The 110,508-nt window shown below is 37.6% G+C and overlaps 6 protein-coding genes, 1 long non-coding RNA gene and 4 pseudogenes across 17 annotated transcripts; 8 read left to right on the forward strand and 3 right to left on the reverse strand.

Moving 5' to 3' along the window:
• Window positions 1-562: 562 nt before the first annotated feature.
• LOC103480574 (zona pellucida sperm-binding protein 3) lies at window positions 563-10,993 on the reverse strand. Its single transcript, XM_081599795.1, is given in 8 exon segments — window positions 563-709; window positions 7,638-7,765; window positions 7,865-7,962; window positions 8,092-8,183; window positions 8,255-8,339; window positions 8,341-8,364; window positions 8,978-9,114; window positions 10,558-10,993. Coding segments are annotated over 8 exon segments (756 nt in total). The 5' UTR covers window positions 10,603-10,993.
• A 690-nt stretch (window positions 10,994-11,683) lies between these two features.
• Window positions 11,684-23,344, forward strand: LOC103480628 (up-regulator of cell proliferation-like). Of its 5 annotated transcripts, none has more exons than XM_081599793.1 (4): window positions 11,684-13,509; window positions 15,026-15,061; window positions 15,272-15,386; window positions 16,713-23,344. In XM_081599793.1, exons 1-4 carry the CDS (start codon window positions 13,507-13,509, stop codon window positions 21,410-21,412), a joined length of 4,854 nt encoding a protein of 1,617 aa, XP_081455919.1. In that variant the 5' UTR covers window positions 11,684-13,506; the 3' UTR covers window positions 21,413-23,344. The 5 variants fall into 5 exon arrangements, with proteins under 5 accessions (XP_081455919.1, XP_017165814.2, XP_081455920.1 ...); XM_017310325.2 differs by lacking the exon at window positions 15,026-15,061 and adding an exon at window positions 15,121-15,197; XM_081599794.1 differs by lacking the exon at window positions 15,026-15,061 and adding an exon at window positions 15,121-15,182.
• A 2,116-nt stretch (window positions 23,345-25,460) lies between these two features.
• Window positions 25,461-32,408, forward strand: LOC145548900 (up-regulator of cell proliferation-like). Its single transcript, XM_081599986.1, has 2 exons — window positions 25,461-25,518; window positions 25,855-32,408. Exons 1-2 carry the CDS (start codon window positions 25,461-25,463, stop codon window positions 30,507-30,509), a joined length of 4,713 nt encoding a protein of 1,570 aa, XP_081456112.1. The 3' UTR covers window positions 30,510-32,408.
• Window positions 32,409-35,323: 2,915 nt separating this feature from the next.
• On the reverse strand, window positions 35,324-38,775 carry LOC103480629 (GTPase IMAP family member 7-like). Its single transcript, XM_017310541.2, has 4 exons — window positions 38,620-38,775; window positions 38,230-38,274; window positions 36,857-36,967; window positions 35,324-36,496 (listed from the first exon to the last, which is right to left on the reverse strand). The coding sequence occupies exons 1-4, from the start codon at window positions 38,639-38,641 to the stop codon at window positions 35,733-35,735; spliced, it is 942 nt and encodes a 313-aa protein (XP_017166030.1). The 5' UTR covers window positions 38,642-38,775; the 3' UTR covers window positions 35,324-35,732.
• A 483-nt stretch (window positions 38,776-39,258) lies between these two features.
• LOC108167174 (interferon-induced very large GTPase 1-like) lies at window positions 39,259-54,303 on the forward strand. Of its 3 annotated transcripts, XM_081599020.1 has the most exons (5): window positions 39,259-39,401; window positions 39,488-39,589; window positions 41,128-41,514; window positions 41,581-41,685; window positions 48,880-54,303. In XM_081599020.1, the coding sequence occupies exons 3-5, from the start codon at window positions 41,145-41,147 to the stop codon at window positions 53,514-53,516; spliced, it is 5,112 nt and encodes a 1,703-aa protein (XP_081455146.1). In that variant the 5' UTR covers window positions 39,259-39,401; window positions 39,488-39,589; window positions 41,128-41,144; the 3' UTR covers window positions 53,517-54,303. The 3 variants fall into 3 exon arrangements, with proteins under 3 accessions (XP_081455146.1, XP_081455144.1, XP_081455145.1); XM_081599018.1 differs by having other exon boundaries at window positions 41,128-41,685; XM_081599019.1 differs by having other exon boundaries at window positions 39,488-39,524; window positions 41,128-41,685.
• On the reverse strand, window positions 45,788-46,674 carry LOC145548518 (uncharacterized). Its single transcript, XR_014084520.1, has 3 exons — window positions 46,587-46,674; window positions 46,429-46,481; window positions 45,788-46,071 (listed from the first exon to the last, which is right to left on the reverse strand). It is a non-coding gene; the product is annotated as an uncharacterized LOC145548518 (long non-coding RNA).
• Window positions 48,983-91,144, forward strand: LOC145548515 (up-regulator of cell proliferation-like). 4 transcript variants are annotated; one of them, XM_081599023.1, is made up of 5 exons: window positions 48,983-49,005; window positions 82,428-82,491; window positions 82,582-82,699; window positions 82,780-82,983; window positions 84,204-91,144. In XM_081599023.1, exons 2-5 carry the CDS (start codon window positions 82,486-82,488, stop codon window positions 88,877-88,879), a joined length of 5,004 nt encoding a protein of 1,667 aa, XP_081455149.1. In that variant the 5' UTR covers window positions 48,983-49,005; window positions 82,428-82,485; the 3' UTR covers window positions 88,880-91,144. The 4 variants fall into 4 exon arrangements, with proteins under 4 accessions (XP_081455149.1, XP_081455151.1, XP_081455147.1 ...); XM_081599025.1 differs by lacking the exon at window positions 48,983-49,005 and adding an exon at window positions 57,363-57,647 and having other exon boundaries at window positions 82,582-82,684; XM_081599021.1 differs by lacking the exon at window positions 48,983-49,005 and adding an exon at window positions 57,364-57,647.
• LOC103480631 (up-regulator of cell proliferation-like) lies at window positions 58,138-60,804 on the forward strand (annotated as a pseudogene).
• Window positions 60,866-62,550, forward strand: LOC145548516 (interferon-induced very large GTPase 1-like; annotated as a pseudogene).
• Window positions 65,687-78,078, forward strand: LOC145548514 (interferon-induced very large GTPase 1-like; annotated as a pseudogene). Its single transcript, XR_014084519.1, has 5 exons — window positions 65,687-66,084; window positions 66,866-66,932; window positions 67,073-67,321; window positions 67,529-67,789; window positions 71,946-78,078. The product of XR_014084519.1 is annotated as an interferon-induced very large GTPase 1-like (transcript).
• An 11,302-nt stretch (window positions 91,145-102,446) lies between the features above and the next one.
• The window catches only part of LOC145548901 (interferon-induced very large GTPase 1-like), an 18,237-nt pseudogene continuing 10,175 nt past the window's right edge, over window positions 102,447-110,508 (forward strand).

Below are 110,508 nucleotides of genomic sequence, written 5' to 3' on the forward strand. Positions count from 1 at the left end.
TGAAAACTTAGCCAGAAAACAGAGTTAGTTTTCACTGAGCACACCAGATTTTATTTATGATGTTTTGATACTTAAAACAATCCATAATGACACATAACCTGACATGTTTGGCTTGTTATTAGAGCTGAAATTGCTGTTGCTTCAGTTAAATAGCCCTTAATCCTGCAGTGCATCACCCTCACATGACAAAACCCTCTACACTCCTGAATTACAAGAGGCAACAAAAAGAAAAAAAGCAATGATTATTAATATAAGCCCAGTTTTATTATCACACTGACACAATTTCTTAAAAAATGTCTAACTTTGTTAATGTAGATATATCTTGTATCTCTAGTTTCTATAAAAACTTACTAGGATTGACGGTAAATGGGGAGAAGATGTCAAGAAGCTTAAACCAAACTGAGTCGACCAAAAGGTGTTTCATGAATTTAAAAAAGTTGAATTACCTAACCTTCTCCACTGCTAGACTCGGGTAATCAGGCCTACAAATAAATAAGCCCATAATTTATGAATGCATGTTATGTGTTTACTTTATATTCTTATTCTTTTGGCACTTTCTTCATCAGTAGCTGAACAGGAAGTAGGCCAGAGAGAGAGTGTAGGGGAAGACAGGCACCAAGCAGCCGGGGGCCAGAGACCCAACACAGAACATCTTCATCAAAGACCGCAGCCTCCGCACTGGTGAGTATTTTATAGTGGGTGGTTCGTTCTGTAGAAGAAATTGATGACGCAGATAAATAACCGGATAAATAACCAAAGTAAAAAGCGTTGCTCTTTGTGTTCTCACTGTTTATACCAGCATTATCAAAACAGGCGGCAATGTCCTTTGAATCTGCTGGTGGTCGAACATCTTTCCAAACTTTCTAAAGGTCTTGTGACAGAGAAAAATGAAAGGAAAGACAAACCCAGGGGGTCAGAAAATGAGGCCACCTCTGATTTAAAGTTTTTTTCCCTTTAATTACCAACCAAGATTATAAATTTGTAAATTATGATCTTGTTTATGGTAAAATAAACTAAGTGGGTGGGATAATTTCAAGACGATACCAAACAATTATAAATGGAAACTTCAAATGTGTAAAATGTAACCGACTGATGAATCAGAAGCTCTTCCAAGGCGATTAATTATAAAGAATAGATAGAAAACATAAAACATGTAGTTTTGGATAACATTTTAATGGAGTTATAATTTTAAACTGAAAACTAAATTGTCTTCAGTCTATTAGCAAAAAAACAACAAAACAATATGATCAAGCCCCAAGCTAAATGGGGAAATTTGAAAACAGTTTAAGAAAATGTGCAACCAGATCAAAAAACATTGTTTGTAATTAAAATCTTGCATTTAATGTTGAGATAAATGTGGATATAAAACTGTACAACAAATGTCCTTGGTCAGAGCTCCTTTTGAAGAAGTTTGTCCTGTAATCGCTGGGTTGCCAGTTCAAGCTTTGTCCCCCATTGTCGTGTCCTTGAGTAAGGCACTTTACCTGTCTTTCTTGGTGCTGCCAAGTGACAGACTGTTGTTGCAGGGCAGCTATGGCTACAATGTAGCAATTGAGAAAAAAATGCTTGTGCGTGTGAACTCTGGTGAACTTTTAAATTTTGCCCCATGGCTATTGTTTACCCATGATCTACATCGGGGTGTCCAAAGTGGGTCCTCGAGGGCCGGCATCCTGCATGTTTTAGTTCTCTCCCTGGTGGTATAAACAACCCTTTCAGCTTGTCAATGTTCCTCTTAGGCTTTCTAACGAGCCATCATTTGATCCAGGTGCGTTAAACCAGGAAGCGAACTAAAACATGCAGGATGCCGGCCCTCGAGGACCGACTTTGGACACCCCTGATCTACATAATGTGCCAGTTCTATGAAGCTCACCTACAACTTCCTGCTCTGTAGACAATCATCCCAACAAGATGGCTGTTAATGTTAATTCAATATTTGGAAGTGTGACCACTGTGAACTGAATGCTTTTGGTCATTTCCTCTGCTTCCACTGCTACAACTACAGGCAGACTACAACTCTGAAACAGCACAGAAACTCAATGTCATCATTCACAACTTCTCCTGTTTGCTAACTGGCCTTGTAAAAAAAAAATCTACCAGCAGAATCAAAGTGAATGGGAGAAAACCCAGCCAGATCACTGGAGGGAGATGAGAATCAAGCAAAGTTGTGTCAGAAGGCAGTAGCCATGCTAGGTAAATGAATGTAACGTGAAATGCTTTGGAGTCCTCTGGACATGAGGAAGAACTGTACATTTACAACAAAAATTTTCATCCACACAGAAACATAGAATGGCTAAAAACTCCATCTTTACTCCTGACCTATGAGTGCCATGAAATTACATGCACTTAAAATCTCCAGCTGAAGTAAGCGGTAAATACAACAAGAAAACATAAAAGGCAAACAACAAAGTGTGAGCAGAGTCTTTTTGTGCAACTTTTTGCAGCTGCAGCACAATCAAACATGTAATCACCCATTGCTAAGTCCGAAGAGGATGATGCCTTTGAGGTTACATGTAGATCAGAGGTTGGACAAATATATCAGCATTTATACAAAATTGTCTTTTTTCACTTACTACATGAATAGATGATGATTTGGATTCCCCAAACACTTTTTTGTGAGGATGTTTGTTACTAACGGTTAAAACCTATACCTCCAATTATCATTGTTGATCGCGCACCATTTTCTTCCACAATTTTTCCTTCCTTTCAATTTTCCATAAACATGCATAGATTCAGATCAAATCTGTAGTAATGATCTCTTATGGTGCACAGTCATTGTGGAGGGAGCAAACAAGTCTTCCTGATTAGTCGGTTTTAACATAGAACATAAAAGTTATGAATAAAACTCTTTTTCCCCATCTTCAAATTATAATTTTTTTAAGTGACATAAATGGAAATAGATCAACCCTTGCACAATATTACACATGTATTGAGAGAGAGCTCTGTTTCAAGGCTAATAAAAGCTACATTAACATGACATGTAATTTAAACCAAAGTATCTACAATAAGAAGAAACAAAATAACATTTTCTCAATGCTACAGTTTTACAAAATCGAAGAAAGATTTGCTTTTCTGCATTACTATTAGATTTCTTTTTTTTTTTATTCTAATATTTCCTTTAATCATTATTAAGCAACATGTACCAAATTAGAAATACCCTTTACGTCAGTGCCGATGTAGAAAATAAAGTTACGCTTTAATTATATTCTACACATCAAAGAGTAGTATTTATATCACGTGACCTCACTTTGACCCTGACAGTCAGTGCGGAGCCAGAAAAACGGAAATATATTGAAATTTCCTGGAAGTCTCCAGAGTGTGCCACAGGACAGGGGGTCTTCCTAAGAGCTTTGCAGCAATAGTAGCAGAAGTAAATGTTTGCATATCAACACACGACTTCACTCACAGAAATACTTGGAAAACCAGCAAGCAAACGTATCCATATAGGGACGTATAGGTGATCGGATGCACGTGTCTGTGCAACACAGATATTGAAGGCGTCACTGAAGCAGATATAGAAATTAATTAAATGCATATAAAAAAGTGTGTTTTTATTAAAAGTATCTGTAGCTGTCTGATCAGTCCAAGGTAGCTTTGTCACTTGTGAGAAAATGAGGAGAGTGTTGACAGCTTTGTTGCAGTGTTTGCTCAAAGGACTGTTTGCTTATGTCTGAGCCAACATGAGAGACAGAGAGAGAGAGAGAGACAAGGTACGTGCTTTCAGCCATGCTTCACGACCAGAGCAGAGGTTCAGGGTGGGAGGTGAGGGGTGTGGGGGCTGCGGGGGCAGGGGTGTCCAGTCACACTGACTCCTGGTTGGGAATGAGGGAAGGTTGTTCAATCTGGGATCCTCTGAAAGCAATGTACGAAGCGGGAATCTGAGATAGGTACTCATGCTTTTTGGAAGTTAAAGATCAAAAGTTGGGGAAAAGATCATATTCCAAGGGGAAGATATATCAAACTGGAGGCAGTGAAAGTAAATACATTTGTGTTTTGGTCTCATCCAGGTTTTGGGCTTGCAGCCAGATAGATCTCCTCCTCTGGCGCGACTCAAGACAGGAAGCCGATATGAAAGAATAGGGGGACCCACGAGGAGCCGATGCAGGAGCCGAGACAGAAGCTACTGAAGACGTTAGAAGTTATTGTTTCTGATTGCGAGAGTCCCCGCTGGCAACAATTATATCATTAATTGTGACGTCACAGAGCAGGTAGGGGATCTCGAATACATGCTCTTGTGGCCAGTAAACAATAAAACAATGTGGTTGGAAACTTTTTTGCAAAAGCATCTTATAATCTCCATCTACAGTCCAGAAAAGACAAAACAACGGCTTCGGGAAGATAGCGGATCATGGCTACAAAAACAAGGCGACATAAAACATCCAGTAAGAGAATAAGTTCTTAGAAAGCTTATTCTAAAAAGCTTAATGAAAGACTCTACCCACATTAATTTATTTATTAAAGTTAATATTCACTCACCACACCAATCCAATACCACGATGCATTAATATCAGGCCTTTTTTTGTGTATTTGAATGCATATACATTGTTAAAAATATATAATTTGTCATTTTGTAGGCATGTACAAATCTTGTTGCAACTGTAGACCTGTGTTCTTTGTCTAAAGGTCGATGGAGCAAAATGGGAGCTTCGCTTCCGTCTGTGTGCATCAATAGAAATGACTGATTTTGTTGTAAAGCATCTTTGAGAACCGCTTGAGGCGCTAAAAGTCTGACGTCTCGTGACATCACCTTCAGCCCTCCTGACTCAATACTTTCTAGAACCATCTTCCACTGCAATTACAGGTGAAGGACAATTTTTTTGCCTTCTTTTTTTCCCCAGTTTGGGAAGGGAGTGTCTCAACAGCTCTTTTGACAGATTTAGACTTTCAATGAGTCGTTTATTTATTTAAATCGCTCCATTGCAGATGTTTAGTGTTATTTTCCTGCTGAAACATGAACATCCATCCCAGCATTTTTTGATGGCAGTCTCTTACAGGCTTTTCTTCCAAGATTCTCCTGTATTTAACTCAACCCGTTAAAATAATTAACCAAGAGACAGAGATGTCGTAACTAAAAGAGTCAGTCTGCAGGTTTTTACTTTTCTAAGTTTGATATATATTAATCTTTGCAGATGTTCCAGCCAGAAAGGATATGACATTATGGAGTTGAAAGGGAACATTTTCAAAAAACCTCTAATTTTTGGCATTTTATCTTCACTTGTTGACATCCAGGGAGATAGCTGATCATGGCTTGTCAGACTACATACATAAGGTGATAGGCTGACCTTCAATTTCTGCATGTTGCATTTACATGCAACATAGATTCTTGATCAAGTATCAAGAATATATTTTAAATGTGTATGAGCACGCATTTTCCATAACAAATAAACCTATAAAATCACACCTTTATATTTTATCTTAATGTAAATTTGATTTGATCTGCAAATCACAAGTAACCTTGCAGCCCAGCCTTTCCTCCAGTTCTGACGTCCCCCTCATTGCCATGCAGCTATCTGTGGTATTCTCCCTGCCTGCTCCCTCCAACCTTACGCCCGTTATCTCGTGAACCCCTTGTCACTTGTAGATTCCACTTCATAATCTTTGCACTGTTGCAACCATGACTTGCGGGCCCTCATCAGACTCCCTGCATGGTTTGGAAAATCTAACTTTCTTTTTTTTTTTTTTTTGCACGAACTCTTCAAACTTACTCCCTGTGTCTGGCATTGTTCACAGTAAAGGAGGAAGACTTATCTTTATTGACGTGGATCAAGCCAATAAAACTAGAGTCATCAGAAAACTTCAAGAGTTTCACTGCTGGGTCTGCCAAGGTGCAAACATTTGAAATGTTTGCTGTCAAATTGTTAACATTTTGTTTTCTCTCAGTTTTCTTCTCTGGTCGTTCTTGTTATTTTTATAAAGTTGTTCAGCAGACGGATGAATGAAGTGCTCTAAAAGTAATTTTGTAACTTCAGAAAACAATTCAAACAAACTTGAATAAATTAAAAAGTAGTTGTTCCTCTTGTTTAATTTTACATAAACGACGATTAATCAGATTCTGTGGTTGACCAAACCCTGATCACTGCCAGGAGAAACTGCTAGTAATTGATCTGAAATCATGAAAGAGACTAAAATCTCAGAACTATAACATCATACAGAAATTCAAGAACCATACTGATTTACTGCACCTCTGTAATTTGTAGAAAAAATGGAAGAAGCAAACAAGAAGGCCTTTCCATTTCTTAAACTACTTCTAAACTACACTGGTAGAACTGCTTGCTTAAAGCATATTAGTAACGAAAAGCATAAGTAATGCAACATAAAGCCAATCACATTTCCCATCTGGTCTCTGATGTGTTTGAACAAAGATGATCGAAAGCCCACACCACACAACCAGTTTTTTTTAGTAAACTCTGCACCTTTTTTGGTATCCATTGCAGTTTATTTCCCGTCTTATTGGATATCTTGAAGGTCTGTTTTCAGCTCTTCATGGCTGAGTGACTAATGACCTTTTCATTAGTTAATATAATTAGCTGCTCTGTCTATTGATGCTGTCTTGCACCAAGTAACAGTTCATCACCACTAACTTCATTGTCCAGTTGGTTGAAACTTCACAAACGTATGAATGAAGTTGGTTTTGTGATCAAAAGCATAAAATGTGAAGCTTATCATTGTAAAAATAATGTTTAACCAAAGAATTTATAATTTATCTGCAGAGTTTCAACAATAGTTTTACATAGTAAACCTATAATAAATTAATTTTCTTAATGTGGAAAGAGGAAAAAATGAATCATGAATCCAGAAAAATATATTAACTCAAGTTTGAAAGTGTTTTGCATGTTACTAAATGAAACGTGTATTTGATTATCTGCAATTTGTCAAGTATTATAGATATTCCTGCTGTTATGGGAATCATTTCCAACTTTTCCACAACCATGAGAAAGACCAAGGAGTTTTTTAAAATACACCAAGGTGAGGATAAGGCAGATCCAGAAAAGTTAGTGAGAAGATGACATAATTTCATCACTTTTCTAAGATAACGGCCAAGAGTGAAAAATTTTTTTGGCCCAAGTCATCTTATGGTAAAAAAAAAAAAAAAAAAAAAAAAAAAAAAAAACTTATGTCATTATTTTAGGTAGGTTATGATTTGGAAGTGATCAGTCCACAACTACACAGCCAGAGCTTGTTAATGATCTCAAAGCAGAGAACACTGTTACCATAGAAACGGTCCATTTTAAATTTGCCAATGAACATCTACTTTCAGAGAAGGCTTGAAGTAGTTAATTGGATTATTCAGTGGACATTTAATCAATATTATCTCCCACTATGTTAAAATGAAACGACCACATAAACGGTAAATTTATTTATAAGTGAACAAAATCAGAAAGAATAAATTATTCAACCTGATTGAACTAATTATTTTATTTTACAAGATTATTCAAAATCCATACTGAGTAATTCAATAGTTCATACGTTGATAATTTTAGTTTAAGGTTCAGTTTATCATCTCATCTCTTAGTGAGACGTTATAGCTTCTCCGGCTTTGAGGTGAAAAGAGATCCCACTGGTAGAGACTTGATTTAGTCTTTTAGCTACAGACAAAATCTGTCCTCTTGAAGTCTTCAGAAGAAAGGATAAAATCTTACCAAAACCAAACTCTGGACCTGGAGTAGAGTCTTTTCAACTGACTGAAAGCCTGAAAGCTCTCCGGTCCAGTTGGATTGATGCACAACATGAAGACGTCCAGCTGTCCTGTGGGCCTCAAACGTCTCATCTGTCAAGAAATAAACAGAACCACCTGGTTGAAATGGAACTGCTCTAACACATTAATCAGAAAGTTTTTGGTGTATTATTTTATAAAGAGTTCATTAACCCGTCTCTGGATGGCCGTGGTTCTTCACTCCAGTCAGTCCTGAGCAGTCAGTGTTGCAGCATTCACACAGAGCGATGTCTCCCTCTATGGATCGCCATCTGAATAACAGGAAAAAAATCTCCAAAAGCATCTTTCAACAAAATAAATACACACTGGTAGATTTTAAGATGAACTTAAGAATAAGAAAGTTAGACTAACTAAAAATGATAAATGTACAGTTCAGTGACCTGAATGTGGGTTTGTGGAAGAAACAGGCTTTATTATGACGGTGTGGAGATTTTTGTTTCAAAGTGGCTCTAAGATGGCAGCTTATAAACATCTAGAAAAAACAACAACATACGTTTACTATATATGTTCACATTATAATTCCAACAGCAAATGTTTATCTACCTGCTCTGGAGATGTTTGGTTGAAATGAAACATTTTGAAGCTAAAGCAAAGTCTGATAGCTTGATCCTGAGGCAGGAATCAAGTCTGGCAGTAAAGTATCCATCATGCATCTGTAACAGAGCAGCTCACATTAGAGAAACAGCATAGATCAAAAATGATCAAGTCCTTATCTAAAATGTATAAATTGTTTGTCGGAAAATGCTTTCTTTGTAGTACCATGTAATGGATAGCAGCTACACAGTAACTTTATCCTACATCAAAGGTGTTAAAATTGATTTGGTTTATACAGTTCTAGAAAATAGTACAAATACCCTCATTAGAATGAATTTCAAAGTTTGGACTTTTAGTGATTTAATTTATTTTATGGAACATTAAACCCAAAAACAAGTTTATACTTCAGAAGAATATCATAAAAAATAATTGGGTCCACATATGGGATTTAAATATCCATCCACATTAATATATGGTTAAATTATAAAGTTAACCAATTGGTAAACTCTATGAAGTAAGTTTAGAACATAAAGATTAAGCCCCCGTCCCTTGTTTTTGTTAGTTTTCATCACAAAATGAAAACCACAACAAACAATAAATTCAAATGCAATATGTTACATAAATTACCATCATTTAACATTTATAGAGTAGAAATAACCATTGTCATTTAAATTTAGCACTGAGTTTTTAAGTCATTATATTGTAATGTTGCTTTGATTTGGGCAAACTGACCCATGCTTGGAGATAAACTTGTATCTCGGCCGTGAGAGAAGGTCTGGCTTCAGTGCAACACAGGACTCATTATAAAGAGTGAGGATAGGATGCAGTGTCGCCTCTTCACTGGCCTTCAAAAACCCTGCTTCCCCCTGCTGGTAAATTGAGGAACTACGATGAGACGTGGAGCTTTCTCTCAGAACAAAGATGATTTATTTCAGCTGCAGGTTCAGGTTGTGAAGAGGCAGCAGTCATAGATACCAGTGTCAGAGTGTATATACAACATATGGAGTCTGAATTCAATAGAATAACTCTACTTGTCATAACGGAAAGGGAAAAACGTAGAAGGCCGAAAGCATTAATAGTAGAACCCAGGTTGGTACTATTGCTTCTCCATAGACTCTCTGCTTCCTGTTTTCTAAAAGAAGAATACTTTTTTCCATCAACAATAAATAAAATCTACATAAAGAACATAAAGCCATCCATCTCACCTTTTATAACGGCATTCTATGGGTACTACAATGGTTTGCCCTCCAACTATCACACTTCCTGTAGCGGTCACAAGCACAGCAGGAAACACCAACAGCTTGTTGGAGTAAACAAGCCACTCACCATGAACTTGAGAAAAAGGTATATTAATCGTTATCAATATCTTTAGACTTGAAGCCCTTTGTCTCTTTGAAAATCATCTGCAATATGGGAAACTTTGAATCAACCTGAGACACTGAGCTTGATGTTTCATATGGAGAATAGACAAAATAAATATGGATGCGTCATCATTACAGTTAGGGCAAATATCAAAATCTGATATTACTGCCTTCAAGTAACTCATGAGGTGTTTAGTTGGAGAAGCAGTTGTAATTTAAAATCATTTGGATAATTGATTATGGCTGCTAACTGATATGAGTTTATTTTCCTATCCTTTCGACACTAACAAAAAACAACCACAATGCTCATGTTGCACCTTTTTGCTTTAGTTTAACATGTCACAATCCTGCACTGCATGACTATTACTTTAATGTGCCTAAAGAAATGTCAATATGGCTTAGGTAACTTAGGTTTTTTTTTAATGACAAGTTGAAAAGGTGTCCTATTTTTCTTAAAGCTATGAGAATGATTGTTGGAATTAAATCCAACAATAACAATAAAACCCTATAATTGCTGACCAGTATTTAGCATATTTCCACTGGTATTTTATTTAATCTTTGGTGATAAGGTACATTAATAAGGTTGAGATTCATAAATCAAGTAATATACTTTTAATTTTCTCACAGCAGTGATATGTATAACAAAGCTAATTTGGAAACACTAGCATTACCATTGCAATTTGTTCAAAAGCGGATAAGTAGCCTCCGATATTACACATTTTTATAGAAGAAAATTACTGATCTCAAAAATTAAGGACGGTGTAATTACTTAGCCTGTCCAATAGAGGGGGTACTAACCCTCTGCTTAAAGCAGGTTGGGAACTAAGAAAAGTAACTGTAAGAAGTTTCCAAAATGCTTGATGGTCTCAGTTAAAATATTTATCCAACTCTCAGTTATTCCCAACACAGAGTCAGTATCGGTTTTTAATCAGCCTCAGTAAGTTTTCTTACCCTGGACTCAGTCCCACAGTCCTGCAGCCTGGCTGAAATAACCATCTCACTTTCAGAAACCTTCCTCTCTGGTCAACATTAGCTTTTCTGCGCCGAGTTCACTCCAAGTCGAAGAAACTCAGCTTTAAACGGAACTTGTCTCACTTTGAAAAACTTTCGCTTTACTGTTATTCTCACTCTGGTTTCTCCACACTGTATATCAAGTCCGTCCTCTCTCCTGGTGAGTAAAGGTCGTTTATCAGTTAAAGAAACTCCGCACAAAGAAAGAACGACAGAAAACTTTGTCACCACGGTGACGGAAACGGGCCACCTGGCAAATTAATCAGGGTTATTGCACGCGAGTGTTTACCCTGGTGAAAAACATCCGTCCCGCATTCAAAGTTCACTTCTTTAAATTTACATAAACATAATTTACATGACTGACATTAAGTCCAAAGGAGAGTTCAAGGTTTTGCTTCAGCTTTAATCAGTTGTTTTAAACTGGTTTGATTTATTTAAAGTGTAGAGTTACAGTCGACATATTTGAAAAGCGTAGAAATTGCATTACACTGCCCCCACGTGGTCTTTGTTCTAACTGCAGGCAGTTTGCACACAACATAAATAGCAAAAAATAGAGGCGAGAACTTCATTAGGCTTTTGATTCACACAATTTTTTCTATAAATGAACTTAAATGGGTCGCAGAGCAGTTAAACTGTATTTGTTATCTGTATTTGTATTTCCAAAATAAAAGTTATGATAAAACAAGTGGTTTTACTTATTTAGCTGTATTTCTCAATTTACTCTAAGGAAAGTATGTAGTTCTCTGTATTTCTTAGACATCAAACATAACGTTAATATATTTATATTACTAAGCACTATGATAAACAGTATTATTTAGTAGTCATAATTATATGTAGCTACTGTATAAGAACTTCCTTTGTCCAAGTCTCCCTTTCAAAACACAAATACATGTTTCGTTACAGATATTTGCTGCAGGACGTCATGACTGCACTGATTGTGTTGCAGGGTATGATACTCATTTGACCTTGTTAATATTAGATCCAATTGTTTGACTATATGCGTTAATTTAGTTTGATTTGGGGTGTCCAAGGAATGTAGTTGGGTCCTTTGTCTGAAAAAGCGGTGCGTTGGCGCCATAGTCAAGAGTCCACTAAGGGGCTCTTTACATCCAATACAAGAGCAAGTGAAGGCGCACGGTTTCATCTGCGGTCATTCCTTCTCTTATAATTGTCCCTCTTATAAGGTAAGAAATAGGATCAATCTTTCAGGAGAATGATATGGATGAATGCTAGCCCTGTATGTGCGAGTTTGTTTGTATTTAGTTTGTTTTGTGTAACGAATTATTGGTTTAATGTGATGTGTGAAGAGTGTTTGGCTAGCTAACTTAGCTCTGTTCCTAACGGCAGTTAGCCGTTAGCAACATGTTCCGTTCGGCATCCGGCAGTTTGATTTGTTTAAATGGAAATAATAACTTGTGATTTTTATGAAGTAGTAGAAGTAATGTACTGTTCTTCGTCATTTTGATAGGAAATATATCTATTTTTTTCTTTATTAATTTAGTTCCGATAGTACCATAACGACATTAATTCAGAGTGAAATGTTTAAATATTGTTAAACAACTGTAATGTGAAGTACTTGATTTTGTCTAAAAAATGTATCGTCTAACTTGCAGTTAGAAAGGTTAAGAATTGTATGTGAAGAGATTTCTGTGTTAGCGCATGTTGAACTATTAGACTGATCCTGATTGTTTTGAGTAGACCTCAATTTAGGTTAGATTTAGACTCTTAGTTTAATCAATATATAACTTAATTAGTAGAACATTTTTTCTTATGATCCAGATTTCATTAAAATTAGTCTAATCGGTATTTTTTTTTATATTAGGTCACATTCTTAAGAGTGTATAAGTCATATATTCATCTGAAAATGTATTAGTTCATTATGACCAAAGAAGCTGAAAACTAATCAGAAAATATTGAGTGTAACAGATGTTTTGGTATTGAAACTGCTCATGTCTGTTTTATAAAATGTTTCTGTATGAAATGAACACATTTATTGTTCGTGCCCTGGGAAAGTGCACAGGGAGGATAGCTTAGACAGCGATGAATTCACCCCTTGGCCTTGGTAAACACCTGCATGGTCTCCGGCATGCAAAACATAATTACGTCATTACAGGCTATTTGAGACCACCGTTAAATAGTGCGTCAAAACACATCAGACAGTAAAAAAAAAACAACATGCCTTGATATAAAAGTAATGGAGCTAAAACAGCTAGTCAGATCTCTGGGGTGGAACTGTCTTAACACAGTGGTCTAGAAAGGTGCGTCTTCATATTTTTCTAAGTATTTTTCTAAGGTAATGAATTTCTTCCTTGTGGCTTTGGTTTCTGATGATTGTGTTGAACTGTTGATGTGATTTTAAGTGCTTGATTGTTTGAATAAAATTCAGTTTGATTGTGAAGTTGAACAGTGTGACTGTTGTCTTTGTGGTTTCACTTTTACACACGGCGTTAACGGACCTGGGGAGACGAGATAACAACGAGTAGCAATTATCTCGCTTTTTCAACAATATCCATTTTAGTAATCCAGTTCAAAAAGTGGAAATCATGTAATGTAATTATGTAATGTAATAAACATTCACTGCATGAAAAATAAGCACTTGGATGATTATTGCTTACACTTAATCAAAAAGGGATTTTAAATAAAAAAATATTTTTGAAACAAAAAGCAACAGAACTGGAATGTTTGCTCGTGTCATGTGAATCCCGTGGCTTCCAGTAATTAATGGGAGGAGAAAAGGAATGTATCCAAAAGTGAAACTAGCTTTCAGCAAGTTATACAAGAGAGTCCGCCAAGCAGCACTGCAGCACTATAAAGGAGGAGGCAAATAGGAGAGCAGATGAAGAAAAACATTTTGTTTATGAAAGACAGTACTCGGGGACATCTCCTGAAATGGTAAGTTTTTTTTAATACTGTTTTGTTGATTATTTTAAAGAACAAAATGAGGGTGGATTATAAAAGTACTCAGCTGCTCATATTTACAAGGCATTGATATTATCTTTGCTCATCGCCAACTGTTCACAAATTGTCATCACAGGCTTTGAAATAGACGATAGATACGATAGATCGTGTTGTAGCCTTGAAAACTGATATTAACATGTTCTTATTGTCTTACTGTTAAAGTATGCCAGTGATACTTCAATGATCTATTTAAAATTCATTTCAAATAAGCTGCTGATGAAATATAAAAAAAAAAATCTGGTAATCTTAATGAAAGGGCCTCAAGATGGTCAGTTACAAGTTCTCTTCAAGCAATGGAAGTTATGCTTTGCAATAAGCTGGTTGTTTTGTGGTAAGTTATTGAAAAAAATGTACTTTTTACTATTTAAATTCTCTTTCTGATTAAAATACACAGCGAGCGAAGTAGAAAGTTATTCATCTTCATCACAGAGCTCAATTGGCAATATATGCTGTCAGTACCACAGGGTACAGTTAAGTTTTTTTTTCCTATAATTGCCATCTCACCATATCTGGTATTGAAAGTTGTTGTTTTTGCAAAGGTACTGTAAATATCCAAAAGTGTGGCCTATGCTGCTCAGTTCAAGATTTGAGTTGTCATGGCACAAATCCCTATATTTTTAGTGCTTTTATATTTTTATGGACTGCATATTGATGAGTTAAGGACATTCTGCAGTTTGTCATTTCTGGAATGAAGATAAACATGACTTAGAAATATGCTCCTGGTATATTTTTAGACGACTTGATGTTTAGACAACTGCATAATTACTTCTCAATTGTCAAGTGTCACTTTAACCGGTAATGTCTCATTCTGTTTTACCTAAGATTGGAGCGGCTCCATTAATCTTTCCTCACTATCGTGGGACAGAATGTGGACAGGAATCTGAAAGTGTTTTGGAGCTGTAGTGAACTGTGCAATGATGTCTGAAGTGACACTCATCAAAGGAGAACCTTAAGGTTGTGGTTTTGATGGACTCAATAAACCCAGATACTTCATTTTGTCCTATAGAAATTCATTAGTGGCCCAAACATAATGATAAAACTTCAGGTCAGCTGATTGTTTAGCTGTACATACAAATCTATGTGGCACTTAGATTTTTTCTTTTTTTTAAACGTGCAACCTGATGGATCTAGGTAAGTCAGTCAAAAGACATACACCAATATCCACACATGAATTTTAATAGTAGCGTTGTTATTGTTTGGAGATTGTTGTGTTGTAAACAATGGACCAGTCAAGCAAGGCAGTCTGTCAGTCAAATCACTTGAGTAAAGTACGGCTTGTATTACAACTGAAGAGGTTGTGAAAAATGGGAAACAGTCATGCAGGATCTGCTAATGGAGATGAATCTGACCAGGCTTGTCCAAGATTTGCTCCTGCTGCTCTTTCATTTATCTAAACAGATTCATTCTATTTTTTTTTGTCCAAGTCTTTCAAAGCTTTTTGTGATTTCAGGCAACTGGCAGTGGGAGGAAAAATGTTCATCTGCAGGTGAGAGTCAAGAGGTTACTGATGGAAAACAATGTTTTTTTTTTCTGTTTTTTATTCAGAGAGAAGCTGCATAAATCATCAGCACAACAGTGGCTTTAGAGACTTTGGTTCCACAATGGACGTGCCCAGTCACGCAGTAAATATCCAAAATATAATACAAATGCAACTATCCATCCATCTATATGTGACATTTTCTCTTTTTATCGTAAGGAACTCAACCCTGACGATTCAACTGAGAACCAGTATCTCAAGGGAGAAGAGGACACTGCATCAGCATGTGCTGACTATGATGCTGACGATCAAAAGGCTGGTGCATATAATAAAGGTTAGTAAATTAAAGTTGAAAATGACAAAGTAAGAGAAAAATTATTGTTATCTTCACTTCTGTTGTTTGTGCCACATTTTCTCTGAGTCAACTTTTGGGGCATTGCTTATATAGAGATGGATGTGTTTGCTCACGCTTCTTTGCATAATGATTTAAGGTCTGTTTTCTTTATCTCCTTGGATGTAGAGCATCTGCAAACCTCAATTTAAACAAGACATCTCATATTCTCAATTGAAATCAGGTCTAAAGTCTAGCTAGACAGCTCCACTAGAGTTATTGTGGATCTTTGGGCCATTTCGCTTATCAATGCTTTCTTGCTCAGACTGTGAAATTAAGTTGCATGGCCGTGACAAACTGCAGATGCAGCACTTTAAAGATATTTAAAGTGCACTTTAAAGATATTTAAAGTGCTGCATTTTATTAATAATAACTGGAACACTGATAAACCCTTGGCTGAGTTATGGTGGTGGTGCAGGGATAAAACGTGACCCATGTATAGACACCTTAGTCCTCGACGTGGTCATCACAGGTTCATGTCCTGGCCCGAGGACCTTTGCCGCATGTCCTCCTTTCTCTCACAACTCGCTTTCCTGTCTGACAACTGTCCACTGAGGGCCAATAGTTCACAAAACCTTTAAAAAAGATATTTAAAGCTTTGGATTTTGTTTTATAACTGAGCCTGGATTTAAAGCTATGACATGCTGACTACTCTCTAAGGACTTCTAACAATTCTCTGAGGCAAGATCTAGAAAACTCAACCATAACTGATTAGTGCAATAGTGTCTTCATGGGTCTACCTTGAAAAAAAATCAAACGCTGCTTGTATTCTGACTAAAACCAGGAAGGTAGAGCGCATCACCCCATTTTTAAAGTTTCTACACTGGCTCCCTGTAGCTCAGGGAATAGACTTTAAAATACTGTTATTAGTTTAAAAATCACTGAATGTCTTGGCACCCCAACACATTAAAGATTTGCTGTTACATCAACCTTCCATACTCTGAAGAATCAGAACCAAACATGAAGAAGCTTCTATGCTTCTCTAATCTGGAACAAACATTAAGAAAACTGTGAAAATAATAAAACAATAACTTCCTTTAAATCAAGGCTAAAAAAATACATTTTTTTAGTGCTGCATTAAATTAATAACTGGAACACTGAAGAACCCTTGGCTGAGTTAGAGATTTTTTTTTCTCCTTCTCTTCATTCTGCCACTGAAATGGAATGTTTCTTCTTGCGTTTGTTTATTGTGTTATGTTTTATTGCTGAAACTGACTGGACTTAACATAAAATACACATTAAAAACCCATGTATCTTCTTGATCCACAGAGACCAAAGTTGAGAGCCTTTTGGAGGAGCTGGGTTTGGAGCAGTACCACAGAGAGAAGCTATCACTTAGCAACATACTTGGGCTTGATGAGAAGACAATTACTGATGACCCTGGTGAATGTAAATCAAATGTCCCATTGCATTTTCTCAAGAAATTAATGATGGTTAATGTGACTGCTAGAAATGGGAGGTGTGGTGTATCATTTGACTCAAAGGATCCTCTGTCTGAGTCAAACTGTAATGATGCATCAGATGGTACAGAGAGCAATTTTGATTATCTGTTTGAGAGCCCAAATAAGGTTGAAACGTTTAACCCTCTTGATTTAATCACTGCTCTGTTTTTGTGTTCTGATGGTTTTGTTCAGCAAGAACTGGCTCTAAAAATGTCCATGTGTCAGTTCTCTGTTCCTCTGCTGCTTCCTAACTGTGATACACAGCAGTGCACCCTCATGCTGTGGGCCATGAGAGACATTGTTAAGAAGTACAGACCTCCAGAACTTTCAGAATCAAAAGGTTTCATAGAAGAAAGAATAGTTCTTTCTGAACTTCCAATGATCTCATTTGTGAGACTGGGTGAGTGCTCTCTGTCCAAATCAGAGATCCTCAATAAACTTATATGCAACTCTCAGCAATACCATGACACCTTTGTTCACCATGACATGGAGTGTGGAGACGTTCAGAGAAGAATATCCAATGGACTGACTGAAATGACCTGGTACCTTCCCTGTGGAAACAAAAACATGGACATCTTCAGTGAACCAGTTGCTATAGCTAACCTTCGTGGAGACATTGCTTCATTTGAAACTCAATTCTCCTTTTTGTGTCAGACATCTGCTGCAGTTTTTGTTTTCTTTGATCAGCTGGACTCTGAGTGCAAACTGCTGATGAACAAAAACCACAAAGCTCAGATCTTCTTGGTGGGAAACCAACAGAGCAAAAACTTTAGAGGTGATTCTGTTAAAAAATTGGTAACCAGTCTGGCCTTGACTAAAAACAACATTCTAATAAAGACAAAACAGACAAATGGTGCAGATTTTGTGAAACTACTGAGAAAAAGGGTTAGCAATATAGTTAATAACTCAAAGAAGAAAATATCTATAGAACAGATGGCTGATGTTGCACATGAACTGGGAATTTTAGTAGATGAAGATTCTCCAGAGTGTCAGGATGGAAAGAAGAAAGCAGATGAAATCACTGCAGAGATTAAAGACATACTGAAATACAAAGACGATCAACTTCCTTTACAAGGTCGGTTGTGGAAGAAATTTACTTGTTTGGAAAAGGAAGAATTTCGTCTTCGAAAAGTTGGTTCTGAAGACATAGAAGATTACAAATGCAAACTTCAGAAAAAAAGAAAACAGCTGAGGCAACAGCAGAGTGTTTATTGGATGTCCAGAGCAATGATTTGTTTCATCACTTCGCTATTAAACAAAGAAACAGAAAGGTGCTACTTCCTGAAATGGATGAGAATAAACCTTGATAACGATTCTCGCCTAAAACTGTCTAACCTGAGGGAAATGTACAAAAAAAAATGCAGGGAATCTAAAAACAAACAGGAGATCAAAGAAATTGACCAACAACTTTCCAGCAGCTCACTGGGAATTGAGCACTTCTTCCGTGAAATGGGTCAGATCTACGAAGCTTCTCTTTACCTTCCAGAAACAGATCTATCTCGTCAACAACTGCAACATCTGCCCAAACTCTGTGCTCAGTTGTTGCTGGATGGATTTCCTCTTGAGCTTGTAGATGGAGATGCTTCCAACATTCCTCTCAGATGGGTGAGTGATGTTCTCTCTCAGCTCAATGACTTGGTGTCTCCAAAGAACAAGATCCTGGTCATCACAGTTCTTGGAGTTCAGAGCACAGGGAAGTCCACTCTCCTTAACACCATGTTTGGAGTCCAGTTTGCAGTCAGCAGTGGTCGATGCACTAGAGGTGCCTTCATGCTGCTCATCAAAGTCAATGAAGACTTCAAGAAAGTTCTCAACTGTGACTTCATGGTGATCATCGACACTGAAGGCTTAAAGTCAGCAGAGCTAGCACAGCTGGACAACAGCTATGAGCATGACAATGAGCTGGCAACACTTGTTGTTGGTCTGAGTGACATCACCATTATCAATATTGCCATGGAGAATTCAACAGAGATGAAAGACATCCTGCAGATAGTGGTGCATGCTTTCCTCAGGATGAAGGAGGTCGGCAAAAAGCCTCAATGTCAGTTTGTTCACCAGAACGTTTCTGATGTTTCAGCCCATGAGAAGAACCTGAGAGACAGGAAGCTGCTGTTAGAACAGCTGGATGAGATGACCCAGGCAGCAGCTAAGATGGAGAAGAAAGAGAAGAACAAGAGCTTCACTGATGTGATGGAGTATAATCCAGACACTGGGAACTGCTACATTCCTGGACTCTGGAATGGAAACCCACCAATGGCTCCAGTCAATGCAGGATACAGTGAGGCTGTCTATGAACTCAAGAAAAACATCATCCAACAGCTGGGAAAGTGTGGGTCAACTTCTAATAACATCTTGGAGTTCAGAGAGTGGATGACCAGCCTGTGGAACGCAGTGAAACATGAAAACTTCATCTTCAGCTTCAGAAACAGCCTGGTGGCTGATGCTTACATGAGGCTCTGCACAGAGTACAACAAATGGGAGTGGGAGTTCAAAAAAGAAATGTACAGTTGGGTCACCAAAGCAGAAACGAGGATTTCCAATTTTGGTACAGTTGCTGCAACGTCTGAAATATCTGACATGAATGAATTCATCACTGAGTTGAAAACTGAAGCAATCACAGAGCTGATCAAGTGGGAGACAAAGATCCTTGACAATCTGAAGAAATACTTTGAGCAGTTTGAAGGTCATGTTTATCTGGTTGAAGGATTCAGAGAGGAATTCTCCAACAGCATAAAGAGTCTTAGACAACAAACTGAAAGATCAGTGATCAACCAGATCACAGCAGCTGCTGAAATTAAAGAGGGATTGAAAGAACTCGACAAAATCAGGGCAACTTATACAGAAAAAATTGAGAAAGCAGTTTGTGATTTAATTGATGAATGTCGTAAGAAAAAAGTTGAAATGACGGACAGAGAGCTTGATGAAAGTTTTGATAAGATGTGGACTGAAACACTGAACACCTTGTCCTTCTCTAAACAGCAGACTTCAAATATCTTCACCAGTGTGTCCCTTCAGTTGCATACAAATCTTTCACACAAGGGAAGCCATGCATGTGAATTGCTGAGTAAAAAAAGGCTCAAAGACTGTGGACTGGAGCCTTTTACATACACACCTAAAGGAGTGGGTGAAAACATCAAGACTGTTTTTAGAGGACTTTTTACCTCGACGGATGTAATAAAGGCAAGACAAAAGATTGCTAACAGCATCATCTCTGCTTGCAATGACTGTATTACTGATAAAATCAATACAAAAACTAATTATCACGAGACTAATATGCAGGAGATCCTTCGCATCATTGATGAAAAGCTGAAAAATGCTGATGTTGACATAGACATTGAGTTTGAAGTGTCTCTGAAACAACACATCTGTGGATTTGCAGCCAGAAAGTTTCAGAAAATGCATGAAGATTTCATCCAAGAAAACGATCCTTACAAATGTCTGCAGAAAAACAAGGAAAGGTTTTGCATAGATTTCAAAGATGTCTTCCAAAAAAGAGACCAATCCCAGAGGAAAGCTGAAGAATTCACAAACCAATGTCTGAAACCTGCTGTTGAATATTTCATCTGTCGTTCTCTTGGTCCTGAAATTGTTGATAAAATGCTGATGAGAGAGGAGTTCAGCACACGAATGTCCTTCCAGTATTCAATTTTACTGGATCTGATCTCAAAAAGTGACTTTGAAAAATTTAAGAGCTACATTTGCTCATATGAAGTTTATGTAAAATCATGGATATCTGAGAGAATTAGGGAGAGTTTCTCCTCTCACTCTACTCTATGTGAGTTTGAGGACAAACATCTTAAGTCCTGCATCGACCTCATAAATGATGCCATTAAAAAGGTCAAAGCAGAAAAGTCTGACAGTCTGAGGATATTTGTTGTCAAGATCTGCACAGAACTTGGTGATAAACTGGTGATTTCTCAGAATGCTCTTAATGTCTTCATGGTTCTGAACAATGCTGATCAGGAACAGTTTGGTCACTGGCTCAATGTGTGTGTGGAGGAAATGACAGAAGCTCTTAGAGAAAAGTTTAAATCAACAAAGTTTGAAACAAAACTCTCACACCTCCATATGAAACCAGAGGATGAGCTTTTCACCAGAGTGATTGGTTGTGGCCAACAGTGTCCATTCTGTAAAATACCTTGTGATGCAGGTGGAGAAAACCACACTGTACACTTTGCTTCTCTGCATCGAACAGAAGGTTTAGGTCAGGTCAGGTGGAACAAGTCAAAAAAACTCACGACTGAAATCTGCTCTTCTCTTGTTATCAGTAACATGAGTTTTCGCTGCAGTGCCACAAAGAACAAATCCCATCCTTACAAACAATATCAGGAGATTTACCCAGACTGGAATATTCCTCCAGATGTGAGCCTTGAAGCATCAGATTATTGGAAATATGTGATGGCCACATACAATGAGGAATTTGCTGAAGAATATGAAGCACTGCCTGCTGACATTCCTGATGCTTGGAAGAGAATCACAAACGAACAGGCAAAGGAAAGCCTCAAGAAGTCATTCAACATCAAATGAAATTATAACTCATGTTTAGTTGTAAGAACGCAATAGGTTCTTGCATGTAGAGTATTTTTGTCCTTTGTTTTACCATTTTTTAAAAGGTCCTCTAATTTACACGTTGGGTTCACCACTTTCACGAAAGACAAAATAAACAGCTTTGGCCTAATTTACTACAGAGCTACTTATTCTTTTTGAAATCACTGATCATTTATAATTTTAACATTTTGTCATTCTATTTTTTCATTAACTTCTGTTTGCAAATTATCTTGTCGGAAAATATTTATAATCTTAAAAAATTTTATAAATGTGCTACTCCATTAGATGGATAATTGGAGAGTTGCAATATAGACTAAATGTTTATTATCAACTTGATGAAATCATCTCTCCACAGTCATTACATGATTCAGTAGGGCGGCTGCAGCAAAGTCAATGACTTGACGCATTTTGCTGAGTTTCCTTAGATAAAGTTTAACCAAATAAATACTAATCTGAGCATAGCTTTACTGATTCATAACTTAAGTCAAATTAGAATGTATTTAACTTTAAATCTGTTGTTATAATGTAGTTGAACCAATTATATATTTCTGTATATTAAATGACTTTTGTATTCCAAACTGCCTTGAGATTACATTTGCTGTGAATTAGTGCTAACAAATTTAATTGAACTAAGAGTTATGTCAATTTATTTTTGTTTTGGTTATTTTTGACGTATGGGTGCAGGAATGTCATGAAATAAATGTTCTTATTCATATGTGATTCTTGAGTTTATCTCTATTAATCTGTTTTCTTGATGCTCATTTGAGTGTATTGTTTATATTGCTCTCTCTCTTCAGCTCCTTCGCTTTGTGCATCTGCCTTTCATTGTTTTGATTTTGCTCATCTGGTTTCTATTAAACCAATCTCAACTTCCACCAACATCTCTACTCTACATCGTCTCAAACTCCATTCCTTGAGGGTTGGAATCCTGCAACTTTTAGACATGTCCTTCGTCCTACAAACTAGAATTAAATGACTGACCTTCCTCACTAGCATGCAGTCAATCTCTGCAGAGCTCTGCTAATGATCTAATATTGTAGCCAGTTGTGCTGAAGCAGAGAAATCCCTCGAGGGCTTAAGTATGAAATCACGGATTTAAGCTCTGTGGTTTATTTGTTCATTATTGGATTCTACTGATGTTGGTGTTTGAGTTTTGCTTATGAATCTTAATCAAATTGTTCCACCATATGTCTGACTTCATCATGTTGTATCAGGATAAATGTATCAGCATTTATTATCAAATGTGACAGATAAATGCAGTTAAAATCAATTCAAAGTTTTACATAACTTGCTTTTTGTCAAATCCCTCTCTAGTACTGTGCTGACTTGATGTGTTGTGCTATTTGCATTAAATGCAACCCTAACTAAATGAATTAATGTCGTAGCAGCTGATGCTCTGCTTTCTTCTGCAAACAAAGCTCTAGGCATCATATTTGGTTAAAATTATTTATATTCAATAAATAATAAAAGTGGACTTGTTTGTGACATGTTTAATAAAATATATTGTGGATCTAGAGAACTCTTGTTTTTGTTAAAAGGTTTTCAGAATTCAGAAAGAACAACTTCATGATAATATTTGTTGCATATTTAAAATAATCTTGGATTTACTTGGATTTCAGTCAGGTGCCAAATGATAGTTTCATCAGTCTGATTATATTCTTACTTTATATCATTTCATAGAGCTCCTTCAATAAAACAATTGCCCCTGTTACGTCAATCCGCGTTTCCCCATCAGATACCGTTCCCCCTGCGTCTTCTTGCCGCTCCGCCCCGCCCACGCGGCAAAATACGCGCGTGCTCGTGATGAGCACTGAGAAAGCACGCGCGTAGGGAACTACGGACACCGTGAAGCTCAAACAACATGTTTCGGCAAAGTTGACACTTTCTTCACGTTTTTGCGGGAAAAAAATAGTAATGATAAATACATATGTCACATATATTATAATTATATATATATATATATATAATTAAAGCTCAAACAATATGTTTCGGCAAAGTTGTCACTTTCTTCACGTTTTAGTTTTAGCGGGAAACTAATAACAGCAACAATAATAATAATAAATAATAGTAATGATAAATACATATATGCCACATATATATTATAATTATTATAAATGTATATATGTGTTTAGTTATATATACATATATATATTTATGAAATAAAAACAGGGCAATGTATTTTAATGCTCGATATTACCCATCAGATACTGTTCCCCTTGTTTTACAGTGGGGGAACGGTATCTGATGGCCATATTTCACCCATCAGATACCGTTCCCCCTGTGTTAAAATCCCCCATCAGATACCGTTCCCCTCTTTATTGCTGGTCTTTAAATGCATAAACTATAAATCTATCTTCTATAAACATATCTTTTAGGAATAAATCTACTCCGCCAGTGAAACTCTTAGAGCAACAGAGACGCTTGCTGCAATACGGTAAAAAATAAAAAGTGTTTTTTTTATTATTATTATTATTTTTCTAAAACATTAGCAAGAAATTATTAAAAAGTTTACCAGACTGTTGCGGGGTTGAACAGTCTGCCTGGCTTAACATCAGTCCAACGTTCAACCCCGTAATAAAACCACTGTTTTTGCAACAGGGTTGAACGTTACAAAAACATTCAACCCAGTCAAGTATTGACTAGGTATTGTACTAATAAAGATGTGAAACCTTAAAAGATGCCTGTAATTCAACTCAACTAGCTAGAAAGCTTTAGTGCTTGAAAAATATCCATCTGGTCATCTGATGCACTAATATTCACCCGAATGAATATTGGATCAGCAATTAACATAAATGTTGATTTCTCCCCACAGCTTAATGCCATCATCTGAAGACAGAGCAGAAGCTTTTCCATGAACTTATGTATTCATCTCTGGTTAGCTGCATTGTGGTCTACAGCAAGAGGGAAGTATGACAGACACAAGTTGTTGTTATTGTTGTTGTTGCTGTTCTTCTGGTTTCCATCAATGCCAGAAGGCTACAGCACAGCATTCATCCCCACTCCTAAGCCACATCGACACAGATGCACCAAATGTTATCCAGACACAACCTCCCCAATTAGCCCAAAGAAAGGAAGAAGTAGATTTTGAACATAGAACCTCCAGGTCTGCAGAAAACATATTCTACAACCCGGGGAATGGCAACACCAATAACAACTTCCACAATCCCAATGAGAAAATTTTTCAGAATCAAGAAAAAAAGGAAACTGAAAGAACAAGTAAGCCTCCTGCAACACCTGCACACACTTGTTATTACAATAGCTAAACAAAAAGCTGATTAGAAACACAGCATTAAATATTGTGGTTTAATTAAATATTGGTGTTTCTGAACACTTTCACTTTGAGTCTGCCCCATATTTAACTTAAGAACAACAACCAATATTGGGAAGTACGGTTTCACCTGGTTAGTCTCCCTGCCTTTATACAGGGCATGAATGATGGTTCACCAGTGGAAATCAAGAGGTTAAAGATGCAAATAAAAGTCAAAGCATTTATACAATTCTTCTTTCAGAAAGAATCCGCATAAATAATCAGCAGGATTGTGCCAAAGGGTCCACTTCCTTAATAGAGGTACGCAAAAACATTTTAAACGTCCAAAATATACTAGAAATAATGTAACTATTAATCCATCCAATAAGTGATATTTAAATTGTGTGTTTTTTGTTATTCATCTTCAGGAATCAAGTACTGAAGCTCAATGTGGGAATATTAATAGTGGGAGAAAAGGCAACCCGGCATCTACACGTGACCTCTCTGATCCTCACAACCAAAATACTGGTGCAGATGATAACGGTCAGTAAAATAAACTTGAAAATTAAAATAAAGGTAAAAAATGCTGTCTCAATTTATTTAGGCAATATTTTTCTATCCTAATTTCTGTTGTTACTATTCTGCGTCTTTAATAAAGTTGATTGATTGATAGCCTCCCCGAGTCAGTACTTTGTAGGGCGTGCATCCACCAGTTTTGCACATCTAGAGACAGACATGTTTCTTAGTTGCTCAAGCTCAGTCAGACTGGATGCAGAGCATATGGAAACTTGTAGGGAGCTCCTTCAGATTTACCATGGACCTTATGGCTGCTTTTCAGGTCAGTGCTGCTCACCAATCAAACCTACAGTGTCAGAACAACTGGAAGACCTATATTGAGTTTTTATTAATGTAATAACTGTACATTTTTTGTTCCACTTGAAAATTGTGTACTAATTCTTCTTGACCTGTCCCATTGTAATCCCATTGCTGGTATGCATTCATCTTTTGGATGGCCTATAATGCACTCCTTTGTGTTAGAAAATTTGTGTTTTTGGACTTACTGACAAAATTTACCCAGCGGTACTGTTCCAATTATAAAGTGATTAAAATGATTCGAGATTTAAGCTAGAGAACAGGCTTTTTTAAAATTATTTGTTATTTTCTTCTTTACCAGGAACTGATCTGAAGAAGCTTTTGGAAGATCTGGGTTTGGATCAGTTCTACAAGGAGAAGCTGTCACTCAGCAAGATCCTGGAGATCAATGAGAAAACCATCAATGATGAGCCTCCAAAGTGTAAATCTGATCTTCTATGGTATTTTCTTAAGAAAATAATGATGGTGAATGTGACAGTGAGAAAGATAAAATGCATATCAGCTACTGAATCTGACTGTGATGTTGAATTAAATACTGGTGAGTTTAATTCTGATGATCTTCTTGCCAGTTCAAATGTTCATGACTCTCTAAATCCTCTTGATTTAATCACTGCTCTCTTCCTGTGTTCTGATGGTTTTGTTCATCAAGAGTTGGCTCTAAAAATGTCCATGTGTCAGTTCTCTGTTCCTCTGCTGCTTCCTAACTGTGATACACAGCAGTGCACCCTGATGCTGTGGGCCATGAGAGACATTATTAAGAAGTACAGACCTCCAGAACTTTCAGAATCAAAAGGCTTCATAGAAGAAAGAATAGTTCTTTCTGAACTTCCAATGATCTCATTTGTGAGACTGGGTGAGTGCTCCCTGTCCAAATCAGAGATCCTCAATAAACTTTTAAACAACCCAGATGACACCTTTGTTCACCATAACATGGAGTGTGGAGACATTCAGAGAAGAATATCCAATGGACTGACTGAAATGACCTGGTACCTTCCCTGTGGAAACAAAAACATGGACATCTTCAGTGAACCAGTTGCTATAGCTAACCTTCGTGGAGACATTGCTTCATTTGAAACACAATTCTCCTTTTTGTGTCAGACATCTGCTGCAGTTTTTGTTTTCTTTGACCAGCTGGACTCTGAGTGCAAACTGCTGATGAACAAAAACCACAAAGCTCAGATCTTCTTGGTGGGAAACCAGCAGAGTGAGAACTTTAGTGTTGATTCAGTAAAAAAACTGGCAACCAGTCTGGCCTTGACTAAAAACAACATTGTAATAAAGACAAAACAAACAAATGATGCAGATTTTGTCAATCTATTGAGGAAAAGAATCAGTGATGTAGTTGATAACCCACAGAGGAAGATATCTGTAGAGCAGATGGCTGATGTTGCACATAAACTGGAAATCATAGTTGATGAAGATTCTCCAGAGTGTCAGGATGGAAAGATGAAAGCAGATGAAATTACTGCAGAGATTCAAGACATACTGAAATACAAAGAAGATCAACTTCCTTTACAAGGCAAAATATGGAAGGAATTGACTTGCTTGGAAAAGAAAGAATTTCGTCTTCGGAAAGTTGGTTCAGAAAACATAGAAGAATATAAATGCAAACTTCAGAAACAGAGAAAAGAACTGAGGAAAAGGCAGAATAATCATGCAATGTCCAAAGTAATGTTATGCTTCATTAGTGCAACATCCAGCAAACGTTTAGAGAGGTGTTATTTTCTGAAATGGATGAGAATGAACCTTGACAACTTGTCTCGAACAAAACTTTCTGGTCTCAGGGAGCTTTACAAGGAAAAATGCAGAGACTCTGAAAACAAACAGGAGATCAAAGAAATTGACCAACAACTTTCCAGCAGCTCACTGGGAGTTGAGCACTTCTTCCGTGAAATGGGTCAGATCTACGAAGCTTCTCTTTACCTTCCAGAAACAGATCTATCTCGTCAACAACTGCAGCATCTGCCCAAACTCTGTGCTCAGTTGTTGCTGGATGGATTTCCTCTTGAGCTTGTAGATGGAGATGCTTCCAACATTCCTCTCAGATGGGTGAGTGATGTTCTCTCTCAGCTCAATGACTTGGTGTCTCCAAAGAACAAGATCCTGGTCGTCACAGTTCTTGGAGTTCAGAGCACAGGGAAGTCCACTCTCCTTAACACCATGTTTGGAGTCCAGTTTGCAGTCAGCAGTGGTCGATGCACTAGAGGTGCCTTCATGCTGCTCATCAAAGTCAATGAAGACTTCAAGAAAGTTCTCAACTGTGACTTCATGGTGATCATCGACACTGAAGGCTTAAAGTCAGCAGAGCTAGCACAGCTGGACAACAGCTATGAGCATGACAATGAGCTGGCAACATTTGTTGTTGGTCTGAGTGACATCACCATTCTCAATATTGCCATGGAGAATTCAACAGAGATGAAAGACATCCTGCAGATAGTGGTGCATGCTTTCCTCAGGATGAAGGTGGTCGGCAAAAAGCCTCAATGTCAGTTTGTTCACCAGAACGTTTCTGATGTTTCAGCCCATGAGAAGAACCTGAGAGACAGGAAGCTGCTGTTAGAACAGCTGGATGAGATGACCCAGGCAGCAGCTAAGATGGAGAAGAAAGAGAATAACAAGAGCTTCACTGATGTGATGGAGTATAATCCAGACACAGGGAACTGCTACATTCCTGGACTCTGGAATGGAAACCCACCAATGGCTCCAGTCAATGCAGGATACAGTGAGGCTGTTTATGAACTCAAGAAAAACATCATCCAACAGCTGGGAAAGTGTGAGTCAACTTCTAATAACATCTTGGAGTTCAGAGAGTGGATAACCAGCCTGTGGAACGCAGTGAAACATGAAAACTTCAGCTTCAGAAACAGCCTGGTGGCTGATGCTTACATGAGGCTCTGCACAGAGTACAACAAATGGGAGTGGGAGTTCAAAAAGGAAATGTACAGCTGGGTCACCAAAGCAGAAACGAGAATTTCCAATTTTGGTAAATTTACGGCAACATCTGAAATCTCTGACATGAATGAATTCATCATTGAGTTGAAAACTGAAGCAACCACAGAGCTGACCAAGTGGGAGACAAAGATCCTTGACAATCTGGAGAAATACTTTGAGCAGCCAGAAGGTCATGTTTATCTGGTTGAAGGATACAGAGAGGAATTCTCCAACAGCATAAAGAGTCTTAGACAACAAACTGAAAGATCAGTGTTCAACCAGGTCACTGCAGCAGCTGATATTAAAGAGGGATTGAAAGAACTTGACAAAATCAGGGCCAATTATACAGAAGTAATTGAGGAAGCAGTTTGTGCTTTAATTGATGAATGTCGTAACAAAAAAGTTGAAATGATGGACAGAGAGCTTGATGAAAGTTTTGATAAGATGTGGACTGAAACACTGAACACCTTGTCCTTCTCTAAACAGCAGACATCAGATATCTTCACCAGTGTTTCCTTTCAGTTGCGAACAAATCTTTCTCCCAAAGGAAGCCATGCATGTGAACTGCTGAGTGAAAAAGGCCTCCAAGACTGTGGACTGGAGCCTTTTACATACACATACAAGGGACACTTCAAAACTGCTTTAAGAGGACTCTTTACCTTGACAGATCTAATAAAAGCAAGACAAAAAATTGCTGACAGCATCATATCTGCTTGCAATGACTGCATTAGTGATAAAATCAAGAGAAAAACTAATTATCATGATACTTACATCCAGGAGATTCTTCACATCATTGATGAGAAGCTGAACAAAGCTGATGTTGACACTGACATTGAGTTTGAAGTGTCTCTGAAACAACACATCTGTGGATCTGCAGCCAGAAAGTTTCAGAAAATGCATGAAGATTTTATACAAGAAAATGATCCTTACTGGTGTCTGCAGAAAAACAAGAGAAAATTCTGCACAGATTTCAAAGATGTCTTCCATGAAAGAGATCAATGCCAGAAGAAAGCTGAAGAATTCACAAACCAAAGTTTGAAACCTGCTGTTGAAGATTTCATCTGTCGTTCTCTTGGTCTTGATATTGTTGATAAAATGCTGATAAGAGAGGAGTTCAGCACACGAATGTCCTTCCAGTATTCAATTTTATTGGATCTGATTTCAAAAAGTGACTTCAAATGCTTTCTGAGCTACATATGTTCATATGATGATTATGTAAAATCATGGATATCTGATAGAATTAGGCAGATTTTCTCCTCTGGGTCTACAGTTTGTGAGTTTGAGGACAAATATCTTAAGTGCTGTATCGACCACATAAATGCTGCCATTAATAAGGCAAAAGCGGAAAACACTATCAGTCTGAGGACATTTGTTGAAAATATCTGCACAGAACTTGGTGATAAACTGGTGATTTCCCAGGATTCTCTTGATGCCTTCATGGTTCTGAACAATGCTGACCAGAAACAGTTTGCTCACTGGCTCAATGGGTGTGTGGAGGAAATGACAGAAGCCCTCAGAGTTGAATTTAAAAACATCAAGTTTGACTCTAAACTCTCACATCTTTATGTAAAACCACAGAATGAACTTTTCACCAAAGTGGTCGGTTGTGGCAAACAGTGTCCATTCTGCAAAATACCCTGTGATGCAGGTGGAGAAGCCCACACTCAACACTTTGGTTCTCTGCATCGACCAGAGGGTTTAGGTCAGTTCAGATGGGAACACTCAAAAAAACTCATGACTGACATCTGTTCTTCTCTTGTCATCAGTGACATGCGTTTTCGCTGCAGTGCCACAAAGGGTGAATGGCATTATTACAAAAAATATAGGGAGATTTATCCAAACTGGAATATTGCTCCAGATGTGAGTCTTGAGGCATCAGATTATTGGAAATATGTGATGGCCACATACAATGAGGAATTTGCTCAAGAATATGATGCAGAGCCTGGAGACATTCCTGAAGCTTGGAAGAAAATTACAGAAAAACGTGCAAAGGAAAGTCTCAAGGAGTCGTTTAACATCAAGTGAAAACATAATTCATGTCTAGTTGTAAGAAAGTAAGTGGTTCTTGTATGTAGATCAGTTTTGCTTCTTTTTATTTTTATTTTTTTAAAGTCCACCTAATTTACACATTGAGCTCATCCCAGTAAAGACAAAATAAACTGCTTCAGCCTAATTTACTGTCTCTTATTTTTATTATGGATCATTTATTATTTTAGCATTGTATTGTTCTTTAACCTTTATTTGCATCTTGTCTGAAATTTAATAGACTTATTAAAAATGATCTGGATGTGCTACTATGTTGGATGAATGTTTGGAAAGTTTCAGTTTAAATTAATTGTACAATGTTGACGACTTAATCAAACCAACTCTGTCACTTGATGCTCTCTGAGTTTCCATAGAAATAAAATGTTTAATTAAATGACATGTTAAACTGAGCCTATGTTCACAGATTTATAAGTTGGGTTAAAATGAATTGCAATGTGATTTTATATCTGCCTACATGATCGGTGTATTTGATTATGTATTCCGATAGATAAACTGGGTGTGTTGCATACAAATGACCTTCAGATTAAAATTGTTGCGAGTCAGCACTCTAAAAAGAAAAAGTTGAACCAACTTAATTGAATTGCTTCTATGGGTAACAAGCAGTTCAATTAAGTTTATCAAACTTAATTTATTAAGTTTAACCAATTCAATATATTCTAATCATCCAACTCAATTTGTTAATTTTTTTAACAAATTTATTAAGTAGGTTTAAGATAACAGATTTAAGTCACTTTTACTCAAATTATTTAGTTTACTTCAAAGAAAATGGTAAATGGACTGAACTTACACAGCCCTTTTCCAGTCACTTTGACTACTCAAAGCACTTCACATTAGAGTCACATTCACACATATCCATATCGATATGTGGCAGGAGGGAGCTGGAATTGAACCTAGAACCTTCCGATCACAAGACGACTCTACCCACAGAGCCACAGTCGCTTACTGGGGAATCTGTCCCTGTAAGCTTGAGTCATGGTCAGAAGTGGGAAACATATATGGTATTGACCTTAATTATTTCAAGTAAAGTAAAACTAAAAAGTTCCTTTAAGAAAAAGATTTGTAACTTTTTAATTAGAGTATATATAGAGGACACTGTAAAAAGAGTTTTTCAAAATATTTAGTTTGGAACTACTTAAGTTTGAGTTGACTTTCTGTAGAATTAAGACAAAAATATTTTAAATGTTTATTAGAAGAAAGTTTAATACAAAATCTAGTATTAAACTTAATAAATTAAGTTTGATAAACTTAATCGAATTGCTTGTTACCTATGGAAGCAATTCAATTAAGTTGGTTCAACTATTTAGTGCAAGTTTTGAGTTAAATGAACACAAAAAAGTAAGTTGGCATAGCAAAAGCAATGCTCATTTGATTTTCTATATTCAATATTAGTTTTTTCCTTGTGTGTATTGTTTATATTGATATTTCTTTTCAACTTCTTAGGCTTTTCTTGGCTGCCTGTCATTGTTTTGATTTACCTCTACTGGTTTCAAATTCACCAATCACACATCTCGTTAATTTTGTTCATTGTTGGATTCGACTCCTGTTTCTGTTCTGGTTTTGCTCGTGGTTCCTCTTCAACATATTGTTCCACCACACACCTGCCTACATCCTCAAATGTGACGGATAAATCCAGTTCAACTTCCATAACTTGCTTTTTGTCATACACCTTTGTTGTACTCTGCTTTGAATGTTGTGCTAATTGTGTTGAATGTTGTTTTTTTGTCAACTAAATGAACAGAATATTATAGCAATTCATCCACTTCTTTCTGAACAAATGAGTTGCTCAATGTCAGCTCTGGTTAAAAGTAATTATTTTTAATAAATAGTAAGTAAAAGTCAATGATTTCTGGCATGTCTAATAAACCATATGTTTTGTGAGTCACTAGCCTCTTTCTAGTTTGTTTTAAAAGATCTGCAGCATTCACTTGAAACAATTTCATAGTGGTATTTGTTACATGTCTAATAAAGCAAAGCCAATCACACATCTAGTTAATTTTGTTCATTGTTGGATTCTACTCCTGTTTGCTCTATTCTATTTACAAAGCCACTAAAGAAAAAACAGTGTGTCAAGTTTTTCAGGTTTGGTTTGCTGTGCGATTCCCCACTTGAAAGGAATAGTTTCCACTGTGAAATTTGAACTGGATTTCATTCTGAGCCTTTACTGCTGTTGACTCATCTTTATTTTTTGTATGATGGTCCACATAGCAGATAGGTGAAAAACCTCAAAAGAAATAAAAACACATCCATTACATTCTGAAATTAACAAGATAAACACATTGTGAATAATCAGATTTTTACCCCCTTTAAACCAGTTATTTCAAAAGTATAATAAATAGAAAATATTTTATAGAAAAATTCAACAGCAATAAATAAATTAGAATTTTGTTAAATATTTTCACAAACATTCTGACCAACATTTTTTTTCTACTTTAACCATTAAACAAGTGTATTTTTTCTTCTTTTTTTCCTTTTTAACTAGCTTGACTTCAATAAGATTAAACAATTTGATACAACAATCAGAGTTCATTTGCTGCTCCAATGAAATTCAGCAATGAGCAGCAGCGTTATGAGGCTGACCGGCTGTCTTTCACAGTTTGTAGAGACTTTTAGACAGTTCTGAATTTACATGCTACCAGCACTGTTTGCTTTTCATGCTCTGAAACGGGAGTGACAGGTCAGTCACACCAAAAGTACCTTCACTCTGATTGCTAGGAGATTGAGTCCACCTGGTTCTCCTCACTAACGGGCAGAGAGGAGCTGCAGAAAGGTGCAGCAAAAGGTGAGTGGCAGAGGGGAGTGGTTACCTAGCAGTTCACCGGAACAATGTGCTTTCTGTTATACACTGAAAACCTGTAGTGTGGGAAAGTGAGCTACATATCGACAGACCTAAATCTCTGGCTGTGTATGGAAAACTGCTCTGACCTACAACTTCACTTACACCAAGTGTGAGCCCATGTGTCCAAAAAGAGAGAGACGCCTTGAAGATGTGTATAAACAGTCAAAACAAGAGTAGGAGAAATTACATTAGTTTAAATGGAAACTGCTCACCACAAAACACAAATTATTTATAAAACTTCAGTTTATAAATTAAAATACCAAAATTATATGCTTCAACATCAGCATATGCAAAAATACTCTTCAAACTATTTTAGTCTGAAACCCAGAAGACAAAACAACCCCTTTTCTCTCCTTTTATTTACCTTATTCCTAATAGGTCTCCCACAGAATATCTTAGGTTGTTAGACTGCTAATGGTGGATCTGTATGCCCAGTTTCTTGACACGTTCCAAAATACAGGTGATAAACTGTCATCTTACTTGGAACTACTTCAAGTAGCCTTAGCTCACACTGTAAAATGTGGTGGTGCCTCAAGCAATGACTGATAGACTTCTCATCACCCAGTTCTGTATGGTATGCTCTATGGTCAGTTATGTCCCACTAAGTACAAGAAAACAGCTAAGTTTAAGCAGTCTGCCACCGAGTCACAAATAATTTACCAAAAGGGTTAGTCGGCTCTAAATGCACAGCTGCTGTAGTATTTCAGATGTCAATGCAAATTGCCTTCTTGGTTGATAAGTGACCACTGTCACTGAGTCATTCTACAAACCAAATTTTCTAGATCAAGTTGGAACAAGCAGGCTCGATGTCCTGTATGGGATATTTTTAGATGTTAAGACCCCTGATTACTTACCTGGTCTTAGTGGTTATAAAGTGCTGTTGAATATTCTCGAACTAAGACACACACTACAGAGATGGAAACACTGGATTAGTTACCGGCTGTGGTGCCCTGCCCATAGAAGGATCTGCTAATGTTCACTGTACTGTATCTGATTGATTCTATTACATTTTAAGTAAAGTATCATCCAAACTCAACATCATAAGCAAATAATAAAACCATAGAAGTCTACTAAAAGCACAAAAAGAAACTTAATTGATCATAGAAAAATATTCTGTACCATGTTGGCCTCAGGAGACGATTTAATGCTAGGATATTGAAAATTTAAATATGTGGTTTCAACTATTTGTAGGTGAGATGTGAGACTAAAATAAAATAATTTTTACCTAGTCAAGTTTGTATTTTTTAGGTGAATTTATCTAGAATAGTTCTGCTTTCAGTTGTAGAGACCATCATATCGATGTGAACTTGTTTTGAAGTAAATATGTTGTCAGAGTAGTGAAAGTTATCAGCTAGTATACACAGTGCTGACTACAGCATTTTCAGAATGTCATGTTAGTGGATATTAATCTAATATTGTAACAGTTTGTTGGGAAGTTTTGTTCAGACTCACTATCACTGTTTCTCTGTGGAGGTGCTTTGGTTGAACCTGCTGGCTTTGATCAGATGATGTTGAGTCCCTAAAGATCATTTTCAAACAATTCTGAACACTGGATAGCACAAGAATATATGTTTGATGCTTCTGCACAAAATATTCAGTTTAATACAAAATCTAGTATTAAACTGTGCCTAGTCTGTTGTACAGGACTAGGCACAGCTGTATTTTATGCATACAGTATGTCGTTGGAGCGAGTCACTATGAGACTTTCAACAAATCTGTAAGCAACTGAGGTCATCGCCCAAATAAGTGAAGGAAGCCTGAACTTAAATACTTGGAAATGTAGAACATTCTTCATAACAATACAAAGTTAACAACAAGAACTTTTTAGAGCATAGTGTGCTCTAAATGTTGAGTAAATATTTAAAAAATCACTTTAGGTTCATGGAACTATGATCAAGTGATGCAAAGTGTCAAGTTCCCCACACTTAACACTTCTTTTTTATATATTAACATTTTTATTGAGAAAGCGCGTTACAATACAATTATATAATTATACTGATTATATTCACTTGATACTTCTAATTGGACATTACAGTATATTGTCCCATTTTTAAAACTCTGATTAAAGGAAAAAGGAATGAATACTTAAAAGATGCCTCAAAAACAGATGGAAGCCAATGCAAAAAAATGAGTTAGAACTTTAATGACAAAAGAAATTAATACTTGAAACATGAATTGTGAGAAAGACATTTTCCTTTCTGTCAAAACAAGTTATATAACATCTAAATAGTGTTTTGTGACATTTGAATGTACATAATACACATTACACCAATATCTACAGGCAAAGATTATTCTGACTTACAAAGTTGGATCACCAATAATTCACTATTAAAAGGTGTCCAACAAACCATTTGTTCATATGTTTTTCAGTTCAGTTTCAAGACTTCATGAAACCTCTTCAGAAGTTGATCATCGTCATCTTTGGCCAGCTGCTCTACAACGTGACGGACTCCGTTCTCCAAGGTAGAGTAGTAACGCTTCAGCTCCTTCAGCTCAGCTTCCATCCTTTTCTCGAGCTTCTCTTTATTCTCTCCAGCTTCTTTTAGCTGCTGCTCATACTCTTTCCTCACAGCTTCCACTTCCTCCTTCAGCCTTTTCTCATATAACTGTTTGAGTTCACGCTCTTTCTGATCCATCATCTCCGTTGCCTTTTCATACGTGTCATTAGAGTAAAACTTGCATCCGTTCTTCTGCACCATCTCCTCGACCTTCTCTAGCAGACCAAGAACTTGTCGACGATCGTTGGCTCTGAGGTTATTGAAGACATGGTATCTATTTCCAGTCTTCTCTAAGATCTCCTTCAATTCGGGTCCAGAATCCTTTAACATCTCGTCAAAGTCTGACTCAACCTTATCACCATGGGTGAAGAGGATCATGGAGTACTTCCAGGCTTCCTCTCCAAAGATTTCCTTCACCTTCATCACAGCATCCCTCTCCTCTCTAGAGAATGGTCCAATTCTGATCACCAGTAGAATGGCGTGGGGACCGGGAGCCGACATGTTAATGCATTTTGAGATTTCTCTCTTCACTATTTCCTCAGACTGAAACGTGTCAAAGAGGCCAGGTGTGTCGACAACAGAAACCATCCAGTTGAACACGTCTTCTCGTTGTTTGGAGCATTCAGCGGTCTCTAAAGAACAACAATTCAAATATACTTAGTGAAACTATGGTGAGATTTACAAAGCAGATGTTATGGCACACACACGCACACGCACACACACACACACACACACACACACACACACACACAGAATTAAAGCAGTCTTTTTGATAGCCATGTGGCTTTTGATTATTTTTGAACAAATAACATTAATTAACAATTGAGGAGCAAGGGTTGCATATACCAAGAATGAGCTGTTTATTAAACACCGCAAATTAAAAATAATTTTGTGAAGAAAAGATAAATTAACCACAAGTAATGTAGATTTGTGGCCTGTTTATCTAAATAAAGCACTTGGAGAGTTTTGGTCTGTGTGTTTCAGAGTTTTACCTGAGGAGTGTTTGGTCGCTGCTCTGAAGGCTTCTCTTCCTAATATGGTGTTTCCACTGGAGCTCTTTCCTACACCAGTCTTCCCAACAAGCACCAGCCTTAAGTCAGGCCCTGGAACACAGAAAAAGAAATAAAAATTGATACAAGCAAGTGTCCAGCCCCGTCCAGGATGGACGTAGATCTGCAAGAGATAGGCAGTCTAAACAGGACTTTATGAATACTTTTTGTTCTCATTCTGAACTGTCTGTGCTGTGTGCTGGAGTCTCTATCGCTCACAGAGCCCAAAGTTTTCAATAGACAGTCGTCAAACTGTTCACCCCAGTTTAACGTCTGTCTGCTTGCTAAAAAATGAGCAATCCTCACTGATTGGGTGTTTTTGACAAGAAGCAGCACATTCTTGCAGACCACAATAGTAGCACAGGGAGAAGGTGCTTTTTTCTTATCCATCCAGGCAGCCTTCAGTACTGCATTGATATGTTTATATTTGTTTTGCTTTTAGAGAGAGGCAGAGCAAATATACAATAAGTCAATGGTTACCTTATGAGGCATGTCTGTCTAATTGCCTGTTAATGTTTAGATTTGCATCACTGATGTGCAGTCAGCAAATGTGCAGGAACAACATAATGCATACACAATGTAAAGTTTTGTCAATACCTTGACTGATTCAAAAATGCCACAAAGAATTACATTTATCAAAGTTAAAGTGAGCCTAACACTGAATAAGCTAGGCTTAATAACATGGTTGCTCATTAACTTTTTTTTTTTTTTTTTTTACAATAATGCACTGAGACTTCAGTATTTTGCCCCAGGACACAAGAGGCTCAGACTGGCAAGCGAGTGATGCAAATGTTGCTTTTAATACAGGGACTATATAGAGCTGCATTATAATAATAAGCTTGATATGTATAACTGATTTCATAACACAAGTTTTAATTAGTTTGTAAGTTTTCAATCAAAGATTTCACATTTTGTTGCTTTAATGTTTTTAATCTTTAATGTTGCTTTTGTTTTTCAAATTACTGTTTAACTTCTTTCTCTAAATTTGCTTTGTAATTTTTGCTTAGTCCTTTTTATTCAGAGCTGCTGCAAAACACAGACTTATAATAAAGAAATAGCATTAACTGATTAATCTCTCAAAGTTTCCATTATATTATCGGAACCTTTGCTTCAGAACGATCTTTTAGGGACATCTGCTTGTTAGACTGGCAGAATGGAAAGGATTATGATTTTTAAAAGATATTGGCAAAATACTTGTTGTAGGACTTTAATTTTAAAAAGACATGTTTTAAAATTATGGGAAAGTTGTTTGACATGATTTGAACCCAGATTTTCATGAAGACAAACACACATTGGTAATGAGACAGAAATCTCACTTTTAGGTTCTATGCTTTTTTTTCTGCCCCGTCCTTTCTCTGCTCCTGCACGGAGACAAGAATAAATATATGTTATTAATGCACGATAGAATAACTCTTATACATCACATCAGAGGCGAACAATTACCCAATAAACTGTATTTAAGACAGTTGTGACCACTGAATAATGAAAGTGAAAAGAACACTGAATAAAAACTGCGTGACAAATAGTTTGTTGAAAAGGACTATTTATTCACAAATGGCTCTAAAACTTAAGCATTCTATGATTAATTGTCCTATAAATGAACAGATTTATGGCTACAAATCCGATGGGAAAACCCGTTTAAGTACTGCGCCATGTTTTACTAAATGTTTTACATACAAACTCATAAAAACCTTAAGCAAACTCACCAGCTTCTCCGCTTTCTGCCATCCCGATTATCTGAGTCAACTTATGATCCTATAATTTAAAGTGCCGCATTGAATTATCAAAAAGTTAGAACTTCAAAATGTGACCGAATCTTGCAAATCATGAGGCCCGTAACACAATTTTCATCCAGCTACACCTTCAAAATAAAACATTTCTGCTATTATTTAACCCTTGTATGTCGAAATGGGGTCCAACTGACCCCACCCACCTAAAACTTGTATCATTTTCCATAGTCCTCTACGTTTGCCTCAGTCCTCGCACGCACAAGGGTTAAAGCAAAAATGCGATGCATCTTGTTCACACATCGCATGAACGAGACCTTTATTCAGTTTAGTTCATCTCCATGATTGCAGGATTCACATCTAAATCCTTTTCCCTTTAATGTGGGTTACTAACCGTGTTTACATAATTAATAGCTGAGCAAACTTCTTCTTCCACTCCTTATTGTGCATTTTAATTATTCAAACTGAAATGTGGCTATAATCTATAGTTATCAAATAAGATAATTATGGTTAGAATAAATATTTTGCCCATTAAATCTTTATATGATTATATTCAATCATTATTGTCAGATTAAAACTCTGCTGTGCTTTTATTTTGAAAACGTGCTTCTGGACGACTTGTCAGGAAACGGCTACACCCTAAAACCGTTAGACGCAGCAGCGCAACACTGAACGTAAACGAAAGTAACGGAACTTAGAATATTCAGTCTCGACACTTAATTCTCGTTTCTTCCAGTGAAAATGAACTTTCTTCCGAAGAGGTGAGTCTAGCTGGCTAGCTAGCTGTCAGTTGGGAAAATATACATATTTTCTGACACTAACGTTTCGTACTTGTTTATATAAAAAGGCCACCGAGGAGCAGACAGGACGAAGGATGGTGGATGGTAGGTCCAGCTTCTAATTACATGTATTCATCTGGAGGCCTCAGTGTGGCGTGCTGTGCGGAGCAGTAAGTAATGTACCGTTAGCTTTTCACGTTTTGATCGGAGCATTGACCGTTTTTTTCTCCATTGGTCAAAGAGTTGTTTTTTCCACACTTAAAAGTTACATTTGTTTAAACGAGGAGACGTAAAGTCGTAGGCCACATGTGTGGAACTGGAGTTAAGCAACTTTCAGCTGCTTCTCTGTAAGCGCACCTGAATCACACAAGTTAGGACACTAGCAGAATCCTGGAGGAGGGGATTCAGTCTTTCCATTCAGGTGTTTTAAACTTGGGGAAACAAAACAAAAAGTATTCAGGACACCAGCCCTCCAGGATTGGAGTTTGATACCCCTATGGGCAGGGGTGAAAACAGTTTTAAATTCTTTGTGTGTGTGTGTGTATATATATATATATATATATATATATATATATATCACTGAAGAAGATCTACCTATAAATCATTACTGTTTAAACTTTACCTTTAATAACATAAAGTTATCTAATTTTTAAAGTGCAATCAGTAATACTTTTATAACAAATTTATATCAGTAATGTTTCTTGGTTAATGTCAAGTTGTCATAGCAAAGACATTTGGAATAATGTCAACTTTGTATTAAAAGTGTCATAATTTACCGAATGACACTTTGTGACAACAGTCATAAATATGCACGAAGACTTATTCATGTTCATGACAGGTGTTTAGTCATGTTTATGAAAGTGTCATGACAGTCTTATTCACCCCCCTTCAAATAAAGTGTTACCGAAGAGACTTTTATGGTGACAAACCCCTGCAGTACAGCAGCAAGTTCTTAATATGTATTACAAATCAAGCATTTATTATGCAGACTAATACTATCGATCAATTCTCCAACTCATGCCTTGCCACTGGGCGGGCGGGGCCGTGTGTCTGAGTGAGATGCTTTTATATCCGAACACAGGGCTGAGTGATGAAAAGCTGTACTGTTTTAAACCAATAGGAGAATCCAACCAACTGGCTAAGGACTGTTTGACCGAAAGAAGCCAGCAGTGAGAGGGCTTAGGCCAAATAATATGGATTTAAACAAATTTACATTAAATTTGAGCAGAAACATAAAGATAGAACCGTAAACATACAATTTTGCTACTTTTACTAGATAGATGTATAAAGTTAGACTATAATAATTTATAATTCTTATAGTACAAGTTTTCCTTTCCAGGAATCCAAGCTCAACTTTTGCATCACCTCTTTAAAGCCAATAACAAGCAAGAGAGATAGAGTGGTCTCAAATGCCAGAAAGGGAATAAGTAACTTAATTTTATTTTTAAATAGGCACATTAGAAATTAGAAATTATTCTTACTAAATATTGTGCACATTTACAGTAACTGCAACTCCAAGATACCAGAGGCTCACTTTTTAGTAGCTGGAATAATGAAAACCAGAAAATGAAAAATATTTTAAATGTATTTTTGGTGACCATAAGTTGCTTCTCATTTTGATATTTTATGTAGTTACTGTTATGTATGAACTGTGTATCTTCAATCTCAGTTCTGAAAATGTAGTAATTCTTTCTGTTGCATTTCACAGATTTCTAATGTTCCATCATGGATGATCATCTCTCCATCGTCCTTCTGGGAAAAACGGGAGTTGGAAAAAGTGCTTCAGCAAACACCATTTTAGGACGAGCAGCGTTTGAATCCAGAGCATCATTTGGACCAGTCACCAAACATGTCACAATGGAAACAGGAACAGTGTTTGGGAAACATGTGACAGTCATTGACACCCCAGATATTTCAGGATCAGAGGAGCAGATTAAAAACTTCTGTCAATATTTCCTCCAGGAGTCCATGCCTTCCCTTTTCCTACTGGCTTTTAAAATTGATCGATTCACTGAAGAAGATCAGAAAACTGTAGAGGCAACAACCAGAGTTCTTGGGTCTCAGAGGATGAAAAACTGTTACCTGCTCTTCACAGGTGGAGATACTTTAAGGACATCATTGTCAAATTACATTTCAAACTATAAATCAAGTTTACTTCCAGACGTAGTCAGAAGATTTTCATGGAGGATTCATCTTTTCAACAATAAAGATGAGGGATGGGAACAGGTCAGAGAGCTGCTGTTGAAGTCTGGACACATCAGAAGAGGTAAAAAGTCTGATTACCGTATTTTCCGCACTATAAGACGCACCAAAAACCTTCAATTTCCTCAAAAGCCGACAGTGCGTCTTATAATATATATAATATAATTATATACGGACAAATATTGAGCCACAACAGGTCTAGCTACTACGGTAAGCAGCCACCAACTTCATTTTCGCCCGTAGAAGAAGAAGCGTGCGGTGCATGGTGGGATAGTTGTCAGAACGCTGGTTTGTTAATAAAGTTTGACTGACCTATCTACCTACCAACCTGATAATCAGGTCATCTGCAGGTCATTTAGCACCACATTCTCCACCAACATGCTGTGCGCGAATGGAGAACGGCGACCATCGTCCGACCACGCCCCGGCCCAGTCGCGGAAGGCTCTCCTCGCCGACCGGACTCGGACTGTTTTGTTGACATTACCTTTAGTGCAGCTCCATCTAGTGGGTGCATAACATAACTCCAGCCTCTACTGTAGTGTCTATTCTATGCGCCTTATAATGCGGTGCGCCTAATATATGAAAAAAGTTTTAAAATAGGCCATTCATTGAAGGTGCACCTTATAATCCGGTGCGTCTTACAGTGGGGAAAATATGATACTGTCGTACCTTTAACTGTTCTAACACATTATACCCCAAAAGAACCAAAACATAAGATGGATAGACTTACTGAATACAAATTAAAATAATAAAGGTTATCAAATAAAATGTATATTTTTCAATTGAAAGCCATAATTTGACTATTTATTTATTAATAATAATAATAATAATAATACATTTTATTTCAAAGGCGCCTTTCTGGCACTCAAGGACACCGTACAAGAGTAAAAAAATAGTGACAGAAACAAATAAAATATAACAATTAAAAATAGATAGAAATAAATAAAACAAAACAATGTATCTATATAAAATCTATGTAAAATCAGGCAAACCAATTGTGTCATGTGGAAAAGGCAGATCTAAAAAGGTGTGTTTTGAGTTCGGTTTTAAAATTTGATAATGACTTTATGTTTCTAAGGTATGGTGGTAATGAGTTCCATAGTTAGGGAGCAGAGCGACTGAAAGCTCTGCTCCCCATGGTGGTGAGACGGGCAGAGGGGACAGTGAAATGGATAGAGGAGGATGATCTGAGGGAGCGAGAGGGAATGGCAATATGAATAAGATTTGAAAGATATGGTGGGGAGAGATTGTAAAGGGCCTTGAAAGTGTACAGAAGAATTTTGTATTCTATGCGGAACTTGGTGGGCAGCCAATGGAGTCTTTGCAGGACAGGAGTGATGTGGTGCATGGATGGGGTTTTGGTAATGATACGGGCAGCTGAATTCTGGACCAATTGGAGCTTATGAAGAGATTTCTGGGTGAGACCAAACAGAAGGGAGTTGCAATAGTCATGGCGTGATGTCACAAGACAGTGAACAAGAATGGCAGTGGAATGGGGAGTAAGGGAGGGGCGGAGGCGATTTAATACAAATTGTATTAAACAGAATTTAATACAATTTGATGACAATAGACTGAACCCATGACGAGTTTTTTTTAGCCATACTGACCACTCCAAGCACTTTTTACACTTGAGCCTCATTTTAACCGGTTTTACTTGCCCTCATATGAAAACAGTGTATAAGAAAACCAGAACGTAGGAGTTTCAACACTGCTCCTGGTGATCCTGAAAGAGCTCAAGTTTCAATGCCCCCACTTACTAATTTGCATCCAACGTTGACGCAGTCAGATAGGTCAGTCAAACTTTATTAACAAACCAGCGTTCTGACAACTATCCCAGCATGCACCGCGCGCTTCTTCTTCTACGGGCGAAAATAAAGTCGGAGGCTGCTTACCGTAGTAGCTAGACCTGTTGTGGCTCAACGCAGTAGGGCTGGGTACATATAACCCAGCCCTACTGCCATTTTATTTGTGTGAACAAACAATTAAATTCCCATAACCTTTTCTCTTTGTAGTTTAGTATTATGTTGTGTTATTAAGATTAATGGTCCCATAAATACTCATTTAAATTTACGGTTAATTGAATTATACATAATTTTCTGATCATGTTAAACTATAGCTTGCTTATCTGAGTCAACTGACTGTTGAAATATGACAGATTGTGACGCATAATGAAACCATTATAAATGAACGACCTGCTTTTGGAGCACATTGGTAGAAGTCCCATAATATTTACATTGAGTAAACCATGAAGGGGCACATACCAGCAACTACTGAGTACATCAACTTTATATTGAACTCAGTCTTATAATTCTAGATCTTGATTCTTGATTAATATGAACTTTTCAAATTCATGTTCATGTTTTTTCCAGAACTTTTCTAGAACTATGTATTTGTATGCTGTTTTAAGATCTTGTTCAATGTGCTCCCTTTTTAAATTTGAGCCCCTGTCCCTCCAAAAGTCTCTAAACGGTCCTGGCAAAGTCCAAAACCCGAAACGCTCAGAGCTATTGGAGGCTCTACTAGAGTGAGCCTTTCCCCATCGCACCTAGACTGGATCTGATTGCATCCCAGAGGCCCAGGAGTTTCACTAAGACGCAAATAAAAAATATAGTCATAGTTCGTCAGAAGATAAACTGTTGTGACTTTTGTTTATTTATCGCATATATGGATGATAACTTCTGGATCTTGCTGTTGAAGCAGTTTTCAAATTAATTTAGAGATTATTAAGCTATATTTTCATTTGAACTTAAAATTTTTATGTTCTTTTTTTTTTTACAAAACATTTGATTTTACTTATTTATTTCAATGTTTTTATTTTTGAGCACATAATTTAACTTAACCAATTTTCACATTTTCCTCAGGTTTTTTGAGTCTTAAGTTATCTTGACGGCACAACGCATATTAGGGACACTGTTAATATAAAAAAGGAGTATATTGCCACCAAAGTTTTCTAGAAAAAAACATAAAATTGAGATTTTCAATTTCTGAGTTTTAAGTAAAAAATTTTCAACTGTTCAAATTCATGTTTTTTCTAGAACTTTTCATCTCAGAATTTCTGAGTTTTTTGGCAGACATATACTCTTCCTTTTTTCTCTAATTACAATGGCTCTAATAACCTGTCGAATGATGGTAAAAGGCCTATCGGGAGCCTTTAATTTTACTGTAGTTGCAGTTTGATCCGTTCCATTAATTACTGGCCTGTTCAGAATATTTTATGTGCAGGTTTGCGTGCAAATAATAAATAAAACTTGCAATTATCACATAATGCTGTAATTATATTCTGTTTTGTTGGCTAACCATACATGGATAGGATTTTCAAATAAAACAAAAGCCAGGTCAGTTTGGTAAACCTGACCAAGCCAGGTCTTATAATCCGGTGCGTCTTACAGTGGGGAAGACGCACCGGCCTTGTGCCCATTAATATAGAAATGGGCACAAGGCCAATTTGGACTTGTACCCAAATTGGCCTTTTTTGGACACAAGGTCAAAAAGGTTAAGAATTCTTGTAATAAAGGCCACTACTGCCTAAAAAATTTGTTAGAAAACATACAGAGATTTTAAAACTGGTTTAAATGATTGATCGTGAGAGCATGAACAAAATAACTTTACAGTGTTTTGAAAAAAAGGAAGCTTGTGCACAAAACCAATTTCAAGCAAACCCACAAGACCAGCACTGGACGAAAAGTGGGATTTTTGACCCTGTATTCTGACGCAAAGGCAGCTAGTCAGCGACAGATATCGACAGTCTACATTTTCACTCACAGGAGTCGAAATCTGTCGATTGCGGAATCCTTGGAGGGGGGAGTGGCGGTGCGGGGGAGCGAGAGGTGTTAACGACTTTACTTAGCATACGAATATGCAAAGCATATGCAAAGGCGCTTCAGCAGACTCACGTGGATTCTCAGTCATTGGATGAAAAACAGTAACATCAGAGTTCATCATTGACATGTGATTGGTTGGTTGATGTGTGCCCATTGGATAGCACTTAAGTCTTTATAAATAAACCCCGCCCCAATCATTAAAATTTTTAATGCTGTATTTTAAAAAATCTAAATAAAAAATAAATGCTGTATTAAAATATATTCATTTGATATTGCTTATATGCAACATGTTCACATATGAGGAACATAAAAGAGAGAAGTTTTTTTTTCTTTATTTCATTTTTTTTTTTTTACTGTTTACACACAAAATAAGACAAATGCTTGTCCATTTCTGGACCATCTGGCAGTGTTTTTTTGTCCAAACATGATCAAACATTATGCTGTGTTCAGGACAGGCCCAACATCTCTCCTGTAGCGTGGACCTGACATCTCTTCCTGTAATGTAGTCTTGATGTCACTGAGCTTCTGGTTGGAGGAACTTGGGGTCCATCCTGACACCGCCTCATAGCTGCCATCCTCCCAGAATGCCACCTCCTCTGCTGCCAGTACTCTCTGCCTTCCTCCATCAGCTGTTAACACAGAACAGACAATCATTATGAGCTACAGGCATCTTTTAGTCATTATGAAACTACAGTGAAATTGTTTGGCAACTTCCAGCTTAGTATGCACACATAAGACATTAAAACTAACAAACAAACAAAAAAAAACACATTAATACATTCTTACAAAAAATAAAAACTTTAATGAAAAAGAGAAAACCCTTGGAAACAATTGGAAGAAAAGAATTAAAAGTAGTTAGTAATAAATAGTAAAACATAGTTCAACAAACTCTGAGGCAGATAATTTGCTTTGATGGATTTGAATAAATCATAGTATTTTAATCATTCAAGGAATTGTGACATCTCTAGCTTAATAATAAATCTTACCTGCTTCTTTCTTTAGCTACATCCGGATGACTGGCAGTAGGTCCTGGATGCAGCTGGAAAACATTTTTGTGCATTGTCAATACTTAGCATAATGACATTATATACATAAACAATATTGAAGCATAAAATATCAACATTCTAAAATAGTAGATACTCACACACAGTTGCATCTCTGTCCTCATCACGGACATCAGAACGTTCCTTAAGAGTCTGATTGACACAAATGTGACTCTCATCCTGTGGAGTCTGCGGAAATAAATGTAAAATTAAAAAAATATTGTAGCAAATATATCGCCTTCTCAAAAATACATAAGTAAATAATAAGTTAAAATTATTCTCAACCAACCATTGTACAGTCGGGAATCAACGCAGTGATTATACATACCGGCTTCATGACTTTGTCATCATATCCGTCCGCCATTTTGTAGATATTTACTGCGTTCCACACTCTGCCTTGCTGTACTGCGTTATAACAAAATAAATAAAATAACGGGAAAATCAGTTTTCCTTACAAATATGCGAGTGTTCACTATTCACTAAATGTGAAATCATAACTTACTGAATTTCTCTTCATCCTGGTGAACTCCGTAAGAGCTCCTCGGCACCGTGGTCTGAGGTCTGGCTGGTACGGCTTGGCCATTTTTCAGGTCTGAAAAAACCAAAGAAGATACGAATATTTTTAAGAGTTCAGAACATCACTTGTAATAGAGATTACAATACAAAATCTCACCCTACACTTGTTTCGGCATTTAGAAAACGACAGACCGCTTTCTGTAAGAAACAAACAAAGCAACTCGCCTTGCTATACGTGCTATTTATAAAAGCTTTCTTACCGTGAGTTCAGCCTTGTTGGACCGCAGCGGTGTCATCTGTCGTTTTCCACCGGAACATTGCTTAATATCAAAACGATACTGAAAAGGTAACTCCGTGAAATAGGACTTTTTCCACCATTTCACACAACGCACGGGTATTTTCTTTCATGTTGGGTGTAGGCAGTTAGCACTCGTTACCACCAGTGCAAATCTAAGTTCAAAGTTTAATGGCGGCTGCTTGACCGACTGTGAAAGCGCATTACTGCCATCAATTGGACTGGAGCGTTAAATGAAAGTTGACAGAAAAAAAGACATTCTAAAAGTTATTTTTTCAAGTTACGTGACAGTATATTTTATTTTTATTATAATTAATTGCTAAAATGTTTTTAAATGTGTAGATGTTTATTTACTCAATTCTACTTTGAGCTGTCTCCTTTTTAGTTTGTACAGAATATGATTCACAATCCATGAGTTATATTTAATGCTTAACTAACAAAACTTTGAAAAAAAATACAAATGTTTATACTCTATCAGAAGGTATCACAAACTTTCGACCATTTTGTTCTTCAATTTAAACTTGAGAGTTAAGCAACTGAATACTGAAAAATCTGTAGTTTCTTAAGTCCTGTATTGTGATGTGGAATGACCACTACCACTCCAATATAGCATGACTCTGGGTCTTTAAAGCAATCAGTGAACATTAACATTAGTTTGAATATTATTCACAAAAATACTTTATGTACAATCTACCACTCTGGAACATGGTTTTTATTATTATTTTTGATTAAGTTGTGCAATTCCTCCCATCACAAGATAAATCTTCAGATAGGAGGAATGTCAAAGTAAGATCACATTTCACAAAAGTCTATTGTATGTAATCATGCATATTTTTCTTTTACATCATCAATTCAACCAATACTAAGTTTTCCAGTGCTCCTAACACGCATGTAATATATATATTTAATGGATAAGATGGATTGTTTTAATATTCTTTCTCCAAACATACTTCTTTATGGTGAACAGAAATGAAAAAGGATTAGCTACAAAATGAGCGCCTGTTGAGCACCGAGTCAAATGAACTCAGCAAGTTCATTTAAATACGAAAACCTCTGCTAGGCACAAGGGGAGGGAGGTGATAGGGGAACACAGACACACAGCGTTTTTGACCATTTTTGGCAGTGTTCGTCTCTGAAAAAAACCTCTTGCCGAAAGCCCTCAATCTCCATGCGCACGGCAGAACAAGGTGTCAATAGCTGTTGAAAATCCCATTTTTCGTCCTGTGCAGCGAATGTGATAAATGGCAGAGGCAGAAAGCAACTATCACAACAAGTAAATAGAAATCTTTCAGGCAGATTTCCATAGTTAAAATCACAGTAACAAAGGACAATGATAATCTGAAAAACAAATGTCAAAAATAACAACTTAAAATAATAGACGGGCAAATATTACTGCAGGACTAAAAAAATCCCAGGGCTACATTGTTAATACGTCTATTTTATAGTTTTTCTTCATAGTATATAATCTAAAAAAAATTTTTAATGTTATCTAAAGCATTTTATGTAAATTTTTTCCATCATAATTTAAAAACACTATTTTTAGATTTACCTTAAAAACATTACAGCCTGTTTGTATTCCACAGGAACTGACCTTGGGAAGCTTTTGGAGGACCTGGATCTGGGATTGGATCAGTTCTACAAGGAGAAACTATCACTCAGCAAGATACTGGAGATCAATGAGAAAACCATCAATGATGAGCCTCCAAAGTGTAAATCTGATCTTCCATGGTATTTTTTCAAGAAACTGATTATGTTGAATGTAACATCTAGAAAGATAAAATGCACCTCAGATTCTAACAGTGATGATTTGTTAACCGATGAGTTTGATTTTAATGATCTATTTGCCTGTCAAAACATCATTGACTCTCTAAATCCTCTTGATTTAATCACTGCTCTCTTCCTGTGTTCTGATGGGTTTGTTCATCAAGAATTAGCTCTAAAAATGTCCATGTGTCAGTTCTCTGTTCCTCTGCTGCTTCCTAACTGTGATACACAGCAGTGCACCCTCATGCTGTGGGCCATGAGAGACATTGTTAAGGAGTATAGACCTCCAAATCTTTCAGAATCAAAAGGCTTCATCAAAGAAAGAATAGTTCTTTCTGAACTTCCAATGATCTCATTTGTGAGATTGGGTGAGGGCTCTCTGTCCAAATCAGAGATCCTTAATAAACTTTTAAACAACCCAGATGACACCTTTGTTCACCACAACCTGGAGTGTGGAGACGTTCAGAGAAGAATATCCAATGGACTGACTGAAATGACCTGGTACCTTCCCTGTGGAAACAAAAACATGGACATCTTCAGTGAACCAGTTGCTATAGCTAACCTTCGTGGAGACATTGCTTCATTTGAAACACAATTCTGCTTTTTGTGTCAGACATCTGCTGCAGTTTTTGTTTTCTTTGACCAGCTGGATTCTGACTACAAACTGCTGATGAACAGAAACCACAAAGTTCAGATTTTCTTGGTTGGAAACCAACAGAGCAAAAACTTTAGAGTTGATTCTGTTAAAAAAATTGCAACCAGTCTGGGCTTGACGAAAAACAACATTCTCATAAAGACAAAACAGACAAATGATGCAGATTTTGTCAAACTATTCAGAAAAAGAGTCAGTGATGTAGTTAATAACCCACAGAGGAAGATGTCTATAGAACAGATGGCTGATGTTGCTAAAAAACTGGGAATCAAAGTTGATGAAGACTCTCCAGAGTGCCAGGTTGGAAAGATGAAAGCATATAAAATCACTGCAGAGATTCAAGACACACTGAAATACAAAGAAGATCAACTTCCTTTACAAGGTCAAATATGGAAAGAACTGACTTGCTTGGAAAAGGAAGAATTTCGTCTTCGAAAAGTTGGTTCTGAAAACATAGAAGATTACAAATGCAAACTTCAGAGAGAGAGAAAAGAACTGAGGAAAAAGCAGAATGTTCATGCAATGTCCAAAGCAATGTCATGCTTCATTAGTGCTATATCCAGCCAGGAAAAAGAAAGGCGCTACTTCCTGAAATGGATGAAGATAAATCTTGACAATCAGTCTCGTATAAAACTATTAAACTTGAGAGAAATGTACAAAAAGAAGTGCAAGGAATCAGAAAACAAACAGGAGATCAAAAAAATTGACCAACAACTTTCCAGCAGCTCACTGGGAATTGAGCACTTCTTCCGTGAAATGGGTCAGATCTACGAAGCTTCTCTTTACCTTCCAGAAACAGATCCATCACGTCAACAACTGCAACATCTGCCCAAACTCTGTGCTCAGTTGTTGCTGGATGGATTTCCTCTTGAGCTTGTAGATGGAGATTCTTCCAACATTCCTCTCAGATGGGTGAGTGATGTTCTCTCTCAGCTCAATGACTTGGTGTCTCCAAAGAACAAGATCCTGGTCGTCACAGTTCTTGGAGTTCAGAGCACAGGGAAGTCCACTCTCCTTAACACCATGTTTGGAGTCCAGTTTGCAGTCAGCAGTGGTCGATGCACTGGAGGTGCCTTCATGCTGCTCATCAAAGTCAATGAAGACTTCAAGAAAGTTCTCAACTGTGACTTCATGATGATCATCGACACTGAAGGCTTAAAGTCACCAGAGCTAGCACAGCTGGATAACAGCTATGAGCATGACAATGAGCTGGCAACACTTGTTGTTGGTCTAAGTGACATCACCATTATCAATATTGCAATGGAGAATTCAACAGAGATGAAAGACATCCTGCAGATAGTGGTGCATGCTTTCCTCAGGATGAAGGAGGTCGGCAAAAAGCCTAAATGTCAGTTTGTTCACCAGAACGTTTCTGATGTTTCAGCCCATGAGAAGAACCTGAGAGACAGGAAGCTGCTGTTAGAACAGCTGGATGAGATGACCCAGGCAGCAGCTAAGATGGAGAAGAAAGAGAAGAACAAGAGCTTCACTGATGTGATGGAGTATAATCCAGACACTGGGAACTGCTACATTCCTGGACTCTGGAATGGAAACCCACCAATGGCTCCAGTCAATGCAGGATACAGTGAGGCTGTCTATGAACTCAAGAAAAACATCATCCAACAGCTGGGAAAGTGTGGGTCAACTTCTAATAACATCTTGGAGTTCAGAGAGTGGATGACCAGCCTGTGGAACGCAGTAAAACATGAAAACTTCATCTTCAGCTTCAGAAACAGCCTGGTGGCTGATGCTTACATGAGGCTCTGCACAGAGTACAACAAATGGGAGTGGGAGTTCAAAAAAGAAATGTACAGTTGGGTCACCAAAGCAGAGACAAGAATTTCCAATTTTGGTACAGTTGCTGCAACGTCTGAAATATCTGATATGAATGAATTCATCACTAAGTTGAAAACTGAAGCAACCACAGAGCTGACCAAGTGGGAGACAAAGATCCTTGACAAACTGAATAAATACTTTGATCAGCCAGAAGGTCATGTTTATCTGGTTGAAGGATACAGAGAGGAATTCTCCAACAGCATAAAGAGTCTTAGACGACAAACTGAAAGATCAGTGTTCAACCAGGTCACTGCAGCAGCTGATATTAAAGAGGGATTGAAAGAACTTGACAAAATCAGGGCCAATTATAGAGGAAAAATTGAGAAAGCAGTTTTTGCTTTAACTGATGAATGTTGTAAGAAAAAAGCTAAAATGACCAACAAGAAACTTGATGAAAGTTTTAATAAGATGTGGACGGAAACACTTAAACCCTTGTCTTTCTCTAAACAGCATGCTTCAGATATCTACACCAGTGTGTTCCATCAGTTGCAAGAAAATCTTTCACCCAAGGGAAGCCAACTACTGAGTGAAAAAAGCCTTAAAAACTGTGGACTGAAGCCTTTTACATACAAACCCAAAGGATTGAACCAAGTAACAGGATGGTTTACAAAGTATGTAAAGGAAAGACAAGAAATTGCTGACAGCATAATATCTGCTTGCAATGACTGTATTAGTGATAAAATCAAGAGAAAAACTAATTATCATGATACTTACATCCATGATATTCTTCACATCATTGATGAAAAGCTGAACAAAGCTGCTATTGACACTGACATTGAGTTTGAAGTGTCTCTGAAACAACACATCTGTGGCTCTGCAGCCAGAAAGTTCCAGAAAATGCATGAAGATTTCATCCAAGAAAATGATCCTAACAGATGTCTGCAGAAAAACAAAGAAACGTTTTGCACAGATTTCAAAGATGTGTTTCAAGAAAGAGACCAATGCCAGAAGAAAGCTGAAGAATTCACAAAGCAACGTTTGAAACCTGCTGTTGAAGATTTCATCTATCGTTCTCTTGGTCCTGATATTGTTGATAAAATGCTGACAAAAGAGGAGTTCAGCACACGAATGTCTTTCCATTATTCAATTTTACTGGATCTGATTTCTAAAAGTGACTTCAACTGCTTTAAGAGCTACATATATTCATATGAATATTATGTAAAATCCTGGATATCTGAGAGAATTAGGGAGACATTCTCCTCTAGGTCTACAGTTTGTCAGTTTGAGGACAAACATCTTAAGTTCTGCATCGACCACATAAATGCCGCCATCAATAAGGCAAAAACAGAAAACACTGACAGTCTGAAGACATTTGTTGAAAATATCTGCATAGAACTTTGTGATAAACTGGGGATTTCCCAGGATGCTCTTGATACCTTCATGGTTCTGAACAATGCTGACCAGAAACAGTTTGCTCACTGGCTCAACATGTGTGTGGAGGAAATGAAAGAAGCTCTTAGAGAAAAGCTTAAAAACACAGAGATTGACACAAAACTCTCACAGCTTCATGTGAAACCAGAGAATGAGCTTTTCAGCAGAGTGTTTGGTTGTGGTCAACAGTGTCCATTCTGCAAAATACCCTGTGATGCAGGTGGAGAAAACCACACTCGACACTTTGCTTTACTGCATCGACCATGGAGTTTGGCTCAGGTCGGGTGGGATGAGTCAAATAAACTACAGACTGACATTTGCTCTTCTCTTGTTATCAGTAACAGGTATTTTCACTTCAGTGGTACAAAGGGTGAGTACCATCCTTACAAAGAATATAGGGAGATTTTTCCAGACTGGAATATTCCTCCAGATGTGAGCCTTGAGTCATCAGATTATTGGAAATATGTAATGGCCAAGTATAACAAGGAATTTGCTGAAGCATGTAAAGCACAACCTGCTGACATTCCTGATTCTTGGAGGAGAATCACAAAAGAGCAGGCAAAGAAAAGTCTCAAGGAGTCGTTCTACATCAAGTGAAATCAGAACTTCTGTCTATTTGTAAGAACATCACTGCTTCTTGCCATTAGAGTACCTAGATAATTTTTTTTGTCTTGTTTTAAATCTACCTCATTTACACATTGGGTTCAATCCTTGTTAAGACAATATAAATGGCTAAAACCTATTTAACTATAGCTCCTTATTTTTAAAATTTTTAATAGCATTTCATCAATATTTTATCTGAAGTTGTCATTTAGCAAGATTTTGTTCACTAATTAACAAGAAAAGACTAATTTTCTTGTTTGAAATGCCTTCAGATTACATTTGCTATGAATTAGCATGATATACAGTACGCTGAATTGAATTAAGTTTGATGTCAGGATCTTTTTATTTTTAGTTGTTTTTAGTTGCTATATGGATGTATCAATGTTATGAAAACAAATCAGATCTATATTTAATGTCAAACACTCTTCATGACATCAGTTATTACCAGACATGATATTTTGTTAGTATAAAATGTCTTTATTTTTTTTGTATAATATTTTTGGTTTTTTGGCTTTGTCTTCTGGGTCTGGGTCTTATGTTTTCAGCACTTCTAATGTTTTGATATATAGCTCTATGTTCTTGATGTTCATTTGTTCACTTCCTTGTTTCATGTATTGGTTACTCCATGTGTGTATTATTTATATTCTTTCACGTGAGCTTTTTATTTTTGCTCTACTGAAAATAGAATTTTAAAAAGTCATTATTTTTGTTTTGCTCACCTAAAATGAATATGTGATAGATCACACCTCCACTTCATTAAACTCTCAGGTTTTTCTGTTCATTGCTGGAGTCTGATGTTATTATTAAGTTTTCCCTTGAAACTTAACAGTTTCAAGAATAGAAACTATAACTATTCCCATCAAACACCTTCATTCTGGTTTTTTTTTGGGTATTGGTATATTTACTGAATATTTTTAAATAGTCCAAAAATGTCAAAATTAATATTTACAGATTTTTTCATTAGTTTGATTTATTCAATTTTGAAATGTATAGATATTGTTATAGCAATGTTGTCTCTCTCTCAGCTTGGTCAGTTTTATATTCGTTCTGGGCCTTTAAAACATGCCACAATCACGCCCTCTAGTGGTATGTTAAAAACATTAATCTTAAGAAATTATGTGTGATGGGTTGGACATCTTCAAACTGCAGATGAAAAGATTCTCCAGGAAAAGACTTTGCTAAGCAGGATTTTATTTCAACCCTGTCCATACAAAAAAATTATGGATCTGGAAGAATCTTATGCTGAATGTCGAAGAATCGAGAGATGAGATTAAACACAATTTCTTACATGGAGGGCCATACAGCACACAAACAGTAAATTTTTTATACCCCAACCTATGACTGTCTTTTTCTACTGGGACAAAGTTTCCATTTTGCATTCGTCAGTTTGTGATTTTGACTTGCTCAGGCATTCGTGCATTGGCTTTTTGGATCAGTTTCAGAATAAAGTTTTGATTTAGAAATAATGCCTCAAGTCCTGAGATCTCAGGACCTGGTGTATTATCAGACACTACAGGATCACATAACTTAGTGGGATTAAAGTTGTGTTTCTTACTCATATGAGAGAGTAAAAAAAGTTCGCATGTTTCAGTCTGTGCATTGTAGTATTTGCTTAAAGTACTTGCTTCAGAGTCTCCCAAGTAAAAAAGAAAGTACGCTTTAGTATACTAAATTTTAACATACTTTGATTGAGGTACTTAAACTGTACTATTTTGGAAAAACTAATTTTGTACTTAGTATACTTTAGTAGTATTTAAATAGTATTAAATTACAACTTATAGAATACTACATGTACTTTTTTGGAAGAACTTCAAGTTGTACTTAGTATACTTAAAGTATACTTTTAAATGTAATCAACAGCTTCATTTTTATATTGAGTGCACTAATTGTGTCAGAATTATATTAAAAATATACTTTTAATATATTTTAAATATACTACTAATATACAAGTAATGTATTTAAATTACACTTAATTTTTATTTTTGATTTATTGCTAATAAAGTAGAATTTTAATTACTCATAAGTCTTTATTCATACTTTGTAAATGACATGCATAACTACACTACAGTACTTACATTGTTTTAGGCTAAAGATTACATGGAAAAATTAAAGTGTACTTTCACAAATTAAGTATGTTTGAAATATACTAAAGTATACTTTTTTTCACCTGGGGATACTGAATAAAACTATTAAACTTAACATTTTGCTGAGTAAAATATCCATTTGGTTTCTACTATTCTATATGTTCGTGAAGCACACAGATCAATTAACCAATCACATGACATCATCTGATCATATGTATAAACCACAGCTGTCCACAGAATGAATGTCCTTCATTTCCACCCTCACCGTCACCATCTGCAGGACCAAAAACCAAAGAAAATCTGAAACAAAATGTTGAATCTGCACATGGATGAAATGAGACCATCAGCTTAAAACTTGGTGAGAAAGTGACAGTTGTTACAATGATTCAATATTGATTGAACAATAAAATGAGCATCATTCTCTGTAGCAATATGAAGTGAGGATGACCTTAACAAATAAGAATAATCTGTCCACAAGTACATGGGAGATGTTGGTTAATGTGGAGTCAGTCAGCAGAATCACACTGATAATCTCTCATTGTAGAGGGCAAATGTACCAGAAGAAAGGCAATGTATGGCGTTAGATGTTTTTTCATGAAAATCATTCTTTGCTTTGTCTTATTTAAAGAAAACACAAAGCACTTTTAAGCTTTTATGTAATGTGTGGTTGTGTTGGTACTCTGTCTTTCCACATTAACATAAATAATTTAGATGATTCACAGAAGGTTTTGGATGAAGTACTGGTCCAAAATTAAGGTTTGTAGCAGCAGCTTGACCCCCTGAATTTTGAGGAGAAACACTGAAGATGAACTGAGAAGCAACATTCACACAATCAAGCACTGAAGTGGAATAAATATGTTGTGGAGCCTCTTATGGCTGCACAGTGAAGGTCCCATAGGTTCAAGTCCTTTTCTGGAGACGGGTCCCTCTTGGAAAGATAAGCTTGTTAGATAATGACTTGTTACAGTTTAAAAATTTTCTTTTGAAGGGGTTTATGAATATTTGTAGTTGGGTCCAAATACAGACCAAACAGCAACCAGCTGATTGATGTAAGTCAGCACTCTGAGGTAGACGGAAAGGGACTTGCAACCAGTTGAGGTCTAAACCAAAGATTACAAACGTTTTCTGACTAATCATTGTAATTTTTCACAATCTCCATTGCATATAGATTAATTCTGTTTTACTTATGAATTGGTGTTTGTATGCCTTGTCTGTTTTTAACATTGTCTATTTCATGTTGTTTTGAATGTTTGAAATGGCTGGCTACAAAATAAACCCCTATTTGTGGGACAATGAAGGAACTTAACATGTTTGCACTGCTTGTCACTCTTTGTTTGGGATATTGTGTGCAGTGAGATGAACAGAGAAAGAAAATATAAACTTTTTCTGCTAATGGTAGAGGAGAACTTCACAGCAATGACACAGACAGACAGGCCTGTGTGCGGTAAAAGTCTATTTGACAAAGTCGTCCAGAACACGCAAGATTGTGGATGTCTCTACTATAATGACATGGTATCAACAAATATATTACTTTCTTCTTTTTATTTATAGAATATTATTTGACCATCTAACGTAGAAAAATCTGGTTACTAACAATGTTAAGGAAAAAATTTCAACGTATTACCGTAAATCTATTTTACAATACAATTTGTTGGATTATTGTTCCAACCGACCTCCAGGGGGCGACTTTGGACAATGACTCAGAAAACTGCAAAGAGAAATTTCTTTCTTTCTGTCTGCAAGTATTGTTTTCTTCTTTTTAGCCTGGCCCTCTGTCGTAACGCCGTAAACATTAGCTGCAGTTCTTTTAAAATATATCCCAACAACAGAGCTGGAAAGACCATGTCTTTTAAACCATGTAATTTACAAGAAAGTCTTGGAAAACGTGTTAATGAAAGTGAAAGTGTTTTTCAGCAGGCTAAAAAAGGGCGTCTGCACTGCAGACCTACAGCTCTGTTAGAAGAAGGAGGGGGACATTTGTTTTTTTTTTGTTTTTTTTTTTACCAAAAACAGTCAATGCTGAAGCAGCTCTTCGGCTACGGTAAACTATTTATGCTGTTTTGTTTGATTTTAAAAACTAAATAAGAGTGGGAAAAAAGCATTAACCTTCACTTGTTATGCTAACCTGTGATATTATCAGTGCTAAAAGACAGGAAACTAATTCGCACGAGTGACGCCCAACAGATTTACTCGAACTTCATTTTAAATGAGATGCCGATAAAATATAAGATACCAAACTAATGTTAATCAATGTGCTCCAGATGGTCAGTCACCGTCATTTACAGGGGTTAATCAGGTGAATTATTAAGAGCAAATTTTATTTACCCTAACCCGGCATTACTATAAATTCTTTGGTAGAAAAACAGTCATGTTCATCTTACTGGGTTATGGTATTGGAAAAGTACTTTCATCACTTGTCTGAGAAGACATAAACACAGCCAGAGAGGCACGATTTTAGCATCGTGCATACACCACCTGGAGAACCACTGAAGACTTCAGCGGTCTTCAGTGAGTCGGTTTTTTACCCGACCATGGGGCTGAGTGGTGAAAATCTGTACTGCGTGATGTAAAGCCATACTGTTTCAATCAAATGGGAGAATCCAACTGAGCGCTGTTTGACTGAACAAGGTCAGCAGTGAGATGCCTTCAGGCAAAACCATGCCTAATTAACAAACTTAAACAAAAATGTCAGTATTCACACAGCAACAAAGATAGAACATATTTAGACAGCTTATCATAAAAAAGTTGGGGTTGGTTGCACTCTAAATACAAGTGAGGCAGTTCACACACTGCCTCCCTCCAGGTTGAAGAGTTTCACTTCAACCCATTCCACCATTTTTGTAGTTTGATTGCAGAAATATGATTTTCTACTGGCACAGGAATTTATTCTTCCTAATTGATTGAAGAAATTCTTCAATCAATTAGGGATTGAAGAATTTCAATCCCTAATTTATGGCTACCATATGAATGGCTATCATTCATATGGTAGCCATAAATGTTGCTACTATATGAATGAACACATCTTACAAACAGGGCCTCCACATAGGTAAAGAGTTGGCTAAAAGTAGCACAAAAATATCACTGAATGCATTTGGATCATATAGTCCTTAATACAAAAATGCCAAATTGATTATATAATAAGACTATTCAAAACACGCTGTACGGGTTAGGTCCTTAAGTAGCTAATAACATAGCTACTCAAGATAAGTAGTTAAGTGCTAAGTAGGTATGTTTATGTTAGCAAGGACACAGCACTAACATAAGCAGAAGGCACGATGTTATTGCAATTAAAACAATAGATAGGTTGTCATAACACAATAAATCAATACATTTATGGCTAAAATAGTCATTTTTGATGTGTATGTCATTTCCATAGATGGAAGGAATGGATGCCTCAATCAGTCAAAGTCTTTCACTGAGTCTTTCTTCATAGAAGTGGAGATTACTGAAGTACTGGTCCTTGTAGTCCTTCATGCAAACAAAGAGAACATTCCATACTTTTGTTTGTACATTTCCAAGAAAAATAAAAGTCAACCAAGCAGTTCAAAGAGAATCTGATGCTGCAGGATCGTGTAATGACTTGTGTGAGTTAACATGCCCAACAATCGAATATTCTTATTTATCCACTTACAGCTTTGGCATCATTGAAGACTAAACCTAACCCTTGAACTAGAAAATTGATGTGAGAAATAAAATTGGCATATTTGCTAAATTGAAGACCTTGTAAACCATGACCTTGTTTAGAGTTCATCAACAAAATACTGGGACGTAATAGTTCAAAAGATGTAATAGCGAATAGTGAAAAAATGAAAAAAATTGACAAATAAGACTCAAACATAATCTAATCATATCTATGCTGAGATTAAACTAAACTTTTCTGCAATCCTGAAGACGCCAAGTACACAACAAAATGTAATTAAGTGTTAAATTATTTTTTTTTTTTTTACATTTTTTCTTTTTAATTTAGCAGGTAAAACATTATTAGTTTCAATTGTAGACTAATTTTTCTTGCATACGCAAAAATACCATCTGCAATGCTGAAGTTAAAAATTGTATTTAATTACAATTCACACCCATACGCATTAAAAACTTAATGTATGTTTATAATTCACAGAGACCGTCCTTCAGAGGCTTTTGGAGGATTTGGGCTTGGAGCAGTACTACAGAGAGAAGCTATCATTAAGCAACATACTTGTGATTGATGAGAAGACGATCACTGATGACCTGGGCAACAGTAAATCAAATATCCCAATATCTCAAAGAGAACAGAGAGCAATTTTGAGGATCTGTTTGAGAGCCCAAATAAGACAGAAACGTTTAACCCTCTTGATTTAATCACTGCTCTCTTTCTGTGTTCTGATGGTTTTGTTCAGCAAGAACTGGCTCTAAAAATGTCCATGTGTCAGTTCTCTGTTCCTCTGCTGCTTCCTAACTGTGATACACAGCAGTGCACCCTGATGCTGTGGGCCATGAGAGACATTGTTAAGAAGTACAGACCTTCAAGTCTTTCAGAATCAAAAGGCTTCATAGAAGAAAGAATAGTTCTTTCTGAACTTCCAATGATCTCATTTGTGAGACTGGGTGAGTGCTCTCTGTCCAAATCAGAGATCCTCAATAAACTTCTGAGTAACTCTGAGCAATACCATGACACCTTTGTTCACCGTGACATGGAGTGTGGAGACGTTCAGAGAAGAATATCCAATGGACTGACTGAAATGACCTGGTACCTTCCCTGTGGAAACAAAAACATGGACGTCTTCAGTGAACCAGTTGCTATAGCTAACCTTCGTGGAGACATTGCTTCATTTGAGACACAATTTTCATTTTTATGTCAAACATCTGCTGCATCTGCTGCAGTTTTTGTTTTCTTTGATCAGTTGGACTCCGAGTTCAACTTACTGATGAACAAAAACCACAAAACTCAAATCTTCTTGGTGGGAAACCAACAGAGCAAGAATCTTACTCCAGATAATCTGAAAAAACTAGCAAGCACTCTGGGCTTGATGAAGAACAACATCATTATAAAATCAAAACAGACAAATGATGCAGACTTTATCAAATCTTTGAAGAAAGTTGTGAGTGGTGTACTTGCAAACCCACCGTTAAAGATGTCAGTAGAGCAGATGGCTGATGTTGCACATGAATTGTGAATTTCAGTTGATGAAGATTCTCTGGAGTGTCAGGCTGGAAAAATAAAAGCAGATGCCATCACTGCAGAAATAAAAATCAGTTTCGTTTGCAAGGCCAGGTATGGAAGGAACTGACGTTTTTGGAAAAGGAAGAATTCCATCTCCAAAAAGTTGGTTCTGAAAATATTGAAAATTATAAGAGTAATCTTAAAAAGAAAAGAGAAGAACAGCGTGAAAAACAGAACTCTTATGCAATGTCAAGTGTAATGACATGCTTCATCAATGCAATATGTAAAACAGATAGAGAAAGGTGTTATTTTCTAAAATGGATGAAAATGAACCTTGACAACTTGTCTCGAACAAAACTTTCTGGCCTTAGGGAGCTTTACAAGGAAAAGTGCAGAGACTCTGAAAACAAACAAGAGATCAAAGAAATTGACCAACAACTTTCCAGCAGCTCACTGGGAGTTGAGCACTTCTTCCGTGAAATGGGTCAGATCTACGAAGCTTCTCTTTACCTTCCAGAAACAGATCCATCACGTCAACAACTGCAACATCTGCCCAAACTCTGTGCTCAGTTGTTGCTGGATGGATTTCCTCTTGAGCTTGTAGATGGAGATGCTTCCAACATTCCTCTCAGATGGGTGAGTGATGTTCTCTCTCAGCTCAATGACTTGGTGTCTCCAAAGAACAAGATCCTGGTCGTCACAGTTCTTGGAGTTCAGAGCACAGGGAAGTCCACTCTCCTTAACACCATGTTTGGAGTCCAGTTTGCAGTCAGCAGTGGTCGATGCACTGGAGGTGCCTTCATGCTGCTCATCAAAGTCAATGAAGACTTCAAGAAAGTTCTCAACTGTGACTTTATGGTGATCATCGACACTGAAGGCTTAAAGTCACCAGAGCTAGCACAGCTGGATAACAGCCATGAGCATGACAATGAGCTGGCAACACTTGTTGTTGGTCTAAGTGACATCACCATTATCAATATTGCCATGGAGAATTCAACAGAGATGAAAGACATCCTGCAGATAGTGGTGCATGCTTTCCTCAGGATGAAGGAGGTCGGCAAAAGCCTCAATGTCAGTTTGTTCACCAGAACGTTTCTGATGTTTCAGCCCATGAGAAGAACCTGAGAGACAGGAAGCTGCTGTTAGAACAGCTGGATGAGATGACCCAGGCAGCAGCTAGAATGGAGAAGAAAGAGAAGAACAAGAGCTTCACTGATGTAATGGAGTATAATCCAGACACAGGGAACTGGTACATTCCTGGACTCTGGAATGGAAACCCACCAATGGCTCCAGTCAATGCAGGATACAGTGAGGCTGTCTATGAACTCAAGAAAAACATCATCCAACAGCTGGGAAAGTGTGGGTCAACTTCTAATACCATCTTGGAGTTCAGAGAGTGGATGACCAGCCTGTGGAACGCAGTGAAACATGAAAACTTCATCTTCAGCTTCAGAAACAGCCTGGTGGCTGATGCTTACATGAGGCTCTGCACAGAGTACAACAAATGGGAGTGGGAGTTCAAAAAGGAAATGTATAGTTGGGTTACCAAAGCAGAGACAAGAATTTCTAATTTTGCTGCAACATCTGAAATGTTTAACATGAATGAATTCATCACTGAGTGGAAAAGTGAAGCAACCACAGAGCTGATCAAGTGGGAAACAACGATCCTTGACAATCTGAAGAAGTACTTTCAGCAGTTTGAAGGTCATGTTTATCTGGTTCAAGTACACAGGGAATTGAAATACCAACATCTTATTTTGTTTCTATCTTTTACTTTGTAATAAGCGCTTTAACGTTACTTCAGTTGCTCAGCGCTACTCCATATCTAGCCGCTAGGGGGCATCAGTCAAGTTGGTGGTATAGAGTAGTAGTACTTTTTTTCTGCACGGAGAAGTAGAACAAACCTTCCTGTTGAATGCTAGTAGAAACTCAACGTTTTGTGCTACAGAATCGCACATTGAAAGGACAACGATCATATTTTAACCTCAGACCGTCCAACGTTACCGAGAAGCAACTATGAAGTTATTTTGAAGAAAAATGTCTGTGTGGTTTTTTTCGAGCTGGTTGCATTCAAGTGTTCTTGGCGGCGAAAGTGAATCAGAACCCAGAGGACAAGAGGCCAAAGACAGGATTTACCAGGTAAAAGAAAATAAATTAAAAAAAACAATAAAGTTGAAGCACTTTAATATATGGATTAAAACTTTAGCTTTGTTAAAGGTCCCATATCCTAAGAACTGACATAAAAGTCCACAAAAACTCTTAAATAAAATCCAACAAAACTGAGATAAGTCTGTTTGTTTTCTTCTTTTTAACGTCTGAAACTGAACAACAGCAGTTAAATCAAGGAGAACAAGGAAAAACTTCTGATTTATTAACTACTTAAGCCATGTTTTGATGCCCAAAAGCATATATTTTATAATGCTGGCTAGGGTTAGCCTGGAAAACAATGAGTCTGTCTGCGGTGTTTTTCAAAGAGAAATAATAAAGTAAACTAGAAAATTCCTGCAGAAATTTTAAAGGGGCATGCCAAAGTGTGCCCGTCGGCTTTGACGCAGCGCTATGATGTTAAAAATTAGCATTAATGCTAAAGAAAGCTGCAACGTAGTCAATAACCTTTGGAGCGGCAGAAGCATGATTAATAAACTGTAGTTGTACCATTCATTATGTTAGAATTGATGCGTAAGCTAAAATTAGCCAATATGCTAATGTTAGCTTAAATGCTGGCAGTAGCATGTGGAGCAACACGACCATGTTGTTTTAATTTTACTACTCTATTCAGTATACTAAACATGTCTAATTAATGAGAAAATTAGGTAAAAGCTAACTTTAGGTAAAAGTGCTAGTGCACTAGTCATAGACAGTGAAATGCTAACTTTTGTACAAATGCTAATGAACTGCCTTGCTGAGCATCACCGCTCTTTTCCTACGAATCCTCTTCTGCTCTCTCTGTCAGGTTTGTGATCTGTAGCATCACCCAGGCGCCGCGTCTGTGCCGCTGGTTCCTTAAAGGAGCAGCGACGTTATTTTCTGTCCACAGACTTTTAATCAACTATTTATTCTTATTTATGTCAGATTTTAACATGGGGGGACATATGTGTAATGGTTATAGTCTTGAATCAGTAGTATAATGCTGAAAACACAAGCAGTTGTAAATACCAGTAAACCCTACAGTGCAGTCCTGGGGAGCTGCAGTTCCAGACACTGTTCTGTTGCTATGGTAATTAATCCCCTGCAGCTGTGAGAGCCAAAGAGCGGGAAAATCCTCTTCAGACACAGTTTCTATACTTGGGAGACACCAGGCGTCAGTCTGAAGGACCCTGACAAAAAGCATAAGCCCTAGCAAATTTTTGTAAACATTGTACATGAGCAGGCATGTGTATCTATGTTATGACCAACTTTCAGACCAATAGGGCGATATTTATGCCTGTGAGGGGGATTTAAAAAGGGTTTTTGAGTCAGCCATAAACAGTCCTGTGTGTGTGTTTCATAGAGAAAGATTACTGATTCTGTGAGACACAAAATCTCAAATTTTTTCGTTTTATTAATTTATGTAATCATTTTAACTCCAATCCCCAATAAAAATAATAGCTCCCTTCTCGGCATCGAGCCGCACGATTTGATACCACTTTTGTGGGTGGGCACGCAGCGGTACGAGCCGCATTAACGGTAATGGAAGAAAATAAATAAAGAGACATTCTATCAGGTGTAGAACAATATGTGACTGCCATGCAATGGATGGAGGCAGTACTGTCTTGCTTCGCGAGTCAGTACTGCTCTCCTTATGCATTGCTATGGCATGCCCCTAATAACAAAGCTTAGCTGGTGTGGTCTGACTGTTGATTAGATTAATTTAACTTTGCCTCAATTCCTAGGTTGTGGCTTGTTTTTAATACACTTGTATATGAACAGCTGAATAGCAACCTAAAATTATTTTTGAACTGGTTTAAAATCATTTCTCTTTTTGGATTATACAGAAGGATATGTATGGAGAGCCATTTCAGCCAAAATTAAATAAATAAATAAATGGGTGAAATAAATAAAAAAATGAGTAAAATAAATAAAAAAAAATTTAAATAAATGATTTAGCTTTTTTATTAACCCAATTTTTCATTTATTTATTTTTCATATTATCAATTTCTCTTTTTCATTTATCTATTTTTCCATTTGTCCCTTTATCTATTTACCCATTTTTCATTAATCTATTTTTCATTTAACCACTTTTCAATTTCCCTTTTTCATTAACTCAATTTTTTCATTTATTTATTTTTCAGATAATCAATTTCTCAATTTTGCAAAAAATTGGGTTAATGAAAAAGCTAAGTTATTTATTTAACACATTTTTTTATTTATTTCACTAATTTTTTTCATTTTTTAAATTTATTTTACTCATTTTTTATGTATTTCACTCATTTATTTATTTAATTTTGGCTGAAACGCCTCTCCATAGGATAGGAAGATTATGACTTTTGTCCTGCTGTTGGAAGAGGACGTTCACAGTCTAAGCTAATTAGTTAGCAGGTGAAGTTGAATATTATCAGATGAAGAGTGAATTTTATAAGTGTCTGTTGTAATAAAATCTAAATAGATAATATGATATTCATTTTAAGCCATATAACCCAACCTTAACTGGAGCTTTTTAAATGATGCAGGCAAAGACAACATGCTCCATTCTGTTTTCCATTCTCCATTCTGTTTTCATCCACCATGCACTAATGCTTGCCTGTACAAAAAATAAATTATTATATAAATTTGGGCTACATATCCATAAATAGTCCAAACTATCGAGTCCTAAGTCCTTTATAGATTTTTTATTTTTTTTATCTAGCTACAATTTCTCATCTGTTCTGCTTTGTGTCATGTGATCATTTTTAGGTCAAATTTCTGCCTGAAGACACTCAGAAAATTGACCTTATCAGCCCATGGAACATAACACAGTGTCCCACTGCCTCTCAATCCCTTTCAATCTGTAGTTAAGTTTCATTTTCTCTCAGCCCAGCCACATTCATTTATTGGTAAACCAGTGATCATGACTCCACCCACCTTGATAAAAGAAGCAGCTGAAGCATCACTCCTGTATTTGCAAGAGAATTTGGTTCTCTGCTTCACCTTGTTTCTGTAGTTTCCATTAAAAGAAGGAAGTCTTTAACAGGTAAGTCGCTGTTCCTTTATATGAACACAGCTTCATTTTCATCAAACTACAGCTCAGTGTACCTCATGGTGTACAATCCTAATTGCATGTTTTCTTTTTACTGCTATTTCCCTAGAAGTAGGAGCGTTCTGTAAGTGGTGTGAGGTGTTGTTGAATGTTTCTACAACAATGGCAAACTTGGAGGAGGAAGAGGTAAGCAAGAATAAGAACTGAGCAATGATGTGAGCTCAATGGTGTTTATATGATTTTATGTGGTATTTTTCTGTAACACCAGTGGTTTTTGTGGTCATTTTAAGTGAAGGAATAATTTTGATTGCAACTCCTAGTTTGTAATTTCCTAAAATAAACAGTTGGGTACTGTAAACTTGAACCATATGACCACAGAAATATGTGTGTCAGAGTCTGTTCACTCATTAACTAAAGCAAACAATAAAACTATGATGGAGCCTTTCAGGACATTTACCTTTGAAGTAAAAGAATGACAGAGGGAGTTAGTCATTTAAGATGAAAGATGTAAATTTAAGAACCAATTCAGGCCAGAAAAATGCATCTAACTGCAAAAAATACATTGTGGCCCTTGATGTACTTGATTATTTCAGTGATTTTTTTAAGCTTTGTCCACTCAGATACAGAAAATCTGGAAAATATGATTTGGATGCAAATCCCTTTTTTATGTATGTAAATGTCTTAATCCAAACCATAATTTGACTATGGAAGCCTTGAAGTTATCCTGTTTTACTATGCATACATTGATTGTAGCTCAACACTGTGTTCAGCCACACTTCTTGGGTTGAGGAGTTAAGTTTTGTTTTCCCACAGGAAATGAAACACATTTCCTGTGTTTCATTTCACAGGAAATGAAACTGTGTCACTGCATCATAAGAAGGAGGGGCTGGGTTCATGTTTGACGAGAGAGTCTACAGTTGTGTATCTAGCAAGTTAATACCTAACTATTTTCTCATTTAAATTGCAGTTCTTTGATGCACCAGGTGCCTTTACTGAACCAGAGGGAGGCTCCACTGTGTCACTGCAGACTGATGGTATGTTTATATTTGTTGTAAAACTGTTGCCTTCAAGTGACAGTTGCAAAAATACTAATTTTTGCAAAAATACTCATTTGCAAAAATGAGTATTTTTGCAATACTCATAAATCACAAATATGTCCTTTCTTTTCTGCCAGATGCTTCTCCACCTGTAGCTATTCACTGTGTTGGGACCAACATCGTTTCTTTTGGTTTAGCACCAGTTGTTTCTCCAGTTAGGTATAAATTTCTAATAGATTACACCAGTGACACACACTCAGGGACCATGGAGACCAGAGACTGCAGCACTGTTGATGTTGTGGGACTCAACCCTGGGACAGAGTACACCTTCAACATCACAAGGATTGCAGAAAAAGAGGAAATAGCTACTCTGTCTGTAATTACAGGTATGTTTGAGTTGGAAATGAGTTGGGACACAGTGAAGAATGGTTCCTGTGTATGGAAATGAATGAGATTACTACAGTCAAAGCAGAAGAAAGTAAAGCAGAAGAAAGTATCTCTAAATATTGTGCTTTTTTAAAACCAATTTTATAAAAGTATAAAATGCATATTTCTTGTAAAATTTTCTTATGTTTCTTATGTTTGTTCAACAGAGGCTGTTCCTCCCATGGCTATACAAGTCTCAGGTGTCAGCAATGAGTCGCTCTCTCTCCAGTGGGAAAAACCCTCTGGAGAAGTGGAGTCTTTCATTGTTGCCTGCTGCAGTGATGGTGAACTTGTGCAAGAGTTAGAAACAGAGACAAACAGTGTGACGTTCAACAACCTGAGGCCTGGGGTTAGTTACTCCCTCCATGTTTCAACACAACTAAGGAATGGAACAATCAGCAAGTCAGCTGTTATAGCTGCCAAAACAAGTGAGTAAAAGCAATGTAATTGTAAATAATCCTAGATTAATACAGACATGTGAACCTTTGCTATGATATACAATAACCTTTACTCGTTGTCACACTAAATAAAAGAGTAGTATTTCTGACTACCGATTTCATGCTACAAAAACTAATAACAAGGCACGTTATGGTAATTTTAATGTGATGATCCAAAACAAAGAAGTCATTGTGAATTACAATGAAGTGACGATGAGAAGCCACATTTTTGTCTTTGTTTTTGACGATAACAACTGCATCTTTAGGGCATACCTCTACCAGCTTTATATCATCTAAAGATTTGCACAAAAAGCTAAGCTCGGTTAGATTGAATAGATATCATCTGTGATCATCAATTTTCAGATCAGATTTTTTATTTTTTATTTATTTTTTGTAGTTTTTACAACTCTATAGTTGTGTATTCAAATATCCTCAATCATGTATTCCAGTATCATATAATTGCACAGTAATATTATTACACTTTCTATCCACTTAACAACTTTTAATACAAGAAAACTCAGTTGGCCACTGGTGGACTGCCCTGGTGCCACAACTAGGAAGCAGTCTTCACTGGCTTAGCAGGGTTTTTGAAAAAAAAAAAAACAGCAGACAGAATAACTTACATTTCCATAAAAACAATATTTACATGTTTGCAGTTAACTTTAACAACTTCAGTTTAAAGCTAACCAACAACATAAATCCAAATGTATTCCAAAGCATCTCTCCTCCCTCTCAGTCAGTAGCCTCTTTTCCATTACAAATGTGCACAAATCTTTGTCTATACATAGACTAGTTGCATATGGCATATGTATATATATACAGCTGTATATGTATATGTACAACTATAGCTGCACATGTACAGCTAATGATGAACCCCCCCCCCCCTCCACAATTTAACAATTGTGGTGTTTTCATTAATTTAAAATCACATGTGAATAAGTTTGTTCAGACAATAAGTCATTAAAAACCATGACAGCGACTGATGTAAACGACTACATTAAATATATTCATAATTCAACCATGACGCCAGCACTCACCATCTTCATGCACCAGAAGAGACAAGCAACAAGTCCCTTACTTGGAAGTAGCTATGTCTGCGCCATTTTGGGAAAATTGTAGCTGACTATTTTACAGAAGAGCAATGAACTCAACATGTTCTTGTCAGGAAGCTCATGACCTGTGCTGACAAGGACCTATTGTTATCAATCAGACTCAGTGGGAAAATCCACACTGGCTGTGATTCCATTAACCATAGAACTGTGTAACTTGAAATTATGAAAATAAATCAACAGGTCTTTAGCTTTCCCCAAATACAAACAAAAACACATTTATGAATTAAGTTCATTCACTGTGTTGATGCATTTTGACAAGCTTTTTTCGTCACAATACGCAAACTTCCCCATCCACTCATAGAGCATTTAAGTTCCACAAGACATTGCTTATTTGCTGCCACACACCTGTGCAGTGTGAAGAAAAGTGGGAGATGCGTTACATACTGGCTTCTGCAGGCTGTGAAGTACGAGGTGATCGGTTTTGTGATTGGCAACAAGAGCCAGTGTTTGCCTATCACCGATCATACTCTTTTTCACAGAAATCGGCTGATCGATCAGCACACCACTAGTAAGGGCAGTTTATTATTTGACTGATGTGTTCTAGAAAGTGAATTGTCATGAAGTAGGTTCTGGAGATAAGCTGTGGCTAAGTCATTTATAGCTTTTTAAATCAATCCACGAAGAAACTAGAAACCAACGCAGCAAAACCAAGAGAACCTGGGTTATGTGCTCATGTTTGCGGGTTCTACTTAAGAGTCTAGGTGCGGTGTTTTGAATCATTTGAAGACACTGTGATGATAAAGCTTGATTTCACAACAGCTCACCTGCTTATTCAAATTCAACTGTCAAAAATTATATTGAGATTCCTCATAGAAGAATAATAAAGGGATAGGGAATGGATAATTTTATCAGGTTTCCTAATAAGATTATTTTGTCCAAACTTTATAACTTGAGTTTTATTTTGATTGATTTTGACAAGTGAAGAAAATGTTGGTCCTTCCATAATATAACTACTGTTAAACAATTTGTTCAACACTAGGAAATCATCCTTATCATACAATTCCTTTAGGGACATGTATATTTGTAGGTTGTCTACAAAGCAGTGAAAAGAGACGTTAGAGTTCTAAACAATGTGTCCAAGAGGCAACAATTACAATGTTAGCAAAATAGGGCTTAAGATTGAATCCCGAGGGACTCAATCAGGGGAGCTGTCAGAGAAGATTTTCTGTTCATTTCAGTCTTTGCTTTTCTGTCTTTCAAACATGACAAGAACAAATCAATAACTGTACCATTAAGACCAACCGAGTGCTACAATCAAAATAAATGATTTTGTGGTCTCTTGTAGTGAACACTGCACTTAAGTATAACAACAATTAGACCGCAATGTTTTCTGAATCAACTGTTAGAATGAGATTGTTGAAAACTCTCTTTGTGGTTATAATGTGACAAAATATGTAAAATTTCAGAGGATAAATTAAGATTATTTTCTATAACTACAGATTATACACAGCTCTATTACGATGTCACCAGGTGACTCCGAACCTGGTGACATCATCCAAGAACTGAACAGATGCTTAGAACAAATTAATGTGTGAATGTGCCATATCTTTGTACAGCTGAACAGAAACAAAACTAAAGTTATTATCTTTTGAACTAAATAGATAATAACTATTATCTGAAATGACTTGTCCCAAGTCTGTCATTTAAGCTATGGGAAATGACAGACTTATGAGACAGCCCCATCGCATCCATGTTGTCCTACAATGATATTTGCCTTGCTCTCTGCCAGCGTCAAAGTGGAATTGCAGGAGGTTTAAGACACTGCTTATCTAACTAACCGGTCTCCTCAATATTCTTAACATTTTGTCATGCTAGGCACTCTCATAAGACCCAAGATGCTTTGTGAATCTGACAAAAATTCCAAAAAAATTTATTGAAACACAATAGGCCTTAGAGAGAAGAAATACTATTTGTGGAGTTGTTATTTTACAAAGGAGCTTTTGGCATTACTCTCAGGTCATCCTGACATGCCACCCCCTTTCTTGCATGCAAGTATTCCTAGACAGGAGTCCATGACTTGGACATAATGCTGTTTGGACAGATAAGAACAACAACCCTTAATTGTTATGAAGCTTCGGCGCAAATTCAATCTGGAAGACTCTTTAGCCTCAACTTGCCTTATCAATCAGCGCCTCCCTCTCTTCACCCTGGACCTATCAGCGTTGGATCAAGCCTCGCTTCGGCCAATCATTGTTTGAGCTCCAGTTGAAAAGGACCTCCTGGCCACGGCCTCCTCCGCTTACCAGCTGTGATCAACCCACCTCCGCCCCATCTCTACCTTATGCTCCTGGCTCTCAGGCCACATCCTTCTTCGACCGCCGCCACCAGTACAGGTCTCAGGGGGATTACATTCCTATGCAGCATCAGGAATATTTATCGAGCTTATCAAAGTTCCAGCTCGACATCCCCGGCCGGGACCTGAACGCCAAAGGACTTTAATGTTTATTTGTCATTAAACTTTCTGAGTCTCTCCAGATTGAAATTCAGCATATCTGAAACGGAGCAGATATTGATATCCAGGAAATCCCAAATTATTTCTAGTAAATCCCAATACACATTCACTTTAAGTGATGCCAGAAATTCCTTCATAAATTAAGGGTAATAATGCCATTGTTCGAAACTTTCCAGCACACACAAGCAGAGATGAGACTCTATAAAAAAGTGACGTCAGAGGAAGAAGTCGAGATATTTTGGATTTTGTAATGATGTGACTGAGAAGATATAGTTTCCATAGATGTGCGATAAATCTCTCACCCGTCAGCCTAAACAGCAAAGAACCGAGTCCTGTGTGCGTTTTCTTTTACTTAGATATTTCAAGAGTTAGCCACCTTTTTAATCCTTTAATGTAGGTTGAAAATGTTATGTGACATACAACGTAATGTCCCATGGTGTTATGACATTGTTAAAACACTTAAAATGTTTATATTTATGGACTTACAGAAAAAAACTTAACAAGAATTGATGTCAAAAGACAGGAATTATTTTGGATTTATGGTTAGTAACTAAAGTAAACTAACTGACTTTATTTTGAACAGGAACTCATCTGGAGGTGCTTTTGGTAGATCTTGGGTTGGAGCAGTTCATCAGGCAGAAGCTGTCACTCAGCAAGACACTGAAGATCAATGAGAAGACCATTCACGATGAGCCTCCAAAGTGTAAATCAGATCTTCCATGGTATCTTCTCAAGAAAGTGATGATGGTGAATGTAACAGCTAGAAAGATAAAATGCACATCAGCTTCTGAGTCTAACTGTGAAAATGAAAAAGAAACTGATGACTTTGATTTTGATCTACTTGGCAATCCAAGTGTGGATGATTCACTTAACCCTCTTGATTTAATCACTGCTCTCTTTCTGTGTTCTGATGGTTTTGTTCATCAAGAATTAGCTCTAAAAATGTCCATGTGTCAGTTCTCTGTTCCTCTGCTGCTTCCTAACTGTGATACACAGCAGTGCACCCTCATGCTGTGGGCCATGAGAGACATTGTTAAGAAGTACAGACCTCCAGATCTTTCAGAAACAAAAGGTTTCATAGAAGAAAGAATAGTTCTTTCTGAACTTCCAATGATCTCATTTGTGAGACTGGGTGAGTGCTCTCTGTCCAAATCAGAGATCCTCAATAAACTTCTGAGTAACTCTCAGCAATACCATGACATCTTTGTTCACCACAACATGGAGTGTGGAGACATTCAGAGAAGAATATCCAATGGACTGACTGAAATGACCTGGTACCTTCCCTGTGGAAACAAAAACATGGACATCTTCAGTGAACCAGTTGCTATAGCTAACCTTCGTGGAGACATTGCTTCATTTGAGACACAATTTTCATTTTTATGTCAAACATCTGCTGCAGTTTTTGTTTTCTTTGACCAACTAGAGTCTGAGTGTAAACTGCTAACTAACAAAAACCACAAAGCTCAGATCTTTTTGGTGGGAAACCAGCAAAGCAAGAACTTTAGAGTTGATTCTGTTAAAAATTGTCAACAAGTCTGGCCTTGACTAAAAACAGCATTCTAATAAAGACAAAACAGACAAATGATGCAGACTTCGTCAAACTACTGAGAACTAGAGTTGGAGATGTAATTAATACACAGAGAAAAATGTCAGTAGAGCAGATGGCTGATGTTGCACATGAACTGGGAATCATAGTTGATGAAGATTCTCCAGAGTGTCAGGATGGAAAGATGAAAACAGATGCCATCACTGCAGAGATTCAAGACACACTGAAATTCAAAGAAGATCAACTTCCTTTGCAAGGTCAAATATGGAAGGAACTGACTTGTTTGGAAAAGGAAGAATTTCGTCTTCGTAAAAATGATTCTGAAAACATAGAAAATTACAAATGTACACTTCGAGAAAAAATATGTAAACTGCGGATAAAGCAGAATGAAAATTCTATGTCCAAAGCAATGACTTATTTCATTCATGCAATATCCAGTCAGGAAACAGAAAGGCGCTACTTTCTGAAATGGATGAGAATAAATCTTGATAACCAGTCTCGAATAAAACTGTCTAACCTGAGGGAAATGTACAAAAGAAGAGCAGGGAATCCGAGAACAAACAGGAAATCAAAGAAATTGACCAACAACTTTCCAGCAGCTCACTGGGAGTTGAGCACTTCTTCCGTGAAATGGGTCAGATCTACGAAGCTTCTCTTTACCTTCCAGAAACAGATCTATCTCGTCAACAACTGCAACATCTGCCCAAATTCTGTGCTCAGTTGTTGCTGGATGGATTTCCTCTTGAGCTTGTAGATGGAGATGCTTCCAACATTCCTCTCAGTTGGGTGAGTGATGTTCTCTCTCAGCTCAATGACTTGGTGTCTCCAAAGAACAAGATCCTGGTCGTCACAGTTCTTGGAGTTCAGAGCACAGGGAAGTCCACTCTCCTTAACACCATGTTTGGAGTCCAGTTTGCAGTCAGCAGTGGTCGATGCACTAGAGGTGCCTTCATGCTGCTCATCAAAGTCAATGAAGACTTCAAGAAAGTTCTCAACTGTGACTTCATGGTGATCATCGACACTGAAGGCTTAAAGTCACCAGAGCTAGCACAGCTGGATAACAGCTATGAGCATGACAATGAGTTGGCAACACTTGTTGTTGGTCTGAGTGACATCACCATTATCAATATTGCAATGGAGAATTCAACAGAGATGAAAGACATCCTGCAGATAGTGGTGCATGCTTTCCTCAGGATGAAGGAGGTCGGCAAAAAGCCTCAATGTCAGTTTGTTCACCAGAACGTTTCTGATGTTTCAGCCCATGAGAAGAACCTGAGAGACAGGAAGCTGCTGTTAGAACAGCTGAATGAGATGACCCAGGCAGCAGCTAAGATGGAGAAGAAAGAGAAGAACAAGAGCTTCACTGATGTGATGGAGTATAATCCAGACACTGGGAACTGCTACATCCCTGGACTCTGGAATGGAAACCCACCAATGGCTCCAGTCAATGCAGGATACAGTGAGGCTGTCTATGAACTCAAGAAAAACATCATCCAACAGCTGGGAAAGTGTGGGTCAACTTCTAATAACATCTTGGAGTTCAGAGAGTGGATGACCAGCCTGTGGAACGCAGTGAAACATGAAAACTTCATCTTCAGCTTCAGAAACAGCCTGGTGGCTGATGCTTACATGAGGCTCTGCACAGAGTACAACCAATGGGAGTGGGAGTTCAAAAAGGAAATGTACAGCTGGGTCACCAATGCAGAGACAAGAATTTCCAATTTTGGTACAGTTGCTGCAAAATCAGAAATATCTGATATGAATGAATTCATCATTGAGTTGAAAACTGAAGCAACCACAGAGCTGACCAAGTGGGAGACAAAGATCCTTGACAATCTGAAGAAATACTTTGAGCAGCCAGAAGGTCATGTTTATCTGGTTGAAGGATACAGAGAGGAATTCTCCAACAGCATAAAGAGTCTTAGACGACAAACTGAAAGATCAGTGATCAACCAGATCACAGCAGCAGCTGATATTAAAGAGGGATTGAAAGAACTCAGCAAAATCAAAGCAACTTACACAGAAAAAATTGAGAAAGCAGTTTGTGCTTTAATTGATGAATGTCGTAAGAAAAAAGTTAAAATGACTGACAGAGAGCTTGATGAAAGTTTTAACAAGATGTGGGCTGAAACGCTGAACAGCTTGTCTTTCTCTAAACAGCAGACTTCAAATATCTTCACCAGTGTTTCCCATCAGTTGCGAACAAATCTTTCACCCAAGGGAAGCCATGCATGTGAACTGCTCAGTAAAAAAAATATCAAAGACTGTGGACTGGAGCCTTTTACATACAAAACCAAAGGATGGAAAGACAACTTAAGAGGATGGTTTACAACTCATAAAAAGGAAAGACAAGAAATGGCTGACAGCATCATATCTGCTTGCAATGACTCTATTAGTGATAAAATCAAGAGAAAAACTAATTATCATGATACTTACATCCAAGAGATTCTTTACATCATCGATGAGAGACTGAGAAATGCTAAAATCAACAGAGACATTGAGTTTGAAGTGTCTCTGAAACAACACGTCTGTGGATCTGCAGCCAGAAAGTTTCAGAAAATGCACGAAGATTTCATCCAAGAAAATGATCCTTACAAATGTCTGCAGAAAAACCAAAGAAAGTTTTGTGCGGATTTCAAAGATGTGTTTCAAGAAAGAGACCAATGCCAAAAGAAAGCTCAAGAATTCACAAACCAAAGTCTGAAACCTGCTGTGGAAGACTTTGTCTATCGTTCTCTTGGTCTTGATATTGTTGATAAAATGAAGAGTAGACAAGAGTTCAGCACACGAATGTCCTTCCAGTTTGAAATTTTATTGAATTTGATTTCAAAAAGTGACTTCAACACCTTTAAGAGCTACATTTGCTCATATGAAAATTATGTCAAATCCTGGATATCTGGTAGAATAAAGGAGGCATTCTCATCTGGGTCTACAGTTTGTGAGTTTGAGGACAGACATCTTAAGTCCTGCATCAACCTCATAAATGCTGCAATTAAAAAGGGAAAAGTAGAAAACACTGACAGTCTGAGGACATTTGTTGAAAATATCTGCAAAGAACTTGGTGATAAACTAGTAATTTCCCAGGATGCTCTTGATGTCTTCATGGTTCTGAACAATGCTGACCAGAAACAGTTTGGTCACTGGCTCAGCATGTGTGTGGAGGAAATGACAGAACCTCTTAGAGAAAAGTTCAACAACACAGAGTTTGACATAAAACACTCACAGCTCCACATGAAACCAGAAAATGAGCTTTTCATCTCAGTGATTGGTTGTGGCAAACAGTGTCCATTCTGCAAAATATCCTGCGATGCAGGTGGAGAAAACCACACTGAACACTTTGCTTCTCTGCATCGACCAGAGGGTTTAGGTCGGTTCAGGTGGGATAAGTCAAGAAAACTCGTAACTGATATCTGCTCTTCTGCTGTTATCAGTGACCTATGTTTTTGCTGCAGAGCCACAAAGGGTGAATACCATCCTTACAAAGAATATAGGGAGATTTACCCAGACTGGAATATTCCTCCAGATGTGAGCCTTGAGGCGTCAGATTATTGGAAATATGTGATGGCCACATACAACAAGGAATTTGCTGAAGCATATAAAGCAAAGCCTGCTGACATTCCTGATGCTTGGAAGAAAATCACAAAAGAACAAGCAGAGGAAAGTCTGAAGAAATCATTCAACATCAAATGAAATTAGAACTCATTTTTAGTTATAAGAACAAAGTTAGTTCCTACCCTTAGAGTATTTTGTTCTTTTTTTGACTTTTTTTGAAAGCCCCTCTATTTTACACATTGACCTCATCCCTTCCACTGAAGGCAAAATAAGTGGCTTCCAATGTTTTATCATTGGTCATTTATAATTTTATCATTCTATTCAATTATGAACTGTTTTCAAATGATCTTGTGTGAACATATTTACACTCGTCAAAAATGAGTATGGATGTGCTACTAACATTAGATATTTGGAGAGTTTTTATATAAACTAATTGTTCATTGTTAACTCAATGCAATCAACTGTCCACTGCCATTACATCATTCAGTGCATTGATTGCTGCAAAGTCAATCACTGGATATATTTTGCTGAGTTTCCTTAGACCAGTGGTTCTTAACCTTTTTTGAGGTACCGAACCCACCAGTTTCATATGCGCACTCACTGAACCCTTCTGTAGTGATAAATAAAATATGATTCTGTTCCCCCAAATTCAAGACATTGGGGTGACCCAACTAGACTCTAGAGTCTAGTTGGGTCACCCATGATCACTAAGTCTTCTTAAAAGGTAGAGTCTCTGAGAACAGTTCTTCAAATATATTCAGTGTTTTCAGCAAAGTTGAGCTGACTGTCCAGGAACGACCCAAGGCATTTAAAATTTTGCCCCAGTTTCAACAGGTTGGCCATCGAGAGAAACCGTAACCACTTTAAGGTCTTGTTTAGATCATTTAATTACCTCTACATTCTTAAGAGAATGAAAAATTAATAATAAATAATAAAGACTTTGCGATATTCTGATTTAGTAATGTAATTATATTAGTTGTGTTACCACCCCCACGCCACTAGAGGCAGTACCAACCCCGAAAAGATGCGACTAAGGAGCAGATTTAGAAGTTCACCGAAAGCTACAGAATGTGGTAAAAACTGTGAGCTTTGCTGAAGTAAATAAAGACACAAGTTTAAATCCATGCTGAGAGAGGAGCTCCTTCAATCAGGGCTCCTCCGCAGCTCTGATTGGCTAATCAATGTAACGTGATCCTCTGATTGGCTAAGCAATGTAACGTGATCCTCTGCAGCAAGTGATGGCAAAGCGGGGCGTCATCACGACTTTACACAAGTGTGTCTTTACCTCCGCGGCAGAGGCTCCGCCGAACCCCTGAGACCGACTCATCGAACCCAGGTTAAGAACCACTGCCTTAAACAGAAATCATTTCACCAAATGAAATGCCAAACTGAATGTAGCTTTACTGATTAACTTGAGTCAAATTATAATGTATTTAATTTTAATTCTGTCCATATGATGTGAATGAACTGAGCGTTTCCATATATTCAATGCATCTGCTTTGTATTCAAAAGTACCTTGAGATTACTATTGTTCTACCTCTAATTAGCTCTGAAACAATAAACTTAGTTGAATTAAGATTGATGTCAAATTATTTTTATTTTAACTATTTTTGTTGTATGGGTGCAGGAATGTTATGAAATAAATGTTATATACATTTCCTTTGTGTGACTGATATACTTAATGTCATTTTTTTATGACATAGATCATTTCCATATGTAGTATTTTGTTTGCATAAAAATATAATTTTGTATGTATTATCTTGTCAAGATCATAAGGATTTGGAGTTTACCAATGTAAAATAAAATAAAAATATCACTTTTTTGCATAATATGCTCATATATATTTCAATATTTAATAGTTTGGTTACTCTCAACTCTGAATTCAGGTTAGGATATAAAAAGTTGCAGATTTATGCTAAAGGTCAAACTGAAGGTCTTTATGGCTTAGCATGCTCCATCATCATGTACCAGAAGAAAGGGCGTGCATGACTTTAGATGATTTTAAAAAAATAAATCTTTCTTTGCTTGGGGATCACATATTTAAATGAGTCTTATTTAAATATTCTCTCATTTAAAGAAAACACAAACCACTTTTAAGTTTTTATTTGATGTGTGGTGTTGGTACTCTGTCTTTCTATATTAACATAAATAATTTAGATAATTCACAGAAGGTTTTGGATGAAGTACTGGTCCAAAATCAAGGTCTGTAGCAGCAGCTTGACTTGCTGCACTTTGAGGAGAAACACTGATGATGAACTGAGAAGCAACATTCACACAATCAAGCACTGAAGTGGAATAAATATGTTATGGAGCTTCTTAGGGCTGCACAGTGAAGGTCCATAGGTTCAAGTCCCTTTCTGGAGACGGGTCCCTTTTGGAAAGATAAGATTGTTAGATAAATATTTTTCTTTTGAATTGGTTTTTGAATACTTGTAGTTGGGTCCAAATGCAGGCCAAAACAGCAACCAGCTGTATTATGTGAGTCAGTCTGATGTGGAATGAAAGGGACTTGCAATCAGGGAAATCTAAAGTATAAACCACAGGTACCCACTGTTTTCTGACCAATCATTGTAATTTTTTCACAATTTCCATTGGGTATAAATAATTCTGTTTTACTTATAAGTAAAAAAAAAATAGAATTGTTTGTATACTTTGTCTGTTTTTAATGTCTATTTTATGTTGTTTTGTATGTTTGACATGCCTTCATGGCTACAAAATAACCCCCTCTTTGCAGGACAATAAAGGAACTGAACATGTTTGCACTGCTTGTCACTCTGGGCTATTGTGTGCAGTGAGCTGAACAGAGAAAGAAAAAAATTATCTTTTTCTGATAATGGTAGAGGAGAACTTAAAAGCAATGACAGTGAGACAGACAGACAGGGTTGTGTGCGGTAAAAAGTCTATTTGACAAAGTCATCCAGAACACCCAAAACGGGTTGTGGATGTCTACTATAATGACATGGAACCAACAAATGTATATTCTTTAATTATTTTTTTATTTATATGGCATTATTTACTAGCAATGTTAAAGAATTTTTCAACTTATTACCGTAAATCTAATCCAATTTGTTGTTCCTACCGATCGATAGGGGACAATGACTGAAAACTGCAAAAAGAATCGTCTTTCTGCATGCAAGTATTGTTCTTTCTTTTAGCCTGGCCCTATTACTCTGTCGTACCGTCGTAGACATTAGCTGCAGTTCTTTTAAAAATATATCCCAACAACAGAGGTGGAGTGACTATGTCGTGGAAACCATGTGATTTACAAGAAACTATAGGAAAACGTGTTAATGAAAGTGAAAGTGTTTTTCAGCAGGCTACAAAAGGACATCTGCAGCTCTGTTAGAAGGAGGGGGACATTTGTTTTTTACGAAAATCAGTCGATGCTCAAGCAGATCTTCTGCTACGGTAAGCTATTTATACTGTTTTGTTGATTGATTTAAAAAACGAAATAAAACAGTGAAAAAAAGCATTAACCTTCACTTGTTATGCTAACCTGTGATATTATCAGTGCTAAAAGACAGGAAACTAATTCGCACGAGTGACGCCCAACAGATTTACTCGAACTTCATTTTAAATGAGATGCCGATAAAATATAAGATACCAAACTAATGTTAATCAATGTGCTCCAGATGGTCAGTCACCGTCATTTACAGGGTTTGGTGAGCTATGTTTTACATTAAGCTACGTTGCTGGAAAAAAAACCTAAATATACTTTTTCCTGTTATAAAGTTACTGTGACGGTCCAAATGTGTGCACAATGTTCAGCTTAATAAGGTGTCATGGCACCAATGCAGTTAAACTTGAAACTAAATGTTTATTCTTTTTTTACGGGACTGTTAGGTCTGAACAGTTTTTATCTGTAAAACAAAGACAGGCTCAATGGTTCCGCTGCCATGGACCCCCTGGGTGGATGTCCCAGACAGACAGACACACACACACACATTATATATATATATATATATATATATATATATATATATATATATATATATATATATATATATATATATATATATATAAAAGCATTATTATAGCAAACTGTTTTGTTGATTGATTTAACAAAACAGTTTGCTATTTTGTTAAATGCTTTGTTAAGTGGATCATTGATTTAATCAACAAAATGCTCCACTTGTGAAAGTGCATCTATTTGGCCTCTCCTTGACAATAATTCAACAATTCTGAGTGCCACACTACCGGACAGGAAAAGAAAAACTAAGAACTGCTGCCACTCTTTCATTTGTTATCAAAACAGATGTTTCGATATTTCTTTTTCTTTCAGAAAGAAGCTGAATGTTAAGAGTTTGACCCACAATGGAGGTACACAGCCACGTTGTGTACCTCCATTTTCCAAAATATAATGAAAATTATATCACTTTCCATCCATCTGTGTGATACTTAAATTATATATTTTTTGTTATTTGTTTTAAGGAACCCAGCTCTGAAGACTCATTTGAGGATCTTTATGGTGAGGAAGAGAAGGTTCCTCCTTCAGCATGTGCTGACTGTGAGGCTGGCTATCAAAAGGCTGCCACGGATAATAAAGGTCAGTGAATTTCATTTGAAAATGACAACCACAGTACGAAGTACACACTGTTTTTTCAGGCAGTTCTATTTTATTATCCTTGTCTGTTGTTACTATCTCAGCCCCCTGAGCTGGTACTTTGTACACAGCAAATTCAAAAGTGTCAGATTTCCAGTCTAAGTGTTGTATGTTAAAAATGTTAATTCAACAACATGAGTGTTAGTGAGTGTTAGTTTTCCTAACACTCACTAAAGAGTTTCAAAGAGTTGAACAGAAAGCAGTCCAGTCCAGTGTTGATTTCTAAATTAACACCAACAGTCTAAATCAACACTCAGTCTGGTGTTGATTTAGAAATCAACATCAGACAGTTCCTCCTACAATTGGAACATATTTGTGACGTCATATCAGGGAGGGAGTTGCAGGTAGGGTGGGGGTTGCAGCAGGTCCCCAGTCTGGACCTACAGGATTCCCACATGGGAGGCAGAACATATCTTTAGGGATCAAATTTTTCTTTGTAACTTCTGATGAGAAGTGTAAAGGAGAGCCCTCTCCTGTTGAAAACTATGATACCCCAGTAGGTTATATAGTAGGGTGCCCCATTGTTGACTCATGGTTGCTAAAAACTTTACCAGACTGACTGGTTTTAGTGACATAGTGGGTGTAAAATATTGAATAAAATGTTGTGCCACATGTCTTATATTTAACTTTACGACACGCAAAACTACAAATGAATCGTCCTTATTGTCTCCAGGTGCATTCTGGGTAAAGCTTGTCACCAACGTCATCATCAGTCACTTGGCAACAAATGGCAAACTAGCTAAAACATTTCTACGGATTACGTTAACATGTTTTGAATTTGTGTTGTTTCATCGTTAGTGACCATGTAGCCTGATGTTTCTGTTCTGTTCTTTTGGACCACAGTCGCCCAAAAGACAGATACTTGTTTTTCTCACTGCCTGAAGTTAAATCTCATCAAACATTTTTGTTCTGGCAAAGACTTCTGGCATTTATAAAATAGAAATAATTTGAGTATTTATACCTTAAAGAAAAGCAAGAGAGGTTAGATCAGATTAATTTCAGGCAGTGAAAAAAAAACATGTCTCTTTATTTAGTGTGTGTAAATATCTGGTTTCAATTGTATATGTGGAGATTTACGTTTTTCTTGTGCAAGTGTAGGTTTTAAATTTTGTTGCATCCATGTTCTGCTCCAAGCTTTTTACCTTCAGTTGAATGAACCAGACCATCTATTTTAACACAATCCTTTACTCCAGTCTGAGAATTTTTATTATCCTAATATTATCCTATATTTTTTAACGTACACCTTTGAGTCTGTGTAAAAAGAGAGCTTTAGGGTTTTGTGGGATTTTATTGGATCATAAATATGAGTGAGAAAGTTGAAGATGCAAATAATAATTCAATAATTTTTCTCATTCTCCTTTCAGAGAAAAGTTGCCTGAATAATAACCAAGCAGGATGTCATATTAAAAGTCATTTTCCACAATGGAGGTACATAGATACTTTGTAGAAAAACATGCTGAAAAATATTGTACCCATTAAGGGACTGAAAAATATGTAATCTTATATTTTTATCTTAAGGAAATCAGCACTGAAGATTCATTTGTGGATCTTTACTGTGAAGAAGAAACTGACCCAGGATCAACAACATGTGTTGACTGTGAAGCTGATTATCATGAAACGGGTACAGATGGTAAAGGTCAGTATTCAATTTGACAAAGAACAATGAACAGTCTGTGTCTTCAGGTATTATTATGATTGTTGTTATTATCTTCACAGCTGTTTGTCACCATGTGAAGACAACACAGTATAAGATCAGCCACCAGTTAATCTCTCAGCCTCTGGAGACTCCTGTTGGTGAAATGGAGAGCCACATGGTGATCAACTGCAGGGAGGAAGAAACGTTACAAGAGACAACAGACACAAATGACTCAACAGAAATCAATGACCTCCAAAACCCTCAGGAAGAAAAGAAAATACAAAGTAAGCGTTATGTGTTACTTTAGCAACAAAGTTGACTGTGAAACTAAACAAAAAAAATACATAATTTATAAATGTATTCTGAACTAAATATACTTTTGCCTGGTATTAAGAAGCGATTGTAGGTCATCCTGCACACTCAACTTTGTTAAAAGCTAACACTGAACTGCAGAGCCGAGTGGGGGATGACAGAAGGGTAAGCAAGGCTGTGGTCAGAAAGAAAGAAGATCTGTACTTACTTATGAACTTCCATACATACATTCTATAAACCCTTGTCCCTCAGTGGGGTCAGGAGAGGTGCTGGTGCCTCTCCAGCTAACGTTCCGGGCGAGAGGCGGGGTCACCCTGGACAGGTCGCCAGTCTGTCACAGGGCAACACAGAGACAGGACAAATAACCATACACACACACACTCATACCTAGGGACAATTTAGAGAGACCAGTTAACCTGACAGTCATGTTTTTGGACTGCGGGAAGAAGCTGGAGTACTTGCAGAAAACCCACGCATGGACAGGGAGAACATGCAAACTCCGTACAGAAAGATCCCGGGCCGGGAATCGAACCCAGGACCTTCTTGCTGCAAAGTAAAATGCTCTACCAACTGCGTCACTGTGCAGATCACTTACGAACTTTCTCACTACATTTAGCAACTTTTTAATGATAAAAAACAAGTGCTAAATCTAGTGACTTAATTTTCTGTGTTGCTGGAGAGCACTTTCTGCCTCCTAAGCACTGCAGTTAGTCTGACAATCGTCCGTCCTGCCGCATACCATTGTCAGTAGTCAGAGCATAAGACAACCATTCCACTCTGTACACAGTGCAAATAAATCACACTTTTGTAAAGCAGAGGAAAGCCACTGATCAATGCTCGGCAGTCGTCGCAGGAATGTTTGCTGTACGGGTTATGTCCTTAATTAGCTAAGAACATGGCTACTCAGTGCCCTAAGTAGGTATGTTTATGTTAGCAAGGACACAGGACTAACATAAGCAGAAGGCACAAATGTAATTAAGTGCTAAAAAAATATATTTTGCAGGATATGTCCCTTTTAAGTTATCAGATAAAACATCATTATTTTCGATTGTAGATCAATGTTTCTTGCATATGATGCAAAAATATGATCTGCAATGCTGAAGTTAAAAATAGTTTAATAATAATAATAATAATTTTATTACAATTCACACCCATACGCATTAAAAACTTAATGTATGTTTATAATTCACAGAGACCGTCCTTCAGAGGCTTTTGGAGGATTTGGGCTTGGAGCAGTACTACAGAGAGAAGCTATCATTAAGCAACATACTTGTGATTGATGAGAAGACGATCACTGATGACCTGGGCAACAGTAAATCAAATATCCCATTGTATTTTCTTAAGAAATTAGTGATGGTTAATGTGACTGCTAGGAATGAGAAAGGTATATCATCTGACTTGAGTGATGCTTCGTCTGAGTCAAACTGTGATGATGCATCAGATGTTACAGAGAACAATTTTGAGGATCTGTTTGAGAGTCCAAATAAGACTGAAACGTTTAATCCTCTTGATATAATCACTGCTCTCTTCCTGTGTTCTGATGGTTTTGTTCATCAAGAACTGGCTCTAAAAATGTCCATGTGTCAGTTCTCTGTTCCTCTGCTGCTTCCTAACTGTGATACACAGCAGTGCACCCTCATGCTGTGGGCCATGAGAGACATTGTTAAGAAGTACAGACCTTCAGATCTTTCAGAATCAAAAGGCTTCATAGAAGAAAGAATAGTTATTTCTGAACTTCCAATGATCTCATTTGTGAGACTGGGTGAGTGCTCTCTGTCCAAATCAGAGATCCTCAATAAACTTCTGAGTAACTCTGAGCAATACCATGACATCTTTGTTCACCACAACATGGAGTGTGGAGACGTTCAGAGAAGAATATCCAATGGACTGACTGAAATGACCTGGTACCTTCCCTGTGGAAACAAAAACATGGACATCTTCAGTGAACCAGTTGCTATAGCTAACCTTCGTGGAGACATTGCTTCATTTGAAACACAATTCTGCTTTTTGTGTCAGACATCTGCTGCAGTTTTTGTTTTCTTTGACCAACTAGAGTCTGAGTGTAAACTGCTGACTAACAAAAACCACAAAGCTCAGATATTTTTGGTTGGAAATCAACAGAACAAGAGCCTTACTCCAGATGTTCTAAAGAAACTAGCAAGCACTCTGGGCTTGACAAAAAACAACGTCGTTATAAAATCAAAGCAGACAAATGATGCAGACTTTGTCAAATCTTTGAAGAAAATTGTGAGCGGTGTACTTGCCAATCCACAGTTGAAGATGTCAGTGGAGAAGATGGCTGATGTTGCACATGAACTGGGAATTTCAGTTGATGAAGATTCTACAGAGTGTCAGGATGGAAAGAAAAATGCAGATGCCATCACTGCAGAGATTGAAGACACATTTAAATTCAAAGAAAATCAGTTTCCTTTGCAGGGCCAAATATGGAAGGAACTGACTTTCTTGGAAAAGGAAGAATTTCATCTTCGAAAAGTTGGTTCTGAAAATATTGAAAATTATAAGAGTAATCTTAAAAAGAAAAGAGAAGAACAGCGTGAAAAACAGAACTCTTATGCAATGTCAAGTGTAATGACATGCTTCATCAATGCAATATCCAGCCCAGATAGAGAAAGGTGTTATTTTCTAAAATGGATGAAAATGAATCTTGACAACTTGTCTCGAACAAAATTGTCTGGCCTCAGGGAGCTTTATAAGGAAAAATGCAGAGACTCTGAAAACAAACAGGAGATCAAAGAAATTGACCAACAACTTTCCAGCAGCTCACTGGGAGTTGAGCACTTCTTCCGTGAAATGGGTCAGATCTACGAAGCTTCTCTTTACCTTCCAGAAACAGATCCATCACGTCAACAACTGCAACATCTGCCCAAACTCTGTGCTCAGTTGTTGCTGGATGGATTTCCTCTTGAGCTTGTAGATGGAGATTCTTCCAACATTCCTCTCAGATGGGTGAGTGATGTTCTCTCTCAGCTCAATGACTTGGTGTCTCCAAAGAACAAGATCCTGGTCGTCACAGTTCTTGGAGTTCAGAGCACAGGGAAGTCCACTCTCCTTAACACCATGTTTGGAGTCCAGTTTGCAGTCAGCAGTGGTCGATGCACTAGAGGTGCCTTCATGCTGCTCATCAAAGTCAATGAAGACTTCAAGAAAGTTCTCAACTGTGACTTCATGGTGATCATCGACACTGAAGGCTTAAAGTCACCAGAGCTAGCACAGCTGGATAACAGCTATGAGCATGACAATGAGCTGGCAACACTTGTTGTTGGTCTAAGTGACATCACCATTATCAATATTGCAATGGAGAATTCAACAGAGATGAAAGACATCCTGCAGATAGTGGTGCATGCTTTCCTCAGGATGAAGGAGGTCGGCAAAAAGCCTCAATGTCAGTTTGTTCACCAGAACGTTTCTGATGTTTCAGCCCATGAGAAGAACCTGAGAGACAGGAAGCTGCTGTTAGAACAGCTGAATGAGATGACCCAGGCAGCAGCTAAGATGGAGAAGAAAGAGAATAACAAGAGCTTCACTGATGTGATGGAGTATAATCCAGACACAGGGAACTGCTACATCCCTGGACTCTGGAATGGAAACCCACCAATGGCTCCAGTCAATGCAGGATACAGTGAGGCTGTCTATGAACTCAAGAAAAACATCATCCAACAGCTGGGAAAGTGTGGGTCAACTTCTAATACCATCTTGGAGTTCAGAGAGTGGATGACCAGCCTGTGGAACGCAGTGAAACATGAAAACTTCATCTTCAGCTTCAGAAACAGCCTGGTGGCTGATGCTTACATGAGGCTCTGCACAGAGTACAACCAATGGGAGTGGGAGTTCAAAAAAGAAATGTACAGCTGGGTCACCAATGCAGAGACAAGAATTTCCAATTTTGGTACAGTTGCTGGAAAATCTGAAATATCTGACATGAAAGAATTTATCATTGTGTTGAAAAGTGAAGCAACCACAGAGCTGACCAAGTGGGAGACAAAGATCCTTGACAATCTGGAGAAATACTTTGATCAGCCAGAAGATCATGTTTATCTGGTTGAAGGATTCAGAGAGGACTTCTCCAACAGCATAAAGAGTCTTAGACGACAAACTGAAAGATCAGTGTTCAACCAGATCACAACAACAGCTGACATCAAAGAGGGCAAAATCAGGGCAACTTACACAGAAGAAATTGAAAAAGCAGTTTGTGCTTTAATTGATGAATGTCGTAAGAAAAAAGTTAAAATGACTGACCAAGAGCTTGATGAAAGTTTTAATAAGATGTGGACTGAAACACTGAACACCTTGTCTTTCTCTGAACAGCAGACTTCAAATATCTTCACCAGTGTGTCCCATCAGTTGCAAACAAATCTTTCACCCAAGGGAAGCCATGCATGTGAACTGCTGAGTAAAAAAAGCCTCCAAGACTGTGGACTGGAGCCTTTTACATATAAACCCATAGGTCGGAGAGAAAGAATCAAACATAAAGTAACAGGATGGATAACCTGGACAGATCCTGTAAAGGCCAGGCAAGATACCGCTGACAGCATCATATCTGCTTGCAATGACTCTATTAGTGATAAAATCAAGAGAAAAACTAATTATCATGACACTTACATCCAGGAGATCCTTCACACCATTGATGAGAAGCTGAACAAAGCTGATGTTGACACTGACATTAAGTTTGAAGTGTCTCTGAAACAACACATCTGTGGATCTGCAGCCAGGGAGTTTCAGAAAATGCATGAAGATTTCATCCAAGAAAATGATCCTTACAGATGTCTGCAGAAAAACAAAAATAAATTTTGTGCAGGTTTTAAAGATGTGTTCTATGAACGAGACCAATGCCAGAAGAAAGCTGAAGAATTCACCAATCAATGTCTGAAACCTGCTGTGGAAAACTTCATCTATCGTTCTCTGGGCCTCAACATAATCGATGAAATGCTGACAAGAGAGGAGTTCAGCACACGAATGTCATTCCAGTATTCAGTTTTAATGGACTTGGTTTCAAAAGATAAATTTGAACTTTATCTTTACTACAACTGCTCCTATGAAGATTATTTAAAATCCCAGATATTTGAACGAATAAAGGAACATTTTTCTGATGGGTCAATTTTAGGTGAAATTGAAAATAGACATCTTGAGTCGAGCATTGGCAACATCAATGATGCCATCAAAAAGGTAATACCAACTGGTAACCTGAAAACATTTGTTGAAGATATCTGCAAAGAACTTGGTGATAAACTGGTCATTTCCCAGGAGGCTCTTGGTGCCTTCATGGTCCTGAACAATGCTGACCAGAAACAGTTTGCTCACTGGCTCACAGTGTCTGTGAAGGACATGGCAGAAACTCTTAGGACACAAATGCAGGACAGACCCTTTGAAACCAAACTCAGTCATCTCCATGTAAAACCCCATGATGAGCTTTTCAACAGAGTGATAGGTTGTGGACAGCAGTGTCCATTCTGTGCCGTACCCTGTGATGCAGGAGGAAAAGCTCACACTGAACACTTTGCTTCATTACATCGTCTACAGGGCTTGGGTGAGCACAGATGGGATGGAACAGAACAACTTATGACAGACATCTGCTCTTCTCTGGTTGTCAGTGGAAAGACCTTTTGTTGCAATACCACAAAGGATGAATGGCACCTTTACAAAAATTATAAAAACATCTACCCAAATTGGGACATTCGTCCAGATGTAAGTCTGGAGGCATCAGACTACTGGAAATATGTGATGGCCAAGTACAATGGCGAATTTGCTGAAGCATACATGGCAAATCCAGCAGACATTCCTCCTTCTTGGAACAATATCACAAAAGAACAGGCAAAGGAAAGCCTTAAAGAGTCATTTAATGTCAAGTGAGTGGAGTTTTCACTTAAGACATTTCTAGTCTTGAGATGTAATCTGTGGCCTAAAATCATACTGAATCCCATTGCTTGCAATTCATGTGGCATAAAATTAGTTGGATATTCACAAAAGTTAGTGTAACTTGTGTCACTACAGAGACAGACTGTTGTTTTTATGCCTTAAATGTTATTTTTTGTTTTTAAATGAACAATTTTCATGATAAATTATTGCTTCCAATGTTTGTGGAGAAAATTAATTTTATGCATTTTAGTCAAAGATCTGTGTTTCCGTTTCTGATTTTGGCTGTATAATTTTTTGTGTCCATTTTGCTTGAATACATTCCTACCAAAATTACCGTATTTTCTGGATTACTTTTTTCCTAAGCTTCAAACCATGCGGCATATAGTCCGGTGCAGCTTATATGTGGATTTTTCTTCAACCACCAGGGGGCTCTTTAGCAGGAAGTGATTCATTGGAAGTCAAAATTGGAAATCAAAAGAAGAAATTGCCCATTAAAATGGAATTAGATTTTAATAGGGAATTGAAATTTGAGAATGTTGTTGATCGGTTAAATAGCATTGAGGGGAAAAAGAAGATATTTTGTTTTTTAAATAATACTGGGATCATTATGAGAATTTGAGGTACAGTAATAGGATCCAATAGATGGCAGTAGTGCAAAAATAATGGAAATAATGGATGCAAGCTGCCATTGAAATCTAAAGAAGCAGAAGAAGAAAGCGCCCATTTTCATTTAGCACATGCTAGTAGCAGACAGTAAGGAGATTTTTCTCTTCAAACTCATACGCCCTCATAATCAGTTCAGTTATATCTAAACTTGGCTACTTTTTCTTTGTCAACCAAAAAAAAAGTGATATTCAATTGACCTGTTGTGACTCAAATTTTGGGTGTCAGCCCCCCTCTGCTGTGTGCTACATCGTTGTGGAAAACCTAGAGCGGCAGAGATAACTGCAGCTTATAGTCCGGTGCGGCTTATAGTCCGGAAAATACGGTAATTGTGTCAAATTGCATTAATGTTTGATTCTTTTACCTTATGATTTAGAAAGCTTTTCTGCACACTATGTATGATTGTCTTTAAGGTTTCAAAGATAAAAATCACAGTTTAGCAATATAACTAATAGGTTATTTCTACAATTTATATTCCTTTGTGCAGTTGCCTGTAACATTCTTTCTTGTCCTTTTATTCTTATTTTTTTATCATTGTATGAGGAATTACAATTAAGCAGAAAATCCAGGAGAAAATGTATCTCAATAAGGCTAAGGAGCAGGTTATAAAGAATAACTGTTGCTTATCAGTCACAGAAACAACAGTTCATGTTGTATGGTCATGACTCTGACTGAGAGATAACTTGACCTTAATTACAATTAGTCCTGAAAAGTTTTCCAGAAGGCATTAGAGCAGTGGTTCTTAACCTTTCACCGCATTCACCGAACCCTTCTTATTCCCCCCACCCACTCCCCCTCTGCCGACACACAAAATACTTTGCGGTATTCTGATTTAGTAATGTAATTATATTAGCTGTGTTACCACCCCCATGCCACTAGAGGCAGTAGCAACCCCGAAAAGATGCGACTAAGGAGCAGATTTAGACTAGAATTTGGTAAAAAACTGTGAGTTTTGCTGAAAGACACAAGTTCAAATCCATGCTGAGAGTGGAACTCCTTCAATCAAGGCTCCCCCGCAGCTCTTATTGGCTAAGCAATGTAACGTGATCCTCTGCAGCAAGTGATGGCAAAGCGGCGCGTCATCACGACTTTACACAAGTGTGTCTTTACCTCCGCGGCAGAGACTCCACCGAACCCCTGAGACCGACTCACCGAACCCCTGGGGTTCGATCGAACGCAGGTTAAGAACCACTGCATTAGAGTCTTATTTTTTCCATTACAACAGTTAAAGAATTCATTTTCAGATGTTTTTGATATATTGGATTTGTCTTGTTTTTCATTGTATAAAAGAAGCTGCCTAGATCTGTAATAACTGTGCCATGTTGCATGTGCTTCAATAAATATCAGGTTGATGTTTAACCTTTATGACTCAGGAAAAGATGCAGTGTGTGCTCACCATTTGCTCATCTTTACTGTATTGAAGAGTCTGTCTGCAAGTCTTTAGCATGCCACAAGATTAATACTTCTTTTTTTACATTTCTGTTTTTTGAAGGGAACATCGTTTTAATTACAAACTATTTTTAAATAGATTTACACTTTTGAATTGATTTAAAGCATCACTTATTTTTGTCAGCATGTTTTCTCACAGAATAAATAAATGAAACCTACAATATGGCTTTGTGTGTTCACACTCCTTTAGGGCTGTTGCAAACAATTATTTTAGTGATCGAGTAAACTATCATTTCTTCTGGTGATCGAGTAATCAAATACAAATACTGCTATAGTAAAATATTGGTAAATACTGTATAACATCAGTATTATCCGACATCAATATTGGCCCAAATTTTACTTTATGTGTATCACTGTCTAGCTTTTCTATAGCTTAGTAAATTGACAATAACAGCTCACTTCTTAAGTGAGCTATTGTTGAATAAAAATTACACAAAAGTTTGAAATTATATTGAATTTAATGAAAATAAAGTAGCAAGTTCACAAAGACGCATTAAAAACATGTATACTCCAGTTTTTAGTTTACGTTTTCATCTTCAGTTAAATTAATAGATGATCTCTCACTGCACAGTCTTTTTGTGTCCACGTAAGGGTGGGATTTTTGGCACCTTTGTCACACACAGAAACATATGAGGGGCCGTTTAGGACAAAATCTATGTTTTGTGTCTCACACACTACAAGAAACTCACGCACACTCAAAAAACATCACGCACACTCTAAAAAACATCACGCACACTCAAAAAAACATCACGCACACTCTAAAAAACATCACGCACACTCCAAAAAAACATCAGCACACTCCAAAAAAAAATCATGCACACTCAAAAAAACATCACGCACACTCCAAAAAATACTCAAATTGCGTATACATACTACTAAAATGTCTCACGCACACACATTTTATCTTTCTCGCACACATACACTGTACTAACAACTCGCACACGCACACAAATGCTATCTTTCTCGCTCACATACACACTACTAACATGTCGCACACACACAAATGCTATCTTTCTCGCTCATACACACTACTAACATGTCGCGCACACACACAAATGCTATCTTTCTCGCGCACACACACAAACGCTATCTTTCTCGCACACATACACGGTACTGACTCGCACACACACACAAACGCTTTCTTTCTCGCACACATACACGGTACTAAGTCGCACACACACACAAACGCTATCTTTCTCGCACACATACACTACTAACTTGCACACGCACACAAATGCTATCTTTCTCGCACACATACACTGTACTAACAACTCGCACACAAATGTTTCTCTCACATACACAAGACTAAAGTTGCGCGCACACACACTCGTTTTATGTATGTGTGAGAGCGAGACTCTTTTTAATGTGTGAGAGCGAGACTCGTTTTTTGAATGTGTGAGAATTGTCACGGAAGAGGCGGAGCATAATTTTTTGATCAACTGCGCATGCGTTGATCCTAAACTATAAGCTTCGATTGTTGACTCACTGTATGTTCTATTACTTAGTATATTTGTGCTTTTAAATATATATAGAACTTTAAACTTTCTTGTAACTTAAATGTACTATAGAAATAAATAAATCTGATTGATTGATTAGAAATAGCAAAATTGCTGTAGTACAATCTGTCCACTGGGTGCCAGCATTACAGGAATTATTAACCGGCCGACATTAGCGTTCATAAATCGGATCAACCTTGTGCTAAACGCCCCTACTCCCCGGAGCTCGAATATCGAATATCCAACTTGAAACTAACTTCACTGCGGTCCGATACCGCCTCGTTTTGAACTAGAGTTAGCCATGTTCGGTATAGCAGACTCTTTCTTCAAGAAAGTTTATATATATTTAAAAGCACAAATATACTAAGTAATAGAACATACAGTGAGTCAACAATCGAAGCTTATAGTTTAGGATCAACGCATGCGCAGCTGATCAAAAAATTATGCCCCGCCTCTTCCGTGACAATTCTCACACATTCAAAAAGAGTCTCGCTCTCACATTCAAAAAAGAGTCTCGCTCTCACACATTCAAAAAGAGTCTCGCTCTCACATTCAAAAAAGAGTCTCGCTCTCACACATACATAAAACGAGTGTGTGTGCGCGCAACTTTAGTCTTGTGTATGTGAGAGAAACATTTGTGTGCGAGTTGTTAGTACAGTGTATGTGTGCGAGAAAGGTAGCATTTGTGTGCGTGTGCAAGTTACTAGTGTATGTGTGCGAGAAAGATAGCGTTTGTGTGTGTGTGCGAGTCAGTACCGTGTATGTGTGCGAGAAAGAAAGCGTTTGTGTGTGTGTGCGAGTTAGTACCGTGTATGTGTGCGAGAAAGAAAGCGTTTGTGTGTGTGTGCGAGTTAGTACCGTGTATGTGTGCGAGAAAGAAAGCGTTTGTGTATGTGTGCGAGAAAGAAAGCATTTGTGTGTGTGTGCGAGTTAGTACCGTGTATGTGTGCGAGAAAGATAGCATTTGTGTGTGTGTGCGAGTTAGTACCGTGTATGTGTGCGAGAAAGATAGCGTTTGTGTGTGTGTGTGCGAGTTAGTACCGTGTATGTGTGCGAGAAAGATAGCATTTGTGTGTGTGAGCGAGAAATATAGCTTTTGTGTGTGTGTGCGACATGTTAGTAGTGTGTATGTGAGCGAGAAATATAGCTTTTGTGTGTGTGTGCGACATGTTAGTAGTGTGTATGTGAGCGAGAAAGATAGCATTTGTGTGCGTGTGCGAGTTGTTAGTACAGTGTATGTGTGCGAGAAAGATAAAATGTGTGTGCGTGAGACATTTTAGTAGTATGTATACGCAATTTGAGTATTTTTTGAGTGTGCGTGATGTTTTTTTGAGTGTGCGTGATGTTTTTTTGAGTGTGCGTGATGTTTTTTTGGAGTGTGCGTGATGTTTTTTTGAGTGTGCGTGAGTTTCTTGTAGTGTGTGAGAGACAAAACATAGATTTTGTCCTAAACGGCCCCTCATAAAAACACGTATTCCAGCTGTGTACAAACCACTGTGCGCTACGTCACCCATTTATTGAAAACCGGGATGGTATTACATTTATTTTCTGGTTTGTCCGTAAATCTACGCTTTCGCTTAACTTGCTCCATCTGCATAAACACCTACCGCACACTTTGCCGTCATTTGCTCAGAACCACCCACCGCGCAGCACCTCCGGAAAGAGAAAGGCTGTGGTGTTCTATGCATCGCGCCTATGTGCCACGAGTAGCGGTGACGTACTTCCGTTTAAATTTTCGCCACACAGACCGTTTCTGGTTACCCCTTGCTCCTGTTGTTTTAGCTTTAAGAGCTCTATCATGAACAAGACACAAAAGTTAGAACATTTGCAAACTACTGGTACAACATCTGAATTTTGTGTGCCATTGCGTCCAGTAATTATCCGGTACAATTCAATGCTATTTATTTATTTATTTATTTATTTATTTATTTATTTTCATTTTAATGCTGTTATCAAGGCGACAACAGACCGTAGCCCAAAAGTAGCCACTAAAGCTAACACACGGTTTGTAGCTGCCTGGTATTTCAAACTTGAGGCTATTGAAGATCCAGCGTCAGAAATGGGAAGACGGAGGTACGTGCTTCGTTTAGTGGAATAATTTGTTGGAGGAAAATGATGCGGGAGGAAATCCACTGCGGGAACAGACTGAGTACAGGCAGAGATTCTGCACAAGGTAAGTCAATGTGTGGTTGGGGGGTCGGGAGAGGTACTGGTGCCGATCTCCAGCTAACGTTCTGAGCGAGAGGCGGGGTCACCCTGGACAGGTCGCCAGTCTGTCGCAGGGCAACACAGAGACACACAGGACACACAACCAGGCACACACACACTCACACCTAGGGGTAATTTGGAGAGGCCAATTAACCTGACAGTCATGTTTTTGGACTGTGGGAGGAAACCGGAGAACCCGGAGAACATGCAAACTCCATGCAGAAAGACCGGGGCCGGTGTTACGTCAATCCGCGTTTCCCCATCAGATACGGTTCCCCCAGCTGTGTGAAGCTGACACCCCACCCACGTCAAAAAATCCAGCAAATAGTCTGAATGGTTAGTGCTCCGTTTGTGCAGGTTTGTGCCGTTAAAATTTTCGTTTGTGCAGTTTTGGTTTCTGAGATATTAAACATTATTTTTTTAGGTCATCTAGAGTTCACCATCCCCCCATATCGCTCCAAAACAAACCAAAGTGGGCTAGTTCGTTAGTGCTCCGTTTGTGCTGTTAAAATTTTCGTTTGTGCAGCTTTCATCTTTGAGATATTAAAAGTTATAATTTTGACCGATGACGTCACCATCCCCCCATATCGCTCCAAAACAAACAAAAGTGGGCTAATTTGTTAGTGCTCCGTTTGTGCAGGTTTGTGCCGTTAAAATTTTCGTTTGTGCAGTTTTGGTTTCTGAGATGTTAAAAGTTATAATTTTGGCCGATGACGTCACCGTCACCCTACCATGTTCCAAATCAAACCTAAGTGTGAGCTACTTCTTTTAATTCTTCAGATTCTCAGCTGTTGTACAATGTGTACATTTTGTTTTGGACTTCAATAAAGACTTAGAACAAGAAAAAGATAGCAATGTTTTTTCACGAACGTAGCGTTCTCTCCACAATAATTGAATCCTGCTAATAAAGGACATGCAGCCTGACCCTGACGTAATGTGTATAACCTGTTCAACTGTGCTTTGATTTCGGAGGTGGTCTGAAGAATTATATTCACATTGTTGATGTACTGTCTGCTGATTATGCAGCAAACGTGTAAAAAAATTACATGAGCCTATAACGGCCAATTTGCTAGTTGCTTGAGCAAAGTTTTTGCAGAGTAAAACGGAAATGTGTCATTATTTCAAAGTTCATCCAAGTAATGTACTTAATATTTAGTAAATATATTTTCAATGCAACGACTTTCATTTCATCCAATTTCTTACAGCTATTACGTGATCGGAAACAGAGCTAAAGAAGTACTAACAGGTGTTCTGACTATCTGTCATAGAACACTGGATCACAGGCCGACCAGAGGTAAGTATCATTCATTGTTTCATTTATGAAACTGAAGGCAGCAGCAGTAAAACACCAGCTCATCATCAAACTTTGTCCTCTTCCTCTGTTTGGTCCTCCTCATCTTCATCACCCAATTCCGATCAATTTTAACGTGCTCCGGTTCAAATTGAAAAGGGAGACTCGTTGCTTCTTTTGGCTGGACAAAGCTAAGCAATTGGACCTGTAGATGTCACTTACCCAGAATTCACTGCAGCATGAAGAAGATGGCGATGTTCGTGTGACAATATTTTCTCAAAATTTATAAAAACTAAACAACCTACAGTATTATTATGTACGAAGCCCCCAGGGACATGGGACATTCTTTTTCTTTTGCGTTACCTTGCAATAAGTTTTGCTTTCCCTCAGAATAAGCAAATATTGCTTACTCCAATTGTAGCGATGGAACTGCACATGAAAACGGGCCTTTATTAATCATTCAGACTGCCATCACAAAAAAGACACCATGTTGTGCTTATAGTTCAGCTTCTTGAATAATGTTATCCTATGAGGTGACCATATTTTTTTTTTATTTGTAGTTGGTCTAAAAAATCTGTTGTTTTTTTTCATTACCATCTTAGAATAAAAAAGGTCAATGCATTTCTTTTAATATTCTCTTCAGCTTGGAAAGTGGCAAACTGGTCGCCAAGAAGAAGTACAATATTAGTTAAAATACTCAGTTAAAATAAGTAGTTGAAACCAACAAATAATTAAAAAAATAAACAACTTGAATCCTCAACCAAAGGTTACAGAAAGCTAAAATAAGACTAACACTTATATAGGGGCCTATAAAACACAATTATTATTTTCATAAGTCCGTCTTTTCCCTCCAAATTCCATTTAATCCATTTCAACCAGATTTGTTTACCCAAAAATGATGTATTTGTGATGTGAATGGGAAAAAATTAACAAGTCAATAGCTTGAGACCCACATTTACTCTTATTCTGCCTTAAAAAATAAGAGTGAAATGATTTAATAAAACATTGAATGATTTTGAAAGGTGTTAAGTGTTTCCCCCTCATTAAAAAAGAGAGAATTCAAACATGTGCAAACACTAAGAATCTCATTTTTATATCTCTTTTTAAAAAATGCTTTAAAGTTGAACTGAACACCAAAGTATTTGCCAAATAAAAGACTGGCAATACGTAAAAACTTAACTTTCATATTGATCTGGACCTTATTCATTTTTATTTCTTTCATCGGTCACAGACATCTCCACTGAAGTAATGACCATCAGTCGGGGGTCACGTGACCGACAACCGGAATGGCAGCTCGGTGAATAACTCCGAGGACAGTGTCCGAAATTCCCTTTTAAAACCCTTTTAAATGCTGTAAGTTAGGCTGGAAAGATACGACACTGATATGTCTAAAGCTTCGTCTGTGAAACAGTGCGAAATTTTTTCAAAAAGACGCAAGGCAGCCACCAAAACAACACAGAGTCCAGCGTGCGGTGAGGATGCTAATATGGCTAGCATAGCTGAAGTGTTGGAAGAACTAAAATCGCTCCGGTCGGACTTTGGAGCAAAGCTGGATAGTATAGATGAAAGACTGACTGGAATGGCGACCGCTATGTCTGCACTGGAGGTTAAAGTGTCTGAGGTAAAACAAGACCTATTAAACCAAGCGGCTCAGATGGAGGAGGCCGAGGTTCGCATTGCCGAAGTAGAAAGCTCGCTCGAAAAAGCAGAAACGTCGTTGACTTCGGCAATGAAACGAATCCTGCTCCTTGAGGCTAAAACAGATGACCTGGAAAACCGAGGAAGACGAAAGAATCTGCGTGTCTTTGGCATTCGAGAAGGAGCAGAGGGAAGACAACCACTTTTTGACTTTATTAGCAACATGCTACCGAAATGGCTGGAACTCGCACCGGACAAGTCATTCACACTGGAGCGGGTTCACCGCACACCAGCCTCTGGGAAACCAAATCAGGGCAGAGCGGTTCTGATTCGCTTCTTAAAGTTCCCGGAGAAGGAATTTGTGTACCGAGAGGCAAGGAAAAAAGATATTATACAAGATGGGGCCAAAATCACGTTTGCACAGGATCTATCCGCGGAGACGGTACGGATCAGACGCGGGTTTCACCCGGTGGTGAAGCTGTTTGTTGACATCGGCGCATTCCGTGGATTCCAACACAACCCCTGCAAACTTCGGATCCTCCACAGTGGAAAGATCCATCTCTTCTCAACGCCTCAAGAAGCTGAAAAATTTTACAAGACTCTTCCAAAATAAAACACAGTGGATGCTTTTGATCAGTGAGTCATGAAAGACATACTGCCTAAGAAACAGGTAAACCGATAAGACATTTCATGTGGATATTCCTGTTCTAATACAACTGATCAGTGACGGGAACATAAACAGGATAAGTTCGAAGTTAATGGACAGTTCATGTTGCACTTATGTGTTCACGTATTCTAAGCCTAATTTGAACTGCTTTAGAATTTATGCTAAAAGCTAAGCCTTAAATAAGTTATTACCGTTCTATCAAGGGTTAAAGGTATTATTGTATTTTGATGGTTAGTGGACACTGTCTACCCCGTGTGGAGTTTTTTTTTGGTGAGGTCACGTTGACTAGTTGCTCCTCAGTGGTGTGGATCAACGTCCCCCAAATACTTGATTCAAGGGGGGGAGGGCAGGCATTTCAGTTAAAGAAATGCAAAAGTTCAGTTGGGGATGGTTCATTACTAGTTCTGTATCTTGTATGGTTGAATGTGTGAATGTATGTGCAAACCTGTATTTTCAGTACTACCTTTACCTTCTTTATTTGAGTGCAATGGTAAACTAAATAATCTGATATGGAAAAGACAACCAAAGGAAATATTTTAAACATCAAAATTACAAGCTGGAATGTCAGAGGAATAAGAAAGCTAACTAAATTGAAACAAGTATTAGACCGACTAAAATATTTGAAATCTAAAATAGTTTTCCTACAAGAATCTCATTTGATGGAGCTAGAAATACATCAGATAACTAAAAGATGGCAGGGTCAGGTGTACCACTCTTCCTTTACTAGTCACGCCAGAGGAGTTATTATTCTTATACATAAGTCAATACCATTTCAAACTATAAAATCAATCAAAGACCCATATGGGAGGTTTATTATTGTGCAGGGACATATTTCAACATTAAAACTAAATCTGATAAATATTTATGGGCCTAACAGTGATAACCCATCCTTTTATGAAAATCTATTCTTAACCTTGTCAACGCTGGAGGGACTTTATATTGTGGGAGGGGACTTTAATTGCACCCTAAACCCAGGTCTGGATAGATCTACTCAAATTGATACCAGTCATACACAAACCAGGAAAATACTTCTTAACTACATAAAAGATTTAAGAATAAATGAAGTATGGAGAACAAGGAACCCAAATAGCAGGGAATTTTCATGTTATTCAAGTACACACCAATCCCATTCGCGTATTGATTATTTTCTCATCTCTGTGGAGTTACTGCCTCATGTGGAGAACTGCTGGTATAATAGTATTGTAATCAGTGATCATGCTGCAGTGTCCCTGGAAATTAAAGTAAATAAGACTGATCAAGGGGTGAAAAGATGGAGGATGCAGACACTTTTACTAAAAGATTCAAAATTTGTTACATTTATAGAAACTTGTATTGACAAATATTTTGAAATAAATAAAGACGAAACCACAGCTAGTATTAGATGGGAAGCTTTTAAAGCCTATATTAGAGGAGAAATTATCAGCTATAGCAGCAATAAAAATAAACAATATAATCAAGAACTAAAATCATTAGAGAGACAAATTAAATCCAGCGAAACAGAACTTTATCAGAGCAACGATCCTACAAAATTACACAAACTTATCGTTTTAAGAACCAGATATGATAAATTAACAACAGAGAAAGTGGCAAAAAACTTAATGTGGACAAAACAGGCATTTTATGATCAAGGAGAAAAGGCCGGTAAATTGTTGGCCTGGAGGATAAAACGGATGCAAGCAGAAAGAGCAATTAACAGCATAAAATCAAAATCTGACATTTTAATCACAGACCCTTCAGAAATAAATGAAAATTTTAGAGAATTCTACAAAACTTTGTATAAGTCAGAATATTCTGGAAACGAAGAATCACAAACTAAATTTCTTAATCAATTAAATTTCAAAACCCTTTTAGAGGAAGAGAAAACAACTCTTGATAGCCCCCTAACAATAAAAGATCTATCTGAAGCAATAGACAGCATGAATAGTGGTAAAACGCCAGGTCCTGATGGACTTCCAATAGAATTTTATAAAGCATTTAAAAATAAATTAATCCCACCACTTCTCAACATGTATGAAGAATCATATAAAGCTGGAATACTCCCAGACTCACTGAGATTAGCTACAATAACTCTTTTGCTAAAACCAAACAAACCCCCGTCTGAATGTTCCTCATATAGAGGAATCAGTCTTATGGGATGTGACACAAAGATTTTGTGTAAAGCTCTCTCTAGGAGATTAGACAAATACCTACCCAATTTAATAATAGATGATCAGCAAGGATTTATAAAAACGAGACAAGGATACCATAATATAAGACGGGTTGTTAATGTATTACATGAAAAGCATAATTGTAAGGACACAGCAATGTTATCATTGGACGCTCGTCAAGCATTTGATAGAATAGAGTGGAATTATCTGTTTGAAGTTCTCCCCAGATATGGACTGGGTGAAACCTTTCTAAAATGGATATGACTACTATATACTGATCCGACAGCACAAGTTTTAACCAATAATAACATGTCAAAACCTTTTAATTTACAACGGTCAACTAGACAGGGTTGCCCCCTGTTACCATTGCTTTTGTATTGGCAATAGAACCTCTGGCCATGGCTGTTAGAGCAAATACAGGAATATCAGGTATTAGAATTGGAGGAAGAGATCATCTCATTTCTTTGTTTGCAGATGACATCATATTTTCTTAAGTAATTTGAAGATCAGTATTCCCAATTTGTTAAATCTAATAAAAGAGTTCGGTGAATTTTCAGGATATAAAATTAATAATTCTAAATCAGAGTTAATGTTTCTTAATGAGGAAGAAAGGAGAAGTCCTATTGTGACTACCCCATTTAAAACAACTACAAAAGGTTTTACATATTTAGGCATTAAGATCACTCCATCCCTCAATGAAATAAGCATAGCAAATTATAATCCCCTTGTGGAAAAAGTCACAGAAATACTAAATCGATGGTCAAATTTACCTATATCTATGATAGGCCGAATAAATGTATTAAAAATGACAATCTTGCCCAAATTTTTATACTATTTTCAAACACTTCCATTGCCACTGACAGACTCATTTTTGATAGTCTGGACAAACTATTTAATCAATTTATTTGGAGTAATAGAAAAGCAAGACTCCGTTTAAAGCTACTCTATTTGCCTTATGAAAGAGGTGGACTTCAAGTCCCTAATCTCAGATGGTACTATATGGCCGCCCAACTAACATCAGCTACGCATTACTTTTGTCCGATGGCACCTCCAGCTTGGGTAGACATTGAACAGCAATCAGTTCCAGATTTGCCCTTAAACATCTTCCTACACTCTTCGGATATAAAGGCACTTAAAAAAAACACAAAGAACCCTTTTTTAAAAAAATACAATTATAATTTGGCATGCAGCACACAAACATATGGGTGACTGTACAGAGCTATCACAATTCACCCCTATCTGGGGTAATGAAAGGTTCACCCCAGGGAAAAATGATGGAGGATTTAAGCTATGGAAAACCAAAGGCATTCAGAAAGTTCAAGATCTATATACCGATGGCATGTTGCTTACTTTTGATCAGCTATGTAATAAATATTTAATACCTCCAAAACATTTTTTTAAATACTTGCAATTGAAAAATTATATGTCATCAAAACGGAAACAAATAGTGGACATTCCACCTTTAACAAAAATAGAAGAGGTGTGTGTTGGGGACTTAAAAGGGAAAGGTTTTCTTTCTGTGTTCTATAATTTGTTGATGTTTTCCTCTAAAGATTCTGCAATGGATAAGTTAGACGCTTGGAGAAGGGATACTCTTGAAGATATAGATGAGGAAGACTGGAATCAGGCCTGTTTGAAAGCACAAAATCAAACGATAAACACACGATTTAAACTTCTGCAATATAAATGGCTCATGAGAACCTATATAACACCAGTTAGGCTTCATCATATGTCCAGTGACATTCCAGATACTTGCACTAAATGCTTATTTGAAAAAGGAACCCTTCTCCATTGTATGTGGGAATGTCTTGAAATTCAGGAATTTTGGAAGGATGTTATAAGGTGTCTATCTGAATTGTTTAGGGTGAAAGTCCCATTAGAGGTTAAAATCTGTGTTCTGGGAATATACCCAGTGGAATTTAAACAATCACAGATTAAAACTAAATTGATAGACTATGGACTTCTTCAAGCCAGAAGATCTATTGCATTATGCTGGAGGAGCATGGACGCGCCCTCCATGGGACTCTGGAAGAAAGAAATTGCAAACTCACTCGGACTGGAAAAACTAACATACATCGCCAAGGGTAAACATCGGGACTTTGAGAACTTGTGGGAGCCATATATGAGGATCATAGGGACTGAAGACGGAGCTTAATAATGGGTGTCTTGAATGGATTTCTTGTTTACAGTTTTTATTTAAATACTGTCTTGTTAATTTTTCTTTTTGTTCCAATTTTAAGGGCCTTTTTGGAATCAAATAAATGCAGGTTTGAATGGTGAATGCGTGAGTGAATGTGATGTTTATAATGTTAAGTTGAATGTTTGTAAATTTGTGTCCTAAAAGAGAAAATTCAATAAAATATATTACAAAAAAAAAAAATGACCATCAGTCTTTTGGTGCTTAGCTCTCATGTTGCTACATTTTTCTATTACATAGCTAGAATCCCCAGGAACAATAATCTGAAAGTGAAAGTGTCCAAAGTAAAATGTTGTCTTTAGAATGAGAACCAAGGGCCTTTCATCAGAGAAATATGACAGTGTTGCAGTTTTTAACTGTATTCTTATGCTAATATGGTGTCAATTTATTAAATTTTTTTTTGTGCAAAATTTATTCCGAAGATTTAATTTATTAATCGCTATTGAATAAGTGTTAGCAGCAGTTCTCTTAAAAGATATCCTTTACAACAAAAGCACAGTGCTGGAACGTTTGGCAAAGTAACAGAAACCATGTGACTTTCAAGAAACAGCAGTAAAAACATGTGAAGTGAAAGTAGCTTTCAGCGGACTATAAAACACAGCAGCACTGTTTTAAGCACCTTTAGAAGAAAAGAGAGAGGTCCGCGGGAAGACCTTCTGCAATGGTAGGCTATACTGTTTTGTTGATGGGGTTTAAAAAATGAAAGGGAATTATAAAAACCTTCAGCTACTCCTGTTATATTCTAAAAGCCACTGCTAAACTGCGAGCGATACTTCACGGGAAAAACTCAAACTTTACTTTAAATAATGAGTTGATGAAACATAAAACTTCAGAGCTAATCATTAATTGTCCAATTTTATTGTCTTTATCACGCTAAATATGTAGTTCAAATTAACCGATAGTTGTCTAGAAAACTGGACAGTATAGGTCTGTTTATTTGAAAGATGAGAAAGGAATCCTGCACTTAGACTTTTGCAGAAGGAATATAAATACTTGAGTCATCTTTAGACACTCAGAGGAAAGAGCAGTAGATCTGCTGAAAAGGTTGTACTACCACCAGGGAGAGAACTAAAACATGCAGGATGCCGGCCCTCGAGGACTGACTTTGGACACCACTGGACTAAATCTCCGACTGAAGATTATAGATTCTAGAGATCTTATATATCCATGGATGTAATGTTACCACTTGATTGATTTGAAAGAAATATCTTATTCCTTTCCCTAAATGTAGATCATCATTGATTTATTCTAGCCACAGAAAAAAATCATATTTTTCAAAGCTGCATTTATAGCTGTAGTGATAAAAATGGATAATTTTTGTTTCAGTTCACTAACACCCAAGTGTTGTAAAAGGAGAGTGAATATCTGAAATAATGGCTACTTCAGAGGATGAAGAGGTAACAGTAAAAAAAACATGATCAATCTGATTATTTGATTCAAATAGTTAATATTATTTCTCTTGTATAGGAGTTCTACGATGCACCAGATAACTTCCTCACATCTATGGAAGGAGACTCACTTGCTTCACATTTTGATGGTAGGTATGAGCTATACTTTAGCTGCAGTGATATTTGGAACATAAACTCAGTATTTCTTTTTATAATAAAAACATAGGAATGTAGGTAAATTAAAGTTATATTTCTCTTCCAGATGTCCCTCCTCTAACAGAAGTAACAATTCTCCGTGTTGGCAATGACAGTTTTATTTGGCTTGAAGCCAAATGTATACCCTGTCAAACAAAAAATTTCTTTGAATTACAAAAGTGACACATACACAGGCAGCATCGAAACTGAAGACTGTGACACTGTGGAGGTTCCGCATCTAACCCCAGGAACTGAATATACTTTCAACATCACCAGAATTGGAGAAAATGGCAAACGAAGCACAGCTGTCTCTGAATTTGTACTTACAGGTAAATTTGTAAAAAAAGACCGAAAATGCGCAGTCCAAGAATTCAACAAAGATTTTTAAATTATTGCTTAAAGAACTTCTGAAAGAACATTATAATTAAAAGAGAAACAAATATTAGTTATTTATTATAAAAAGCGAAGAAAGAGAGGAAATAATTTGAGGTATTTCTCATTCCTCTGTGGGGTTTATTTAGGTGCAAATATATGAAAACATTTTCAGGCAGACAAATATAAAACAGTTGAATTTCTAATTGAAGAAATTATTATTCCCCCAGATCCTGTTCCTCCGGTAAACATCATAGTTTCCGAAGTCAGCTGTGAGTCACTGTCTCTCCACTGGGACACACCTCCTGGTAGAGTAGCAACTTACATTGTCAGATGCTGCAGTGAAGGAGAAACTGGAGAAACATTGGAAACAGAAAAAAACAGTGGAACATTCGACAGCTTGAGACCGGGGGAGTGTTACTCTCTCTTTGTTAGCACACGGCTGAAAAATGGAAAAATCAGCAAGCCAGCTACATCATCTGCCAAAACAAGTAAGTTTTAAACAACAAAACTATAACCATGAAAAAAATGTATTTGCTTTAGGACTGGGGTTGCACCTCAGATCATGATGCATCTCTTTGTATTCAGCAGTTTTATTTTGAACTCCCTATAGATTGCTCACATTTTATACTGTGATTTTTCAACCAAATCTCAAAAGCAGAATCGCCAAAACCATTTATTCTCATTTACTATAAATCAGTTCAGCATTATCCAAAGGGCACCTGGTGGATAATCATTATCCAAAGGCACCTGTTGGATAATGATTATCCACCTGTGGGTAATCCAAAGGGCACCTTTATGTAAAAGTGACCCCAAATGCTTTATATAGGATAAAAAAAAACTGGAGGTGACTGAAAACAAACAGCAAGAAAAAATTAAGGTAAGATACAAAAAGGAAAACAGAACAAGAAAATGTACAGAAGTATTTATTCTACAAAGTCAATGTTAGTTTGAGAGGCTGAGGAAATACAACTAGGTTAACATGGAAACACTGGATGTAAACAAAAATCTATGAAGCATAGATTATAAAATCCTGAAAGGAGCGTAAAACATATTGTTTCAGTCAAAAAAGAGGGATAAAGACTACATATAATTTAATCAACCAACAGACCAAAACAATATTCAAAGCAGCAGAATAAAAACAATCATTGCAAATGAAATAATTTAAAGTCAAACTGAAGGTGTCAATAAATGTAAGATTAGATTAATAATCTTCATTATTCCAAGTGAGTAAGAAAGCCAAAGAAAAAAAAGTGTTGACTCAGAGTTGTTTTTAAGAAAATCATTAGTGCTCTATTCAAAAAGGCTGTTCCAAAGGCAGGCCTAATAATAAGAAGATAAAAGTTTTTTCTTTTGCTAATATAATAGCCATTATCAAAACACCTTCAGAATATCTGAAAATCTGAATGGTTAAGTCTGATAAATATATGCAAATGAGTTTTTGGGACCATTTTAAATGTCAACTAAAATCAAATAATAGCAGAAAACAAGTTTGTTAATGAACTATAAGGTTCATTTTGAGCATATTATGGAAACAAATTGCAAATGGCCGGCACTTGTAAAGTACTTTGTCAAGCCCAGAGGACCCCAAACACTTCCCACTGCATTCAGTCATTCACCCATTCATGTACACATTCACACTATGATGGGGGCATGGTAGCCACAGCGGCACTGGTGTCACCGGGTCCTCTGACCTCCACCAACAGGCAAGGTGGGTGAAGTGTTTTGCCCAAGGAGCAGCAACCCACACAATGTGGGACAAACTCCTATCACCATCATCACACCACTATCATCCCACATTAATAGAAATATTAATATATTTCTATATTAATAGAATATTAATAGAAAACATTTAAGAACCACACATCATGCCCTGTACAGCTTACTCCAGCAGTTTTTAATCATTTTGTCTCTTGGCATGTTGCACTGGTTAATCCAAAGCAGCTCTTGTAATTTGATAAAATCAGAGTTCAAGTTTAGTTGTGTGGCACATTTCAGCATCAAAAGTGCTTTACATCATAAAAACATCATATAGGCAAGAATTGTGAAAACAACAGATAATAAATATTACATTTGTTAAATGCCATCATCAAAATCATCAACAAACATCACATTTTCCATTTACACAGGCAGTGTAATCACAGGCAGTCTGTTTAACTCTTAAAACACAGCTTTTTGAATAACTTAGTTGATGAATAGAAGGTTGGGGTATTGGATTCAAGGGTTCAAGAATTTTTTCATTGTCATACCACCTTGGGAGTTTGTGGTATGAAATTTGTACTAAGGTCCCAGATAAAGAAATCCACTACACTAAAAAAAAAGAATTAAATAGATAAATAATGAAATAAAAAAAATAAACAAATGAAGATAAAGTAAATTAAGTGATATAGTTATGAGTCTGTTATGTGTCTCAAGCTATGAGGTGAAGCTGCATTTGGTGCAGCTTGAGTTCAGCAGTCTGATGGCTGAAGAGAAGAAACTGTTCCTGAGCCTGGTGGTTTTTGCTCTGGATGCTCCTCAGCCTCCTGCCTGAGGGGAGCAGCTGGAACAGCCTGTGTGCAGGATGGGTGGAGTCCCTCATGATGAGGAGCGCCCTCCTTCTGCATCGTGCCATGTAGAAGTCCAAGGTGGAGGAAAGGCTGCTCCCCACAGTCCTCTGTGCAGCCTTGACCACCCTCTGCAAAGCCGTTCTCTCAGCAGCTACTGAGAGGCCACTGTGTGGCAGCTACTGTGCCACACAGTGATGCAGGTGCAGAGAATGTTCTCCACCACACAGTGATAAAAGCTCCTCAGGACTGAGTTCTCAAGTCCAGCTCTCCACAGTTTCCTGAGGAAGTAGAGATGTTGGTGTGCCTTCCGGACCAGACAGGAGGTGTTGGTGCTCCAGGTGAGGTCACTGGATATATGCACACCCAGATACCGGTAGCTGGAGACCACCTCCACAGCTGCTCCTCCGATGTACAGGGGCTGAAGAGGAACCTTGTCCCTTCTGAAATCCACCACCATCTCCTTGGTCTTTTTCACGTTGATGCAGAAGTTATTTTCTCTGCACCACTGCACCAGGTGTTCACTGCTTGTAATGCGTCCTACTATTGCTCTCGTTGGCAAACTTCATTATATGACAGCTGGGCTGTCTTGCCGAGCAGTCATACATCAGCAGAGTGAAGAGGAGGGGGTTCAGCATGCAGCCCTGCAGGGAGCCAGTGCTGAGGGTGACGGAGGATGAGACAGTGTTGTGGATCCTCACAGTCTGAGGTCTGTGGGTCAGGAAGTCCTGAATCCAGTTCCCTTGTGTGGAACTCAGTCCAAGAGAGGAGAGCTTCTGCACCAGGGTCTGTGGGATGATGGTGTTGAAAGCTGAGGAGAAATCCAGGAAGAGCAGAAGGATGTAGGAGTTCCTGCTCTCCAGGTGGGTGAGAGCTGTGTGGATCACCGATGAAATGGTGTCAGCAGCGGTTCTTCCTGTAGGCGTTCTGATGGGGGTCCATCAGTTCATGACTAGCCTCTCGAAGCACTTCACGACTACCGATGTTAAGGCTATAGGCCTGTAGTCATTCTGTGGAGCACTTGGAGACAGGGACTATAGTTGCTGTCTTTAAGCAGGTGGGCTTAAATTCTGCAGTACCAGCTTGTTCTCATTGTTCTTTTTAATCAGTAGATTGACAACTGCTGATTTTAAAAGCTGGTGAGAGAGATGAGTTTATTTGAATCAGATCAGATGCAATGAGAATATCAAGATGCCAGCATTGGTGCTGGATTTGATATTGATGTGCAGATTAGCCCTTTATTTATTTTTTATTTTCTCTGCAAGGAAGTAGGCAAATTTATTGCAAAGTCATCCCTGTTAGAGTGGAATTCAGGTACACAATCACAGGACAGTTTGTGAGCCTGTCTATTGTGGCAAATAGGGCATAATAGGGCGTTATTTTTGTTTGATTTCTGCAAAGAATGTTTCCCTTGCATGTTTTAGTGTTGAGTGATAGCTTTGCTGCAGGGTTATTGTAAACAGATATTTTAGTAATCGAGTAATCTATTGATTATTCTTATGATTAATTGGACAGTCAGATAAAAGTTTGATCAAATAAAACATTGGTAAATATAGCATAACAACAGTGTTACTATCAGATATTAACAACAGTCAAAAGCATTTTTCTGTAGTTTAGAACAGTGGTCCCCAACATTTTTATTATCGGACCGGTCAAGACTTGGAAAATTTATCTGGGGGGGCTGCTCCCGCTAAAACCTGAATATACCCAATGGGGTATATTCAGGTTTTAACTAATTCAACATTGAATTAGCATCTTTTGCCAACAAGCCAACAGCAAAGCAGCTGTGTGGTTGGGCCATCCCACTCATGTAAATGGTGGGGGTGGACTGCTCAACCCCCACCCCTCACCCTAAGTTGTAGATGTTTTTGTGTCAATATATCCCACGCAAACAGTCAGTGAGAATTGTTATGAACAAGTAAGAAAATGTACAGAAAGGAATCAGCACTGACTATCCTCTACCGTGCTTAATTTAAAACATTATAACCCCCGCTCAGTAATAAAATGCTCTGACCCAGAGCTCGGATGAGGAGGAGAGGAGGGGAAGGGGTGCGGCAAAACAGCTGACATTGATCAGACAAATGCATTTCAGTCATTAGATTTCAACGACAAAACAACATTGATTCAATGACCCAGTTTCAACGGTTTGATTGGATGGTTGTTTGATGGTTGATCCACCATCATTTGTTGACTTCAACCAAAAATCAACGATTCGAACTATTTTTCAACGTTGATTTAACATCGTGTGCTATCTGGGAGAGTACTCCATCCATCCATCCATCCATCCATCCATTTTCTTCCGCTTATCCGGGGTCGGGTCGCGGGGGCAGCAGCTTCAGAAGGGAGGCCCAGACTTCCCTCTCCCCAGCCACTTCTTCCAGCTCCTCCGGGGGAATCCCAAGGCGTTCCCAGGCCAGCCGAGAGACATAGTCCCTCCAGCGTGTCCTGGGTCTTCCCCGAGGCCTCCTCCCGGTGGGACGTGCCCGGAACACCTCACCAGGGAGGCGTCCAGGAGGCATCCTGACCAGATGCCCGAGCCACCTCAACTGGCTCCTCTCGATGTGGAGGAGCAGCGGCTCTACTCTGAGTCCCTCCCGGATGACCGAGCTTCTCACCCTATCTCTAAGGGAGAGCCCAGCCACCCTGCGGAGGAAACCCATTTCGGCCGCTTGTACCCGTGATCTCGTTCTTTCGGTCATGACCCAAAGCTCATGACCATAGATGAGGGTGGGAACGTAGATCGACCGGTAAATCGAGAGCTTCGCTTTTTGGCTCAGCTCTCTCTTCACCATGACGGACTGGTACAGCGCCCGCTTCACAGTAGACACTGCCCCAATCCGCCTGTCGATCTCCCGCTCCCTTCTTCCCTCATTCGTGAACAAGATCCCCTGGCCATGTAAAGCATCAGAAATGGTTCCACCAGTTCCTGTTTCATCCGGCACAAAAGTGCAGCACGTCGGGCCAATAATTTCGCAGACCCCTCCCTGAGGGGCAGTGAGGAAATCCAGAACAACACGATTTTGCATAACCATGTTTCCCAGTTCAGTCAGCTCCTTCGCGGTGCCATTGGCCAGCTGGTATGTGATGTTGATTAGTCGCAGTAATCCATATCTGTTTATCTCTACGTGGTCCCGAATCTCACCTACTCCAACCCACGGAAACAGGCCTTGCATGAATTCCCATGGAACTCCAGTATGTGTAGTTATGCCTCCCCATCTTTTGACCTCTGACATAACTGTTCGTTTGGAGTGGGTGCGTGGATCATTTTGTGCTTTCCTGATGAATACAATCAGGTACAGGAAGTACCAGTCTGCCATCACCCGTGAACCATAGTCTCCTGGCACTATGGTACTGCACAGCGTTGTC

Source organism: Poecilia reticulata, chromosome 18 (genome assembly GCF_904066995.2).
Source record: "Poecilia reticulata chromosome 18, P_reticulata-male-v2, whole genome shotgun sequence".
NCBI lineage: Eukaryota > Metazoa > Chordata > Actinopteri > Cyprinodontiformes > Poeciliidae > Poecilia > Poecilia reticulata.

Coding starts and splice junctions, on each gene's coding strand:
- LOC103480628 (XM_081599791.1), top strand. CDS start 15,093: ATGTTTTTTTTTTCTGTTTTTTATTCAGAGAGAAGCTGCATAAATCAT. Junction 15,198..15,271: donor TGGACGTGCCCAGTCACGCA/GTAAATATCCAA, acceptor TTTTATCGTAAG/GAACTCAACCCTGACGATTC. Junction 15,387..16,712: donor GGCTGGTGCATATAATAAAG/GTTAGTAAATTA, acceptor CTTGATCCACAG/AGACCAAAGTTGAGAGCCTT.
- LOC145548900 (XM_081599986.1), top strand. CDS start 25,461: ATGGAAACTTGTAGGGAGCTCCTTCAGATTTACCATGGACCTTATGGC. Junction 25,519..25,854: donor ACCTTATGGCTGCTTTTCAG/GTCAGTGCTGCT, acceptor CTTCTTTACCAG/GAACTGATCTGAAGAAGCTT.
- LOC103480629 (XM_017310541.2), bottom strand. CDS start 38,641: ATGGCAGAAAGCGGAGAAGCTG. Junction 38,275..38,619: donor GGCAGAAAGCGGAGAAGCTG/GTGAGTTTGCTT, acceptor GTCTCCGTGCAG/GAGCAGAGAAAGGACGGGGC. Junction 36,497..36,856: donor AGCGACCAAACACTCCTCAG/GTAAAACTCTGA, acceptor GTTGTTCTTTAG/AGACCGCTGAATGCTCCAAA.
- LOC108167174 (XM_081599018.1), top strand. CDS start 41,145: ATGGATGATCATCTCTCCATCGTCCTTCTGGGAAAAACGGGAGTTGGA. Junction 41,686..48,879: donor GTCTGGACACATCAGAAGAG/GTAAAAAGTCTG, acceptor TGTATTCCACAG/GAACTGACCTTGGGAAGCTT.
- LOC145548515 (XM_081599023.1), top strand. Junction 82,700..82,779: donor AACGGGTACAGATGGTAAAG/GTCAGTATTCAA, acceptor TTATCTTCACAG/CTGTTTGTCACCATGTGAAG. Junction 82,984..84,203: donor GGAAGAAAAGAAAATACAAA/GTAAGCGTTATG, acceptor TATAATTCACAG/AGACCGTCCTTCAGAGGCTT.